At 38.0% G+C, this 144,179-nt stretch overlaps 1 protein-coding gene across 1 annotated transcript; it reads left to right on the top strand.

The window, feature by feature from the left end:
• The first annotated feature begins 29,294 nt into the window (after positions 1-29,294).
• On the top strand, positions 29,295-122,941 carry LOC149147915 (uncharacterized). The gene is made up of 13 exons (XM_089442004.1): positions 29,295-29,378; positions 29,528-29,689; positions 29,865-30,032; positions 32,955-33,008; positions 33,095-33,238; positions 33,460-33,686; positions 115,194-115,299; positions 115,440-115,520; positions 115,602-115,844; positions 116,706-116,945; positions 121,016-121,069; positions 121,155-121,298; positions 122,534-122,941. The coding sequence occupies exons 1-13, from the start codon at positions 29,295-29,297 to the stop codon at positions 122,939-122,941; spliced, it is 2,115 nt and encodes a 704-aa protein (XP_089298130.1).
• Positions 122,942-144,179: the final 21,238 nt, after the last annotated feature.

Below are 144,179 nucleotides of genomic sequence, written 5' to 3'. Positions count from 1 at the left end.
AGGAGGGTGCCCCCCAAGCTTCATTGCATTCAAATTGGTGGTTGGAATGAAGGTTTACCTTTGAGTTTTGAAAAGGGGACTTGTTTCATTTTTTATTGAGGTTGACATAGTAAAAGAACTATCCTCATGACTCCTTGTTTCATTTTTTAACGAGGTTGACACGAGATGAGAACCGTCCTCGGAGCCCACTGTATTTACAGTATTTCCATTAGGGCGACGATCCATGCTGACAAAATATTTAGGAATCTTCTGAATCCGTTGGATATAGAAGATTTCATATTGTAGGTTTCCACTGTGGCTACTTCCGCCAGATTACTTGCCGGCGGTAGGGCAAAAGTACCCATTAAGGCAGGGTCTTTTAGGAGACCTACTCCGATATTTTGGAGTGATTGATTACTTTCATGGATCATTGTGCTGCTTCCCGTAACTTGAGAACTGTTGGGGAGAAATGTTTGTTGGTCGACGATTGTAACTTTTCCTTGAAAAGGAAATACAATCCTCCTGTAGTAGGTCGACACAACTGCAGCCATGGCATATATCCAAGGCCTTCCCAGTAGGATGTTGTAATCAAGGCTCCCGTCGATTACTTCAACATCAACTTCTACTGTTTTGCCCCCTAGTTCAACTTGCAAGTTACTTAAAATCAAGTATGGAGTGTATGATCGTCCATCAAATGCTTTTAATGTCGTTGACGATTTCGACAAGGGTGGTGAGCCTAAATTTTTCCAGCAACTCATCGACATAAGACATGTAGATGCCCCCTCATCAATAATTGTTCGATGAACCATTTTGTTGAGGGCTTTCACTTGAATAAGGAAAGCTAGTTGAGCTGGTAACTGAGGGTCATATCCTTTATGATTAAAGGCCACAAGATTGGAATCCATTGGGCCAATCCCACCTATTGCTGATAATAAAGCTTGCTCTTGGGAGGGGTAATTTTGTGGTACTTCAAGTGTCGACATAGTGGACGGCGATTGGGCCAGGTCCTCTACTATATTATAATTCTGTGCTCTTTTGGCACGAGGATTAAATGTCGATTTGTGTACTACTCCCTTTGGCTACTTTATCATTGGCTCAGGAACGATGGGTGGCACAACTTCAGTCAAAGTTGTTGTTGAACTACTAGGTCGTTCATTAACCTTGTTGTTTGACAGCTTTGGATTCCCGTAATCTTTATTCCTTGTCGAAATCAAAGCATCATTTTGTTGCTTAGATATTGACAACATTAGCACTTGCGACGGGGAAGCATTTCCTCTATCAACCAGATTTGTTCCTCGATTCGGAAACGGATCTGATAACACAGCTGAGGTTTGCGGACTCTTAAAGAATCTTTTAAGCTCTACTTTGTATGGACATTCTCTCGTCCAGTGATCCTCATCACATATCTGACACCCAAAAGGTGGTTTCCTATCTCGAGGAGGGCTTGAAGAAGTTTTTCGAGGAGATGACTCTCCTTGTTTCTTCTTCTTCCCTTTGTTTTGAGTCTTCTTGCTTCCTGGTTGATTGGTTTCTTTGCCTTTATCTGCTGATATGGCATTTACTTCCGAAGCAAGAATTTCTTCTTGAGCATTTTGATTCGAATCCTTACGGGCCTTCTTGGGATTGGCCTTTCTCGGATTCGCGTTTGCCATGCCAATCACGCCATCGCCGGCATGAGAGTCACTATTTGATCCAGGAGGAGGAGGGATTGAGAATTCTGGTCTGGGGCGTCAGGTATTTTGTCATAGAGCGTGCCGGACTGAGTATATACTAAGTCCAAATATTGCGCACGAGCAATAACTTGCTCTTCTGTTACGACTCCCCCCTTTGCCACATCTTCCGTTATGGCCGGAAGTAACGACTTTATAAACCACTCAGCTAAAAGCTGATCAGGAACGTATGTTTTAACCATTCTTCGTCGACGTCGCCACTCATGTATATGATCTGATATATGAGTTGCGGTTGTCTGTTTGAAGTTGGTCAATATCTCTGTTCCGTTTCATACCTTATTGGTAATTGAAAGTGGGTTAAGAATGTCGTGGCAAGGGAGCTAAAATTGTCGAACGAAGCTCTAGGCAATTCTATATACCATTTTGCCGCTGGACCTGTCAATGTCCTCTGAAAGAGGCGAAGCCTTATCGAATCGTCATTTAAAGTGTTCGACGAACACCATAGATGAAATGTCATCACATGATTCGACGGGTCTTTGCCTGGATTTCCATTGAATTTAGGAATGTCGGATGGAAGTTTGTGCGGAATCACTGGCCACCATGGGGCGTAAGCAATTGGATCATTGGTTAACTGATGTAAATCAGGCAACTCTAAAGTCGCCACAAATGGTAACTGTTGATTCAAGTTAGGTGAAGCGTAACCAGGATACGATGGAATCACCTGAACAGTTGGTCTTTGCATACCAGCATAATGGAGTTGATGTTGGTATGATTGATACGGTTGATGGACTTGACCACTATAAAGTGGTTGATTTTGACCATTTTGGATATATGGTTGTCCAGTATTCGCAAAGATTTGCTGTTCAGAACCTTGGTACACTTGTTGGAATTGTGGCTGTTGGTATTGCAGTATCCATGGTTGCGATACCATGGGTTGTTGCGCTACACTAACCATTGGACCAAGATGTGAGGTGATTGTACCCGATTGTACTTGTGTCGCCCCACCAGTAGGCGATTGTGGTTGGGTTGCAGGGTCAAGGGGCTGTTGCATGAGAACCTGAGGAATCTGAGGTTGACATACAACAGGCATTGTTTGAACTTGCGACACAGTTACAATAGCCGGTGTAGTTGGGATGTTCGTCACAGGTACACACTGTTGCATAGAATATACAACTCTTGGTGGCTGGGATAGCATAGGTACCCAACTACTCGTTGCAATTCCATCATAACTTGAATAAGGTTGAGAACTCCCGTATGGGTATCCTCCCGGAGGGGGCAATGAAAGGGCATACTGCCCCCCATACGGTGGTAATCCGGAGCTCAAGGCAATTGATTGTCCTGGAGGACTGGATGGCCTAATCAGATTCCCAAAAGGGTCAATTTGATGAGTCTCACCATAAGAGTTACCAGACATTACTCCGGAACAAACAGGAACAGACCATACTGTCGAGATAGTCTCTTGGTGGACTCCTTCTAGCGACTGAGAGCTAGCTGGGACAAATGGTATACCGGCGAACATTGTTGGATTTGCAGCAGGTAATTCTGCCGTCGCCGTGTCATTTGACACAGTCCTAGATGTCGACGGTTGTTCAGACATTTTTAGTCTATCCAATTGATTGCCTAGTGAATCTACAGGAACTTCCACTGGTGATGGAAAAACTTCTGTCGTAGCAGGAAATAGAGTGACCCCTACTCCAAAATGAGTTGGAGTGGATACTTGCGGTTCCTCTATAATTTCCTCTATCGCAATCAGACCAGGTGGAAGAGGAAGACCGTCAAGTCCGTAATAGATTTCTGGTGCCGAAGAAGGGGTTGTATCAACAGCGACAGATGTTTGAGGAACAAAACTCTCTAGACCAGTTACAGATGGAACTGGTTCAGTTCTACAAGTATTTGCCCCCAGACTAGGATCAGTATTACCGTCCTTCTGTGGCAGTTGAACTTCTTCTATGGAGGCAGGGTTTCCGGAAATGTGTGGAGTAACCAGAATCTTAGATGTTGTTGGAACACTTGTTCTAACTTTTAAAGGAGATTTTGAACTGGTTTGACGAGCTCGCTTTGTCTGGACTATTTTCGATTCCTGAGACAAAGACGGTTGACTCGCAAGCCTCCGAGAACGACGGATATTCAATTGACTTTCTTCCACGATTGCGGATTACTCGATCAACCAAAATATAAAGGGGAAAATTTGTGTTTCCGATTTGAATGAATTTTATTAGACGCTTTTAAACATAACTTTGCTTTTTCATGTTTTAAGAGTCGAGAAAAAGCTAAAGATGACTCTAGTCTCCTTCGATGTATTAACGAGCCCGAAGTGACAAATGCTCGGTTGGACTTTTTCAGTTATAGAGTTTGAAAAAGGCCAAAAGAAACTGCTCTGGAGATCTAGGCAGAGGGTGTGCCAAACCTTTCGCGAAACCACAGAATACGTTTTACGGTATGGGTGGTCGATCTTCGTGAATGCTGTGTTCACTGCATCGCGATCAGTAGGGTGGCCGACACGGCTTCCTATGGATAAAGGCTTTGTTCCTATAGGGGTCTCCCAATATATACGCGACGGTACGTGGGAGCACAAGTCCGTATTAGTGCCACCGACTCTCAGGAGGAATCACCCACCTTCGTAGAGATCGACAGTCACTATGTTTAACGACGCCGGAACACGTCTCTACCTAGACCTCTATATGTTTGCGTTATGTTTCAAATACGTTGTTAGTTCATTCAGTATATTTTAAGTTGATCTTTTTAAAGTTTGCCTTTCAAGGTTCACCACGAGATGTATATGACAAATTCCTAAATGCAGCCTAAGATGAGAAGCAAGCTTTTTCAAATCTTTTTGACTGATGAAAATCTTAACTACTGAGGGAGAAGAAAGGCAAATTCTTTTCACACAGTTCATACAGCACAAACTAATGCACTTTCTCCTAAATCATCATGGAAACTTTTCAAATGCAAAATGCACAATGCATGTATTTTCTTTTCCCTTTCTTAATGTTGATGTATTACAGAAAGAAAGTTGTTATATAACTTTGATTTCGATTTAAAGCGAAAACAAACAAGTTTGTCCAAAATCAAAAGACACCTTAAGATTTACTTGTTTAATCACTGGAAATACATGAAATAAAACCATAATGATGAAAGTAAAATGACTGATCAGCTATGGACAGCAAACAAGCTAACTCTTTAGACCAGCAAAATGCCTAACACAGGTTCAGATCTAAGAGGCCAAAGCAAGACTAGTTTACTCTTCGTTATGGGAATTTGTAAATGAAGTAAGAAATACAAAGAAAAAGTACAATTTCGTTATATAACAGAGGCTGAATGATGGCAAGTAAGGTTGGTTTCAGAACTGGTACAAGACTGGTAACTGGCTGCCAAATCTATAGTGAAAACATGCAAGAGAAAGGGAGGAAACCCCAACTGCACTAGGCAAAATTGGGCCAACGCAGGTGCTGCTCAGCCAGTCTGGCTCTCAGCGCAGGTAGCCCCTTCGGGACCTGCGTTGCAAAGCAGGTAGCCTGTGTACTACCTGCTTTGGAAAACGAAAGTTGCGTTTTCACAGTTTCTGGGTCACAATTTTCTCAAAAATGCACAGTTTTTGCTCAAATCAGAAGCAATCAGTCAAGCACACTCAAAGGGATGACTAGGAGGATGAAAAGCTATCACTAAGAGCTTACAAGGATCCTTGTAGATCAGCTCTTCAAATCATGAACATGCTCAGAAATGAGCTAGAGTAGCTGCCCTCTACTTCGCTTTTGATATAGTCAAAAGCTTTTCGATTTGGTACTCTTTTGTTCAGGAAATGAATAGCAAAATACTACAAACAATCAAACAGATACGATCCCCAGTGGAGTCGCCAGTTTGTTGTAGGGAAAAGTATCCGACTCGGATGACCCTATCCCACTCTAAGGGTGATAGTACCTCAGCAACAACTGTAAAGGAAACTACTGAAGGTTTACTTCTTTATGAAAGCAAAAGAGAATGAAAGAATGCACTAACCATTGCCTTGCGCTTAATGTCGAATCCAAACTCTTCTCTATGGCTGCTTGCTCCCAGCTCCTTGCTCTATTGCTGGCCCAGCTACAATGAGATCCTGCAAAATAGCAAAGAAGGAAACTACAAGCAACATGCAATCATAACTGATTCAAGGATTAGTGTAAATCAAATATACAATTATCACAATATATCATTGAAACAAGAGCATATAGAAGAACCTCAATAGCTTTTATTAATGAAGAAGTAAAGTTCTGAGAGAGTTACAACCATTGAAGGCCCCAATCCAGCAACACCTCCCAGCAAAAAGAATTTCTCCTCTTCACCTCCCTCAAGCAATCACCCAATAGCTCTATAGTGAAACCAACAGCATAGCATTACTTTGCACAAAATTCCAGCCTCCTGAGCTCATAGGAGAGAGCTCAATATATAGATGAATTGAGAAAGGATGAGTCAGCTTGCAACTGATGTGTAGCTGCCTTGTGTCCTCTCTCTCTTCAGTTGATCTTCAGTTCTTGAGTCCACTTGGAGAACCTTGCTTCCACTTGGAGAAACAGAGCCTCTGACTCATCACAAGGCGAAATCCCTGATCCAAGTGTCATTTTTGGAAGATTCTAGAGCAATGACTCAGTGTGCCACTTGTCCCATCTCGCTCAGCGCAGGTGGCCTTTGTTCCACTTGCTTTGCAACGCAGGTACACCATGGAGCAGCTGAGTTTCAGCGCAGAAGCCTAGTGGAGCACCTGCTTTGATTTCAGGATTGCTTGTTTTTGAGTGTTTTCAGGTGGAGAACTGATCTGAGAGCTGTTGGTTTGCTGACCTTGTTCCTCTAGGGGTAGGAACATCATGTTTAGGGAACTTTGGATCCCTTGGATTATTGACAATTCATGCCTGTTGCTGTAAGGCACAAAATTGTCTATAACAATAGGTCCATAGCAGACATTGAAGCATTGTATGATGCATTTCTGAAGCAATGGGGGGATAGGAAAGATCTGCTCTATTACCATACAGAGTTTGGAAACCTGAAGAGGGAAAATGGGGAATCATTGCCTGATTTTAATAAAAGATTTAACCGTATGTATAGTAAGATACCAGCTGAAGTAAATCCTACCCCCACCTCTGCCAAACTCACTTATGCTAATGCTTTTGACTGTGGCTTCTGCCTACTTTTGAGAGAAAGAAGATGTGCCACTCTCGCTGATATGCAAGATGCGGCACTGGAGGTGGAATCAAATATTATGGCTATAGAAAAGCTTAAAATTCATGTTGATAGAAGGAGGCAGAGAGGTTAGGCTTCTTCTTCCTCTACTTCATCTTTAGAGCCTAAATTAGATAAGATGACTAAATAATAGAGTCATTAACTGTTGAGGTATCTAAGCTGAAAGTTGAGCAGAGCTCTGGAAAAGCAAGGTTTCAAAACACATTTGCTCCAAGAAATTAAAACCCATTCAGAAGAGCAAATGAACAATTGCAAGTCATTCAAAGGGGTAAAGAGGGAAATGAAGAACAAAGAGTGAAAGGTCCTTTTCAAAATGTAGTCATGGAGGAAGAGCAGTTTGAAGAAAAGGATGAAATCCATTGCATGGAAGACAAAGGCAGTGCTACCTTTTTGACATTGACTGCGTATGAAGAATCATTACTACAGGACCAAACCAGTCAAGAGTAGGACAGAGAGACTGTTATGCAGACTAGCAAATAGCAAAGATACAATTTGAGGTCAAAAGAAAACAATGTCAAGGAGAATCCTTCCCACAGAGCTGTTGTCCCAATAGAGCAATAGAACATCAGATAGAGAAGATCAACAACTGATCTAGTCATCCTCAAAGCACCAGCTCAAGAGGTAAGAGGTCTTGACAAGACCCCTTCCCTTTTCAGCTTTGAATCAGAAGTCCAGAAGTTAAAAATATATGTGCCTCTGATAGAACTTGTAAAGAGTGAAGTTTTTAGAAAGCCTTTCCTTGATTCCCTTGAGCTGAAAGCCTCACAAACCTCCACTGACTATGTCAATTTGCAAGATGATAAACCTGCAATTGTGCTTAGCCCCTTGATCGAACCTGCTGATGATAATTCCCCATCATTTTATGTCTCCTTGACCATTCATGACAAAATCCTCCACAATTGCCTGCTAGACATAGGGGCCAGCCACAATTTGATGCCTAAAGCTGTCATGGAAGAGTTAGGCCTTGATATCACTATACCATATCATGACTTATTCTCATTTGATTCAAGAAAGGTAAAATGCCTAGGATTAATCAAAGACCTGGCCATTACCTTAACTCATCTACCCATGAAGAGCATGATCATGGATATTGTGGTAGCAGATGTCCCTCCCATGTTTGGCATGTTGTTGTCCAGAGGGTGGATCAAGAGACTAGGTGGGACATTACGGAATGACTTATCCTATGCCACCGTCCCAGTCTTTGGAGGGGAAAGCAGGAGACTTTACAAAGAAGCACATATAGCCTACATCATCAGTGATGAGAGGAATCCTTCTAATCATCCCATATATGCTATGGACACTGACTTTGGAGCTTGTATTCTCCAAATTGAAGAATCCCAGAAGGCCTCAATGCAGATCAAGAAACTAGTGAATCAGGCAAAGGGAGAGCAAGGAAGTCTGGTTTGGGAGATGTTCTTTGATGGAGCATGTTCTAGGGAGACTGCAGGAGCAGGGGTGGTGCTGATATCTCCAGAACAAGAAAGCACACATTTGTCGTTTAAGCTAACCTTTCAAGTTACCAACAATATAGCAGAGTATGAGGCTCTGATATTGGGTCTCAATGCATCCAAAAATAGAGGAATCAGGAACATAAAGGTGTTTGGAGATGCTGATCTTATTGTTATAGACATATTTGGGCACTAAAACCCCAATCACATATGTCCATAAACCAAGGGCTTCTAAGTCCCTAAAAGTAATGTTTCATACCCTAAAGGAGCTAGGTCAGCTGATTAAATCATCTCCTAGAAATTCTCCCTGAAAAACTGCTCAGAACTGGTCAAAACGGGATCATCTCACTTGCTCCATGGCTAGGGTGTGATGCATCTCACCTTGTACACATGGGAGGTGCGATGCATACTGAAAAGCCCTTTTGTAGGGTGTGATGAGCGAGAATAGACAAATGGCAGGGATAGTTTGCTAAGTGGATGATCAAGGAATCTTCTAGAAACTTCTCATATGACACTTGCCTCTTAGAATTCGCCCAGAGATGAGTAAGAGATCAATGAAATCTCCAAGTCGAACCAAGAACTATCAGTGGAATGACACTAATCAAAAACCCAGAGCTGACTCACACCTCTGCAAATATCTATATATGGATCCCTCATCTTAGAGATCCGAAGGCTAGAGGTTGGAATTTGGTAATTTGCAAAGAGGTGCTGTTGGTTTCTCTTTGAAGACATTTTTGGGTGATCTTTCTTTGTGTGAGGTGAAGAGGGCTTTCAAGCTGGGAGGATGGCATTGGGTCAGACCAAGTGGTTGTAATCCTCTCTTCTACTACTTTTACTAATAAAGCTATTTGAGTTTTCCTCCATATTCTTGTGTATCTCTGAATATTGTGTTGATATATGCATTTGTATGGTCAATATATATCTGATCCTATATTGTTTACAGTGAAAGATCTCTATGCTTTGATGGTATTATGCTATTGTGAATCTATAGGTGCTCTTTGAAGCGGGACAAGTAAGGAAGCAGTGGTGAGATTCTGTCAAAGGGGAAAGGAAACAAGCAAGGAGCCAAGCGGAAGACTGAGGTTGGTACTCTCTGCTTCTTTCTCATCTCTCTCTCGTAAAGGAAAAACAAGTGACTTTAATCTGTTTGTTTCTAAGATAGCTACCTGTCTTAGTGGGACTAGCAGCTCTGAATAGACACCAGATTTCCCGATAACACTTATCATTCAGCAAGTAAACAAAACATTTCGAGCAAAGCACCCAAGGCTGAAAGCAAACAGAGATGAGGTATGGAGACTTGAAGATTCTTTTGATAATTTTTGTGTCTCATATATCCCTAGAGTAAAAAATCAGCTTGCCGATTCCCTTTTTGTGTATGCTAGCATGTCTAACCCTCCCATGCCTCCCAGACTAGTTTATGAAGTTCAAATGAAATACAGACCATCCTTACCTGATAATGTCCAACATTGGAAAGTTTTTGAGGATGATGATGAAGTGAATAGGTTTCTACAAGTCATTGATGAATTTTCAGAAATGCAAATTGACCAAGAAAATGAAGCCTTGGAAGAAAATCCCCAATCCCAGCTTAGAAACAGAATTGGTAAAGATAGCATTGTCCAACTGCCCAGCAATCATATACCTAAGGGTCTGGTTCCATTAGAAAAGTTGTTTTACCAAAATGACGTGCCTTATAAGGCTGCACAAAAAGCAGGTCAATATGCAGTCTGTAAGCATAATATAGGGAGTCCAGATCAGCCTAGATACATAAATTTGTCCACTCGTCTATCTGCTGCCCAAAGTGCTGAATACTACAATTTAATGAAGCAATTTGCTGATGTCTTTGCTTGGGAATATAGTGACCTGAAAACATATGACAAAAAGATCATCCAACATAAAATCCCTTTAGATAAAGACACAATCCCTTTTAAGCAGAAGCTGATATCGATAAATCCTTTGCTCCTCCCTCTGATTGAAAAAGAAATAAAGAAGTTACGGGCTACCAAAATCATAGTTCCTCTCAAATATTCCAAATGGGTAGCCAACTTAGTGGTAGTAAGGAAGAAAAGCGGAGAAATTAGACTCTGTGTTGATTTCATAAACTTGAACAAATGCTCTAAAAAAGAAAACTATCCTTTGCCCAAGATGGAGCATTTGTTGCAGAGTCTGAGGGGCCAAAGTAATGTCTTTCCTGGATGGATTTTCAGGATATAATCAGGTTGCTGTGCATCCAGATGACCAAGAGAAGACTGCATTCACCATCCTTGGGGCACTTTTATGTATTCCAAGATGCCTTTTGGGTTGATTAATGCTAGAGCCACCTTTCAGAGAGCTATGGATATAGCATTTGTGGGAGAGAAGGATAAGTTAGTCCTTATCTACTTAGATGATATTACAGTGTACTCCAGCAGCCATCATGACCATTTACAACATTTCAAGAAAGTGTTTTTGAAGTGCAGAAGGTTTGGGATTTCAATCAATCCTAAAAAGTCACAGTTTGCTTTAGAAGTGTTGAGATTGCAACAAGATGATGGAGCTTAGTGAAAAGAGTTGCCTTCACTAAGTGGGCCCGCAGGCAAATTATGGCGCAAGTTCTATTTTTGATCCCAGTAGGGATGATCACAGTGTGGGTGACCACAGTATGAGTGATCACAGTGTGGGTGACCACAGTGTGAGTGACCACAGTATGAGTGGTCAAAGTCTATTTTTAGACTGGCTGTCAAAAATAGAAAAGTTAAATATTATTGTCTCATAATAATATTTGGACTATAAACTTGATCTTATTCTCTTGGAGCACTTCAGGATGAGCTACGGATGTGGTACATGTAGATCCTAGAGGGAAATACGTGGTTACCTATGGGATGACTAATATTTGCATGTAGGACTTCAGTTAGAACTCAAGTGAGTTGAGTTTAGTGGACTGGAGGTGCAGTTGATGGAGTTGTGTTCAGTTTAGCTTTGTTAAACTGGTTGTATTTAGTCTAACTGGCAAATAGACTAGAGATGAGTTGGGTGAATTAGTTATTAATTAATTTACAAGTTATTAACTCGTAATGCAACTATAGAATACATCAGTTAACTCAGTTGCATGTCAGTGCATGTTCAGTTCAACAGGGACAGGTGTTAGAGGATCAGATTGCTATCAGTTGTGACTATAGTTGTGCATGATGATTTGCACAATCAGAGGGATTGAGTATGCCAATGAATTGGCCAATATCAAGAATTGTAGCCTATGCTCACGTCCAACATAGTGTGATTGATTCTTTGCAGGTGAAATACGAGTTTGGTAAACCATTCTCACCAGTTCTTGAGTAGGTATTGAGTTGGAGAGGCAGACAAGCAGTGGAATAGATTTGGAGATAAGATCTGAGATGTATTGTGTGTAACAAGTGGACCTGGTACTGGATTGCTTGTGATAAGCATTGTACTTTGTAATGTTACATGTTCTTAATCATTAATATACAGATAGTGTGGGGTTTTTAGCGAGATGATTTCCCCGGGTTACATACTGTGTTAATGTGTGAATGCTCTTGATGTTTTATTGTTATTGATGTTGCTATATTGATGATCAACGTAGAGGAGCTTATGTATTGTGTATGTATTCGGCAATTTTACATGATCAGGATAACCTCTATTGAATATGTGTTAAATTATTCAAAATTTCTACATGGTATCGGAGCTGTTCATCATCAGATCTACTATTCAGGAAGTGTTTACATTCTATTTCTTCAGGCAGAGTCTGTAATCAGGCTAGGTAGCCTCTGGATTCATCCTTCCTTTGGAAGGTGAGATATCCGGTGAATGCCCATACAGTCAATCTCTGTACGAGAAATATTGTGTTCTCACGAATCTTAGATCCGAGGCGGTTGAGTTGGTTGCTTGTGGAATTCGAATTTGCAGCAGTGTTTTCTTGGTGACAACGCATCAATGTCTTTCAACGGATTGCGATTGGAGTATGCTCTTGAGGGCAGCTCAAACTATATTGCATGGAAGGATAGGACGGAGGTAGTATTGGATGATAACGGGCTGAAGGAGTTCATAGATACGTATATCCCAAAGCCTACTGATGCTGCTGAGGCAGAAGTTTGGCAAAAGAAGACCGCAAAATGTCGAAGGATTTTGTTGGAGGGCCTGAAGGATCACATTGTGTCCAGCCTCCATGGAAAGGCTACTCCATATTTGATGTGGAAATCATTAACAGAATTATTCCAAAGCAAGAGCGATCAGAGGAAGCTGGCGCTCAAAGATAAACTCAGAAACATTAAATGTGAGAAGGGTGACAGTATTCCCAAGTATCTCACGAAGTTCACTCAGTGTCGAGATGAGCTAGGAAGTGTGGGGGTTACTGTTGATGATGAGGACTTGGTGAGCTTGGCTCTCCTTGGTCTTCTGAAGAGTTGGCATTCCTATCAGGACTCTGTCAATGGTCGGGAGAAATTGCCAGGATGGGAAAGACTATGGTCAGATGTTGTGTAGGAGGAGATCAGGCGGAGTACCAGGGACGGATCTTCGTCAAAGGGAGCTGATGAAGAGAATTGTGCTTTGGCTACCAAAGCAAAGAAAGAGAAGAGCAAGAAATCTTCTCAGTCTGGTGTGAAAGGCAAGAAGCAGGATATGTCCAAGGTGAAGTGTTTTCACTGTCACCAACACGGACACTATGCCACTAATTGTCCGCAGAAGAAGAAGAACAAGCAGGCTGCTGGATCTTCAGCAGGAGAGGCTCTAGCCTCACAATTTGAGCTTGATTTTTCATTGATCGCATGCTTGGTTTCAAGTGTGATGGCATCAGTGTGGTTCTTGGACAATGGTGCATATTTTCACATGACAGGAGATAGAGATTTGTTCTCTGATCTGGAGGAAAAAGATCTTGGAGTGCACATCGAGATGGGTGATGATGGTAGATACAGTGCAACCGGTATCGGTACCATTTCCTTTGAGAGGGAGTCTGGTAAACCCTTCGTATTGAAGGAAGTCATGCATGTTCCAGGATTAAAGAAGAATCTTATCTCAGTAGCGATGTTAGAAGACAAGGGGTATGATGTTGTTTTCAGTAAGGGAAAGGCTTTCCTACGTAGCAAGACAACTGGTGAGACCCGGAAGATAGGGGTTCGAGTGAGGAACCTTTATCAGTTGCATGTAGATGGATGCGCAGCAATGGCGGGCAAGGCAGAAGGATTGGTGAGCCAGGATGATGGCGAGTTGTGGCACAGGAGATTGGGTCACCTTCACCATGGAGCCTTGAAGATACTGCAGCAGATCACTACAGAGCTTCCTAAAGGCACACTTGTGCAGTCAGATCAGTGCAAGGGGTGTACTTTGTGGAAGTTTGTGAAAGCCACCTTTCACGAGAAGGATAGTCGTGCCACGACGATCCTTGAGAGAATTCACACAGACGTGTGTGGACCTTTCTCAGTTTCTTCGACAGCAAAACACAAGTATTATGTGATTTTTGTTGATGATTTCTCTCGTAAGTGTTGGATCTTCTTCATGCAGAAGAAGAGCAAGACATATTCAAAGTTCTGTGAATTCAAAGCACTGGTCGAGAAAGAGTCGGGGAAGAAGGTGAAGGATCTTAGGAGTGATAATGGTGGTGAATACATCTCGGACGAGTTCAAGGATTTCTGCAAGGCAAAAAGGATTCGAAGAGAGCTCATAGCTCCCCATAACCCACAACAGAACGGGGTAGCTGAGCGGAAGAACATAACAATTGTGGGTGCTGCACGGGCAATGTTGCATGATCAGGGCCTACCCCTTCACTTGTGAGCGGAAGCATGCAATACAACAGTTTATGTACAGAACCATTGTCCTCATAGGATACTTGGCATGAGTACACCCGAGGAGGCTTATTCTGGTAAGAAGCCTGATCTTTCTCATTTGAGGATTTTTGGTGCTAACGTTTACATGCATGTGATGAAGGATGCCAGGAAGAAGTTGTAGCTGACCGCAGAGGTTGGGATATTTGTGGGGTACACTGATACACCCCACAACTATCGTGTGTATTTTCCAGACAGTGGTAAAATTGTCGTGTGACGGGATATAAAATTTCAGGAGGAAAAAGCCATGAAGTGTTCGCTTGAGAGGGAGCTACACTTGCATGCAGATGAGGAGCTATTAGTTCCTAAGGATGAGCTTCAGGACGTGGATCAGCCACAGGATGAGGTTCATGGAGTGGAAGAGACCACTCATGCAACGCCAACCATCAGAGGGCAAAAGCGCTTGACAGAAGTTGAGCGACTGGCTCAAGATGCAGAGAAAGTTGTAGGACCACCTACAGCCCAACGCAAGAAGAGACAGTCACCTGATCGGTACACTGGATACATGGCTCTTATGAGCAAGTGTGTTATGACTGAGCCATCCTCTTTCGAGGAAACTGTGGAGGATCCTGAATGGGTAGACGCCATGGTGGAAGAGTATGATTCTATTGTCAGAAACAGTGCATGGGAGATTGTTCCTAGACCGGAAGGGAAATCAGTGGTGGGTTCGAGACGGATCTACAAAGTTAAGCAGGCAGCTGATGGGAGTGTGGAGAAGTACAAGGCAAGATTTGTTGCCCGAGGCTTTTCACAAATAGAGGGGATAGATTATGAGGAGACCTTTGCACCTGTCGCAAGGTATTCTTCCATACGGACGATTCTTGCTCTCTCAGCGCAGATGGGATGGCACATTCATCAGATGGATGTGAAGATTGCATTCCTCAATGGAGTCATTGAGGAGGAGGTGTACATTGAGCAACCCGAAGGCTTTGAGGTCTTCAACAGCGAGTCGCATGTGTGCAGGCTCAAGAGAGCGCTGTATGGGTTGAAGCGAGCACCACGTGCTTGGTACACACGGATAGACAGCTATTTCATAGGACTTGGATTCTCCAAGAGCGAGGCGGATCCTATCCTATACCAGATTGTGGTGGAGGGTAAGTTGCTTATCATTGTACTGTATGTTGATGATTTGATTCTAACGGGTGATGAGCTGTTGATACTATCATGCAAGAAGGATCTTGCTACAGAGTTTGAGATGAAGGATTTGGGCCTCCTTCACTATTTCCTAGGATTGGAAATATGGCAGCGCAGTGGTGGACTGTTTATTTCTCAGGGCAAGTATGCTCGGGAGATACTGGAGAAGTTCAACATGCATGGCTGTAAGCCTGTTGATACTCCTCTTCCTAGAGGTTGGAGGAAGGAGGATTCCACTTCGGGAGAAGAAGTGGATGCCACTGTTTATCGACAGTTGGTGGGGTCGCTGATGTATTTGGTCAATACACGACCTGATATATGCTATGCAGTTAACCAGCTTTCACAAGCTATGGTTAAGCCTACCAAGCTCTTCTGGAAGGCGGGCAAGCATGTATTGCACTACTTGAGAGGAACATCGGGATATGGTTTATGGTACAGACAGGAGGATGAGGTGAAGCTATGTGGCTTCACGGATGCAGATTGGGCAGGGAACCCAACGGACAGAAAGAGCACATCAGGACGGGTCTTCAGTATTGGATCGATAGCAGTTTCTTGGTACAACAGGAAGCAGAGATCCGTGGCACTCAGTTCAGCGGAGGCCGAGTATATGGCAGCAAGTTTGGCTGCATGCAAGGCTATATGGATGAGGAAGATCCTGGTTGATTTGTTCGGTTCTCATTTGGATCCTACTGTGATTTACTGTGATAACCAAAGTTGCATTAAACTCTCGGCTAATCCTATATTTCATGATAGATATAAGCATATTGACATTAGGTACCATCATATCAGAGATTGTGTGCAGCGGAGGATCATGTTGCTTTTATAGATTCCAATGGAGGATCAGGATGCTGATATTCTGTCGAAGGCTCTCACCAGGAGAAAATTCGAGTACCACCGAGGCAGGATAGGGGTTTCTGATAATCCATATCTTGTCGAGAGGGAGTGTTGAGATTGTAACAAGATGATGGAGCTTAGTGAAAAGAGTCGCCTTCACTAAGTGGGCCCGCAGGAAAATTATGGCGCAAGTTCTATTTTTGATCCCAGCAGGGATGATCACAGTGTGGGTGACCACAGTATGAGTGATCACAGTGTGGGTGACCACAGTGTGAGTGATCACAGTATGAGTGATCAAAGTCTATTTTTAGACTGGCTATCAAAAATAGAAAAGTCAAATATTATTGTCTCATAATAATATTTGGACTATAAACTTGATCTTATTCTCTTGGAGCACTTCAGGATGAGCTACGGATGTGGTACGTGCAGATCCCAGAGGGAAATACGTGGTTACCTATGGGATGACTAATATTTGCATGCAGGACTTCAGTTAGAACTCAAGTGAGTTGAGTTTAGTGGACTGGAGGTGCAGTTGATGGAGTTGTGCTCAGTTTAGCTTTGTTAAACTGGTTGTATTTAGTCTAACTGGCAAATAGACTAGAGATGAGTTGGGTGAATTAGTTATTAATTAATTCACAAGTTATTAACTCATAATGCAACTATAGAATACATCAGTTAACTCAGTTGCATGTCAGTGCATGTTCAGTTCAGCACGGACAGGTGTTAGAGGATCAGATTGCTATCAGTTGTGACTATAGTTGTGCATGATGATTTGCACAATCAGAGGGATTGAGTATGCCAATGAATTGGCCAATATCAAGAATTGTAGCCTGTGCTCATGTCCAACACAGTGTGAGTGATTCTTTGCAGGTGAAATACGAGTTTGGTAAACCATTCTCATCAGTTCTTGAGCAGGTATTGAGCTGGAGAGGCAGGCAAGCAGTGGAATAGATTTGGAGATCAGATCTGAGCTGTATTGTGTGTAACAGGTGGAGCTGGTACTGGTTTGCTTGTGATAAGAATTGTACTTTGTAATGTTCCATGTTCTCAATCATTAATATACAGATAGTGTGGGGTTTTTAGCGAGATGCTTTCCCCGGGTTACATACTGTGTTAATGTGTGAATTCTCTTGATGTTTTATTGTTATTGATGCTGCTATATTGATGATCAACATAGAGGAGCTTATGTATTGTGTATGTATTCCGTAATAGTACATGATCAGGATAATCTCTGTTGAATATGTGTTAAATTATTCAAAATTTGTACAAGAAGAGGGTAAGTTGTTAGGACATGTTGTTTCTGCTGCAGGTGTCAGAATTGACCCAAAAAGAGTAAGGGAAATACAGACCTTGTCTGTCCCATGATCAAAGAAATATATCTAGTCCTTTTTGGGCAAGATAAATTTTGTAAGGAGGTTTATTCCTAATTTCGCAGAACTTGTAAAACATATTACCTCCATGTTGAAAAAGGAGTCAGAAATCAAATGGACTGATGCAACAAGAAGATCCTTTGAGTCCATTAAGAAAGCTATTATGGAAGCTCCCACTTTAAGAAGTTCAGATTACAGCAAGGAGTTCCATATATTCTCATTTGCCTCTGATGACACCCTTGTAGTAGTTTTATTGCAGGCAGATGAAGAAGGCTCAAAGCATCCAGTGGCATTTTTTTAGCAAAACATTAAGGGATGTTGAGCTGAACTATGATATCATCAAAAAAGAGGCATATGCTCTTATCAAGTCTTTGAAAGTTTTCAGAATTTACATTCTTCATTCCAAGATAATTGCATATGTACCCTCTACTTCAATAAAAGATGTTCTAACGCAGCCTGATGCTGATGGAAGAAGGGCTAAATGGATTGCAAAGCTGATTGAATTTAACATAGAATTAAAGCCCACCAAACTGGTCAGAGGTCAGGGCCTTGCCAGACTGATGGTAGAAGAATATTGCAGAACACTAGACATAAATCTCATGAGCATGATTCCAGAGAATGATCAGACAGAAGAAGAAACAGCTGAACCAGGGAAAAATCAGTCATTGGTAGAAAATTTAGCTTCTTGTGATTGGTACTCTTCAATAGCTCAATTTTTGTTGAAGCTAGAAATTCCTCCAAGCCTTAGTTCAAGCCAAGCCAGAACTGTTAAACTTGGGACAGCCAAATATTGCATTTATGAAAATATGCTCTACTAGAGGGATCCCTCTGGAATCCTGCTAAGGTGTTTGGACAAAGAACAATCCATTGAGGTCATGCAACAATTTCATTCCAACTTGTGTGGAGGGAATCATTATTGGAAAACTACAGCCCACAAAATTCTTAGAGCTGGGTACTATTGGCCCACCTTGTTTTATGATGTCTTTTCATTTGTTATATCTTGTGATAGGTGCCAAAAATTTGAAGGGAAGTAGCAATTGAAGTCCCTGCCCTTGAAACCTATTCATGCTAGTGGCCCTTTTCAGCAGTGGGGCTTGGGTTTCATTGGAGAAATCAATCCACATTCCAGTGGTCAACACAGATGGATCTTAGTAGCCACGGATTACTTCACTAAATGGATTGAAGCCATCCCTACCAAAAAGGCTGATCATCGGTGGTTATGAGGTTTTTAACAGAGAATATCTTCACCAGATTCAATTGCTCACATAAATTGATCACAGACAATGCAACAGCCTTCAGGGCAAAAGAATTGGTGGACATGTGCGACTCAATGGGAATTAAGTTGGTTCATTCCACCTCATATTACCCTCAAGGAAATGGTCTAGCAGAATCTTCCAACAAAAGCCTGATAAGGATAATTAAAAAGCTGTTGGAAGACAACAAAAAGAATTGGGATTCTAAGCTCAAATATGCACTGTGGGCTGGCAGAGTGATCACCAAGAAATACACAGGGAATTCTCCTTTCAAGCTGGCATATGGCACTGAGGTTGTGTTTCCAATTGAGTTAACTCTCCCTGTGGCAAAATTCCTGCAAGAAGAGTGGGATGGGGAAGAAGACATGGCAAAAAGGATCACTGATTTAGTAGAAGTACATCAAATCAAAGAACAACTGGTTGAGAAATCTGCAGCACATCAAAAGAAGATCAAGGAAGCTTTTGACAGGAAGACAAAAACAGACAATTTTCAGGTGGGGGACTTAGTTCTTAAGTGGGATGCATTGAAAGAGAAGAAAGGCAACCATGGGAAGTTCAATGCTTTTTGGACAGGGCCTTTTATCATTTCTCAGATCTAGGGGAACAATACCTTCATGCTGCAAAGCATGGAAGGAGAGACAGTTTTTGATGGCCCAATCAATGGGCATTTTCTGAAAATTTATGTTGCTTAAGGTCTTCTGGCCTTAAGGTTGTAAATATGCTATTTGATGAGTTTTTAGTGTAAGCTCAATTAGACCCCATGCCCAATGGAACACTAGGAAATTTTTCTAATTTGTTTTTCACAGGAAAGGCAATGGTCTGCAGTTCTTGAGACCTCACAGGGAGGATCTCAACCCTACAAGGAGCCAGTGTTAGCTATGCTGCATATTGCTGATACTCGAGGAGCAGAAGTGAGCTCAGTCCTTGGTTTTGCTAAAGGAGGCCTCTACCAGTCATTCTCACCTTCTCTGTTACCTATTGCACTCTCCTTTCATCTCCATTTCCTACGCCCTTTCGTTAAAAAAAAACATATAAAACTCCATTTTCTTAAGCCCCAGGCGCTTAAACTTGTGAACCCGCACCCACACGACCACCCACCTTCACAAACCCTCCACCATAATCATAATCGTCGATCAATGCACCCCGATCCAATGGTCCCCACCGCATTCAATGAACAACCCGCCCGTTTATTTCCACCGTCCGATCATCCCCGCCGCGATCTGACAGTATTCGCTCCTCCCGCATCCACAAACCAATGGTGCGATAACTCGCAATGAAAAGCAATTTCGCCCATACCCCGCCACCACACATCATAGGTTAAATGGAATCACGCACCCCTGTACGTTGCCTTAGGCCCTGAAGTGGTGCGATCAATATCGCCCACCATCGAAACCGCTTTCTTACCCGCTAACTCCCGCGCATATCCTCCGTCCAATAGCTATTGGATCTGCCCGCGCGAGATCCAACGGCCTGTGATCACCCTGCTCCCACCTCCTCCGATATCCCTGTTGGCTCATCTCCGCCATCTATATGCCCGATCCAATGAATGATATTGCTCTGCCATCCGACTACTCCGCCCACTGTGCAATCCACGTACTGTAACCATTCTATGCTACCGAAAGGATGAAGGTAATCAATTTTCGGTACCAGATGCATTTCCTCCTTAACAACTACATTCCACGGACAACATGGTCGAGAAGGAAAAGGACAGAGCCGAGCAGGTAAATGCATTCAACAATTATGGGACTTTATCCCATATAACACTCCACCTGCCTGAGAAGGACAACAGAGCTCTCGAGAAGATCAGATTCATCCACTGAAGCAGGCAAATTGCACCAAAGACTCCATCAGGCAGTTAAAGTGGTTGGTGGTCAATTATGATGCCTCTGCACCTAGAATGGTAGAATTCCTTTATAATGAAAACTCTTTATATACCCAAAAAGCAAATGTAATAAGGGTTGATGGTTGTTGTTTTGATGTAAGGTTCAACTTTTGGAGACTGTAACTACTCTGATACTTGCAGTGTCTCGTCTTCATTTTCAACTAATACAAACTTCTTCTGCTGTTAATTGCTCATTTTCCATTTCTATTCTGTTCTAGGTTGTGCCTGATATGCAGTTTTCCTTAAATCTTGGTGTTTTGCATTAGAGGAGTTGTCATCCTACCTCTATGTTAAAGTCTTGTAAGTATCAATGAACATGTTATTCAGGTTTCTTTTCACTTAGTGACAGAGAGTTGTCATCTTGTCTATGCACTAGGGAATTAGATTTGCAGACCTCTTTACTGGTTGCAGCCGACCATCACAAGGTCTTGTGCATCTGCTAGTGCGGTCAATATTCTCCATATCCACCCAATCTCTGAACTGTGAGTAATTGGTGGTCTGAAGCCTTGTAGTCTGGGGGTGTTAATGCGTGTCTGGAGTTAAGCATAGTAGAAGTGGTTATCTAGCTTGAACAAGCATCATTCCTTCCATTCACCCATTTCCAACATTAGGTTGAGTTTGTAATGTTCACGAGGATCTCCGAACTACAACCTAGGAGAGTTTCTTGGGATGATAACAAGAGCCATTCAGGTATTCGTCTCTACTTTGGCAAAAGACGTTGAGGTGATTTTTGTCAGTGGTCAGGTCTTTAATTTGGAAGTCCCTATCTGCCAAAGGCAGATAGTCTAAATCTCAGTGAGGGGCATTTAGGAGTGCAACATTCAAAGCCAAAGGGGTTTCCATGTCTGGTTCTCGTGGATTCAGAAGGAAACTGTGGTTTTATTTATGAAATGGGCAACACAAAGGCTATGGGAGACTTTAAATAACGAAAATAATAACTGAATTATTATGAATTTGGACTTTCTTCTTCAATTTACAGTGGAAAAGAAATGTTTGTAGGGTTCTTGTTGGGATTTTGATAAATACCTCTTTTTGGGAATGAGCAGTGAAATGCAGGTGCTGGGCATGGCTAGAGGGTTCTCGTCAGTGTCAGCTGTAAGGTTTTGGAGTAGGTTGGCGACTGGAAGCTTGAACTGGTTGACCTCGGCGTTCTTTTGCATGAGCGCACAGGTTTACAGTATAAAGCACTGAAAATGACTTGTTTGTTTTATTTACAAAGTCAAAGGTTGGCGGGGTTTTGGATTTTAGGCAGGTGACATCAGCGGCAAATGATATGACTTTTTTGTCATATGCTGGAAGGCGGTAAGCATCACACCACTTTTGGGGAAGGGTGGTAATAGACCTCGAGCCAGCGATTCCATAGAGCATTCGACGCGTGGTGGAGGTGCTGTGAGAAAATTGCTTTGTGATCGCACACTAATGCGTGGTCACAAAGGGTTGCACAATATTCATAATGGTCGTCAGATCTTGAGGACCTAATCGGACGGTTATCGAAGGATGCGATATGCGGAGTTTTAACGAAGGCGGGCTTGATGTAATTAAGAATTAATTTAATCATATCGAGAGCAGCAGGATTGTCTGGTAAGGTTATTAATTAACCATGAGGGTTAATTAATCCCATTTTATACGACGGGGGATTAAGGTTCTTAATGAATTATGGATTAATTCATTAATTCCGATTTTAACATCGATTATGGTTATATTTAACTAGGGGTGGGATATATAACATTTCGGGGATCTTTAATATAATTATATAATATGGGAAAGGGTAAATGTTATAAGGGAATTATATAATATTAAGTTAATAGTTAATATGATAATGAAAGTAAAAAGTGCCAAGTATAAAAACATTTAATGTGTGTAATCAAACTTAGGCTTAAAGTGAGAAGGGTTTTTATGAGAAATATTTGTAATTTTCCTAAGTAAAATAAGATTTTACTTAGGAAAATAATGATGAAGGTGAATGAATGATTTATGAATAATTTTAAGTACTTTGGGCTTTATAAACTATTGGGCCGAGGGTCCGGTCCCTCCAAAAGTCAGAGAAATGCTATGAGCCCCTCTAATTTAGCAAATGCCTTAGCACTTAGGGGAAATTAGTGAATATTTAGGGAAAATGAGAAGGGGAGTTAATTATTCTGACTTTGCTTTGCTTGAGATGCTTTTAATGTAATGTATGCCTTGGCCTTGTGATGAAATTAAAATATTAACGCATTTTAGAATCATCATTCATCACATATAATTCTGCAACATCATCTATCTACCCTACCTACTTTAACCTAACATTTTTTCTTCTTTATTTGGGTGCACTTATACTGGCAAACCCTTATAAAACTTTTCTTTTCTTTTACATATGGATATCTATCTAAGTCTAGCCTTATTACATCCAAGGGCTCAGATTAAACTGTTGAGCTCCTTTTATTCATTCTACCTATCTAATTATCTGCCAAGATTAAACTGTTTGGTCAGATCTTTATTCTCTATTTCTCATACATAAAATTGAAAATATGAACTAGTCAAGCTTAGGCTATTTGGTTACCATGGATTGTGGCATAGATGACATGCTGCACACAATCTTTATTATACAAGAGTAAAAAGTAGTGGCATTTGGGCTTGCACACTTTCCTTTGGTCTTTCTTTTTGGTGGGGTTCATTTTCTTTCATTTTTTGACCATCTTTATTCTTTTTACCCTTTGATTTTTATTTTAGGGTATACCCTCTTTACATTTTTTAAATTTTTTGATTTTTTGAAAACATGGAAAACCTTTGCAACAAGTAAAGGTATGAACATATTACATAGCTCATTAAGTCAATCATGATATATGACACCTATTGGTATAGGAGCATAACAGGGGTGAACTTGGAAGATGCAGTTCTACGGCTGGGTGGAAGAAAATGTTCCAATTACAAAGGGATTCCATCAGTGACACATTAGTTAGCTTATAATTACTAGTATAGTGTTTTTGGTTAATGTAAATATATGGACTGTTACTCTGAAATTGAAATGTTATAATTTTATGCAGGTTAGGAATCAAGTAGATGAGATGTTGACTTGCATGACAATGGATGTTGAATGAAATCTCATATTTTACCTGCTTGTAAACAATAAATTTTTGTTATAATTGTTGTGTAATAGGCAAGGTTACTGTAAGTTCTGAATAATTGATATTTTGTCTAAATTGTGGAGGAATTTGATTGTATTACCATAAAGGTAGAATATTAGTCACTAATCATTTTAATGAAAGAGTACACTATTTAAGTTGACAGGAAAAGCATGAAAAGCAAAATTCTTAGTTATTGAAATAGAGTATTAATAATTTTCAGTTTTAATGACCGAAGTTAAAGAATGTAGGACAAAATATCTTACTTCATGTATATCTTCATGCAGAATTATATGAAAACCTGAACAAAGGACTTTATAATATGAATGCAATGTCATGAATTAGATTTAGATCTATTTTTCAATATGAAGCAATAATTGGAACTAAATTCTGAGATGATATTGTGGAAAGAGGAGATTTGCATTTAATAAATGATATTATATAGCAAAGGCAAACCAAATCAGAGGCACATATCAAAATCTTAGTACTCATAACTATGAAATAGAGAGATAATATATTCACTTAAGGACAACCATAACATATGACAAACAATCATAACTCCTAGATCAAAACTGTAATAATAGATTAACTTCTTCTATCTATCCAACTGAATTGACTAACTAAGATAAATTAAGCACATGAGAAGAAAACCAGGATGTATTAATATTGTATATTGCAGATGATTACAATAGCCACATTTTACCAACTTCTAGTTATCAAATTGAAATAGAATGGAGAATGCAAGAAAAAAAATATGAATACCCTCGAATGAAACAAGGTAGTACCCAAAGTGAGTAGTTCCAGAAATAGAAATAAATCAAAGGCAAAACATTAAGTGGAAGTAGTATTTCTCTAATGGCACTTGCAGCCTATATAAAGGCGCACTACAGCCTTACCACATTTATACCACATGTTCAGAAAACAAGTGAGACACAAGCCTTGATATATATATATATATATAATTGGAACCTTACATCTGAGAGTATAATTAAACCATGAACATAGTTCAAAATCAAAATAATAAGGAGCCCCTGTCCTAATAATTTAAAAAATTAAAACAAGACAATGACTACATTAAGGGGAATGGGTCACAACATTAACAAGGAAAACTAATAACCTAGTTAAAGGGGAACAGTAAGAGCGAAACTCTATATAAATATAAATCGTGCCTCTTAAGGACCTATAACTGTTATTTAGGACAAAAAATATAGGATCGCACAGCAACCAAGTATAAGGTTTATAACATACTCATTTGCAGTACACCATCTAGAGACTAGGAGCTGTATTAAATATAGCCTAATAATATTCAGCTGATAGCAATGGACACCATAGCATTCCATTATCCAGAGTCACCGTAATCAATGCAAAAATCATAGGCAAAATGATCCATTATCCAAAGCTAGCAAAATTGAAGTACAACTGGCCTAGAAAGTGGCATTAAGGAATGAACCTGTAAATGAGAGAGCATGCTTGAAATGGAGCAAGACACATAGAGAATAAATTGAAGGTTCACTGGAATACCTGTGCCAACATAACCCAACAACAGATAAGTCAGCACACCTCAGAGTCATCTTTCAAACCTAAGATAGTAGTAATTATGCCTAAAAATACTACTCATTATAGAAATAATTACCTGAGGGATGAAGGAAGTGGAGTTGGGTTGCCCATTCACCTGAATCAAATCCACAACAGAGAACGGGAAATTGAGTGAGCAATGTATTCATGGTGAATAGTGGAAAATCCTTCTGGGGTTAACATCTGAAGCATAATGACTGTACATCCAATTACCTGAAGGACTCGTGAAGTAAAGCCTCGGCCCTTTGGTGCTACTAAGAGAAAATTCATTGGGGAAGTCTTGCAATGAGTAACATATGCCATATTTTCTCTCTGGAAAAGGAAGTTACCCTACAACCATGAAAAGCCCCAAATTAGTTAGTAATAACCCATGACACTAAGCACTAACAATTAAAAACAATGAAAATGATGTCTCTTACATGTTGAAGCTAAATGGATGGAATTTCGGTCTTGGCAGGGTGCTGTAGGGAGAGACTGACACACTGTAAAACTAAAAATGAGTAGGAAGTGGAGGCATTGCTTAAGAAAAACCCTCTCAACACAAGAAGTAATACCAAGGAATGAGCATTCCCTATCAACAAAAAAAGTATGTGACGACACAAGCTGAATGATGAAATTAGTTTAAGCATGGAAGGGAGGCACTGTGATGGGTGAAGGAGAGAGCCAGTTCATACCAGGGTTCGAAGAGAAGAGCACAACAAAGTATGTTCCCAAGTGGTGATCAAAATTAACAGGAAGAGAGGTAGGTAAGAGTAAAAGTGAGTTAGGGTTTTAGAAAGATGCCTCCACTATTAATATATGCCATAACCAATCCCACCGTCGCACAAAACCCAAGCCCAAACATTTGGCCACGTGAACGACTTCAGGTGGCAAGCAGAGGTTGGGACTCCTCGTACCCCAACCTCAACAATTACCAATCAAAAGGGAGCACGGTGGCAGGATTTAAATCCTTAGCATCAATATAATTGATATGCATTGAATCCTCTAACTTACCAAATTGCACCATGGGTTTAGACCTAAGGTATTAGGTAACAAGCATATAAAATTAACCAAGGTGCGCCAAATATATAAGTCGGTAAGTCATCCAAACCCTCACAAGCATATAAGTGAGGTAACATAAGGGCGCTTAAATTCGAACATGTGCATATTAGTTACACTTAGATGCATTAGACACCTTACCCTATCAAAGTGCACACCTTAGGAAGAAAGTGGTGAGAATAAATAAATAAATAAATAAATAATTGATGTGTTGTTATAGGAGATGAGACAACCCAAGTTGCATTGAGCAGGACACAAGTGACTGGATTATGAACAAACATATCAAGAACACTCGCTAGCAGAGGATCCAGCTATATTGAGTTGTCAAAGAAAGCCAACTCCTTCACCAGGGAAAGTGGTTCACGAGGGACCAGGTTCAACAAAATTTCTTCACCTCATGGAGGCTCTGCATGCAATGGGGACCATTCCTTCCTGGGGGGGGACTAATTCAGGTGGATATTTGTGACTACCCACCTATTCCATCTAGACCTCCAATTGATTTTGTTGGTTTCCTTGATTATAACAGCATTTACTATTTTTAGGATTTTTTCAGGCCCTGAACTTCCGAAGCTCTTTTGACCCCCTAAACGACTTTTTTTTATGTTTGCAAGAAACCCATTGCATTACTCTGAGAGATATTTCCAACGAGGTATTGTACACGCCAAGCAAAGATCATATGACCAAGTTACGACTCCGGGAAGTTGGTTGTCCAACTACCCCCAACAAGTCCACAAACATTTGGTGTTTCATCTTCTGAGGTTAGATTTTTGGTTGTTTAGGATTTTCACTTATTCTTCAATAATAAAAAGACCCTTGAGCCTCATTGTAACGCAGTTTAGAAGCATGTAGCCACCACATATCTTCTCGGAGATAAGCTACCATTGCCCGAGCTAGTATATTTCCATTATATATGTAAGCGTATTTCAGTTATTTGATATTAATGAAATGAAGTTTTATTTCTCCTACATCTCTATGTTTATGTTTATATCTGTATTTTGTGCGTTCTTGCATATGTCCAGATCACAAGATCACCATAGTTTTAAAGATTGAATAGAATATTGAGGATGAACTTCCATTTATTGAAATTACCAAATTCATGTTTTGTGTATTTTGTTTCAAAGTGAATGTAAAGTTCTAACAATGTAGTTTGAAGGCAAAGCATGAAGCTTGAAGATTAGTAAGAGGACCGAAAATGATCATAAAAGGAAAAACAACCAATTTCAGTTTCTTTGAGGAGAGAAAGGTGTGTCAATATAGTAGTGGAGTTCAGACACTTGAAGCGTAAATCTTGAAGATCCGTAAGAGGACCAACAATGATCATCAGAGGAAAAAAAGAAAAAAAAATTCTTTAAGGGGGAGTTTCTTTGTGGAGAGAAAGGTGTGTCAACCTAGTAGTGGAGTTCACACACACTCAACAACATTTATGAAGGCAAAGAGCATCGACATATAAACGTTTTCCAACATGAAAGCTTTTGGAACAAGTATTCCATGGTATATTTTATAGGTAGATTGTGTTAAATTTGATGAAGATCACTTAACTAATAAAGAGTGGTTGCAAACGATGAAGTAGAATGATATGATTGATGAGTTATTATTTGATAAGGGAAGCCCACTTGCATGTGAAAACCAAGTGAAGAGAAAGTTTTGAGAAAGCTCTCTACAAAGAGCATAAAGAAAATAATCATTGTAATGATGTTCATTAAATGTTTTTAAGAAATAAAATTTTACAATGGACTTTTGTTGCAATGGTTGAATGAGAAATACATGAGTATGAAGACCAACCATAAGAGAATTACATAAAAATATTTTTTAAAAGAAGATGAAGAGGATAGGCGTGCACACTCTGAAGTGTTTTTTAAAATGTTGATCACAAAAGATGAAACAATGACAAGATTGCAACATCAACAACAACAAAAATGGAGAAACATAAAAAGAAATTAAAATTTGCAACCTTCACCAAAAAAAACAAGAATAAAATTAAAACTAGCCAGAGGTTTTAGAGAAACAGGAAAATAAAATCACTCATCTAAAGTGCTGAAACACATTTTGAGTTAATTTTCTATGTAAATATAGCTAAGGCATAGTTTACTCATAGTAATAGTTATGTTTAGTAGTTATAATTAAGGGGAGTGTTGGAGATAATTTTTCCCGCCATACATGCATGTAGACAAGTTAAGTATAAATTAATAATTTAAACTCTCTACAACTCTATGAAACTCACCATAATCGTAAAGACTGAATAGAATATTAAACAGCAGCTCTGGTTTATTGAAAATATCAAATTTATGTTTCGTGTATTTTGTGAACTTCATTTATACAAAATCAAGCAACTCAAAATGCTATGTAAATATAATATTTAATAGAGATGTATAAATAATGGCCTAGATTTAAGAGAGAATCATATTATATAAAATCTATTTTATCCACCCATTTACTCCCACCCACAATTAGCTGCTCCTCTCCCGCTTTTAACGATGGGCAACTCTCCTTTGGTGGTGAGGCAATCGGCATGCTGTAGTCGACTCGTGTACCTCCGCTACACGTGTTCCGGCTCCACCAGTTGTTGAGACGAAATGGAAGGGCAGGAATAAGTAACTGCGCTTACATGGTTTTTGAGCCAAAAGAACGAAGCGGTTAACATATCTAAATGCACAAATTGTTGCTTGGTTTTGGGTGATAATCGTAACATATAAATGCTATTTTGCACATGGATACATATCGTCCAGCTGGAAAGCAACAATAATTTCTTGGGGTGATAAGCACTATAACTCTTAATGTTGTAATTTAAGTATGGCACGCTGAATTATTACCAGCCAGGCTCTATATACTTAGATTGGTAATATATATTTTCATCATTAAACATCACAAAGGGCGTTGGCCTCTGTTCATCCTTTCGTGTTGTTCTTGTTGCCTTTTAATGAGTTCGTTTTTCTTTTTAATGGGTTTGTTTCTGTTTCATGTCGCTTTCACCTCTGCCATTGATGTGCGTGAAATGAGTATCGATGAATACATCAATTTCGTCAATCCTCCAGCAGTGCTGAAATTTCGGGATCAGTATGGAGATAATATTCTTTGTGTAAAATTCGGGATAAGTACGCACATGACAATATAACGCGGGTACAGCAACATAGTGTTGTTTTCAACCTTACAATGCGAAAACAATAGTAAAAATCAAATTTAGAAAATGTTGACATGCGCTTCTGTCTCTTTTTGTGTGTTAAAAAGGGTTTGAAGAAAGCACCGAAACTGAAGTCCTCGACGCTCAATATTTCCAACTTTGACTCCGGCGGCGGAAAGACTTTAAAATTGGTCGCTAGGTCTGAGTGTCCAGCGGACACAGTGGAGGTCAGGGAAATCAAACGTGAAGAAGTGGAAAGAGGAGGATCTGTGAGACAATTTTTAGAGGGGAGGAAGAAGAAAATTAAATGCCATACCTAATGTCAATAACGTTGATGGCGTTGCACGTGAGGTACTTATACCACAATCATCTGATGCCTGCATCTATATTTCTATAACATTCATACATGATTCTCCTGTTCTAATGTATTGTTGTTGTTAACAGCATAGCATGGTGCTATTCGAGCCCCCTCGAGACTTAATATTTGGCGCAACTGCTCTTTTGAATATTTGGCGTCCCGTCGTTGCCGCCGATGCTTATTTTAGTAACAGCCAAATTTGGTTCATGACTAAGAATCGAGGTAAACTGGAGAGCATAGAGCTTGGATGGGCGGTGAGTTTAGAACAAACCCATATCTAAGTATAATTTTTATCGTAATTTCTTTCAAATAAATTTATTTATTTGATGATGAGAGTTAACTTCCATCAAATTTTAAAAAAACCAATTATTTAGTTTGATTTAACTTTGATCTATAAGACTTAAAGAAACTAATTATTTAGTTTGATTTAAGACTTTATTCCTATGCCCAAAAAGCTTGGAGAGAAGCGTCCCAAGCTCACTATAATTTTGACATAGTAAAAGGAGGCTAGGAATATCAGTGTTGAGTAAGCCTAATGGTTAAGAGCATGTGTTTTCTCCTAAGAGGTCATAGGTTCAAAACTAGAGGGGGTAGAGTATGTATGTCTTCGTAGAATTCTTTGCATAGATGTGGGTCCCTTGTCCCGCAAACAAGGGGGTCTCATACAAAAATTTTGTGTCTCGCTTGGCCGTGGCCTTAAAGATGGATAATGAGATCTGCGGAGGTGGGTCCCTTGTCCCACAAACAAGGAGGTCTCATACACAAATTTGGTGTCGCGCTTGTCATGACCTTAAAAATGGATAATGAGATCTATTGTGGTTGTACCTGACTCTATGCCTTCATAGACTTCCCTAGGTGGAGATGGGTCCCTTGTCCCACAAACAAGGAGGTCTCATACACAAATTTGGTTTCTTGCTTGGTCGTGACCTTAAAATGGATAATGATATCTATTGTGATTGTACCTAGGCAGATCCTTTCCATCAATCAATGGTGTTTTATGTCCCTTGTCCCACAAACAAGGGGGTCTCATACACAAATTTGGTGTCTAGCTTGGTCGTAACCTTAAAAATGGATAATAATAATAATAATAATAACAAAGTTTATGAAACTTTGTGGTTGTACCCGATTATGAAACTTGGTGGTTGTACCTAAAAATGGATAATGAGATCTACTGTGGTTGTACCCGGCTTTATGCCTTCGTAGACTTCCCTGCGTGGAGGTGGGTCCCTTGTCCCACAAACAAGGGGGTCTCATACAAAAATTTGGTGTCTCGCTTGGTCGTGACCTTAAAAATGGATAATGAGATCTATTGTGGTTGTACCTGGCTCTATGCCTTCGTAGACTTTCCTGGGCGGAGGTGCGTCCCTTGTCCCACAAACAAGGAGGTCTCATACACAAATTTGGTTTCTCGCTTGGTTGTGACCTTAAAATGGATAATGATATCTATTGTGGTTATACCCGGGCAAATCCTTTCCATCAATGGTGTTTTATGTCCCTTGTCCCATAAACAAGGGGGTCTCATACACAAATTTGGTGTTTGGCTTGGTGTGACCTTAAAAATAGTAATAATAATAACAAATTTTATGAAACTTTATGGTTGTACCCGAGCAGATCATTTCCATCAATGGTGTTTTATGTCCCTTGTCCCACAAACAAGGTGGTCTCATACACAAATATGGTGTCTAGCTTGGCCGTGACCTTAAAAATGGATAATAATAATAATAATAACAAAGATTATGAAACTGAGATCTATTGTAGTTGCACCCTGGGCACTCTAAGAGGAAGTGATTTTCATCCTCAATGTTCATATTCTCACAGAGATGGCAGATCCTTTCCATCAATGGTGTTTTAAGAACTTCCCAAAGACCTGTTTCACTATGGAGCTCATGAGAGTTTATTTTAATCTTGGCTATATTAATTTTCTTCTTTGAACTTGTTAAAACAGAGAGTTACTTTTGATCTTCTAAAGTGGGGTTGATGACCTCCTTATAATATCTTAATTTTCTTTTAGCTACTAAATCTTTCTCACACCACATTTTTTCTTTGAACTTAAAAGTAACAATATTTTTAATGTTATTTATGATTTTTTATCTTGATTTGTGTTATTTAAATTGTTTTTTTTTACTATATATGGATTCACTGCCTTGAATGATTTCAATAAATTCATGCTTGTGATATGCTTAGTCTTAATGCTTATCAATGGTTGTAGTGTAATATGCTTAGTCTTAATGTTTATTAATGATTGTTGTGTAAGAGTTTGTTAGATTACATTGATTTTTAATAAATTTAAAAAATTATGTTAGTGCCAGACTTCTCAGCTCACCAATTTCCTAGGGATTTGAGATTATTCCAATTCTAATAAGTTCCTTCGTGATAAGATCCTCATTACTATTTATAACATTCATTTATATAAATAAATAAATTTTATTTAGCAAAATGGTTCATTACTTTTAATCAATTTAAAAAATTAAATTCGTGCCAAGTGGCTCCCCCATCCACCAATTTTCTAGGGATATGAGATTATTCCAATTCTAATAAATTCTTCCATAATAAGTTAGTAATTATTATTTATAACATTCATTTATAAAAAAAAAAAAAGTTAAAGTTGACCGATAACCTTTTTATACATGGTTAATTAGGTAAATGTGTGTATTAATAAAGCATTTTTAGTGTTGAAATAGTTTTTTGGTTATATTTATGAAGTCTTTATCTGTATCAACCACATTACTATTTTTAATGTGCTTGTACTAGTTAATAAATATATAGAGTACACAAACTTTACTATAATTAAATAATTGACATAATGGAAATTTTAGAAGCCCAATTTTTTAATAAACTTTTTTATAATATTTTGCCAAAAATATTTATTTATTAGACATTTTTTATATAATATTAACAAAAACATTTACCAATTTTAATACTAAATTACACATTATGTATCACAATTTCAAAATAAAATAATTAGCCTATACCATTATGTTATTTCAATCGTTAAAATAAGAGGATTGAAATTTACATTTGAGTAAATAATGAGTGCACTCTCACTCACCATATTCAAGTTTTTGCTCGCTCTCTTTCTTTCAAGCAGCAAAGCAAAGACTGATTTATTGTTTAGGGAAACAGACACTAAATTAAATATCACCAACAAATAATCCATTCTTATATGAATGTTGCAGGTGAATCCAACTAAATACGGCGATAATGAACCAAGGCTCTTTGTTTTATGGACGGTAATTACATGGTTTGAAGTTTGGTGGATGTATTAAAAAAATCATTCATGGTGCAGAGTGCTGATAAGTCAGTGCCTTTGATGCAGTCCGACAACTACCTAAACGGTTGCTATGACTTAGAGTGTGAAGGATATGTGCCAATTCCTGGCGCTCGCTCTCCTCGTTCCGGTTTCGCGCGGGCATCACGGTTAGGAGGGGTTCAGGCCGAATTTCTATTAACAATTGAGCAAGTAAGGATATTTTCCGAATTATATTTGATTTTTGGAATATTTTAAAATCTGATCAAGATAAATAATTTTAATGATTTAATTTTAAATTGGAAATATTTTGTTTAATCTATGATTCTAAATATTTTTAAAATCACATAATTTTTAAGAATATTCTAAAAATCCGCAATAATTTGATTAAATAGCAACGCAACTAAATTGGTAAAATATTATTGGATTTACAGCAAGTGAGACAACGTGTAGGCGAAGTATGGGCTTTACTTTATGAGGACGAGATAATCGGTTATTGGGCGATGTCATTGTTCGAGGGTCTTGGTCAGGGCGCTGCATACTTCGATTTGGGAGGGGAAGTTTGTTATGATCAGAGACCCCAAGGATCGGCCTTGACTAGGACAGAGATGGGTAGCAGTAAATTTGCTTCGAGAGGTTACCATTATGCGTCATATATCAGGTCTATAAAAATGTATGATTCCGCTGGGCATGAAATTCACAGCGAACCGACCACGCTTCAAAGCAAGCCGGAATGTTATCAAGTGGAGTATCACGGCTAAAACCGGGCATTCATGGGTAAACATGTATTCTTTGGAGATCCGGGGCCAACTGCATGCGATGGTGTCCATTGTCTTTCTATTAATTAGATATATAGAAGCAAGCAACGATGACATAGTTAATTGATGTGAGCATATATGGACATAGAGGCAAAGTCGATATAGGAAGTTAGTAAGAGTGGTATATTTTAATTTATTTAATATGAAGAATAAAAAATATATTAATTATATATATAAAAGTTGATGATTTTTTATTATTCAAAAAATATATATAAAGTTGTCAAAATGCATGCGGCCTTACCCCGACCATGTTTGTTGACCAATGCTATTACCATGCTACAGACAAGCAGCAAAATATCCAATTCAAAGATCCATAGCCTTATATGCCTTGCATACCAAAAAATAAAAAGAACTAACAAGACACCAATTACCATAATTACTCATTTGAAATGATAGAAGTAGGATTGTCTTGCCCCGTTCCTAGAGGAGAGAACTAAAGATAGTGGGCATGTCGCTCAAAATGAGCATGTCAGGTTTCCATTTTCTCGGGCTTTTATGTCAAAATATTTTATCCATGCCAAACAACCACAATCCGTTCTTGAACGTGGCACTGAAAGTAGTGCAGTTGCTCCAACTTGGCCATCACTGCCTCGTGTTCTTCCCTCTGAATCATGTCATGATATTTCAGTGTGTCCATAATAGATTGGAACATCTCCTGTTGCGACCAACAACTGCACGTCCAACTCACTAAATGCTTCTCGACTTGCCACCCCACCCTCGTACACAAGAGCCTCATCCACAACCTATGCCCCTACTCCTACTACCTACACCACGATCACCTTATTCGAGGATCCTACAACCTCTATCATCCACAAAACCTGCTACCATTCTTCTCCTGCCACCAACTCCACCTCCCCCATGAGCTCTGCCTCGCTTAATTTCGGTAATATGACTATTGTAAACAACACCAACTCCCACACCACCACCCCATGCACCTGCCAACTCAGGTGTTCCCTCATTCAGACTGGCCAATTCCAGCTTCATCATCACATGAGCATGCAAGGAATGGGGAAGCAGCTTCATCCTAGAAGCCCAATAAAAAGCCAGTGTCCTGAAGCAAGTTTAGACTAACATCAATGACCACCTAGTCAACCCTTGCAATACGCCCCCAACAGCTACCCACTCTACCAGCAAGTTGTCCACCACCATAGGAAGGTTTCACCCAAAACAACAAGGAAGGAACTATTACCTTCATGATCCTACAGGAAGAGGAGCAACGAATGGAAGTTTGCCACCATACGCACACGACCTGTAGAAAAATAATCACAGACCAATTCACATCCCACTGAGAGTCGAATACCTCTCTAAGTGTTGCATGATTGACACTATATAACCACCTAAATACAAGCACCATGAATCCCCATATTCCTTCTCACACAAGAGAGGTATGATATTTCACACGAATAGTAGTAGAGACATTAGCTGCAACATAATGGGAAGGAAGATTTCCTGCCCTCCCCCACCCATGCCAAATGCCATAAGTCATGCATCGAATGTTAGTGGGTTACAACTGTCCACCACCCTCATAAGGGACTCCTCCTCTCTAATGACAATTTGGCATAGCTCATCCAAAAGAGGGGAATTGTAAGGGAACAACTAGTCGAGGAGAAGCTCCTGGCCATTATGATCGCTCCCCCAGTTAGCTAACTTGTCTACTTCTTGGTTCCCTTGTCTTCATGCATTCTCAGTGATTATATATTCTGAGGATAAGCATGCTTGGATTCTTTCAAAAATGAATTCCAGTCTCCAACTTTTGACCACCTTTTTGAAAGGAAATCCATTGATTAGCTTCTGTAAGATAGAAATTACTAATTGGGAATCCCCTGAGACCTAAAGATTGGTTAGACCCATCTCTATCACTAATTGGAGGCCCTTTTCCAAAGCTAGTAGCTTAACAACATTATTGGTAGTGATGCGACATGGCATTGCAAATAGTTTAATTGTCTTTCCCTTAACATCCTGTATTAGGCTACCTAATCTTGTGTCGGGGTTTCCCTTAGAGGCGTCGTCAAAGTTCAGTTTGTAGAATCCTGAAGGGGGTCGAAGAAACTTTTCAACCGATGATCTCTTCACTGATATCACCCTAGTGGAAACTAAAGAAGAGGCAGTTGGACAAATCTCCAAGGCCTGGAGAATTAAGGACTCCCTACCATCATCTTTCTTGTCTTTTGTCCCCCCATCTTTCAACCAAGATGGATTCTTTAATGTTGTATTTGATCACTTCCCATACCTGATTGGTCCTTATAGGCTCTGAGTGGAAGACCACCTTATTCCTAGCTTTCCAAAGGTTCCATAAAGTAAAACCTTGAGAAAGGCACCATGCTCTGTTAACGATTGGATTCTTGAAGAGGTTCCAGTGCCAAAGATCTAATGATTCTTTCGGGCTATTCATTGATTGGTCTTGAGCTGCAAAAATATTTTCAATGTGGCTCCATATCTTTTTCACAGCTAGGAAAAAGTTGAGGAGATGATTCATTGTCTATTCCTCCTTTATACAAAGAGGAGACTGTGGTGGGCCTTCAAAACCATTACGCCTAATCCTCTCCCAAGTAAGAAGTTTTCCCTACCCAATTAACTAGAGGAAAACGGATACTTTAGGCCAAAGACCTAAATACTAGATTGATCTCCAAAGAGGGTCTTGCTCTGGGTCATTTGTGGTTGAAAGAATGGCATAAGCTTCCTTTACTGAGAACATGCCTCTGGAACGATGTCCCCACCAAACTTTGTCTGGAGCATCACTTAATAATATGAGGCATTGCTAAAGAATGTTAGACAAATCATCGCATGGAAGGGATGGGTCACAATCCAGCCAGTGAGCTTGCGACTTCCATTCTCTCCATTTGGTGGGTGGATTGGAAGCTACCCAGAAATATTTAATAAGCACCACCCCTACGTGAGAGGTGAAGTTTTGGATGTCCCTAATATTTCCCAATTAGGTCAACTTGGGTTGTTGCATCTATGCATCCTCCCAGAATTTGGCCTTGTGACCATTTTGTATCTCCCAAGATCCATGCTTCTGAATTAAGTGTCTACTCTCTTTAGCTAGGCTCCAAATGGAGGAGACTTCAAGTAGGGTTTGAGGGTCTGGACTGCATTTTTTACCCTACTTGTGAGACTACAACATTTTCCACATTTCTTGTCCTCCTTGTAGCCATTTCCACCAAATCTTGGTACATGTAGCCCTGGATAAGGTCTCTTGGTCTTTCAACCTAAGACCCATGTGAGTTTTAGGCTTACAAATCTTATCTCAGGCAACTAAGGACTATTCTCTAACAATCTGAATTCCCCACCAAAGAAATTTGAGAAACTTAGCAACCAATTATTTCTAGACGCTCTTAGTGGCATGGAGTTCCAAAATCTAGAAAACAGGGAGGGCTTGCAAAACTGATTTCAAGAGAATGAGTCTACCTATCGAGTTTAGAATCTTGAAAGTCTAGCTTGAGAGTTTACGATTCAAGCATTCCAGAAGATCTCTCCAACAGGACAACACAAGAGAATTTGGTACTAAAGGGATCCCCAGATAAGTACTAGGCAAAGAGCCAATATGAAAACCAAGGGACCTTTTTAGGTGTCTTTGAACTCCAGGGTGAGTATGAAAAAAGAAGATGTCAGATTTTTCCCATTGACAATTGTTCCTGAAGCTTGCTGGAAAATTTCCAGGATGGAACTCATTTGACAAACTTCTTGTAATGTAGGCTTACCAAAAAGCATATTGTCATCTACAAATTGCTAGTGTGATACAAGAGGGGCCTTCGTGGTAATTCTCAGAACTTGAATGAGACCACGCTTAGATGCCGACTTGATTAATCTCCCCAAGCCTTCTCCTCAAATAATGTATATGAACATGGGAAGGGTATCCCCTTGCCTCATCCCTCGCAACCCCCTGAAAGGGAGAGAGGGAGAACCATTGACAATAATAGAGTAGAAGGGGGTTTCTATCATAGATTTTACCCAAGCAACACAACAGAGATATATATAAAAATAAAATAAAAAAATTCAATCACAAAAAGAAGATAATTCCAACTCATACCATCGTATGCTTTAGACATATCTAATTTGATGAGCATACTTGGTGTTTTGGAGGACTTCAAAGAGTGCACCATTTCATGATTCATAATGATACCATCCATGATCTTCCTTCCTTCGATAAATCCAGTCTACTTGGGGTTGATGATGTACATCATTAAGGGTTTAAGCCATTGAACCATGATGCCTAAAATTATCTTATAAACAACATTTCATAAGGAAATAGGTATAAAACCATTCGGGTCCACCACCACAACTTTCTTTGGAATAAGAGTCAAGAAGGTGGCATTTAGACCTTACCAAATTCTCTGAGATCAATGGGCTTCTTCCACCAACTCATGGATTTTAGGACTGAGAAAGGACTAGCAGGGTTTGAAGAATTCTGAAGTGAAACCATTCGGCCCCGAGGCCTTGTTGGAGGGGAGATTGTGAACCATGTATTCTACTTCCTCATAAGATATCACCCACATTAATGCCTTATTTCACTCCTCTAAAACCAACTGAGGGATACATTTTTTGATTTTGTGAATCACTTCCCTTCTGTCTACCTGAGGTTCTGTGAATAAGGTTTGGAAATGGGTGATCAATGCATCAATGATTTCCTCGTGTTGAACAAGCCTCTAACCATCCTTCCCATTGAGAGAGAATATTATGTTCACCTATCTATGTTTTATCATTGTTCGATGGAAAAACTTTGTGTTGCGCTCCCCTTCTTTGAGCCATTAAACTCTTGATTTCTGCTTCCATAAAATATCCTCTTATTTCCTTCTTTTCTCCAGAGCGACGAGGACCCGTCCCTCCTAGGCCTCCAACTCCTCCATCCTTCCCTCGAGAATAATATTTTGTTGAATTACTTTCATTTCCTCCTTGAGGGCTCGTTTATGCTTAGGAATATTGTCAAAGTCAGAGATGTTCCATTATTTAATCCACTTTTGAAGCTCCTTCAGCTTGAGCTGGAAAGTTTCAATGAGAATATTCTTAGATATCATGATCTCATTCCACCATCCCTCTAATTTCTCGATGAATTGTGGTCTCTCTTTCTAGAATGCCTCGATATGGAAAGGCCTATTTCTTGGGGTCATTTGCAACCTAATGGGCCAGTGGTTAGATCCTAAGCAGCAATAAAATTTTGAAATTGTAAATCTTGTTGAAGGATATTATGGGATATGAGAAATCGGTCTAACCTCGAGGCGATTTGATGCTTACGTCCTCTCGAATTATTCCATGTGAAAATACCATTGCTAAAATCTATATCCTCTGTGTTGATTTCTTGAATAGTTCCCTGAAAGACTCGAAAGATGGGATCCAATACGTGCACACCCCCCTTCTTTTCACCTAGTTCCTTGATCATATTTAAATCCCTAAAAGGGATCAAACTATCGTTGGCCATAAATTCTTTCAACTTCTAAAGACTATGAAGAAAACCAACCTTCTCTCCTGGGATTGTTGGTATGTAGATCCATGTTAACCAAACGTTTGTTGAGGAGCTAAATCATTCAAATTGTCCAAAAGATGGTTGGAGAAGGTTATCCAAGATCTAAAGGAGATCTATCTAGTGTCCTAGATAAACCCTAGCCCACCCATCATTCCCTTGGCATCCAGCTCCATGCTATTCGCCACTAGTGAAAAACGACTCACAATTTCACCTAACATCTGTTATGATACTTTAGCTTCATGTAAAACTATGTTATATAGCTTTTCTTGATAAATATGTTCTCTGAGATACGACAACTTACCTTTCAAGTTGAGGCCTCTTATGTTCCATGAGATCAATTTCATCGAGCGGGGGTAAGAGATCTTCAGTAGTACTCTGTGAGAACATTAGCCTGTCCTAAGTTAACCAAAATAGCTTTGGCTTCCTTGATTACCTCTCTTGTGGGTTTTCTATCTTTACTTCTCTTTTCGAATCCCGAACTGAACTTTGAACGCTGAGATGAGGCTTTCTCCTCCTAGACTACCACGGTTGCATGTGGGGAAGATTCCGTGGGGGCTGATGTTGTTCCCATTCTTTGAAGATCTAGTAAAATTGATACAATTGCTCTTGAGGTATATCCATTGAGCCATCCTTGGCCCAATTCCTTAAGAAGGCCACCATAATCTGTTCATCAGAATTGAGTTGATCCATTTTTATATCGGTCTCTAATGCTTGTTGGACTTGAGCTAGAACCCTTTGGATCTCCTTACCATTTGATTGTGCCTTTGGGGATTTCCTTTTACTTGTTTGTTTGTTCTTAGGGTTTTCAAGACTTTCTTTAACTTCCATCCCATGTTGTGGTTGGGCCTCTATTGTAGGGGCTTTTGGATATTCTCTTTCTGCAGTCCCTTCCAGCAGGGCAAAGCAATTTTCAGCTTTCTAAATTGGGGTTTTCGTCGAGGTGGAGGAGTACGATTGGGAGGACCCTTATTGTTCGATGAGCATCGTCCTAAGACTTCCTAAAATCCGTCCAGAGGAGTGTTACCAGGGGAGTTGGATTCTCCTTAGGCCTCGAGGGAAGTCTCGAATGAGGTGCCCATACTCATGGCATATTTGGAATTTGAACGGGACATGTTCATATTCTAGAGGTTGAGACTAGACTTCATCCTAGTATTCGATTTCGACTTATTCTGATAGTGTTTGGAAAATATTCATGTATACACATATTCGGGCATAAGATGCAAATCTTCTACGTCTAGTGATTTCTGAAATTTGCATAAAGTTACTAATAGAGTTGTCTACCAACTCCAAAATGTTTGTTTCCCATAAATCTTCTCGTAAGGAATATAGTGTGACCTAGATGGGCGCTGATAGAAACTGCTCCTTATTCAAATTGTAACAGGGTTCCCAGTATCTCATGAATAGTACCACACTATTCATAAAGTAAGTGTCATTGTCCAGAACTCTTCTCTTATCCTCTAGATCCTCAAAGATCACCGTGAAAAAACCTTTCACTCTTAAAAAAATCTCGATTAGGGCCCTTGGCTAACATTTTAGCTGGATCCATCTAAGTATATAGGTCTCCTTGGGTCAAGTACCCATGAATTTGCATATTATTTCATGATCTTGTACAAACTGCCGAGATTGGACTACGCAGTTACTAGGGATTATAACCCTAATATTTTTTGCTACCTTCAGAAGGAAACGACCTTTCATCGGATTTCCACTGTGCTCCCACCGCTGGAGATGCAACCTGTTTTCTTTTGTGCTAACATGCCGAACCACATGGATCAAGGGTAGAGAAATGGTTTCCAGCAAGAACAAACTTGAAGGAGGGAGGGGCTCCCCCTCCCCCAAGGGGAACTAATATGGGCCCAATCTACCTAATGTGAGCTTCAAGGTAGACTTTAACTTCTTTATCCAAGTAAAATTGGATGGGTAGTCAAGATTCAGAATTCTGAAAAAAATTCCTAGCTCTTTGAAACCCTCACAAAGCTCTCCTATAAATTTTGAGTTTAATTATATATTTTTCATATAGATATAATTCACTTTTTAATATATTTTAATTACAAAATTGAGATTCACTTCACTTTATTATGGATATTCTTAAATTATAAATAAGTTTTGTTATAATATGATGGGTTAATATTATGGTTTATCAACACTACATGTTAAAGAGCCATACATCATTTCACATGATACTAGTTGATATAGTTCCTTTTGTTTTTAATAATAACTTTTTTAATAGTTTTAAAGCATTATGTAGCTTTTAAAAAATGGGGCGTCATCAACAAGAAGTGCACCACGAATCTGTAGCTGCTCCACCAAGCTAGAATTTGAGATCATTTGGGTGCACCCTTGGACACATATTTTCAAGGATTAAAAGAGGAAGCCAAAAAATATATAGTGATTCTATATCACGATGGCACTTTGTGGTTAAAAAATCCACTAGATAATATTACTACTTCTCTCTATAACATCACTTGAGTGTCACATACCGGGGACAAAATTTTGAAAACCATTGAATCCAATGCATGGATTAGAGAACTCACTAGTTGGATAACAACAAAGAAGTTGAAAGGAATTAGTATCCTCGTGTAAAATGCTCCTACATGACAGTCTCCTTATGCCTTACTCCAACTCATTGTGCATCCAACATTAAATTGAACATGTTGGAAGCCACTAGTCAAATAAAAAATTCGAGAAAATAGTACAAATGGGTAGACCATGTCCCCAACATGCTAAATACCAACTTCAAATAATGTCAAAACCCTACTAAGGTCGTTCATTTCTAGTATCTTTTAATTTATCTTGATATGGTGCAAGTATAAAGAAAAATGTTTGGTAAATGAAAAATTACAAGGATTTGACACGTGGGTGGTCAGGTACCCCCAAGTTAGTCTCACCAATGGAAAATTTTAGAAATTGGTAAAATAAAGGTGCTAAATAAATGGAGGGTATCTCAAAAAAATTATAAAATGTTGCCCAACAAATCACACATGAAATTGGGCCTTGACATGAAAATGGTTTGGTAAATCAATTCTGATGATGTACAACTCAAGGAACTACCATACCCACCTTTGATTAAGCAATTTTTTGATGAATCGAGCTAATATACAAACATTGGTTTCCCTATACCAAAGGCCACTTAGGAGACTCAAACTAAAGTCCTCCTTCCATTCACAAGCAATGAATAGGAAGAAGAGAGGGAAGCTAAGAAATACATAGTGTCATTTATGATTAGCCTATCATGCCTCGTACCAGAGACTTCTAGTAAGTTGACGAGTAAGGAGGAAAAAAAATGATTGAGGTCGAGGAACAAGAAACGGGAATAAACTGGCAAGAAGTCTTAAAATATATCACTCTCAATGATCCTAAGCTACAGAAATCCTTGGATGTAATAGCAAAATAAATACTGGAAGAAAGAAGAACTAAGGGAAAATCTACACGGAAGTAGAAAATGCCATAGAATTCCTATGGTTGTTAGTTTGGTTGGACATCCTATAGTCCTTAGACCAATCAAAAGAAACTTTTATTGAGACTATAAAGCAAAAAATGTTGGCACAAAAGGATTGGGAAAATCATCAGTAGGAACTGACAACATAGTTGAGTGTACCAAGGGGAACACATCCAAAAAAATGGATGCAATATTAGCCTAGTGGGGGTGATAAGTAGAAAGCAATGATCCCCAACATCAACCTTACTACAACTTCACCACCAATCACTACAACATATGTTGTAGGGGAGAATGGTGGGAAGTAGATTCAAGAGGAAAAATAGGTCAAGACCCAGGAAATCTCATTAGAATATGTCGAACCAATAGATCTGAGCGAGGAAACCCCAATCAATGTTAATCCCAAGTAACAAGAAGTACATGGCACACCACGGGATCAGGAGAGAACTACTTATTCAACCTTGATGGAAACATCTACTTGAACAACAAGTTTAGGATTGTCGAAGGGGCCTCTTTAGTAGAAGGATGCAGGGAAATCTAAAAACCCAAAATTGCAAGAGTAGTCAAAATCGACTACATTGCCATATGATTTAAAATATGCATCTAAAGGACATGTATTTTCTTATTTATCATATACAACGAAGGAAGTTAGTGGAATATGGAAGAAGAATTTGATTGACAGTGATAAGTTGAGATATAGGAAGCCACAGGAAGAGTTGATACAGTTGAATTGCATGAAATTATTAGCACGAAAACTCCTTCTCGACATCCCTACCAAGATTGATGATCCACTAGTTATTCAACAATTGGTATACCAATTGGTAGATCACAATGTACAAACAAATGAATAGGTTGCTCAGCTACAACAAAAGGCTAGAAAACAAGGTAATCAAGAGTTTTCGACTATTATAGAACGAATACAAGGCCTATATGCAAGCCAACCAAAATATAGAAAGAACATTAGAGAGGATTACAACACTTAGTACTATTCTTAACAATTGGTTGACCTGTCTATTGAACAAATGTGGTCATTTGTGGGAACAACATATGTTGTTTCGATATTTATCCTCACAGTGGATTATCACATTTGAAAGTCAGGCTTGGACTACATTAGAAGGTCATATAGTGCAAGGAAAAAAGGTAGAAAGAGAGATAAATGTATGAAGAAATGAAATGGCTTAGAGAAGGAAAGAAAGCAAAAATTGAAGCCTTTAATTTCGTCTAGTACCTATGGAATATCAATGAAAAAAAATAGTAATTAGGGCAACAGGGTATTCCTGACTTGCTTGTTATCCAAGAAATATAGATATAAAAAAAAAAGAAAAATTTTTGGCAGATATGAAAAGCCTCAAGGTGTATGCCCAATAATCTATGAAATATTGGTTAATATTTTACCAACACCTTCAAAAACTTGCACCCATAATCTATCAGATGACATTTGGATAAACCCATGTCCCAACACCCTCAGCACATCTGACATCGCCTTGAAATAAGTTCCAATTTTTTTAGCCAAGCACAGTGGAATGTGGCCCATAGGTCCCATGGTATTAGTTTGACATTCTAGAATCAAAGGTCGAGGGTTCTAACTAGTGGGGTAGAAGAGGAATTCACGTATTAATCCCTCTGGGATGAGTACAAGGAACAAAGGATGGTTAGCCTATAGGATTAATCAACCAAATAGCATAGGAACATACAAGGGAACTGTTGTCACTCACTACTTTATAAAGTTATAAGTTGCCTATAGTGCAGAAAAGAGGTGAAGGTTGAATCCATTTTTGAAGCCAAAGAACATATTAGAGCTTAATTAGACCCTCTCCATTGCATATTTATCAGAAAGAGATTTCCAACAGTATATGGAAGTCCAAAAATGGACCTCTGGGTCATACAATATGGCATGTTGAAGTTACCCATGGAAACTCAAAAGACAAAGAGGAAAGGTCCAAATACAAAGGAAAATCACATATCGCAGGACAATGAGCCAATCATAATCACAAATCATCTATCAGAGGGTTAAGGCAGAGATTTTTATCACATATAAGAGGTCAGGGGTAGTCCCGCATCCTGCAATCTTGCATCCCATATGTCCTGCATACCACATCACGCAATATCTCTATATCTAGTCTCATGATCCCCCATCCCGCAACATCGCAGTCCCGCACACTCCAAAGGCTTGTGTTATCACCGATTTGTGATATAATGTTAAATCATCGGGAATTGTCGAAAAGGCTTAACAAAGGAAATGCATGAAAAAACAAGGACATGCAGGCCCCCCCTCTCTCCTCAACATGGCAGTATGGTTTATCAGAGGTCGGGAGTCCAGGGCATAGTGAATCCCGCAATCCCATGATATTAGTAATCGACAGAGTAAAGGGGATACTACTTTAAAAACCTTGCAATCTTGCCCAATTTGTGATACATTGTTAAATTGTCGAGGAGAGGCCGATTCTATTTAACAAAGGAATTCATGAAAAACCAAGGTTGGGTGGGCCATTTTCCCTCTCCTCCAAGGGGTCATGTGGTGCAATGCCATTGGCCAGTATGTATGACATGGTAGTATGGAAATGACGTCGCAGTACAAAGGACAGGTGGCCTTCAAATTCAGCATTTTCAAGGGTCCTATAGGGGTATTTCTGGGTGACACATGTCACCACTCATAGGATGACACGTGGTAGTGATGAAATCCCCCCCACAGATTGGAAATCAACGTTCGCACACAACAAAGTCTCTCTTCCTCCCAAGTTCTTTTTAGGCTTGTGATTGCGATAAGCGGGGATCCTCCTGGATATGATATATTATGTGATATAGCCTATAAATCCCTCATGTCCAGACAGTCAGCCAGCACTGAGAAAAAAAGTAAAAGGGCATTCCCCTCCCGCAGTGCGATTGTGATACTCTTAGTGGGCCCAACCCCACAATTCGACGATTGCAGGGTTCATGGGGAAATAATAGTGGCAACCCTCTGAAAACACCGAAGTGCAGGATTTCATATAACAAAGGAAAGAAGCCCCCAGACAAAAGCCTGAAGGCCTTAGTGCCTGAGTACTTAGCACTTGGTCACATCCCCTGGTCATATGAAGGAAATAGAAGAAAGTGGCCATAGCAAAAGGGGCCTAAGAGGAAATCAGAACGCGCATGTTTCATAATGTTTCAGTGATAAAGGCCCGCACTTGAAAGACTTTTTGTTACATCGTAAATGCATCCCCAGGAAGACCAAGAGCACAATACAGATATTTTAAATACGGATGGGTCGACATCTCCAGCATTGAATAAGAGTATGGTGTGCTAGTGCACCAGTATGGGAGACTGAGGAGTGCTTACTGATTTAGCATGGGCCTCCAATCGACTTCAAAGAAAGAGATAATTAGGTATTTAAGGAAAAATGGACAGAAATCAGATGAGTAGCAGAGGGGCGCACACGACAAGGACATGTCTTGACGAGAGGCTATTCACAGGAATAGTAGAAGGGACACTTCCTCCATCATCCTCCAGTTTTTTTTTAGTTTTGAAATTTCCATTTAGTTCCAAGAAGGGATCGAATCCCATTGTAATAATTTTGGGAAATAACACCTTACATAGGCCGAGACAACTAATCTAACAAACAGCTGGAGCTCTGGCTCAGATATTTTGTTGCAATTGTAATCCAAGCTCCCCCTCTTATTATAAATAGGGGGAATAAACACTTAGGAAAGGTTCCAGAATTTCTCACCCAAAGGGTCTAAATTTTGAGATGCCACTTTGGTTCTATTTTCTTATTCATGGGGGACTTGACTAATGTTGTGTTGAATGCATGGAATGGTTATTGGACCCTCTAAGTATTAATGAAACTCTCTTGGTGATTCCAAGCATGATCAATGTGCAACATGTTTCTTCTTGGTAAATCACATTCCATTTGTATTTTCCCCTCTCTGAAATAGTATAATGAAGCTGTTAGTTGCGCTCTGATTTATGGATTTATCTTGGCTACTAAATAGAGAACAATACTTGTGCATATTGCAGACTTACTTGTGTTATTCACTAGCATTACAATACCTGTAGAAACTACAAATTTACTTGTATTTGATTAGCCTACAATACTTGTGGTAGCTCAAATTTAATTTAGTTGTTGGAAGAGAATTATACCCATGTTATAGTTGGCTTGAAACCTTAATTAGCACTCAGTTGTTTCTATCACTCCACCTAATTCCTCTTCCATATTTCTGCTGGAACATTGTTGCTAAAGATTCTGTTTGTTACAACCCTATGCACCTATTCCCCCCTTCCTCTCCTTCTCTCCACCATTACTACAACTTCAGTATTGAGTTGTCTCAGTGTTCTGTGTCGGCCACCAAGAGAAGCCATTTCTCTTTGAGATTGCCCCGATATACCCCCCACATTTGGATCCATCTATTGGCTTGAGTCTACCTTAATAAAGGCTTATTGAGACAAGCCCCTCTTATTATTTTATTACGTGAAAATTGGAGTGCAACTCAAACCCCACTCATAATATTCCCATGCACTCCTCTACTTAAGATATCCTAATCACTGGTCTACAATCAACCCAGAGGTTATCTCTAGGAGTCTTTCTATCTCTCCTACAACACTTGTGTTGCTGGTGCAATCTGAAGTGACAAGATCTTTCTAGCACCATTTTCGGGGAATGAATTACAATATTTTTTCTTGGGTATGACAAAATTTTACATTTCCTCTATTAGGTGAGGAAGGGCAGGGTGGGTTGACGATTTCTCAGCTTGGTGACTCCACTTTCAATTTTATGTTAAACATCCTAGCAAATCCACTGTTCATATCTCTATTTGATCATACTAGATTTCAAGCAGCTCCATACTCACTTTGATGCTACAGGAGCCAAAAAATTTCCCTACCTTTGAACCTGCAATCACTCATATAGGGAGGTTTTCAAGATGGCCATTCCTGCATTCCTGGCCAACAAATTTTCCCCACTGGATTTCTCTTCTATTGTTGGTTATCCCAATCATGTCCCTACATTTCATGAATGGAATACCTATTTTCCTAGATTTGGTGGAAGCACAACTAGAAGGCTTGACCAACACCTCAAAGAATTTCATGAATGCATGCAAAAACTAGGCATTTTCCTTGAAGATGTACAAATGAAATTGTTCATGTATTCTTTAGAGGAGGGTGCTATAGTTTGGTACAGAACAATACCTCGTGGAAGTATATCTTCCCTAAGAAGTTTTCATATAGAATTTAATCACTATTTTAAAGAATTATATCCACCTAATGCTCTATTCAAATATTGTTTCACACATTTTTATGAGGAAGAAATTATCAAGGTCGAAGACCCCACTGAAGATGTTTGTGAAGCTCCACTTCAAGAAAACATCCTCTCACACCAAGAAGCATCACCCAATGAGCAAGAAAGAGAAGAATGGAATGTCATCGAGCTGCCAATAAACCCTCAGGGGTTTGCATCGGTTGAATGTGATGTTTCCCCTTCCTATGATGAATACAAGTCTAGTGAAGAGTCAAGTGATACAAAGCCGCCACGCTCCTAGCTATGGGAAGTTGTGAAAGAAGAGGAAGCCCACCAGGAATTCACTAAAGAGTCTTTAGTCCACGATGCACATCTTTCACCTTGAGAACATGATTAAGAACCTCCTCCTCTTTGTGATTTTTATTATTCATAGGAGGAAGATGTGGTCATGGAGGTTCAGAAGTAGATGTTTACCTGCAAGTGGGGACAAATCTCCCAACAAGCAGTTTTTCAAGAAGAGCCCAAAGATGAAAGACCACCAAGAGTCTACTATTGCCTGCTGCAGAAAGGTTCCTGCGAAGAATTTTCAACAGATTCTCCAATATATGATTCCTACAATTCAAACAATGAAGAATATGTTGCAAATTTCCAAGAGGGTTGTCCCATTGAAGAATGGGTAGTAAAATATTAGCAACAAGTTTTTCTTGAAAAAACTAAAGTTGAGGGGCTGGATAGTGTTTGTGGTTACCCTGGCCAAGAGGATATTGGTTAGCATACTACTCATGAAAAAGAGGTAGTTGCAAAATTTCCCTATCCATTCCGTGACCCTATGGTTGAGTACATGAGCCTATTATTAATCCAGCAACAGAGGTTGTATCAACTGCATGTATCCAGTTTTTTATTTGAAGCATTTCATGGTGAATGATTGTTTTAATTTTTATTTTTTAGCAGTGTGAAAGCAAAAGGTCCAGTACTCAAATGTTGGCCTAGATCCATTGGAGGGTTAAACTCACTTAGGTGAATTGAGCCTTGCATATAAGTAGGAATGTATTTAAATAAGCTCACTAGATCAGCATTTAATCTCCAATTGGTAGGATTTATTTTTACGCATTGTAGATGGGTAAGGAAATCTCCATGGAGATTTTCTAGTTGCAAAATTCGATTATATTTCTGACTCCATGCCCAATGGTGAAGGATACTAGTCTATAGGTTCTCAACACCTTGCCAACAAGGCACTATCCCTAGTTGGAGCCAATGTTGTCACTCACTACTTTATAAAGTTATCAATTGCCCAGAGTGCAGAAAAAAAGTCCAGGTTGAAGCCATTTCCCAAGACACATGAGCTATCATATCTTAATCAGAACCTCTCCATTGCATAGTGCTCAAAAATAGCTTTCTAATGATATATGGAAGTCCGAAAATGGACCTATGGATCATAAGATATGGCATCTTGAGGTTACCCATGGAAATCTAGAAGACAAAGAGGAAAGGACCAAATACAAAGGCAAATCGCATATCGCAGGACCATGAGACAATCACAATCATAAATCATCTATCAGTGGGTCCATGCGAAGTTGTTTATCGCATATCATAGGTCAGGGGCAGTCTCGCATCCTGCAATATCGCTATATCGTAGTCCCGCAATCCCGCAACATCGCAGTCCCACACAGTCCAAAACCTTGCATTATCGCTGATTTGCGATATACTATTAAATCGTCAGGGATCATCGAAAAGTATTAAAAAAGGAAATGCATGAAAAAATAGGGACAAGCGGGCCCTTTCTCTCTCATACACATGGCAGTACAGTTTATCAGAGGTTGGGGGCCCTAGTCACAATGAATCTTGGAATCCCGTGATATCAATAATCGACGAAGTAAAGGGGATACCACTTTAAAAACTTTACAACCTCGCCGATTTGCGGTATAGTGCTAAATCATTTGGGAGGGGTTGATTCTATTTAACAAAGGAATTCACGAAAAAACCAAGGCCGAGAGGGCCATTTTCTCTCTCACCCAAGGGGCCACGTGGCGCAATCCCATTGGCCATATATATGACATGGCAACTGACATCATCAATGACGTGGTAGTATGGAAATGATGTGGCAGTACAGAGGACACATGGCATTCAAATTCAACATTTTCAGGGGTCCTATAGGGACATTTTCAGGTGACACATGTCACCACTCACAGGGTGACACGTGGAAGTGATGACATCCCCCACGCACATCGGTAATCGGTGATCATGCACATCAAAGTATCTCTTCTGTTGGACACCTAATCCTCAATGGGTTAGTGTGGAAGCCGAATGGACAAAAGGAGTCCAAGAGACCTTGGGATGTGAAACCCAACGATCAAACAATGTACTATAAATGTATATCATTCGTCAATAAAAATTGTACTGCATGTTTTATCTTTCATATTTTCTGGTTGCCCATGTGTGTTTAACATGGTATCAGAGCGGGCGAATTCTAGCCCTGCTCATATTTGAGTCACTGTTTACTTGTGGCCTTTTGTTTTGTTTCTCTCAGCAGACCTATGCAGTGACCATTAATGTTATGTGGGTCGTGAACTCTCAGTGCAGTGATATTGCTAGTTGATTAATTCATGCGCTGGTGTTGAATTTGTTGTATATATTTGTGCTGGCAGATGATAATTTTTGGTGCATTGAATGAATGGTTGATTAATTCATGCGCTGGTGTTGAAGGCCGTGCAAAAAAAAACGTTGAGAGTTAAGAGTCCTGGCATGTTGGCTCTACGATCCCTGACATTCCTGACCTCTGAAATCTGCAGGTCTCTATTTTTGGTCTCTGGCTATCCCGTTTGTCTATAAAACGTTTGCTGTTCATAAACGTTTTCTCTCTGAAGATACATTGAATTAGAGCCTAGGCGCCCAAAGCCTGTCAGCACTACTCATCCTCACCGGATTAAAAGTTGTCAGACCTGTCACTCTATCATTGTTTAAACTCTAACACTCTACTGCTAGTGATTGAGACCCATTTCGCTGTTCTGGACCTGCATTGTTATCACAGCTCTGCAATAAATAAATGTGTTGAACGCTGTCACATTCAGTATTTGAACGCTGCCCAGAATGGTAGGAGAACAGTTTGATGGATGCCCGTTTGATGAACGCCCAGAATGGTACGTTACGCTGCCCGTTAATGCTGTCCCATCGGTATATGTTGAATGCTAATGGTAGCCGAGGCAAAGTCAAAGACAACCTCCACTCAAAGGTCAGATTTCTGCTGTTTAATTATTTTATTCTAGTGAAAAACGCTGATAAATAAAGAGGTCGATACTCCAGAAGTTGTTCCCACTTCTTAATTTATTGTGTATGGTGCATATTAGTTTTCTGATGCAATTTCCAATCGATTCTCAGAAGAATTTCCCGTTTTCATCTTTGAAATTCTCTAAAACGTCTGTTTCATAAGTGCATGACATTCTATAAGTATCAAATATATTTGCTAAAGTTATCTCAGCTCACTTATTTAACTATCAAACGACATGAAGGGTATATTTTAGTCTCTCTGGCCCGAAGAGACATTATATCGATGCATTCTGAGTGCTCGAAATCCCAACGCTGTAGAGTTGAGATCTTTAATGCCGGAATTTCTTGATTCGAGCCCGATAGCTAGTAGCCTGATAGCCTGGTAGCCATATACCGATTAGATTGCACATTATGGAGGCTGTAGCAGCAGATACATTCCCTGTCGAATTATAGTTCCCAAAGGAGACCGGATCATTTCTATTACAGAGATCGATCACTAAAATAAGAAGTCACACTTCTCTTCCAAATCTTTATGAAGGTCTATGAGGAACTTTCTTATCAATGGTTCAAGCCGGTTTGGGTCAGCTTCCTTCAGTGAATCCAAGAGCAACATACATGGTGTTCTTGCTTCCGAACTGAGATCCTCCCCAAAATTACAGAGAATCAAAAGATTCCAATGACCCCAGTGAAAAATTGGAACGAAAACGTATTGTTTGGTAAAAATGTGTTTTGCTTTTTTCCATTTCAAGACATTGAAGGATAGTGCCTCTTCCAGGTACATCGAAAACCATAAACAATCCAGAATCCATCCTAGGAGAAATACGCATCAGAGAGGCCGAAGTTGGAGATTCGTGGTGTCAGCTTGAGAGAAAAATCCATCTTGAGACAAATCACGGGTTTAGGGTTCCATCAATAAAGGGTGAGTGCATACTTTGGTGGCTGATAAATTACTGTTGGAAGGTCCAATGCATCAAACAATGAGTTGTATTTTCCACAAGTCCATATTATCTTTGTTGTAGCAGACTCTTTTAGAGATGCCAAGTTGAATTGGTTAAATGATTGAAGTCGAGGGTTTGCAATTTTCTATGCCCCTTGTATCGCTGGTAGAAAAGGGCTCTGCCGACGTTATTGTCTACAGTTATATATCCAGAATATTGGGCAAAGTTCGCATCTTAGGGCTGACCAGGGAGTTCAATGATTATGTCCTTGGCCTGCTGATTTCTCCATTCAATTTCGTTATTCTTCTTCCATGTGGTTGTGGATTGCAACGTCAAAAGCAGAACCAGAACCAATCCCAAATAAACTTCGCATCTGCTCATCGAAAATTTTTATATTGAGGGAATATTTCCAAGCAGTTGAGCAAGAAGGTGTGTGAATCTTCGGCAGTATATATCCAGAATATTGGGCAAAGTTCACATCTGAGGGCTGACCAAGGAGTTCAGTGATTCTGTCCTTGGCCTGCTCATTTCTCCATTCAATTTCATTATTCTTCTTCCATGTGGCTGTGGATTGCAACGTCAAAAGCAGAACCAGAACCAATCCCAAATAAACTTCGCATCTGCTCATCGAAATTTTTTATATTGAGGGAATATTTCCAACCAGTTGAGCAAGAAGGTGTGTGAATCTTCAGCAGTTCGTTTGTCTCCTGACTTGGATATATCTGAAGAAATGTTGGTGTAGGTACTTCAAATAATTATTTTATTAATTTTGATACTTGCATTCGAAAGGAAGATAATCCATAAGGGTATTGCCTTTTGATAGCCATCATTTCTACTTTCAAAGTGATTATGCTGGGGGATTTTTGGGAATGACAGAGTTCAATGTTCATAAGAATTGGGGACTGTTTATATTCTTTAAAGTTGCAGCAATTTGGCATTATTTAGGAGTTCAGTGGAAATTGTTTTAAGCCAAGACTATTCTTTGTAGATCAAATTGGTGTATTTTCTTAAAGGTTGTTCATATCAGAGATTGTTATTGAACTAGATTGAAGTTGTTGCCAGGACAAGTTCCCTTGGATTCAAGGCTGGTACAGGAAAATATCTTTTTGAGGCCTAAATTACTTGTAGCTTTGTTGGAAGCTAAATTCTCACGTGAATTGAAGAAAATTCATTTTTGAATGAGGAGTTTGTTTTCCGGATATCACCATTCTTTGTGTGTTGAATCTATTGCAAGCTGATTGATTTGAAGTTGTTTCCATAAGTTTATATAAAAGAGCAATTGGTGTCCATCTTTTCCTCATTGTTTCACTATTTTTTGAGGTTAAAAATGGCTCCAATTGGTGCAATATTAGAGTTAGTGGACAATCTAATACTCTCTACTGTGGATAATACAGTCAAAATCAGCAAGGATTTTCTCTCAGAAATTCAGACATGTCTACAAAATGCACAGGAAAAGATTGATTTTTTGTAGCTTGAATCACAGCTACAGCAAGAAGAGCTACATCAAAATAGACATCATTCTAAACCTGTTTTTGTTTAGAACATTGAGACAACCACCCATCAACAACAAGTCAATGATGTTATAGTTGGTTCAGATTTAGTACTCCATAAAGCAGCAGTTGTACATGCAGATGTAGAAACTCAGTCTGCACTTCCCAAGCCCATCATCAGACCTTGGGAACAGCTTGTCCGCAACAAGCACATAACTGGTCTTGGATATGACAAGGACTTGTCCTCTCATATTCCAGACTACTCCAAGCCCATTCAATTTCAGAGTGATGGATTTATTCATGACAGTTCACCTATTCCTCATGACAGTTCACCTCCAGCTGTTACAGATTCCACCCCTCTTCCACAGCAACAACAACAAAAACAACAACAACAGATTGTGAAATGCCAACACTGTGACCGAGTTGGCCATCTGAAAGATCACTGTTTTGATCTTCATCCATGTAAGCACTGTCATAAAACCAACCATTCTTCACATAGATGCTTCAGATACAAACGTCCTGCAAGAACAAAGATTCATCTTGGATGGATCGCTTCTTGGCAATGGGCATCAACAGCCAAGAAGATATTCCAATCACATGTCAGAACTTGTTCCAGAGTATTGAACAGTCTTGCAGTTGAGTTTTCCCCATCATCTCATCTTGTATCTGACGGGGGGGAAATGATGGTCATCTACAAGCTTTAAAGCCACATCAAGAAAGCCTGAGCCACAACCTGCCACACCAGTTTCAGAGTTGTAGCCAGCGACAAAGATGCCCGTGAACATGCCTTCAGTTGGCAATCTGGGACACTTCCTCTAGCAGAAGACTTCAGCTTCTTGCCAGTTTCGGGAGCATTCCAGGAACAAAATTGAGAACACTTCTTCTAGCAGAAGACTCCAGCTTCTTGCCAGTTTTGGAAGAGTTCCAGGAATTGCATTAAGCATTCCAGAGTTGTTGGTCATCCTTAAACCATCACAGGTTGAGACTTCCCTTTTCAAGTTGAAGTTCTCCCTTTTATGCGGGGTGAGACCTCCCTTTCATGGTTGAAGGTTTCCCTCTTCAAAACAATAGGAGCACTTCCTCTAGCAGAAGACTCCAGCTTCTTGCCAGTTTTGGAAGAGTTCTGGGAATTGCACTAAGCGTTCCAGTGTTGGTGGTCATCCTTAAACCACCGCCCTTTATACCAACATTTCAGAGAGCACATTCAGCCTAGTGCTTCCATGCATTTTTTCACATTTTGTATTACATCTCTCTTCTTGGACTCATACATAACCCTTCGGATTAAGGGGGAAAATGTTGGACACCTAATCCTCAATGGGTTAGTGTGGAAGCTGAATGGACAAAAGGAGTCCAAGAGACCTTGGGATGTGAAACCCAACGGTTAAACAATGTACTATAAATGTATATCGTTTGTCAATAAAAATTGTACTGTATGTTTTATCTTTCATATTTTCTGGTTGCCCATGTTGGGTCCCTATAATACTAGTGATTACCCCATTACTATTGTAGTTATACCCCTTATTTATATTGATGTACCCATGTAGTGCCCATATTGTTACTATTGTGCCACATAGAAGCCCACTATTGTTATTGTTGTGCCCTACAATATTATTGTTATGTAGGCTTTGATTGTATTGGGACCACTTAGACTCCTATATATAGAAATGAGGTATTTTCATTTGTATCATCCAAGAATTGTTCATTTATGTAATGTAAAGGAGGTTGCCCCCTCGAAGAGGCTGAATTCTAAGGCGTGGATCTCTCTTTTCTATCTTTTTGTGAGCTGGTTTCATAACATTTGGTATCAGAGCTTTGGATTCTAGGGTTTCGCTGCTCCAAACAGGTCATTGTGGCATTTTCGCTATAACTTTTTTTCTGTGACGTTTCAGAAGTCGAAAAAAAACCCATTTGAGAAGAATTGGCGCTGCACCTTGGATCCGAATTTCAGAGCTTTTCGCGTGATATTTTTGGAGATATGATCTGAGGAAGTTGGCCTTTTTGCAGACTCCTGAATTACATTCAAAACAGGTGACCTTGGGAAAATCGTCATAACTCTCTCTCTGAGGATCGGATTGAAATTTCGTAAAAAGGTACAGAAAGAGGACGGACTGTAGTTTCTTGTATGTGTGTTTTAGATTCAAAGGTTGAAACAGTGACTCGTGGCACGTCGTACAATTTCGCTCTACTGAACCAGTCTAAAAGCAAGTCACTGTGGGAGATTTCACATAACTCTTCCTTGGAGAATCCAATTTGGCTCAGACTTGTGGCATTGGAAAGAGGACGCAGAAGGCTACTACAGGTAGTAATTTCAGAATTGGAGGATCCGAAATTACAGAGATACATCAGATTCAATATCAGGCTTCTATAAAGTGAAAAAAGGTGTGTAGTTTTTTTTTAAATTTTTGTGTAAGCTTGCTTTAACGGAATTCAAAGGGCATAGTAAAACTTTATTATCGGTAACTGATGCCCCGAGGAAAGAAAATGCAAACACCTAGTAAGGAACCTGAAAGCTCTAGCATGACTCATGAAGAAGAGGAAGAAATGCTACATGATATATCAAAATTACAAGAACAAGTGCAACAAATGTCACGCTCACAAAAGCTAACAGAAGCTAAGATAAGTGGCGTGGAATCTAAGGTAAATGGCATGGAATCTAAGATAAAGGGAATGGAAGCTAAGATGGATGGCATGGAAGCTAAGATTGACGCTAAAATTGATGGCATGGACGCTAAAATTGATGGCATGGATGATAAGATGGATGAATTGAAGAAGTTGCTACAAGAAAGGGTCACTAATGGTGAAAAGGTAGTAAAGGAAACTCATGATGAGAATAAAATAAATGTTAATCATGATTCCATAGACTCTAATGTTGGATCGAAGACTCACCATGTTCCAAAAATCGATGTGAGGAAGTTTGATGGCAAGGATCCCGCCACATGGATATTACAGATGGAGCAATTCTTCGATCTCAATAATGTGCAAAACACACAAAAGGTACGTATGGCAACTTTATATTTGGAACCAAATCAGTTTGTATGGTATCAATGGCTTTGTTCTCGTAAACAATTTATCACTTGGGCAATTTTTACGGAAGAATTGATAGCACATTATGAGGATACAAAAAGCAACACTTTTTTTAGCCAATTGATGAATCTCAAACAAAAGGGTTCAATAATGGAGCACATTGAGGAGTTCCAAAAATTGAACATAAGGATAAAAGATATTCCAGAGGAGCATAGGATTGATGTGTTCATAGGGTCTTTAAAGGATAATATCCAACATGATGTGCGCCTTTGGGAACCTGATTCATTAGAGAAGGCATTCAGGTTAGCAAGAAAAATGGAAAGCAAAATTATGGCAACTAGGAAGCATACCATTCACAACTATAAAGATGGAAGTGTTGTTGCCCATAGTCTTCCACAACCTACAAGGTTGACACCACAACAATTGGAAGAAAAAAGAGCAAAAGGGCTTTGTTACAATTGTGATAGCAAATACACAAAAGGTCATAAGTGTGCTGAGAAGAAATTATTCTACATAGATTGTGAAGAGGAAGAAGAAAAGGAGCAAGAAAGGTCAAAAGAAGAGGATATATTCCAGGAACAAAGCCCATATGAAGAACAAATAAATCCGACCATATCTTGTAATGCATTGGCGGGAATTACCACTCCTCAAACCATCAAGATAGAAGGACAAATCAAGAAGAAAAAGGTGATAGTGTTGATTGATTCAGGAAGCACCCACAATTTTATTCATTGTAGGGTAGCAAAAGAATTGAATTGCTTCCTATATCCAGCACCAGAGTGTCAAGTGATGATTGCAAATGGAGGAACAATAAATTGCTCTGGAAAGTGCCATAATATCAAGCTATCCATGGGATAATATGTATTGACTAGCCCAATGCTTTCAATTCCAATGGGAGGTGCTGATGTTGTACTAGGAGTCCAATGGCTACAATCCTTGGGTACAATAGCTTTTAATTTTCAAGAACTTTTCATGAAATTTTCTGTGGAAGGAAAGGAAGTTGAATTAAGGGGTATTGCAGGGAAACCAGGAAAGATAATCAGCTCTAATGGTATGACAAAGCTTCTAAAAAAGGAGCAAAGGGGTGTAATTGCACAATTATGTTCGCTAGATGTTTCCACATTAGAATCATCTATTTCTCCAGATCTCCAAAAAGTCCTGGACAATCATTCCAAGGTATTTGAGACTCCCAAAGGTCTCCCACCTATGCGTGATCATGATCATGCTATTCATCTGATTCCAGGAAGTGTTCCTCCAAACATCAGGCCGTACAGATATCCCTATGTCCAAAAAAGTGAAATTGAACGTATGGTTGCAGAAATGCTAGAGGCTGGTATAATTCAACCGAGTCAAAGTTCTTTCTCTGCTCCAGTAGTATTGGTGCACAAGAAGGATGGATCATGGCGCATGTGTCCGGATTATAGGGAGCTCAACAAGCTCACTATTAAAGATAAGTTCCCCATTCCTGTCATTGATGAATTACTGGATGAATTGCATGGATCAATTTACTTCACCAAGTTGGATCTTCGTTCAGGATATCATCAAATCAGAATGAAGATTGAAGACATTCTGAAAACGGCATTTAGAACTCATGAGGGTCATTATGAATTTTTGGTCATGCCTTTTGGCCTTACCAATGCACCTTCAACATTTCAAGGTTTGATGAATTCAATTTTCAAACCATTCCTTAGAAAATTTGTGTTAGTATTTTTTGATGATATACTTATCTACAGCAAGTCTTGGAAGGATCATGTTGAACATGTCGACAGGGTGCTACAACTATTGGAAGAGAAACAATTATATGCCAAAAGATCCAAATGTTTCTTTGGAGTCCAGGAGGTGGAATATTTGGGTCATATTGTATCTCATGAAGGAGTTAAGGTAGACCCTAGCAAAATTAAAGCCATTAAGGAATGGAAAATCCCCACATCCATAAAGCATTTGCGCGGATTTCTTGGGTTGACAGGGTATTATCGCAAGTTTGTTAAGAATTATGGGAGAATAGCAGCACCTCTAACGACATTATTGAAGAAAGATGCATTTTCATGGACTCCGGAAGCAACAAAGGCCTTTGAACATCTTAAAGAGGCAATGTGCCAAGCACCGGTCTTAGCTACACCGGACTTCACAAAAACCTTTACTGTGGAATGTGATGCTTCAGGAAATGGAATTGGTGCTGTTCTAATGCAAGATGAAAGACCCATTGCCTTTGAAAGTCGTCCAATCAAGGGAAAGTTTCTAAGAAAAGCTATTTATGAGAAGGAAATGTTGGCAATACTCCATGCACTTAAGAAATGGCGACCCTACCTAATGGGAAGACACTTCAAGGTAAAAACAGATCATGATAGCCTTAAATACTTTTTAGAACAATGATTATCCTCTGAAGAGCAACAAAAGTGGGTCACAAAGATGTTGGGTTATGACTTTGAAATCATCTACAAAAAAGGGAAGCAAAATGTGGTGGCAGATGCACTCTCAAGGAAGGATGAGGACGTGGAAGCATTGTTGTGCGCTATTTCTATCATCCAACCAGATTGGATAAATGAAGCAAGGGAGGAATGGAAGAATGACGAAGAAGTATGGGCACTTATTCAAAAGCTACAACAAGATTCCAGTACGTCTGATACATTTAGCTGGAAAAATGATTCGTTATGGTACAAAGATCGCTTATACCTCTGTAAGAATTCCCAGCTAAAACAAAAGATTCTTATGGAATTGCACACTTCTCCCTTAGGAGGGCACTCAGGATTTTTAAAAACTTACCACAGGGTGAAGAAGGAATTTTTTTGGGATGGACTTAAATCAGATATTCATAAGTTTGTGGCAGAATGTTTGGTTTGCCAGCAAAATAAAGTTGAAACAATTAAGACACCGGGTCTATTACAACCTTTACCCATTCCAAGCCAACGTTGGGAGGAGGTATCAATGGATTTTATCACAGGCTTACCCAAGTCTGAGGGAAAGAGTGTCATCATGGTGGTAGTTGACAGACTTACCAAGTATGCACACTTTTGTGCATTATCACATCCATTTAAAGCCAGTACAGTTTCTACTGCATTTATGGAAACAATTCAAAAGCTACATGGAAACCCAAAGATTATTGTAAGTGACAGAGATCCCATTTTCACTGGAAATTTTTGGACAGAATTATTTTCTTGTCTTGGTACTCAGTTAGCTCATAGCTCATCTTATCATCCTCAATCTGATGGGCAAACTGAGATAGTAAACAAATGTTTGGAAGGATACCTTCGTTGCTTTGTATCTGATAAACAGACACAATGGGTCAAATGGTTGCCTCTGGCTGAATGGTGGTATAACACTTCCTTTCATACGGCAACAAAAATGACCCCATTTATGGCACTTTATGGGTATCAACCACCATCCATCACATCATATTTAAGAGAAAATTCTAAGGTTCAGGCAGTGGAACATCACATCGAACATCAACAACAAGTCCTCCAACTCTTAAAGGATAACCTTGTGTTGGCACAGAATAGAATGAAACAACAGGCAGATCAGCATCGCAGTGAAAGAAGTTTTGATGTAGGTGATTGGGTATTCCTACGGCTACAACCATATAAGCAAATGTCCCTCAAGCAAGCTAAGAAGGATAATAAATTATCACCAAAGTATTATGGTCCGTACAAGGTGTTGCAAAAGATTGGTACTATGGCATACAAATTGGAGCTTCCTGCAGCTTCTCGATTGCACCCAGTTTTCCATGTTTCATGCTTAAAGAAGGTTATAGGCGACAAGCTCCCAGTTCAAACAATATTGCCAGAACTTGACGAAGAAGGAAAAATTATATTGGAACCGGAAGCAGTTATAGAAACAAGAACTCGACAGCTACGAAATCGATCAATTTCAGAGTACCTTATCAAGTGGAAGAACTTATCCGCTGAAGATTCCACATGGGAGGACGAGAATTTTATGCAGAAGTATCCTGAACTACTCAAGCGTTGAGGACAACACTTTTTTGAAGGAGAGGGGCATGTTGGGTCCCTATAATACTAGTGATTACCCCATTACTATTGTAGTTATACCCCTTATTTATATTGATGTACCCATGTAGTGCCCATATTGTTACTATTGTGCCACATAGAAGCCCACTATTGTTATTGTTGTGCCCTACAATATTATTGTTATGTAGGCTTTGATTGTATTGGGACCACTTAGACTCCTATATATAGAAAGGAGGTATTTTCATTTGTATCATCCAAGAATTGTTCATTTATGTAATGTAAAGGAGGTTGCCCCCTCGAAGAGGCTGAATTCTAAGGCGTGGATCTCTCTTTTCTATCTTTTTGTGAGCTGGTTTCATAACAGCCCATGTGTGTTTAACATCTTCCGCCAAATTTCATTTTAGGCTTGCAATTGCGATAATCAAGGCTCCTCCTAGACGTGATATATTATGTGATCTAGCCTATAAATCCCCCACGTCTGGACAGTCAGTCAGAACTAAGAAAGAAAGTAAAAAGGCCTTCCCCTCCCAAAGTGTGATTGAGATACTCCCGATGGGCCCGACCCCAAGGATCGACGATCGTGGGGTTCATGGGGAAATAATAGTGGCAAGCCTCTGAAACCGCTGAAGTGCGGTATTTCATATAACAAAGGAAAGAATCCCCCAAACAAGAACCTGAACACCTGAATGCCTGAGGACTCAACACTTGGTTGTAGACCCTAGTCATATGAAGGAAATAGAAGAAAGGGGCTATAGCAAAAGGGGCCTAAGGGGAAATTAGAACACACCTGTTTCGTAATATTTTAGCGATAAAGGCCCGCACTCGAAAGACTTCTTGTTACATCATAAATGAATTTCCAGGCAAACCAGGAGCATGATACATAGCTTTTAAAGGCAGATGGGTTGGTAGCTCCAGCATTGAATAAGAGTATGATGTGGTGGTTTACCAGTATGGGGGGCTTGGGAGCACTTAATCATTCATCATGGGGCTCGACTCGACTTTAGAGAAAGAGATAGTCAAGGTTAAGGCAGAATGGACAGAATTTGATTGAGCAGCAGAGGGATGCACACAACAGAGACATGGCTTGACTAGAGGCCATTCAAAGGAACAACAGAAGGGACACTTCCTTCATCATCCTTCAGTTTTATTTTTAGTTTTGAAATTTCCATTTATTTCCAAGAAGGGATCGAATCCCAATTGTAATCATTTTGGGCAATAGCACCTTACATAGGCCGAGACATCTAGTCTAGCAGATAGCTCAAGCTCTGGCTCAGATATTTTGTTACAACTGTAATCCAAGCTCCCCCTCTTCTTATAAATAAGGGGAAGAAACACCTAGGAAATGTTCCAAAATTTCTCACCCAAAGGGTCTGAATTCTGAGATGCCACTTTGGTTATATTTTCTTATTCATGGGGGACTTAACTGATGTTGTGCTGAATGCATGCACTAGTTATTGGACCCTCTAAGTATTAATGAAACTCTCTTGGTGATTCCAAGCATGATCAATGTGCAACATGTTTCTTCTTGGTAAATCACATTTCATTTGTGTTTTCCCCTCTCTCAAATAGTATAATGAAGTTGTTTTGCTTTGATTTATGGATTTATCTTGGTTGCTAAATAGAGAACAATACCTGTGCATATTGTAAACTTACTTTTGTTATTCACTAGCATTATAGTACCCGTAGAAACTACGGATTTACTTGTGTATTTGATTAGCCTGCAGTAACTGTGGTAGCTCAGATTTACTTTAGTTGTTGGCAGAGAATGATACCCATGTTATAGTTGGCTTGAAACCTTAATTAGCACTCAGGTATTTCTATCACTCCACCTCCTTCCTCTTCCATCTTTCTGTCTAAACATTGTTGCTGAGAATTCTATTTATTACAACCTTATGCACATATTTTCCTCCTTCCTCTCCTTCTCTCCAACATTACTACAACTTCAGTATTGAGTTATTTCAGCGTTCTGTTTCAGCCACGAAGAGAAGCCATTTCTCTTTGAGATTGCCTCGATATACCCCCCACATTTCGATCCATCTATTGCCTTGAGTCTACCTTAATAAAGGCCTCTTGAGCCAAGCCCCTCTTATTATTTTTATTACATGAAAAATGGAGTGCATGATCCGGATTTAAATAGGAACGCAATAAAATATAGAGATAACCATAAAGACAGATATGCAGTGGAAATAATACTTCATCTCATTAATGGGAAATACTGAAATATGCTTACAAATAGAAATAGAAATAACCCAGCTAGGGAGATGGTAACGTATCTCTGAGAAGAGATGTGTCGGCTACATGCCTCTGAACTGTTCCCAACTATGTTTCAAATGAGGCTCGAAGGCCTATTTATTATTGAGAAACAATGGAAAACCCTTCACATTCCAAAACCTAACCCTAGAAGATGAAACGCCAAATTGTGGGCCCCGTTTTGGGGTGAGTTGGACAGCCAACTTCGCGGGGTCGCGAATTGGCCGTATTATCTTCGTTTGACGCGCATGATAGCCCGTTGGAAAGATCTCTCCGAGGACTACGACGAAAAAGACAATTTTTTTCAAAAACATTGCTGGCAGTAGATTTCCCAAAAAACCGTCGTTTAGGGCCTCAAAACGGCTCCGGAAGATTAGGACCTGAAAAACTGCTAAAAATAGTAAACTGCGCTATAATTAAGGAAACTGAAAAATTGAAAGAGACAGTTGTGGGGTCCAAGTGGGATAGGTGGGTGGCCACCAACATCCACCTGGATCATTCCTCCCCCCTTAGGAAGCAATGGTCCCCATTGCGTTGAGTTCCTCCTTGAGATGAGGAAGCTTCTGCTAAGCTGAGTCTCTGGTGAGCTGTTGTGCAATCTCTGATGTGTCCAGAAATGGTGGGAAGCATGGTCGGCGATGGTCCACATTGAACAATTGGTGCAAGTGAAGAAATGGAGGAATGTTGTGCTTCAAAGCATTGTTGCCCACAACCTTGTTACTGGTGTAAGGACCATGTCAAAGTGGTCTGAGTTTCTGATGGGTTCTGGTAAGGCGTTCTCTCTGCAAATGTAACCAAACTTTGTCACCCACCTGAAACTTGTGTGGTACCCTTTGGGTAAGGAGAAGTTGTTCCTGTGTTCTGTCATGACTGTATCCCTATGTTGTTGCTGCTGCGTGGAGGAACCCTTTGTGGGGGTCATGGATGTAGCAACGATCTTCCCCTTACTTCGGGAGTGAACCAGATAGAAAATAAATTTCCTAGTCTGTGAGATGAGCTTGCTACATTTCTTAGCAGTGAACAAAGAGGTGGCAGTAGGTGGAGCTACCTCTGGTATCTTGTATAATGAATTATCCAAAGAAATAATGACAACGCGAGGCCTTGACTCATACACAGCATGTCGCCTCCACAAGTATGGCTGGCCTAATAGTACATCACAAACATCCAGAGGTGTAACATCACACAATGCCTCATCCGTGAAGGGCTTGATGCTGTAGGGAAGGCGGCACTGCTGGTGAACTTTGAGATCTCGTCCTTAGTGAAGCCACCCGATATTGTATGGTTGTGGGTGTGGCGTAGTTGGTCGGCCCAACTACTTCACGACCTCTGCTAAAACGAGGTTCTTTTGGCTACCACTGTCGACAATGAATTGCAACGGCGAACCCTTCACCCACATCTGTGAGTGGAAAAGACGTTCCCCCTCCTCTGGCTCTTCGGGCTCATTGTTCTTGATCTTAGCAGTGGCAACAGTGGCACTAGGATCTGCATCAATGATTTTCTTCCCTTTGCCGTCCCCCTTGTTGGGTTCTGGCTCAGAGTCGGAACATGCATCTGATTCAGAAGCCTTCAACTCGGCCACCAGCGACTGCGTGGTCCGACACTCACTTGTGTTATGAGTGGGACTCTTGTGGAACTCACACCACTTTCCTGTGTCCTTCTTCGGCTTCATGGTGTTGTTCTTTTCTTGCAGCTTCGAGGGGTTGTCTTGGGTCACCCCACCTTGGCTTTGTCCTTTGGGCTTCGGACTTGCAGATCCAAAGTCTCACTTCTTCTTTTTTAACTTTTTCTTGATTTTGACAGCGTATCGGTATGCTGTGCCGAGTGAGGAGATGTTCAAGAACTCCATCTCTTCCTGGATGTATCTGTGTAGGCAGCCGTGGTATTTGAGTACCAGATGTAGCTCAGAATATTTGATACCCAACTGTGTGTGAAGGGTATGAAAAATATTTGTGAACTCTGGCACATCTTGGTCTCGTCCCTACCGCAGTGTGGTCCATTTGATGTATTTGTCCTCATAGCTTTTGACAGGGTAGTACTGCTCCTTGATGGCATCCCGGAAGTCATTCCAAGTGGGGGCAGCTGAAAACAATGAGCCTGTACTTTCATCCTTTTGCTCGCAGTATGTTTCCCACCAGTCCTTGGCGTGGGGGGCTACTTTGAGAAGAGCGAAAACAATCTTTTCCCGACTTGAAAATTCATGAACAGAAAAATACCCATCTAGCAGATTTAACCATTTATCTACGGCATCTGTGTCTATTTGACCCTCGAAGATGGGGATTTCAAAATTAACTTGTACCTTAAATAGTGTGGTGTTTCCAGAGTAGCTGTTGGAAGCCGATGCGTCACCTTTGGGTAGCTGCTGAAGGATCTGCGCAAAGCTATCCATCATCGCGTTCCTTTAACGCTCGAGGGCTTCTTCGAGCAAGATTCTAATAGGATCTCCTGCCCCCTCATCCTTCTTCTCATCCGCCATGGGAGGTCGTCGAGATTTACGAGGCTGGTCTTGCAAAGGTTTGACCAATTCAAGCCCTAACTCCTTATATCCCGACCTCGTTGGGGACATGCAAAGAAAAACAGAGAAAAAGAAGACCACTCTGATACCACTGATCCGGATTTAAATAGGAATGCAATAAAATATAGAGATAACCATAAAGATAGATATGCAGTGGAAATAATACTTCATTTCATTAATGGGAAATACTGAAATATGCTTACAAATAGAAATAGAAATAACCCAGCTAGGGCGATGGTAGCTTATCTCTGAGAAGAGATGTGTCGGCTACATGCCTCTGAACTATTCCCAACTATGTTTACAATGAGGCTCGAAGGCCTATTTATTATTGAGAAACAATGGAAAACCCTTCACATTCCAAAACCTAACCCTAGAAGATGAAACGCCAAATTGTGGGCCTCGTTTTGGGGTGAGTTGGACAGCCAACTTCGCGGGGTCGCGAATTGGTCATATTATCTCCATTTGACGCGCATGATAGCCCGTTGGAAAGATCTCTCCGAGGACTATGACGGAAAAGATGATTTTTATCAAAAAAATTATTGGCAGTAGACTTCCAAAAAAACATCGTTTAGGGCCTCAAAACGGCTCCGGAAGTTTAGGACCCGAAAAACTGCTAAAAATAGTAAACTGCGCTATAATTAAGGAAACTGAAAAACTGAAAGAGACAGTTGTACGGGTCCAAGTGGGATAGGTGGGTGGCCACCAACATCCACCTGGATCAGTGCAACTCAAACCCCACCCATAATCTTCCAATGCACTCCTCTACTTAAGATATCCTAATCACTGGTCTACAATCAACCCAGAGGTTGTCTCTAGGAGTCTTTCTATCTCTCCTGCAGCACTTATGTTGCTGGTGCAATCTAAAGTGACAACAAGCACAACCTTCTTCATTGACTACAAAATTACTTTCTAAAAAACATCCAAAATAATCTCATTTTTGTATTCTCTCTCTCTCTCTTTCTTCTATCCTATTCTACTATACTTCTTTAATTTTTTGTAATTCTCTAAGTATCCCCCTTCTTCGTGAAGAAGAGTAATTGGGGGTAGGAGAGATGTTGGAAGGGATATTTGATTGAATTCAAGTTGAAAGATAAAAGAATGTATTTTAAGTCTACCAAATCCTTTGTCAAGTTGACCAGCCAAGTTAGTATAGTCAAGTTAGTTGAGATAGCTAAATTATTGTACCTATCTACTCAGTGATATAAACATTAATGTCCTCAACTTTGTGTGACAAATTTTTTGTTAAGGATATATTAATACAATTGTTTTTTTGTTGGATCTCTACTACTTCTGTGTCTCTTTTCTCTTCTATATGATGCATATAACTCTTTAATCTTACTCAATTTTCTATCCTATTGGTGACCAATACATATTGTTTGTTAGAATACAACACAATGCCAGGAAGATTCATCCACCATTGTTTTAAAAAAACAAAAAACAAAAAAAATAAAGTATACCATGTTATACTATTAGTTTTCATCAAGTTATTTCAACATACTATTTATTTTCTCATACAAATAAAGCATAAGATTTTTTTAAAGTATAGGTATATATAAAAATAATCCATATATTTGTTGGGGGACTCATAGGCCTACGTAATAAATCATATCTATATGGATAAATGTATGGAAGAAAGGGTAGAAGATAAATGCATGAGTGACTCGTTAGAGCATGTACAATCGTTTAAACCACATCATCTATGTATAAATATGCATGAAAACTAATGGAAAGATAGTTGGAATTCCTTCGCAAAACTTTATTCTTATTTATGTATGTGTGTTCTTGATGTTGCTATGATGTATTCAATTCTTGTATGTGTATTGTAATTTAGGCTTACAACACGTGGTGTTGTGTCTTCCTTCATTTTGATGGTTGAAAACAACAACGAATGGAGGACTGAGTTGAATCAAGAAGAATAAAAACGTGAATCAACCTACATGAAGAAAATGAAGAGGATTAATCTTCAAATGAAGATCTATTCAACAATAAAATCATTGAGAAAAGCTTTTCTCCCTAGAAAAAGTGCTCACAAACACTAAAACTTGTATAAGAAATTGACTAATAGAAGATGCTTCTCAATAAAATATTTAACGAAAGAGTATGAAGATATATATGGAAGTTGAAAGATGTTTTGATCGATCATGGTTTAGTGTAGTAGATAAGATCCTACAAGACTAATTCAAGATGTTGATCCTTGATATGAAGTATACAGTTTGTGTGAATGCACAATATTTCTCTCACACCAAGAATTGAGGCTATTTTATCTATGATTTATTATTCTACTCCTCTTAGTCAAAGGAATGCAAACTTGTTCATCCATATGCTTGGTTAGATGGAATCTTGAAAGAGAAAATATTGATGGCTTAATGATTGTAAGTCCTTTGCATGTTCAATTAAAAACCTAGAAATAATTATTTTACAAAATATATCTAACTTGATTGTTCAATGAAACCACTAGTTGACTCAATCAATTAATTATTGGTTTTTTTTTTATTTGTCAAACTCTCTTTACAAAAATTTGAATCTAGAGTTCCTTGAAGGTAGGTTAGTTAGAGCCCAACATTTATTTTTGCCCCAATAGTCAACTTTATCAATATAATTTAGTAACAGAACTGTCGAAATGTGATTTTGATGGGACATGTTGGAGTGAAGTTGAACATATTTGTTGCAAAGTTGATATTGTCAATAGATTTAAGTACAATTGAGTTTTGATGTTGGTTTTGTTTCTAGAAATGAACAATGCACATGATAACCCACAAATTAGAGGAGCATATGTATATACTACGTAGTGACACATATGGGGCACACTCAACTGATAATTTTATTGGTTGCATTATCATTTTTTTAAGAACTAAAATTTTGAAAGCTTGACTTCTTCACGATTGTCCAATATAGAGACCCAAAGCTTCTATTCACTGATGAGGTCAACAAGGTGTGTTATCAACTAGAAATGTTGCACTAGAGGGTGGATAAATAATAATTTGTGTTTCTTATATGCCGAGAAGGAATATCATTCAAACAAAATCAAAATTTCAAAAGAGATATAAGGTAATGCAATGGTTGGAGCTGTGTGTAAAAAATTAGTATACTTGATTAGATTAAATAATGTTTTATGTTTTTATTAGAGTGTATGATCCTCCTGATGTGTTGTATTCTAATAAATCTATTGAATCTATAATTAATGAAATAAATAATATGTAATAAACATTTATTAATCATAGTTGATTCAAGTTGTAGTTATGATATGGATTGATTCTTTCATTCAATCATTAGAGTCATAAGTCAAGGGAGGGTGAAACATGAGACTTGTTCATGATAGTTGATCTTCTCTACCTTTGTCAATGAAATCAATGTCTAGTTGATGAGATCAACATCTTGCTAACATTCTTTGATATCAAATTGACACTTATTTTGGAAAGCCTAGTTTGAAAAAATAAATTAGTATGTGTTAGTTAAGTTAAAATTAACCTTCATAAATTTAATTGTAGACTCTAAGAATTCAATAATAAGCAACAAGAAATCAACCCAACCATTCTTTATACAAAACATTTGATAATTCAGTAACACATTAGAATTAATTAGTAGCAATAAAAAGAAATCAGACAGTAGGAAAATAAGGACATGAGAGCATCTATTATAACCAAGAAAAAAGTTCAATGTGTAGCATATAGAGTTTTGCAAAGCATCTAAGTAGCATGTAGTTTTAATAGAAGTACTTGTGATAGAGAAAACATTTAATAATAGGAATTTAGATAAGCATAGAATAAATAAAGAGCTAAAACAACAAGATGATAACAACATGAGACTATATTGATTGAGCCCCTCGATATAAAGTTGCAAAATGGTTCTTGGGTTGTGGCAGTGGTAAAGAGTAGGATGGTCGATGTGATAACTATTAGCAATCTGTAGTTTTCCTAGGCTAAAAAGGAAACTACAGAGGTAACCACAAACCACTTTCAAAGCTGAGATATAGCCCTTCCAACTTCATAGAGGGCTCTCTCTATATGATTTTTAATTTTAAAGTTTACAATTTAGACTAGGTATGAAAGGACAAGATAGATTTTTTAAATTTTTGGTTGTAAAATGGAAGATAAGTCCATTGGGCATAAGGTCTTTAGTAATCAATTAAAATAAATAGAGGAGGAGAAAATAGGGCAAGGTAGGAAAACTCCTTTATCTCATAGAGCTATTTTGGTGTGAATGAGATGAATGAGAATTAAGATCAATTAAATATAGAGGATACATGGATGAATTATATACTTAATATCAGAAAGAAAACATTGATATTGTTTAACAAGATAGAGCAGAGTATTGAAAGTAAATTCAACACTTAATCTTCTTGTAAACAATTTAGGAAGGGAAACATTCATGTGAAACTTGAAAGGAAACAGATTTACAAAGAGGCAAACATCACCATTTTCTTGACAAAAGAATCCTAAAACTAAACTGCCTCTACATTACTGACTTGATTACTTCAAATGTATTTTACTGCTTACAATTACAAAGATATATTTTCTTATTGCATAATCCAACCCTTACTAAGTCTTATTACATAATATTTATAGACTTTGTCTCAAATAAATTCAGACTTCATATAAAATTTATTACAAAATAGTATCTACTAAAAACATGTAGATATTTCTAAAATAGTACTAAGTGATAGAAAATATGGACAAATTCGACTTTTCTATTGAATATTTGAAGGAAATTTGTTGCTGATTGTAGCTATTTTCTATTTCCTTCTATTTGTCTTGTTTTCAAAATTGTACGTTTTCTGTTTGTGCTCATTTGACCAACTCCAATAATTGGTCCCATCTCCCTTCACCTAGGATAGAAAAATTTACCATGTTTATGAATCTTTCACCTACCTCTGTGTAGCTCTAGAAAGTTGGCTTGTTCAGAAATAGATGATGAATCTCATGTTGAATGTTGAGATAAGATTGTAGGCCTTCCAAGAAAGATTCTCCAATGATAGTTCCTTTTCCTTTTGCAAATTTAGATGCATCTACAACTACGTTTCATAACTAATCCTGATAATTTTCTAATGGAATCAATTTTCCATTAGAATTCCTTAATGTTGGAAGTCCTTTCTCCTACAACAAAGAAAATTTTATGTTAAATCTTATGACCTATAACTCTAATTCTTTGCACTTATTTTCTAAATACACCATAAGGTTTTTCTTAGTCAATACTCTTTTGACTTCCATTACTGTCTCTGTCATGTCTTGATTATTGAGCACTTCAAGTTTGTCTCTAGTCATGGAGTTTAACATCCTCATAATTTTATGTGCTTCTGCTGGCCTATGCTCGATATCAACTTTAGTCTTTTCAATTTCTTCTTTAACTCTTTGTACCAGTTCTTCTTGTTCAAAAATAATTTGAATGGATGGAAAAATTTTTGTAACATTTACATTTATATTATGCCAAATGTTGCGTTTGGTTTCTGCTAACCTCTGAATTATGAGAAATTGGTCCTCATACTTTTGAATCTATTGAGATAATTTAAAATTCATTTGTACCTCCATCAGACATGCGTTGTCTGCTTTGATCTTGTTCTCCGCCATCTTGGTGAGTGTTGTCGTTAACTGCTCCATTTCCTTATTTGTTAATGATAATTCTCCTAAAGATTGAGCTAGTTTGTCTAAAGTACCTAAAGTTGATTCTTGTGTTGTCTATTGTGTTGATGTACCTGCTGCTGATGCACCTGATGTTGATGTACTCGAGGCCTCCAATTTCTCATTTTCCTTCAACAATGTTTCCATGTCTTGTTCCATTATATGGATTTGAAATTTCTATTCCACTATTATTTTGAACAATTTTTCTTTCTCCATCTCTAGACTAGTCACTTTCTTGGCCTGAGGGTGTTTTGTAGTTGGGAGATTAAATTGTTTCCTGAGGGATTGAACATCTAGATTTTTGTTCTTAATTATATCCTTACATTCCTTGACCTCACTGAGATCATATCCTAGTTGTATAATTAAATATTCTAAAGTTTTAATCCCAGTGTCTTTGGATAGAGAAGACATTCTTTCAATCTTCAAATGTGTGTGCATATTATTTAAAGAGGTCTACAACTTATATGCAGCCATGGTTGAGTTGGTTAGTGTTGAGTAAGTCATCTCACCTTATTTCTTATGCAAATCAATTTGATTGATTGCATGAACCTTCTTGGTATCAAAAGAAAATATTTAGCCCTTATAATCTTCAACACTTCTGGGGGTTGGCACTGTAGGTTCCAAAAAGGCCATTTGGGATTGCCATTTTTTAGTGTCAAATGCAGATAACAACCTGTGTTGGGTGGTGGCAGTTTGTTTCCAAAACTTTGAATATGTTGAATCTTTTAAAGCTTCATTCCTCAACTTGATCTCCTAATTCCTTGTAAAAATAGTTTTTTTTATTGGAATTTGAGAGGTAGAAAATATAGGAGACTCAGTTGTCTCATCAACATATGTGAATGGAGTGATAGGGATTCCTATCAAAACCATGGTACTTTTCTCTTATGAATCCCTTTCTTCTAAGGATTATTCTTAAATAATTATTTCTTAGGGATCATTCTTACTATCAGGCTTAGTAGTGGTCTTTGGATTCTTATTTCTTCTCTTGAACATACAAAATCTGCACCCTAATTTTCTGAATCTATAGGGGACATACTTTCCCTTGGTCTCTTGATTTCTTTGTCTTTTGGGATAAGAGTTTGTAGAGATGATTGACTGGCTAACTACTCTTCAACCTCCTGTAATGTGTTCTCTCTCCACTTCTCCTTATTATCATACTACTCTATCTCTGGCCTAGGTGTATGTGCATATGGAGTGCTCTTCTACTCAAATCTCAGCTTTGATATTATCCCTAAAGGATCATAAGACCGTGTGAATATTGGTTTAAATTTAATCTTCTTTAAGATTCCTTCCACTTCCTTTGTTGCTGCTCTAGTACTTACAGTATAGGTCCCTACATTTTCCTTTAACTTAAACTGTGCTTTCTTCTTGTTTGAGACAAAGTTCAAATCATCCATGTTAAGAATTTGTATGATTTATTCGAGAGAAACAATTCTCACTGGCACAAAAACTAGTAATATATAGGGGGGGAGCTCCCACCCATAGATTCTAATTTATATATATTTCTAGTATAAATACCGGTCTCAAACTTTTGACTGCTCTGATATATGTAAAACCTTCTTAATCTCTGGTCAAATCCTTGGTATAGCATCACTACTCAGTAGACTCAAGGATGTATGTAGAAAATTATCCACAAAATAAGTGAATGAATAATCTTCTAAATTTCTTCTGACTAAAGAATTATAATGAATGACTGATAATGGATTTCCCTAGTCATCCATATTCTACAATTGAAACTTGAACCTATTTGTCTGGTAAAATAACATGAGCTATACTAAAATTGATTGGTGTTCGAACACCCCTTCAGCTTTAAACTTGAGAAAATTTTCATGTATAACATATGATAAGAACTGACTGTAATTGAAAAGAATTGAAGGCTTTTGACCACCTGAAAATACTGATAAAAAAACTAATACTACCTCATCTACCCACTGGTCTATAAGATAGTTGAATAAACAAGTAACCATAGGTATGACTTGTCTAAACATCTATGGGAAGATAGAAGCAAAGTATGGGGGATTTGTTCTTGCAAATTCAGAATTCTAACGTAAGAAACCTTCAAAAATATGGGATCATTCGGGAAACATAGGTTTTTTTATATACATCCATGAGTGCATCAATGGAAAATGGGTGCAGAGAGGTCAGAGGATTTAGTTCGAGATGTTAACAAATGCTTTCTAGGGAAATGGAAAACATGACTTCATTTTTTTGGGAAATTACTACCTTTTGGCTAAAGAGGTACCTGAGATGACACCAGGTACAAAATTCTTGGAAAATATGGGTTTAAGCAAAGGTAAATTGGTGAAGAAATAATTCCCATATACTTAATTCATCACCCTGGTCTAGATATTTTTGTTTTTCCCAATTATGGAGCTCATATAGATCAAATTCGCATTGGGCCTCAACTATCTTGTAATGGGTATAAATCAAGAGATTTCTATCTAAATCTAGGACAAGGGGGATCATCAAGATTTCCTCAAACAATATTCCTTTTCCCTTATGCGATGACATTTTAATTTCAAAGAAGCATTGAAGGAGCAACGTTACCCGATTATTTTATAAATGAAATTGCAGAGGTGAATGGGATTGTAGATGGCGTTGGTAACTTCAAAACAATTCAAGGTAGACTTGCGCAATTTAAATAACTGTCGAAAGGGAAAAATTGTAGGTTAATGAAAGATTCTTATAACAGGATTCGTGGGGGTTACAACAGAATTATTATTGTTTTTTGAGTGGGGTATTAATTAGGAATGCATCTATTTGCATGACATATTATTTTTCCAACGTTTATTTACTGTTGGTGGGTGATTTGAATTGTAACAGTCAAATGGCATGGGGGGGAGGTAGCGTGGATGGCAGGATGAATTGACAACTGGCATGACCAAATGGCGCAGGGGTTAATGGGCGGAAGGAAGGATGGGATGCCAATTTTCAGGGGGGGGGGGGGGGGTGGTAAGATGTATTGAGAAGGAACTGCATGAAAATATTGCAGGATTGACACATACTTAGATCGATGTGTTTAGAAACCAATTCCCCCTCCCCCTCGCCTCGCTCCCACTCCATTTAGTCTCTAAGGGTTGGGGGGGTTCGAACATTGTCCCATGTCATTGGTCTGGGTGGGGACAATCGTCATCGTTGATAGATGCACAAACTTTATGGTAAACGACAAAAATGTTGTTTCTCATCAAAATTATTTAAATCAAAACTTTTTAAAATAAATAATTTGGCGAAATTTAGACTAGCGTGCCCTACAAGGTTTATTTATATTTATATTTGTTTTTCTTTTTCCTCTTTAATTCTTATTTTTCTTTTTCTATTTTTCTTTCGTTTTCTATTTTTCTTTCTTTTTCTATTTTTCTTTTTATAGGCTAAACAATTTTAAATGAAAAATATTTTTTTACAATATCACTCAAGGATAAATGGCTAAATAACCATATTGGACTACTATATTTATAGGACCCTAACAATGGATCCAATGGGGATGACATCCTCCCTGTGAGGTGTCAAGAACATTGTAGATCAGTAACCTTCTCCATTGCGCATTTATTTTATCATGAAACAAATGGGACTAACCTGTTTAAATTGAAAAATCATACATATAGTAGCAATTCATTTGAAACTTATGGCCTTCACTATGGGCTTCAATTTATGATAACATCCACCCACCTGCATTACTTGAAATAATAAAATGATATATACAATGCTGTGTTTTGTGATCAACTGAACATAGGTGAAGTAGTGCTTAAGAAACTTGCCATTAATAGGTCCTCTTGGCAGTGTTTCTCTAGTTAGATATTCTAATAAAAATGCGTTGGTTCCACGGAAAGCTCCAATCTTGTAAGGGACTTTCCACAAACTATATAACTTTCCATGTTTTCCCTTCTCCTCATTTCTGAAATCCCATTTTAAAACAATGTCATTGAGCTAGAAGTCACCTTCTTTGACTCTCCTATCATGAATTCTTTTGATCTTATCCTGAATCATCTGTGTATTATTGTATACTTCTTCTCTGGTCTAATGAAAATGTATCATTTAATTGGTCCTTCTTTGTGCATCATAGGTTCTACTTCTATTTTCGACAACAACTTTAGTACTAGAATTCCTAGGGAAGTAGGAAAAACTACATTTATTCCATAAACCAATTGGAAAGGTGACATTCCAATTGAATTCTTTGTGCTTATCCTATCACCCCATAGAGAATTTATCAATTTCTTGTGCCAGTATTTCTTATTTTCCTATAGCAACTTCTTTATGATGTTAACTAGGATCTTATTATAAGATTATGCTAACCCATTTCCGGGTGGATAATATGCAATAGAATGTCCTAATACTATATGATATTTGCTGCGAACTAAACCATATTTTTAGATTTAAAAGTAGCATAATTGTCTGTGATAATTTTATGGTGACGTCCAAATATAGAAATAATATTACCTTCCATGAATTGGATGATTATAGAGATTCTAGTGTGCCTAGTTGGGACTGCTTCTATCCATTTGGTGAAGTAATTGTATTTGTCAGAATCCACTTGTTTTGGGTTGAATAACTAGGATGAATTTCTCCTATAAAATCTAAACCCCATTATTAGAAAGGCATATCTACTAAAATGGGCTTCAAAGGCAGAGGTAAGATGTTTCTTTTGCCTTCAAAAATATGACATTGATGACAAGTTGAAATATTTTTATGAATATCAACAAAAAAAGTAAGCCAGGAAAAACCAACTCTCAGGATTTTGTTTGTTGTGGTTTTCCAGTAAATATGTCCTCCATAGTCACCTTTATGAAATTCTTCCATTACCTTATCTGCTTCATCTTTCAACAAAAAATTTAGTAAAATTCCTCCAGCATCCTTCTAATATAAATCTTGTTCTAAAATGCGGAACTTTACAACTTTTAGTTTGATAAAAAATGCCTTGGTTTTTGACAAACCAAGTGGAGTTTGTAAATTCTGCAGGAAATAAACAACATTTGTGCACCAGGGAGAAGTAACAAAGTTTTCTAATACCCGTGGAGTCATCAACTCCTCCTGTCCATTAAGAGATGCTACAAAATTGTTGTCTAATGCATGAAAATTTGATTCATCCATTACTTGGCTAATCCTTGATCTTTGATAAGTTTTGTAAGCTTTATTTCAATGTCATACTCCAAAATTACTGCTATCCATTTACCTCTTTTTCCATCTGGATCAGTTTGAGTAAGGATGTCCTTTACTACTACACTTGCAACAAAAGATATTTTCTAAGAATGTAATATGTACACTCTAAATCTTTCAATGCCTTTACTAATGAAAAATCTTTCTTTTCCATGATATTATATTTCAAAGAAGCATCTCTTAATCCTTTATTGAAAATGCCTATAGGTTGCTCATGGCTCTACTTGTTTTTCTATAATAATACTGCAGCAATAGTATGTTCTGAAGCAAAGGAAAAAATAATGAAATCTTTAGTGTAATTAGGGCTAATCAAAACAGGAGCACAAGGCAAGGCTTCCTTTACCTCACTAAATGATCTTTTAGCTTCAGCATTCCATTTTATTTCACTATCCTTTCTCAACATGTTGGTGATAGGTCTTAAAATGTTAGCTAGATTTGGGATAAACCTCCTCAAAAAATTAATTCTAACAATGAAAGATTGTACTTCCTTTTTGTTTCTTGGGGGATCAATTTTCATGATAGATTCAATTCTACTTGGGTCAATTTGGATACCATTTTTGGAAATTACATAACCTAGAAGTTTACCTTATTCCAAACCAAACAAAGACTTTTTAGGATTCAAGGAAATACCAAATTTCCTACCTTTCTCAAGGATTATTTTTAGATGAAACAAATGCTCTTCATAATTTTTGAAAAACATAATGATGTCATCTAGATATATCATAATAAATATGTCCTTCTCATCTGCAAAAGAAATATCCATTTCTCTCTGAAAAGTTTCTCCTGCATTCATAAGCCCAAAGGGCATCTTCACATACATGAAAGTTCCCCATGGTGTTGTGAAGGTTGTTTTGTCTTGATCATTTGGACACACCAAAATTTGGTTGTAACCTAAAAAAACATCAAGCAATGAAATTTTGCTATAGCCAACTAACCTTTGTAGAACATGATCCATTTGCGGTAAAGGGTAATTATCTTTGAGAGAGACTTTGTTAAGGTTTCAGAAATCCACACATAATCTTATTTCTCTAGTATTTTTCCTCACCAGTACTAGATTTTATAACCATTTATAAAATCTCAAAGGTACAATAATCTTGGCATCAAAAATCTTCCTTACCTCATTTTCAATTAAAGGTAACATAATAGGATTCAACCTTCTTAATTTTTGTTTGAAAGGTTTTTGGCCCTCTTTGATGGGAACCGTATGTTGAATTGTGTTAGTATCATAGGACTTTAAATTTTTGTATCCCCATGCAAAAAAATCATAGTATTCTTTCAATAAATCAATCTATTTTTTTTCTTCTTGAGGAAAAGACTAAGAAATATCCACAATCTTTGGATTATCTTCAGTCCCTATGTTACAATCCTCAACTTTGGCTCCCATTGGTTGAATTTTGGGCTTTTGAGCCACATCATTAAAATCAAATAGTTCTTCAAGTGGTACCAGACCTCTTGGTATTACATTATCTTTTAACTGTAAGACTTTAAGTTTTGCTTCATCTATATCAACAGTCTCACTGGTTTAATCCAAAACAACTTGTTGCCCATCATCTTTAACAATGTTTTCTATTGAGGGGATTTGAAAGTGCATTATATTAGATTTCATTTTTGGGATTCAATTACGTTAAGTAAGTCATTCATCTATGACCATTTCCATGAGAGATAGTCATAACTGACTAATTTATCATGATTTTTGAATAGTCCACTTAGCACTCATTGCATCGGGTGATGCTCATAGGGGTGAAGAAGTGGGATTGAAACTAGTGAAAAAAATCACATAACATCAATCAACACTTCTGGTGCTTGCACTCGGTAACCAAGACTTCCCGAGAGGTCACCCATCCCAGTTCGCCTCTAGCTCAAGTGTGCTTAACTATGGATTTTTCCCCACAATCAAGCCCACTTAGCTTGCTACCCCATTTGCAAAATCTTAGCAAGTATTTTGCCTCATGAACCATTAAAGTAGAGTTCCCTTAAATCTTTTGAATTTAAGTATTGAGGGGTTTTCGCAGTGCATTATATTAGACATCACTTTTGGGATTCAACTGGGTTAAGTCATTCATCTATGACCATTTCCATGAGAGGTAGTCACAACTAAATAATTTCTCACGATTCTTGAATAGTCCACTTAGCACTCATCGCATCGGGTGATGCTCACAAGGGTGAAGAAGTGGGATTGAAACTAGTGAAATGATTCATTTCACTAGTTTCAATCCCACTTCTCCACTCCTATGAGCATCACCTGATGCGATGAGTGCTAAGTGGACTATTCAAGAATCATGAGAAATTAGTCATTTACGACTACCTCTCATGGAAATGGTCATAGACGAATGAATTACTTGACGCAGTTGAATCCCAAAAATGATATCTAGTATTTTCTATATCGATATGCAAATTCTGAAAGTCTCCCTTTAACTGCAAAATGTTTTCTAACTATTTGTCATTGTCAAAAACTTGATAGTACCTTATGTTATCCGGGACAGCGGGTCTATGTTTCACCTCAATATCATATTTTTTATTTTGGTGGAAAGTAATCTTACATGTACCTACTGAGGTGGCCAATGCATCAACAAACACATTTTGACTTATAGGAATCAAAGACAACTGATACTATGGAAAACACGACAAAAAATATAGGAAAAAATTTGTGTATGCCCTCAACCTAGGATGTTTAGCTGAATACTCACCTTTGATTTGATTTATGATGAGTTTTGAATCACCATGAATTGAAATTATTTTAGCTCCTAATCTCTTCAGTAACTGCAACCCCAGAATGAGTGCCTCATACTCAGCTACATTGTTAGTACATTGGAAATTGATATTGTAGGAATATGTCCTAGATATAATTGTGTTTTTGTCTAAAATCCATACACCAACCCCAACTCCTTCCTTACTGACTGCCCCATCAAAATCCAGATGCCAAAGACTTTGATCCTTATCATCTTCTATTTTAGTCTTTAATTTCACATCCTCTGTTTTTCTTGATTGACTTTCCGTATGTGACACTTCTTCCTCTAGACATATATCTTATATAGAATGAAAGAATCCATATCTGAATGTACATAATACAATGGGTAGTTATTAGATGGTTTCTCACCATATATTTAATCAAAGTCTCCCTGTAAAACCTCCTTTGTTTCACAAAGACAGGAATAGATGCATATGTCATATCCATCTACAAGGTACTGTTATAGCTCCAGATCTCACTCTTGATGTTTGTGATGTTGCACTCATGGCCTAGGGCAACCCCTCCTTCCAGACCTGGTCCAAATACTTAAAAAAGAGTGTTTTACTTCCTATACACGACATTTCCCTGAGCTAAACATGTGTGTACGCAGGTCTGTGTATACCCAACCCGCGTATATGTCTTAAAACACTTTAAAAAAAAAATTCCTTAATTTCGGGTGGATATCATGAGTTTTACCTATTGATCACCTATTAGTTCTTGTGGCCCAACTATTCCCAACTAAAAAACTATTTTGGGAGAAATATAAAAAGGATTCAATGGGAAGGCCTAAAGGAGGAGAGAATAGAGAGAAAAATCACTCTGCTGAGATCATCCCTAATCAGGTCTGGAGATCCTTGTGCTTCCAACACTTCCCTCATTACAGGAAACCGTTGTTTCCTTGAGTTATGATGTCTTTCCATTAGTTGAGATATCCTTGAGTGAGTCATGGAAGGATTTTTTTGAATGCTTGAGATTAGACGAATCCGAAGGATGGTTCCACTTGGAGCCTGCGAAAGGAAGACTTAGGTGAAATCATTCCTTACTGTATTTTAGTTATCTATATTAAAAGAAACACTTGTATTGTTCCTGATATTAATCTTCTTCATGCTTATGATATCAATGTCATGATTTACATATGCATGGTTGTTTCAATTGTATGACTAACTACCTTTCAATATGCTATGAAGTTGATTTCCTTATGATGCTTGGTCCATATACTGCTATGCTTCCTTGAGTTGATTGCTTTGTAGGTTGAAGGATCGAAAGGAAATCCAAGAGGGTTTGGAACCTGGCTGGATCTACCCAAATGAAGGACGCCCAGGTGCACCTCTCTTCACGTAGTTTGTTTATATTAGTATCATGGCTGTATAGAATGCTTGTTTTTCTTTGTAGATAACCCTCACTCTGCTAGGGTATTGACCCAAGACCCTAGGGGACTTCGTCCCTCAATAGGTACCTTACAACTTTTCTCACCAATATCTTCACAAGAGCATTCCATATTTAGGAGGTATATCAGCCACAAAAATATCCATGACTAAACTCTTTGTTGGGATTTGGACAAGGGTTACACATAAATATTGATTAAACCTAAGCATCTTACTTTGCTTGAATCAAAAGAGAAAATGTCTTTATATGTTCTCGTTATATCTAATCCAAGTTTCTCCATAATAACTCTAGGCATGAGATTATGTGAAGCACCAAAATCTTGTATGGCCTCGTGAAGAATGAAATCATGAATGTTAAGACTAACATAAAATGGTGGAGCATTGCCAGCTTGTGACTTTCTTTCAACTTCAGGTCCAAATAACAATTTAGGTTGGTCATCACTTAAGTTCACAGTATCTGTTCCCTCTTCTATATTTAGTGCTTTTATAACTTAACTTCTATACATATCCTTTTTCACCAATTCAATTAGAGGAGCATAAATTTTAACTTTTATAGCTCATTTTGAATGTTGAAAGAAGGTTGAAAAATACTTTCAAAATCAACATAGGTTATCGATAGCTAGGGTTGGAGTTGAAGATAGGGTTTTGGATTCAGGGTACCATGGCAGGGAGTGCAGGGGGAGTGTTGCTCCCTCCTACAACCAGGTAGTCACAGGAGGAAGTAAGAACACGAGAAAGAAACATTTCAAAAAACCACTGGACAAGATCTAAGAAACTAGAAGTCAGGGAACATTTGGAAGAAGCGAAGATCAGAATCAAGAAGGGGATCAATAAGAAATGAGAAAATGAAAGGATATTGGAGGCAATACTGAAAAATCGGCTTCCATAAAGACTATGGGAGCCTGCAAGCCCAAATTAGGGATTATTCCTCGGGTTTTATTAAGCGACCCAGCGATACAAGCTCATAGAGATCATATGACAGAGAATGCAATTATATGCAAGTTCATGGGACTATGGCAGATGAGAAAGGATTTACATGTCTGGATAAGGAGCCATTGGAAATCAAAGGGGGAAATACATTTACATCTAGGATCTAAGGGCTTTTTCATAGTTGTGTTTGCAAGCCTACAAGACAAAGACAGAGTGTTTGAAGGGGGGCCCTATTTCTACGTTGTTTGAAGGGGGACCCTATTTCTACGCTACGCCATGGATGATGAACTTTGTCCCAGAACATGAAACATTCACTTCAGTACTAGTTTGGATCAGACTATATTCCCTTCCTTTGGATTTTTGGTTGCCAGAATCTTTGAAAACCATAGGCAACAAGTTGGGGCATTTTCTAAAAATCTCAAAGGCAACTCTAAAAGGAAGATATACCTCCTTTGCCCGAATATGCGTGGAAATGGATCTATCTGGAGCCCTGCTGGAAGCGATCATTTTAGAAGTATATGATGAAGAATGGGTGCAGACAGTGGACTATGAGCACATACCATTCAGATGCCGCAAATGCCATGAACATGGGCATCTATATAGAGACTGCCCTACAATCAACAGGGAAGATAATCAAAAAACCATTTTTGAGAGAGATCACGAGGGTTTCACCAAATTTGGGAGTAAAGGAAAAGGAGGAAAGTACCCACACAAGAAGGCAAACGCGGATAGACACATAAGAAAAAATAGTTTCAAGATCCTGGAGGAAGAAGAAGGGAACAAGGAGATAGTCCAGGACATGGAGAATGTAATAAAAGAGCAGGATAGGATAGATGATATGGAGGATATCACAATAGAAAACTAGTAAAAGGATGATCTACCAAGGCTTATGGGGATCATTAGGGACTAGGAGATCACTCCAAGTGAAGCAGGAATAGAGGACCACGAATTACAGGAGATTCTGGATAAGGAAAATCTAGACCTAGAGAAATTTCTACAACAAGGTAAAGAGCTAGGAGTGAACTACCTACCAAAAGAGGATTATGATAGAGTACAACAACTCTTTCTCTAGAGGTCACAAGTGAAGGGAGCGAGAGTCAAAAGAAACCATGAAATCCAGGAGCCAAGTGGGGTCAAGATGATGGATAATCCTCAAGCCCAATATCCAAAGAACTCAGGCAGGAAAAGAGGAAGAAAGAGGCAAAATGAATTGTTGAGTGAATGTGGAAAAATATTGATCAACTCAGGTAAGATGAAAGATCTTACCAATTATTCCTTTACTAATATTTCTTAATGAATTTCACAACCTAGAACATTAGAGGAATAGGTAATAGAGGGAAACAAAGAAATCTTAGTAACATAATGAAAGAAGAAAAACTAGACATAGTTTTTATTCAAGAGACAAAATGTTCGATGGAAAAAATAAGAGATATTCATAATAAGTGGTTATTCAATTATGAGTATTTAGAGGTCAAGGCAGATCATTCGGCGAGGGGGATTCTCACTTTGTGGGACCCCAAAAAATTGGGAATTCTAGATATTGAAGCATCCAGGAACTACCTTTCCCTGATTTTTCAACCTGTAGGGGACAAGGAGATATACATGATTACAAATGTTTATGGACCTCAAAATCTAGTAGATAAGCTCAAGCTTCTCACTTCCATGGAGGAACTTAGAGAGAGACATCCCACTCTGCCTTGGATCGTTACAGGAGATTTCAATATGATAATATATCTTTCGGAAAAAAAAGGAGGCACTAGACAGTTAGGCAGGGACTCCATAGCCTTCTAGAACTTCATTAGGAACATGAGGTTGGTGGATACTAAAAAAATAAATGGAACCTTCACTTGGAACAACAAAAGGGGAGGGGCCCATCAAGTTGCTTCCAAACTTGATAGATTCATGATTTTAGAGGACCTCTTTCTCTCAGGACCTACCATGACAACCTCCATCTGCCCTTTGGAGGATCAGATCATTGGCATATATAGCTGGAAGCCACCTTTATGGGCACTCCAAGGAACAAACCTTTCAGGTTTGAAAATTCTTGGCTCTCACATCCTAATTTTACTAGTAACGTTGAGACATGTTGGAGAGAGGAGTTGAATATTCAGGGTTCAAAAATGTATATGCTTCAGCAGAAACTTAAACATATAAAATATCATCTTAAAGTTTGGAACAAAAATGAATTTGGAGATATCTTCAAAGCCAAAAGAGAAACTAAACTAAAGCTCCAGGAGATCAATCATATCATCATCACAAATGGCTTCACCGAAGAGAGGCAAAAATTAACTAACTCTTTGCAAGAAGAATGGGAGAATCAATGCTTACAAGAAGAAATTTTTTGGAGGCAGAAATCAATGATACAATGGACTCAATAGGGAGAGAGAAACACAAAACTCTTCCACAAAACTACCATAGCTCATAGGGCACACAACAGAATCACAAAGATCAAGGATTCCCAAGGCATTGAGCTAGTTTCTCACAGTGATATGGAATCGGTCCTTGTTTAGCACTTTTGCAACATTGCAAAGGAGCCTTTGGAGGACAAATCTAGGTTCATCGAAAATTTCACTCAATATATCCCTCAGTTGGTCACCAGAGAGGACAACTACAATCTCCCCACTGATATCCTTCAGGCTTGGAAGATCATCCTTTTTCTGATTGTCTACTATGATATCCTCCATATCAGCTACCCTATCCTGCTCTTTTATTACATTCTCCATGTCCTGGACTATCTCCTTGTTCCCTTCTTCTTCCTCCAGGATCTTAAAACTATTTTTTCTTATGTGACTGTCCCCGTTTTCCTTCTTGTGTGGATGCTTTCCACCTTTTCCTTTACTCCCATCTTTGGTGAAACCCTCGTGATCTGTCTCGATAGTGGTTTTTTATTATCTTCCCTGTTGATTGTAGGGTAGTCTCTATATAGATTCCCATGTTCATGGCATTTGCGGCATCTAAATGGTATGTGCTCATAGTCCACTGTCTGCACCCATTATTCATCATATACTTCTAAAATGATCGCTTTTGGTAGGGCTCCAGATAGATCCATTTCCACACATATTCAGGCAAAGGAGGTATATCTTCCTTTCAGAGTTGCCTCTGAGATTTTTAGAAAATGCCCCAACTTGTTGCCTATGGTTTTCAAAGATTCTGGCAACCAATAATCCAGAGGAAGGGAATATATTCTGATCCAAATTGGTACTAAAGTGAATGTTTCACATTTCAGGACAAGTTCATCATCCAAGGCCGCATGTAGAGTCCTGTCGCAATGTAGAAATAGCGTCCCCCTTCAAACACTCTGTCTTTGCCTTCTAGGCTTGCGAACATAACTATGAAGAAACCCTTAGATCCCAGATGTAAATGTATTTCCCCCTTTGGTTTCCAGTGGTTCCTTATCTAGACATGTAAATCCTTTTCCGTCGGCCATAGCCCCATGAACTTGCATATAATTGCATGCTTCGTCATATAATTTCTATGAGCTTGTATCATTGGGTCGCTTAATACAACCCAAGAAATAATGCCTGATTTTGGCTTGCAGACTCCCGTAGTCTTTTTGGAATCCATTTTTTCACTACTACCTCCAATCTCCTTTCCTATTCTCGTTTCCTATTGATCCCCTTCTTGATCCTGATATTCGCTTCTTCCAAATGTTCCCTGACTTCTAGTTTCTGAGCTCTTTTCCAGTGGTTTTTTGAAATGTTTCTTTCCCGCATTTTGACTTCCTCCTATGACTGCCTAGCTGTAGGAGGGAGCAACACTCCCCCCTGCACTCCCTGCCATAATACCCTAAATCCAAAACCCTATCTTTAACTCCAACCCTAGCTATCGATAACCTATGCTAATTCTAAAAGTTTTTTTCAACCTTCTTTCAACATTCAAAACGAGCTATAAAAGTTAAAATTTATGCTCCTATAACTGAATTGGTGGAAAAGGATACGTATAGAAGTTAAGTTATAAAAGCACTAAATATATATGAGGGAACAGATACTATGAACTTAAGTGATGACCAACCTAAATTGTTAACTCTCATGCTTCTTGTCCTTCCGATATCCATGATGACCATTTGACCTTAATCAGTGGATCAATGGTGGTGATTATGTGTGCGCTTTGGTCGGACCCGAAAAATATTTAGAGCGTTATGCTTTAACTTCTTTTGGATCCGTCTATCTGTCTTTCAGGTTGACAGTTTGTCAGCTTTTATTTTGACTTATGGTGGGACCTCTTGTGGTTCCAAGGTTTACTTTTCTCCTTGTACTTTGTTTGGAGGTTCTTCCCAGTTTTCTGGTTTAGGTTCTCTCAGTTTTGGGAGATTGGTGCGGTTTGGACTGCCCGACTAACTTCTGAACTCTCGCAGAGCGGGTGGCTCCTTGTAAATTATGCATATTTGACTAAGTTTAATAGAAGGTCCAACTCTTACTTGATCAAAAAAAAAATGTTGAAAGAAGGTTGAGGCTTTTCTACCTATTTTTGAGTTATATATTGCTTTTGAGGGGTTTCCTTTATCGGTTCAAACATTGTTTTACTTATAGAAAGTGTATCAATTTGGATATTTTTAGGAGGATTTGTTGCAACTTTCTTATTTTTGAGATTATATTGTTTGTGTACTTCCATAATAGAATTTTGATAACCCTTTTTGTAATCCTCTGATTCTATAGGCATACCTTTTTGTTGTGCTAACAAGAATAGATCTTGTTCCTCTTTCATCAAGAAAACATCATTTATTTCCCCTTCACCAAAAAGATTAATCTGATTCACTTTTGGCTCATCTGCTACCTCATTTTCTTCCCCTGCATAATTTTCCTAAAAATGAGGTCTAATTTGTTGTTAATCTACTAGGATTCTTTGCTCTCTTTGTTTAATTTCGCCTTAGTTCCTTCTAAAATTTGGAAACCTGGTCTATAGACCCCCTTGTGGTTCTCTTGGTGGAGCTCTATCTATCAAATTCATTCTTTCCATCATCCTTTCCATAGTTTTCACTAAAGTGTCCAGTTTTGCATCTGATGAAGAAGAAGTTTCTTCTTTAATGGTCACTCTTCTTTGATATTTTAACTTTTCTCTTTTGGCCAACAAATTTACCTCTATACTAACAACATTTATTTGCATTTATTTTAGAGTATCCAGATTTCTTTGTCTCAATTGATAAGCCATGTCAGCATCAAATCCATCAGGAAATCGAATTAAATCTAGTCCTCGTAGAGGTTTTAATTCTAATAAAATAGAATTATAAATATTGTTAAATATAATGAAATAATATTGAATTGTTTCACCTATATCTCTCCTTAAAACTTTCATATTTTTCATTGATATGAAGGCGATTCTTTTTCACTTCCCATCCTGAGAGGAATTTCTGGTGAAATTGTTGATGATCTGCTATACTGCTTGCTGGCAACCCTCTGTACCATTTTCTAACTTCCCCTACAAAACTTTGTGTTAAGACCCTCATTTTCACATCATCATCATCAACTTCTTCTAAGTATGTGAAGTCATTCATTTTTTCAATGTGTTTTTGTGCTGTGATAAGCCCTGTGCCATCAAATTGGGGTATGCATTGTTCACAATTTTGTGGCATCTCATTCAAAGGGGCTTGTAAGGCCAACGAGGCATAATGACTTGTCATGATTGGAATCTGAGAGGAGGAAGAAACTACAATTGTTCTTTATGTTAGGGGTTGTGAAGGAGGTGAAATGGTGACTTGGTGAGTTGGTATAAAAGGGGTCTCGATGAGAGATGAAATGAGAATAGTGGAAAAAAAAGAAACCACAAGAGGGTTCAACAATGAGGCAAAAGAAGAAATGGTAGTTTGTTGAATTATAAATGGTTTCTGAGTAGCCTGATTCAATTGGGTTACTAGATTTTCAAGTTTTCCAAACTATTGTACAACATCCTTATTGGAATCTAAAATAACAAGTGTATGTGCTAAGATATGAGGTTTCAAAATGGAATCATCAAAGACTATCTCAGGGACAAAACCTTTTTTTTTTTTGTGAAAAGACTAAGCTCAAAGGGTAAATCAAATTCAAGATCCTCAATTGTTATAAGACTTTCTGGAAGTGAATTAGGAAGGAAAAAATTCATGTGAAACTTGAATGGAAAAATATTTACAAAGAGGGATACATAACCATTTGCTTGACACAATAATCCTTAAACCAAATTGCCTCTATAACACTGAATTGGTTACTTCAAATGTATTTTACTTCTTACAATTACAGAAAAATATTTTCCTCTTGCATAATCCAACACTTACTAAGTCTTATTAAATATATATATATAGACTTTGTCTCGAATAAATTCGGACTTCAAATAAAACTTATTACAAAATGATATCTACTGAAAACATGTAGATATTTATAAAATAGTACTAAGTAACAGAAAATATGGATAAACTCAACTTTTCTGTTGAATCTTTGAAGGAAATATGTTGTTGATTATAGCTATTTTCCGAATCCTTCTGTTTGTCTTGTTGCCAAAATTATAGGTTTTCTATTCATCCTCATTCGATCAGCTTCAGTAATTGGTCCCATCTCTTTTCACCTAGGATACAAAAATTTACCAAGTTTCTGAATCTTTCATCTACCTCTGTGCAGGTCTTAAAAGTTAGATTGTTCAAAAACAGATGATGAATCTCATGTCGAATGTTTAGATCAGAATCTAGGCCTTCCAAGAAATATTCTCCATTGATAATTCCTTTTGCCTTTGAAAATTTCGATGCATCTGCAACTATGTTGCATAATTGATCCTGATAATTTTCTAATGGAATCAATTTGACATTAGAATTTCTTAGAGTTGGAAGTCCTTTCTCCTACAACAAAGAAAACTTTCTATTAAATCTTGTGACCTATAGCTCCAATTATTTACTCTTATTTTCTAACTACACCAGAAGATTTTTCTTAGTCAATACTCTTTTGACTTCCATTATTGTCTTTGTCATGTCTTCAATATTGAGCTCTTCAAGCTCGTCTCTACTCTCGGAATTTAACATCCTTATAATTTTATATGCTTTTGCTAGCCTATGCTTCTTATCAACTTTAGTTTTTTCAATTTCTCCTTTAAATATTTGTACCATTTCTTATTGTTCATAATTTTAATGGATGGCCACAATTTTGTAACATTTGCATTGATATTGTACCAAATGTTGTGTTTGGTTTCTGATAATATCTAACCTATGAGGGATTGGTCCTCATGCTTTTGAATATGCTAAATTAATTTAAAATTCTTTTGTACCTCTGCTAGGTATGCATTGTCTACTCTGACCTTGTTCTCCTCTATCTTGGTGAGCGTTTTTGTTAACTTCTCGATTTCCTTATTTGTTAATGATAATTCTCCTAAAGATTGAGCTAGCTTATCTGAAGAATCTGAAGTTGATTCTTTTTTTGTATGTTGTGTTGATGTACTTGTTTCCGATGTATCGGCTGCTGATGTACCTATTATCGATGTACCTGTTGTTGATGTACCTGTTGCCTCTAGTTTCTCCTTTTCCTTCAACAAAGTTTCCATGTCCTGTTCCATTTTCTGTATTCGAACATTCTATTCCACTACTATGTTGAACAATTTTTCTTTCTCCATCTCCAGACTAGTCACTTCCTTATCCTGAGGGTATTATGTAGTTAAGAGCTTAAGTTGTTTCATGAGGGCTTGAATATCTGCATTTTTGTTCTTAATTATCTCCTTGGCTGCCTTGACATCACTGAGATCATATCCTAGTTTGATAATTAAATCTTCTAAAGTTTTAATCCTAGTGTCTTTGGACAGAGAAGACATTCTTTCAATCTTCAACTCTGAGTGCATATTATTTAAAGAGGTTTGAAACTTAGAAGCAACGATGGCTAAGCTAGTCAGTGCTGAGTAAATCATATCACTTGATTTCTTATGCAAATTGATTTGATCGATTGCATGAACCTTCTTGGTATCAACAGAAAATATTGAGGCCTTGTAATCTTCAACACTTCTAGAGGTTGGCACTGTAGGTTCCTAAAAGGCCATTTGGAACTACCCTTTTTCTATGTCAAATGTCGATAGAAACCTGCATTGGGTGGTGGCAGTTTGTTTCCAAGACTCTGAATATGTTTAAGCCTTTAAAGCTTCACTCTTCAACTTCATCTCCCTATACCTTGTAAAAATAATCTCTTTTTGCTAGAATCCGAAAGGTAAAAGACATAGGAGGCTCAGTTGCCTCCTCAACATATGTGAATGGAGTGGTAGGGATTCCTGTCAAAACCATGGTACTTTTGTCCTATGAATCCTTTTCTTTTGAGGATTCTTATTGAATAGTTATTACTTAGGGATAAGTCTTACTATGATATTTAGTAGTGGACTTTGGATCCTTCTTTCTTCTCTTGGACACAATGAAATTTGTTGCCTGATTTTTCTGAATCTATAGGGGACATAATTTCCCTCTGTCTCTTTATTTCTTTATCTTTTGGGATAATATTTTTCGGAGATTATTGAGTGACTAACTACTCTTCAACCACCTGTAATCTGTTCTCTATCCACTACTCTTGATTAACATATTTGTCTATCTCTAGCCTAGGTGTACGTGCATATGGAGTTCTCTTCTGCTCAACTCTCAGCTTTGATATTATCCCTAAAGGATCATAAGACCATGTGAATCTTGGTTTAAATTTCATCTACTTTAAGATTCCTTCCACTTCCTTTGTTTTTGCTCTGGTATTTATAATACAATTCCCTACATTTTCCTTTAACTTAAACTGTGATTTAAACACAAAGGGAAAATCATCCATGTTAAGCATTTGTCTGATGTACTCGAGAGCCAAAATTCTCACTGGCACAAACACTGGTAATCTATAGGGGGAAGCTCACACCCATAAATTCTAATTTCTATATAATTCTAGTAGAAATAGTAGTCTCCAACTTTTGACTACTCTAATAGATGTAAAACCTTCTTGATCTATGGTGTAATCCTTGGTATGGCATCACTACTGATTAGACACAAGGATCAATGTAGAAACTTATCCACAAAATTAGTGAATTAATAATCTTCTGAGTTTCTTTTGACTAGATAATTCCAATGAATGACTGATAATGGATTTCCCTAGTCATCCATCTTTTGCAATTGAAACTTGAACCTATATGCCTAGTAAAATGACATGAGATATACTAAAATGGATTGGTGTTTGAAAACTCCTTCAACTTTAAACTTGAGAAATTGCTCATGTATAACATCTGATAAGATCTTATTGTAATTGAAAATAATTGAAGGCTTTTGACCAATTAGAAATACTGATAAAAAACCTAATGCTACCTCATCCACCCACTAGTCTTTATGATAGCCTAATAAATAAGTAACCATAGAAATGACTTGTCTGGGCATATATGGAAAGATATAAGTAGAGTATCGAGGATTTGTTCTCGGAAATTCAGAATTCTAACGTAAAAACATTCGAAAATATGGGCTCGATGGGGAAAAGTAAGTTTTTTATTTATATCGATGAGTGCATTAGTGGAAAATGGGTGCAAAGAGGCCTGTAGATTTATTTCAAGAGCTTGACAAATGCTTTATGGGGAAATGGAAAATAGGATGTCAATATTTTGGGTAATTACTATCTTTTGGCTAGGGAGGTGCAAAGAGGCCTGTAGATCTATTTCGAGAGCTTGAAAAATTCTTTATGGGGAAATGGAAAACAAGATGCCATTATTTTGGGTAATTACTACCTTCTGGCTAGGGAGGTACCTGAGATGACACTGGGTAGAAAATTCTAGGAAAATATGGGTTTGAGGAAAGGTAAATTGGGGAAGAAATGATTCTCGGATACTTAATTCATCACTTTGGTCTAGATATTTCTATTTTCCCCAATTATGGAGCTCATATAGATCAAATTTGCATTGGGTCTCAACTATCTTGCACTGGGTATCAATCAAGGGATTCCTATCTAAATCTAGGATAGGGGGGATCATTGGGCTTTCCTCGGGCATCTTACCTTGTCCCTTATGCGATGACATTTTAATTTCAATGAAAATTTGAAGGAACAATGTTACCTGATTATTTTATGACTAAAATTGCATAGGGGAATGGGCTTGCAGATGGAGCTGGTAACTTCAAAACACTTCAAGGTAGACCTACACAATTCAAATAAGTGTTGAAAAGGAAAAATTACAGGTTGTTGAGAGACTCTTATAATGGGATTTGCGGGGGTTGCAATGGAATTATTACCATTTTTTGAGCGAGGCATTAATTAGGAATGCATCCATTGGTGAGAGAGATTAATTATCCAATGTTTATTTATTGTTGGTGGGTGATTTGAATGGTAACAATCAAATGACATGGATGGGAGGTAACGTGGATGGAGGAATGAATCAACAAGTGCCGTGGGGGTGAATGGACGGAAGGAAGCACAGGATGGTAGTTTTCGGGGTGGGAGTGGTAAGTTGTATCAAGAAGGGACCTCTTGAAAATGGTGCGGGATGATGCATGGTTAGAGCAGTGTATTTAGAAACCACTTTTTGGGCCTCTCCCTCCATTAAGTCATGAATGGTCGGGGGGGGGGCGGGTCCAAAAGTTCTCCCCCGTCGTTGATTCATACAGGGACAATCATCGTCATTGATAAATGCATAACTTTTATAGTAAAATACAAAAGGTCGTTTCTCGTCAAAATTATTTAAAATCAAAACTTTAAAAAAAGGGCAGAATTTAGACTAGCATGCCCTACAGGTTTTTATTTATATTTTTATTTATTTTTCCTTTTTCCCCTTTAATTCTTATTTTTCTTTTTCTATTTTTCTTTTCCTAGGCTAAACAATTTAAAATGATTTTTTTCTTTTTACAATATCCTTGTGGGATAAATGGCTAACTAAACATATTGGACTACTATATTTATAGGATCCTAACAATGACTTTGATTCGGATTTAAACAAGTACACAACAAATTACAAAGATAATCATAAATACAAAGATGCAACAAAAATAATATTTCATCTCATTAATATAAAATATTGAAACATGCTTACAAATAGAAATGGAAATAAAGTAGCTCGAGCGATGGTAGCTTATCTCTGAGGAGAGATGTGGCAGCTACATGCCTCTGAAGTGTCTTACAATGAGGCTCGAAGGCCTATTTATTGTTGAGAAATAATGGAAAACCCTAAACATCCAAAAACCTAACCCTAGGAGATGAAGTGCCAAACTACGGGCCCTATTTTAGGTAAATTGGTACATCAACTTCCCAAGGTCGTAAATTTGGCATGCGATCTTTGTTTGACGTGCAAAATACCTTGTTATAAAGATCTATCCGAGGAATACAACTTTAGGATGACCAATATCAGTCCATGGACCCATGTTGCTCCTAATTTTCCTAAAAAACGTCGTTTAGGGCTACAAAAGGGCTCCAGAAGTTCAAGACCCAAAAAAAGCTAAAAATAGTAAGTTGTGCTACAATTAAGGAAACTTAAAAACTGAAAGAAACAATGGTGGGGGTCCAAGGGGAATTGGTGGGTGGCCACCAATATCCACCTGGATCATTCATCCCCCTTTAGGAAGAAATGATCCCCATTGCTTTGAGTTCCTCCATGAGATGAGGAAACTTATGTTGAACTTGGTCCCTGGTGAGCCACTTGCCCTGGTGAAGGAGTTGGCATGATTTGACAACTCGATAAAGTTGGATCTTCTACTGGCAAGTGTGCTTGATCTACGTGTCCATGATCTGATCAGTTGCAGCTTGTTCCATGCAATATGGATTTAACTCTGTTGGTGTGAGCTCTTCTGCAATGTCAGATGTGTCTAGTAATGGTGGAAAGTATGGCCGAAGGCAATCCACATTGAACATTGGGTGCAAGCCAATGAATGGGGGAATGTTGAGCTAAAATTCATTGTCTCCCATTGTTATGAAACCAGCTCAAGAAAAGATAGAAAAGAAAGATCAACGCCTTAGAATTCAGCCTCTTCGAGGGGGCAACCTCCTTTACATTACATAAATGAACAATTCTTGGATGATACAAATGACAAAACCTCCTTTCTATATATAGGAGTCTAAGGAGTCACAATATAATCCAGCCGACCTAACAATAATAATATAAAGCCACAAAAATAACAATAGAGGGATTCTAAGGGGCACAGAAATAACAATATGGGGGTAATAGGGGCACAACAATATAAATAAGGGGTATAACTACAATAGTAATGGGGTAATCACTAGTATTATAGGGACCCAACATGCCCCTCTCCTCCAAAAAAGTGTTGTCCTCAACGCTTGAGCAGTTTTGGATACTTCTGCATAAAATTCTCATCCTCCCATGTGGAATCTTCAGCGGATAAGTTCTTCCACTTGATAAGATACTCTGAAATTGATCGATTTCGTAGCTGTTGAGTTCTTGTTTCTGAGACTGCTTCCGGTTCCAATATAATTTTTCCTTCCTCGTCAAGTTCTGGCAATATTGTTTGAACTGGGAGCTTGTCGCCTATAACCTTCTTTAAACATGAAACATGGAAAACTGGGTGCAATCGAGAAGATGCAGGAAGCTCCAATTTGTATGCCATAGTACCAATCTTTTCCAACACCTTGTACGGACCATAATACTTTGGTGATAATTTATTATCCTTCTTAGCTTGCTTTAGGGACATTTTCTTATATGGTTGTAGCCGTAGGAATACCCAATCACCTACATCAAAACTTCTTTCACTGCGATGTTGATCTGCCTGTTGTTTCATTCTATTTTGTGCCAACACGAGGTTATCCTTTAAGAGTTGGAGGACTTGTTGTTGATGTTCGATGTCATGTTCCACTGCCTGAACCTTAGAATTTTCTCTTAAATATGATGTGATTGATGGTGGTTGATACCCATAAAGTGCCATAAATGGGGTCATTTTTGTTGCTGTATGGAAGGAAGTGTTATACCACCATTCAGCCAGAGGAAACCATTTGACCCATTGTGTCTGTTTATCAGATACAAAGCAACGAAGATATCCTTCCAAACATTTGTTTACTATCTCAGTTTGCCCATCAGATTGAGGATGATAAGATGAGCTATGAGTTAACTAAGTACCAAGACAAGAAAATAATTCTGTCCAAAAATTTCTAGTGAAAATGGGATCTCTGTCACTTACAATAATCTTTGGATTTCCATGTAGCTTTTGAACTGTCTCCATAAATGCAGTAGAAACTGTACTGGATTTAAATGGATGTGATAATGCACAAAAGTGTGCATACTTGGTAAGTCTGTCAACTACCACCATGATGACACTCTTTCCCTCAGACTTGGGTAAACCTGTGATAAAATCCATTGAAACCTCCTCCCAACGTTGGCTTGGAATGGATAAAGGTTGTAATAGACCCGATGTCTTAATTGTTTCAACTTTATTTTGTTGGCAAACCAAACATTCTGCCACAAACTTTTGAATATCTGATTTAAGGCCATTCCAAAAAAATTCCTTCTTAACTCTGTGGTAAGTTTTTAAAAATCCTGAGTGCCCTCCTGAGGGATAAGTGTGCAATTCCATAAGAATCTTTCGTTTTAGCTGGGAATTCTTACAGAGGTATAAGCGATCTTTGTACCATAGCGAATCATTTTGCCATCTAAATGTATCAGAAGTACTGGAATCTTGTTGTAGCTTTCGAATAAGTGCCCACACTTCTTCGTCATTCTTCCATTCCTCCTTTGCTTCGTTTATCCAATCTGGTTGGATAATAGAAATGGCACACAACAATGCTTCCATATCCTCATCCTTTCTTGAGAGTGCATCTGCCACCACATTTTTCTTCCCTTTTTTGTAGATGATTTCAAAGTCATAACCCAACATCTTTGTGACCCACTTTTGTTGATCTTCAGAGGATAATCTTTGTTCTAAAAAGTATTTAAGGCTATCATGATCCATTTTTACCTTGAAGTGTCTTCCCATTAGGTAGGGTCGCCATTTCTTAATTGCATGGAGTATTGCCAACATTTCCTTCTCATAAATAGCTTTGCTTAAAAACTTTCCCTTGATTGGACGACTTTCAAAAGCAATGGGTCTTTCATCTTGCATTAGAACAGCACCAATTCCATTTCCTGAAGCATCACATTCCACAATAAAGGTTTTTGTGAAGTCCGGTGTAGCTAAGACCGGTGCTTGGCACATTGCCTCTTTAAGATGTTTAAAGGCCTTTGTTACTTCCGGAGTCCATGAAAATGAATCTTTCTTCAATAATGTTGTTAGAGGTGCTGCTATTCTCCCATAATTCTTAACGAACTTGCGATAATACCCTGTCAACCCAAGAAATCCTCGCAGATGCTTTATGGATGTGGGGATTTTCCATTCCTTAATGGCTTTAATTTTGCTAGGGTCTACCTTAACTCCTTCATGAGATACAATATGACCCAAATATTCCACCTCCTGGACTCCAAAGAAACATTTGGATCTTTTTCATATAATTGTTTCTCCTCCAATAGTTGTAGCACCTTGTCAACATGTTCAACATGATCCTTCCAAGACTTGCTGTAGATTAGTATATCATCAAAAAATACCAACACAAATTTTCTAAGGAATGGTTTGAAAATTGAATTCATCAAACCTTGAAATGTTGAAGGTGCATTGGTAAGGCCAAAAGGCATGACCAAAAATTCATAATGACCCTCATGAGTTCTAAATGTCGTTTTCGGAATGTCTTCAATCTTCATTCTGATTTGATGATATCCCGAACGAAGATCCAACTTGGTGAAGTAAATTGATCCATGCAATTCATCCAGTAATTCATCAATGATAGGAATGGGGAACTTATCTTTAATAGTGAGCTTGTTGAGCTCCCTATAATCTGGACACATGCGCCATGATCCATCCTTCTTGTGCACCAATACTACTGGAGCTGAGAAAGAACTTTGACTCGGTTGAATTATACCAGCCTCTAGCATTTCTGCAACCATACATTCAATTTCACTTTTTTGGACATATGGATATCTGTACGGCCTGATGTTTGGAGGAACACTTCCTGGAATCAGATGAATAGCATGATGATGATCACGCATAGGTGGGAGACCTTTGGGAGTCTCAAATACCTTGGAATGATTGTCCAGGACTTTTTGGAGATCTGGAGAAATAGATGATTCCAATGTGGAAACATCTAGCGAACATAATTGTGCAATTACACCTCTTTGCTCCTTTTTTAGAAGCTTTGTCATGCCATTAGAGTTGATTATCTTTCCTGGTTTCCCTGCAATACCCCTTAATTCAACTTCCTTTCCTTCCACAGAAAACTTCATGAAAAGTTCTTGAAAATTAAAAGCTATTGTACCCAAGGATTGTAGCCATTGGACTCCTAGTACAACATCAGCACCACCCATTGGAATGGAAAGCATTGGGCTAGTCAATACATATTCTCCCATGGATAGCTTGATATTATGGCACTTTCTAGAACAATTTATTGTTCCTCCATTTGCAACCATCACTTGACACTCTGGTGCTGGATATAGGAAGCAATTCAATTCTTTTTCTACCCTACAATGAATAAAATTGTGGGTGCTTCCTGAATCAATCAACACTATTACCTTTTTCTTCTTGATTTGTCCTTCTATCTTGATGGTTTGAGGAGTGGTAATTCCCGCCAATGCATTACAAGATATGGTCAGATTTATTTTTTCTTCATCTAGGCTTTGTTCCTGGAATATATCCTCTTCTTTTGACCTTTCTTGCTCCTTTCCTTCTTCCTCTTCACAATCTATGTAGAATAATTTCTTCTCAGCACACTTATGACCTTTTGTGTATTTGCTATCACAATTGTAACAAAGCCCTTTTGCTCTTTTTTCTTCCAATTGTTGTGGTGTCAACCTTGTAGGTTGTGGAAGACTATGGGCAACAACACTTCCGTCTTTATAGTTGTGAATGGTATGCTTCCTAGTTGCCATAATTTTTCTTTCCATTTTTCTTGCTAACCTGAATGCCTTCTCTAATGAATCAGGTTCCCAAAGGCGCACATCATGTTGGATATTATCCTTTAAAGACCCTATGAACACATCAATCCTATGCTACTCTGGAATACCTTTTACCCTTATGTTCAATTTTTGGAACTCCTCAATGTGCTCCATTATTGAACCCTTTTGTTTGAGACTTATCAATTGGCTAAAAAAAGTGTTGCTTTTTGTATCCTCATAATGTGTTATCAATTCTTCCGTAAAAATTGCCCAAGTGATAAATTTTTTATGAGAGCAAAGCCATTGATACCATACAAACTGATTTGGTTCCAAATATAAAGTTGCCATACATACCTTTTGTGTGTTTTGCACATTATTGAGATCGAAGAACTGCTCCATCTGTAATATCCATGTGGCGGGATCCTTGCCATCAAACTTCCTCATATCGATTTTTGGAACATGGTGGGTCTTCAATCCAACATTAGAGTCTATGGAATCATGATTAACATTTCTTTTGTTCACATCATGAGTTTCCTTTACAACCTTTTCACCATTAGTAAGTATTTCTTGTAGAAAATTTGTCAAATCTGTCTTCAAATCTGCCATGTCTGTCTTCAAATCTATCCTTAAATCTGTCTTCAAATCATCCATCTTAGCTTCCATGCCCTTTATCTTAGATTCCACGCCATTTATCTTAGATTCCACGCCATTTATCTTAGCATTTGTTAGCTTTTGTGAGCGTGACATTTGTTGCACTTGTTCTTGTAATTTTGATATATCATGTAGCATTTCTTCCTCTTCTTCATGAGTCATGCTAGAGCTTTCAGGCTCCTTACTAGGTGTTTTCATTTTCTTTCCTCGGGGCATCAGTTACCGATAATAATGCTTTACTATGCCCTTTGAATTCCTTCAAACCAAGCTTATGCAAAAATTAAAAAAAAAATTACACACCTTTTTTTTACTTTGTAGAAGCCTAATATTGAATCTGATGTATCTCTGTAATTTCGAATCATCCAGTTCTGAAACTGTGACCTGTAGTAGCCTTATATGTCCTCTTTCCAATGCCACTAGTCTGATCCAAATTGGATTCTCCAAGAAAGATTTATGCACAATCTCCCGCAGTGACCTGATTATAGACTAGTTCAGTAGAGCGAACTTGTATGAAGTTCCACGTGTCACTGTTCCAACTTTGACTCTGAGAAATATATAAAAAACAACTAAAGTCTGTCCTCTTTCTACACCTTCTGACGAAATTTCAATCCGATGCTCAGAAAGAAAGTTATGACGATTTTCCCCAGGTCACCTGTTTTGAATGTAATTCAAGAGTCTGCAAAAAGACCAACTTCCTCAAATCATATCTCCGAAAATATCGCTTTAAATGCTCTAAATTTCGGACCCAAGCTTCAGCGCAATGTCTTCTCAAACGGGTTTTTTTTGCGACTTCTGAAACGTCACAGAAAAACAGTTATAGCGAAAATTCCACGATGACCTGTTTGGAGCAGCGAAACCCTAGAATCCAAAGCTCTGATACCAAATGTTATGAAACCAGCTCAAGAAAAGATAGAAAAGAAAGATCAACGCCTTAGAATTCAGCCTCTTCGAGGGGGAAACCTCCTTTACATTACATAAATGAACAATTCTTGGATGATACGAATGATAAAACCTCCTTTCTATATATAGGAGTCTAAGGAGTCACAATATAATCCAGCCGACCTAACAATAATAATATAAAGCCACAAAAATAACAATAGAGGGATTCTAAGGGGCACAGAAATAACAATATGGGGGTAATAGGGGCACAACAATATAAATAAGGGGTATAACTACAATAGTAATGGGGTAATCACTAGTATTATAGGGACCCAACACCCATGGCCTTGGTAATGGTGTAAGGACCATATCAGGGTGGTCTGAGTTTCTGATAGGCTTCGGTAAGGTGTTCCTTTTGCAAATGCAACTAGACTTGGTCACCCACCTAAAACTAGTGTCGCATTCGATATTGATCATGTCGCTGCTTGTAATTGGAATTTGATTTCTCCAAAATGTCATGGACTTGCTGGCAGATATGTTGGATGTGCTCGATGAAGTTGTTTACCTTATCTGTTTCAGACTAGACATGAGTCAAATCTACCTGAGTAGTTGCAAATGGCATGGCCACATCAACGGGATATAGTGGTTAGAATCCCAAGCCCAGTTGAAAAGGATTGTGGCCAATCGAGCTGTGGAGAGCCTAGTTATAACTGTGATGAACATAGGGGAGGCTCTCATCCCATGTTCGTGGATGCTTTGAGTTTTACATGCGTAGAATGTGTACGATCATGTTGTTGACAACCTATGTTTGGCCCTCAGTTTGGGGATGGAAGGTTGTGGACTTAGTAAGTTTTGTCTCCATCATTGACTAGAGATTGGACCAAATGTACTGAGGAACCTGCTATCCCAATCTGAGATGATAAACTATGGGATCCCAAAGTGTACCCACACTCATTTCAAAGAAGATTTTAGCAGTGGCTTATGTTGTGATATTCGTCTTTTAGACCGCCATAATGGCCATCTTCGAGAACCTATTGACGACCATAAGAACACAGTTGTTTCCATGATTAGTAGAAGGAAGGCCCGACATGTAATCCTTGGAGATGGGTTCCCAAGGTCAACTAGGGGTAGGCAGAGAAGTATAGAGGCATTGCTTCTTGATGGTCGGTTTGGCAATGGCATAGGCAATGCAGGATCTGATGTAATTCACGACATCTTGTCAAAGATTCAACCAATAGAAATACTTATGCAGTACTGCCACCATTTTCTCGACCCCGAAATGCCTAGCAGCCCAACTGTAGTGTGCTTCCCAAATCATCTTGGCACGTTCGCTTGAAGGAACACAAAGCTAACCCTCCAAAAGTTTCTGGTATGTGTGGCTGAATTCTGGGTCGCTTTTGTAGAGAAGTGGCCAATCAGAAGTCTTGTGCCCAAAAGAGTTGAGCACGATGGTTAATTCCATGATCGATGGTCGACTGAGGCAATTTGCAACATTATTGGTGTTACCCTTCTTATACTTGATATTCAAATGGAACTATTGTAGGTATGTGGAACACTTCTGATGGCGATCATCCTACAACTTCCCTTTGGTCTATATGAACTGTGGGGGTCGGTCGTCTCTGTGGATGACCAATTCCTTCCCTAAAATGTAATGCTTCCATTGTCGACGGGCCTGCACAATGGAATACATCTCTTTGTCATAAGTGGGATACTTCCGGACTGTGTCTGAAAGTGTCTCAATGTGATATGCCATTAGATGCCCGTGTTGAGTAAGGACTACCCCAATAGCATAATTGGAGGCATCTGTCTCAATCTCAAATGGTTCTTGAAAGTTTTGTAATGTGAGCATTGGTGCCAAGAAGAGGTGATATTTCAACTCTATGAATGCCTTTTGTTGAGATTCAAACCAAAATAATTTTTCTTTCACTCCTCCCTTGGTGACTTGACTCAAGGGCCAAGTGATATAAAAAAATCCCAACACAAACCTGTTATAGAAGTTGGGAAGACCCAGAAAGTTGCAAAGCTCTATTGGAGATGGTCAATCCTGAATGACTTGGATCTTGGTTGGATCCACATGCACCCCCTGTTCATCAATAATGTATCCCAGATACTGAACTTGGGTCATGCAAAGAGTGCATTTCTCCAAATTGACACATAACTTGTTTTGCCACAGTGTTTGGAGAACCTATTGGATGTGGTGGAGGTGCTCTTCCAAACTCTGGTTGAAGATCATAATGTCATCCAAGCATACCACTACAAATGAGTTGGTGAATGGGCACGAGATGTCATCCATTAGCCTCATGAAGGTTGCAGGATAATTCGTCAACATGAAAGGAATAACCAACCATTCGAAAATACCCTCCTTGGCTTTGAAGGTAGTCTTCCACACATTGGAGGGTTCAATTGGTACCTGGTGATATCTTGACCTCAAATCAATCTTGACGAAATATTTTCCCCCCTTCACTTGGTCCAAAATGTCATCAATCTTTACAATCAAGTACCTATTCCAGACAGTGATCTTGTTCAACACCCAATAGTCAATACAGTGTCTCCAAGTCCCATCCTTCTTCTATACCAACACGATCAGGCTCCCACAGGGCGATGAACTCGGTCGGATGTGACCTTTCTGTAGCAACTCTTGAATCTACCTCTTGATTTCATCATTCTCCAAAATAGAGCACTGATAGTTTGGTCCATTGAGAAACGACGCACCTAGGGTCAAATCAATGGAGTGCTTAACCTTACAGTGCATAGGAACCCCTGTGAGGGAGGTGAAGATGTCCTTGTACTCCTCCACGACCTTGTCCATCTGTAGTTGTCGTGCAGAGGGGCCTTGTCTGGAGGTCATGGCCACCGTATTCCTCTTTCCTTGAGGGCATATCATCAGGAAAACAAATTTCCTTATTTTGGAAATGAGCTTACTGCATCATTTTACAATAACTAAAGAGATGGTGGTAGGTGGTGCTACCTCTGGTATCCTGTACAACTTATTTCCCAAAGTAATAATAACAACACGAGGCCTTGATCATACACAGCATGTCACTTCCATAAGTATGGTTGGCCTAATAATACATCACAAACATCAAGGGGAGCAATGTCACACAATACCTCATCTGTGAAGGGCTTGATGTTGTATGGAAGGTGACACTGCTGGCTGACGAGAAGATCCTATCCATGGTGAAGCCACCTAATGGTGTACGTTGTGGATGTGATGTGGTCGGTAAGCCCAACCCCTTCATGTCCTCTGTGAAAATGAGGTTCTTTTTGCTTCCGTTGTTGACAATGAACTATAGTGGGGAGCCCTTTACCCATATCTGGGAGTGGAAGAGGCACTCCTCCTCCTCTAGATCTTTGGGTTCCTCCTTTTGGATCTCCATGGTGGTAATGATGGCGTTGGACTCTGCATTGATAATCTGCTTCCCTTTGTCATTCCCCTTATTGGGTTCTAACTCAGAGTCAGAACATGCATCTGATTCTGAAGAATTTAGCTTGGCCACTAGTGACTACTTGGCCCAACACTCACTCATGTTATGAGTGGAGCTCTTATGGAACTCACACAACATTCTCGTGTCCTTCTTTAGCTTCGTGGTGTTTCTCTCTGATTACGGCTTTGGTGAGTTGTCTTAGGCCACCTCACCTTGGCTTTTTCCTTTGTTCAGTGGTTTGGGGGCACCTTTACCTTACTTTGGATTTGCAGATCCAAATTCTCCCTTCTTATGTTGAAACTTTTGCTTGATCTTGACAACGTATCGGTACGTCGTGCCAAGCGAGGAGATGTCCAGGAACTCCATCTCATCCTAGATGTACCTGTGTAGGTAGCCTTGGTATTTGAGTACCAAATGAAGCTTAGAATCCTTGATACCCAACTTTATACGAAGGGTATGAAAAATATTGGTAAACTCTGGCACGTCGTGGTCCCTTCCCTGCCGCAACGTGGTCCACTTTATGTATTTATCCTCATAGCTTTTGATTGGGTAGTACTACTCCTTGATGGAATTTTGGAATGAATTCCAAGTGGGTGCAGCTGAAAAAAATGAGGTTGTACTTTCATCCTTCTGATCGCAGTAGGTTTCCCACTAGTCCTTGACATGTGGGGCAGCTTCGAGAAGATAGAAAGTAATCTTTTCCTCAGCAGAAAAATCATGAACAGAAAAATACCCTTCTAGAAGATTTAACCATTTATCTACAGTGTTTGCATCTATTGAACCCTGAAATATGTGAATTTCAAAGTTAACTTGTACCTTAAAGGGTGTGGCGCTTTCAGAGTAGTTGCTAGAAGTAGATGTGTCACCCCTGGGTAGCTGCTGAAGGATCTGGAAAAAGTTGTTCATCATTGCGTTCCTTTGTCACTCGAGGGCCTATTCGAGCAATATTTTGATAGGATCTCCTACCCCCTCATCTTTCTTTTCATATACCATGGGAGGTCGTCAGGATTTGCGAGGTTGGTCTTGTAAAGGTTCGACCAATTCAAGCCCTAACTCCTTATATCCCGACCTCATTGGGGACATGCAAAGAAAATAGAGAAAGAGTAGACTGCTCCGATACCACTGATCTGGATTTAAACAGGAATGCAACAAATTATAGAGATAACCATAAATACAAAGAAGCAGCAGAAATAATACTTCATTTCATTAATGTAAAATACTGAAATATGCTTATAAACAGAAATGAAAATAAACTAGCTCGGACAATGGTAGCTTATCTCTAAGGAGAGATGTGGTGGCTACATGCCTCTAAATTAGCTTACAATGAGGCTCTAAGGCCTATTTATTGTTGAGAAACAAGGGAAAACCCTAAACATCCAAAAACCTAACCCTAGGAGATGAAGTGCCAAACTATGGGCCCCGTTTTGGGTAAATTGGTGCATCAACTTCCTCGGGTCGTAACTTTGGCATACGATCTTCGTTTGACGCGCACAATACCTCGTTAGAAAGATATATCCAAGGTCTACAATTATGGGATGAGAAACATCAATCCATTGACCATGTTGCTCCCAGGTTTCCTGAAAAACGTCGTTTAGAGCCTCAAAATGGCTCCAGAAGTTTAGGACCCAAAAAACAACTAAAAATAGTCAACTGTGCTACAATTAAGGAAACTGAAAAACTGAAAGAAAAAATGGTGGGGGTCCAAGTGGAATTGGCAGGTGGCCACCAATATCCACCTCGATCATACTTTCACTAATTTAATGTATGAATGAGTAACTCCCATGATTGAAATTCATGCACTTGAATCATTCATAAAGAGATGCAAGAGAGGACCCCAATTTGGAAAGGATCTTCCTGACGATTCCTAGTTGGAATAGCAATTCGCATGACAAAGATACTACAAAGAATGTGAAGAGATGAGATTTGAAGTAAGTGGCTACTGAGTATAAATTACAAAAAACCTTTTATATGTGCATATTCCTATTCATATATAAACTATTGTGACTGAGATACCTATGAAAACTAGTATGCATGGTTGATGTACTGTAAGGAAACTTTTGCAAGAAGTAGAGGGCACTTATACAAGAAGTAGATGATACTCCTGGAACCTTTCTTAGGCCGAGAAAGGCATTGAGAGTGGTGTATACGTTGAGGGACCTATTAGGCCTATATAATTCATCACATGTGTGTGTGTGAGAGAGAGTGTGTGTGTGTGTGTGTGTGTGTGTGTGTGTGTGAATGTATGTATAACGGGTAAATGGTGAATGTATGATTGATTTCTTGGAGTGGGTACAACAGCTCCAACTACATCATCTATGTATAAATATTCATTAATAGTAATGGAAAGACAGTTGGAGTTCCTTCCTGAAATTCTATTCTTCTTTGTATATACGTTCTCATTGCTATTATGATGTAGCATGTTCTTCTATGTGCATTGTAAGTTAGGATTACAAAAATATTTAAATAGAAACATAGATTACTTAATTATCTAAATATAGATAATGTACTTATCTTTAAAAAAAAAAAATATCCCTTCTAAGCATTATACCTGAGCCAAAAGAAAACGTCTAATTATTTTCCTTCAAGGTGGTAACCAAATTATATAGTATAGATTGTTAACACTTTATATAGAGTAAACTAACTCCAAATCTAATAGTCTACATTGATTACATAGTGATTGTTGTTTCTCTTCAACAAAGTAGTAAACTAAATACACACACATAATGTTTCAAGTAGTAACAATAATTTCAAAAAATAAATCACATGTAAACCCTTCGCTCAAAATGTCAACTTTCTCACACTTGTTTGTGTTTCAAGCTATTGGTTATAACTGATTGGCACAAGGTTGTGAGGATGAAGTTGGTGTCATGTGATGAGAAGAGGACTGCAATTTTTTAGAATGAGAGGATCTAGATTTTGGAGGTTGGGAGGTAGCAAAAGGAAGTGACACACAAACTTGAAGGATGAGCACCGACCTAGTGGCCATAGTCATGGCCTTCTGGAGGCCGTCCATGTGGCTGAGGCCATGTCCCTTAAGCTGGTAAGAAAAATAAAACCCTAATTTATAAGTAGATAAAAATATAGAAACTTATATAAGCACTTATTAACCCTAATCATAATTAATTGCAAACAAAATAGGGTGGGATGGAGGAGAAAATGGAGGGGAAGGGAAAGGGAATGATAAAGATAGGGTTTTTGTCGAATTTATTTTAAAAGTGAGATAGCAAGTTTGAGGCACATTATCCATCCCACAGCCCAATCATTTTTGTTTTTTTATTGTCGCATATATATATATATATATATATATATATGGTATGAATTTTGTAGAACATTGTGTAATGTAGAATTTTATTGACTTAGTTATTTTTTATATATATATATATATATATATATATATATATATATATATATATATATATATATATATATATATATATATATATATATATATATATTAAGAAATAACTAAGTCAATAAAATTCTACATTACACAATGTTCTACAAAATTCATACCATACTAAACTGTAGAGAACCTCTCGACACAACATTAGAATTGAAAGTGGTGCTTGAAAATATTTACAACAATATTAAATGAATTTTAAAATTTGTAGGAACACAAATTCTCTAAAAATATCTACATTAACATAATTATCAACTGTAGAAATTTAATAGATTTTTAACTTAAATATCATAATAATAATCAAAATATAATTAGTTATTTATTTATGATTACATATTTCTACAATTATTCATGTTGTTAGAAATTTTCAAAAGAGAAATGTGTAGAGGATTAAGTCCATGTAGTGTTTTTAGTGGACATTCCACCTATCATTAAGGACCAAAAAGCTTAAAGATATTTTAGCGATTGTTGAGGAGGCCTTAAATAGATAAGGTTTCCAAGTAGTCATTATAGAAAATTAATAAATTAATTAAAATACCAAATCAAAAGTCCAATTTAAAAAAAAAAAACAAAATATTATATAAATTAGTAAAGGGCACGAAGATTTTAAATAGGAGAATAATAGGTCAAATGAGAAAACTAAGAGAGAGTTTTATATATATGAAGTTAAAAGGAAATAAATATGAATCATAATAATTATTAAGGGTAAATATTTAATAACCAAATGAGATGATGGAAGAATGAAATGAGGGGGAAAAGAGAGAAGGGGATATATATATATATATATATATATATATATAAGGATTTATGTTGAAAAGACTAAATATCAAAGAAATTGAATAAGAGAGAGACCCATAATTAGATCAACATATTTAAAGGAAAAGAGGAAAACCGGGGGGGGATGAGAAAAGGTTAAACCCAGTTGAAAAAGTGTGGTTAGGAGGGAAGAAAGAAATCAATGAATGAGTTGTTGGATTATCAGAGTCCAGGATTGTCTTAGCCTATAACTATCTTCCCTATTGATGTTATTAGGGTGTGTCTTGATCTCGAGAGCTTTCCTGATAATTAAAAAATTATAAAAAGAAAAATATGTTAGGATTTTAAAGAGGTCAAAGAAAATAAGGCACTTGGAACTGAAAGAGCTCTTGGTGATGGAAGACTATAACACTCGGTAATGGTTGGTATCTAACATATTTTGTTTTAGACGAGTTATGAATGGTCGACCTGTTTGGCCAATGTAAGACTTTCTGCGAGAACAAGGAACGTGGTAAGTTATTGATCCTAACATTGGGTCATATTTATCTTCATATTATAATAATACTTTTTTAAGGGCTTTACATGGTTTTGAAAATGATTTTTTTATTTAATTAACACCTTTATATTAATCATAAAATCATTTATTCTTATTTGATTGTTATATTTTTTATATAAAACATATAAACATATATATATATATATATATATAGTAAGTAATTACCGTAACATATGAACACACGAGAATTAGTTGTGGATCCCAAAAAAAAAATCTGCATTAAAAGTTTATCTTAATTTATCTTTCTACTGAAGTCGAGAAACATGTTTATTTAGGAATAAGACTTCTAAAATTTAAATTTAATTACCAATAAGTATTGAGTGGATGGTAGGGATTTAAACTCCACAAAATATTCTAGAACAAACTTAGTAGTATATACAAATCAAAGGTTCAGATTTATCATTATAGTAGTTATGCATATTTTTTTTTAATTAAATTGGTTAATTTAAGAAAATATCATATGAGAAAGTGACATATAATTTGAGATATCATTTTATTGGGCATGTGATATTAATAATCCATGGTTTCGTCTCATGTTATAGTATCAAATCCTATTCACATATAAAAATATTCATGGTTAAGAAATATATATATATATATATATATATATATATATATATATATATATATATATATATATATATATATATATATATATATATATATATATATATATATATATATGTTATAATTAATAATAATAATTCAAAATAAGGTTATAATTTAGTTAGTTTTTAAGACTTTATTTATTTTATTTTAGCGAAATGTATTATAAAGTAAGTGTTTTGAAGTTTATATATCCCGTAGGGTTAGCTCAATTGGTCGGGTTCTTCTCACTAAAGCACCTTTCTAATGTGAGGTCATGTGGTTAATTCTCTTTGATGTTGTCAGGGTCAGAATTTGCTAATAATGCGAGAGGATGTGATACCTTTGGGTGGATCTTCCTCATATTTCCTTGAAAAAATGAAGTGTTTTGAAGTTTATTATGGATTAATTTCTATGGGTGTTTACCGGTCATTTATTAGGTGGGTAGGAATGCATATTTTAGAATAGGTCTTCTAGAATTTTAAATTAACTATTAGTAAATATTAAGTGAATGGTAGAGATTTAGCATTCATAATATGACCAAATATACATATTAATGTACTAAAATCAATGGTTTATATTTATGTCCAAGATAGTTTTGTTTCAATTAATATATCTAGAATTAATTAATTAAAGAAAATGTCGTATCAACATGTGTCATATTTGACATGTGGTATTGATAAGTCGTGGCATCAGCCCATGGTATTGTAACAAAAGTTATTAGCCGAAGGCTTCCTTTTTCAACTTAAGGGGGATGAGAATTTTATTTTTCTAATTGACAACCTAGATTGATTCTCAAGGGAATATGCTCAGAATATGCTTCGTCTAAATGCTTATCAATGGTTGTAGTGTGTTAGAGAGTTTGTTATGTTGCATTGACTTTTAATAAATTTTAAAATTTGATGTCCGAACGCCAACCAGTTTCTTAGGGATTTTCAAAGCATACCTATTTTTAGAAAAATTGTCTTATATCTTGGTTGTAAAGGATAGAAAATTTTCAACACTTCTGTTTTTCATCAATACCTGGGACTCTTAAGTTAATAATAATATTTTTGTTACAATAGTTAATAATAATATTTTTTTTGTAATATTTTTTTGTGTTATATATTTATCAATGGTATATACAAATAAGCCTTCCGCTATATCAACCACATTAATAATTTTAATGTGGTCATACTAGCGTAATATATACATACTCTCTTTTTAGCCAACCAAATTAATAATTTTAATGTGGTCATACTAGCACAATATATACGTACTCTCTTTTTAGCTGAAGGGGTCTATTTCAACTTATGGTGGATAAGGATCTGTTGACTTTTTTTTTTACTTGACAACCTAGATTGATTCTCAAGGGAATATGCTTAACATATGTTTTATCTGAATGATTACCAATAGTTGTAGTGTGTTATACATTTTGTTAGGTTGCATTGAATTTTAATAAATTTTAAAAAATTGGTGTGTGAATGCCCACCAGTTTCTTATGGATTTTTGAAGCATAACTAATTTTAGAAAAATTTCGTTATATTTTGGTTTTACAAGATAGAAACTCTTCAACACTTCTATTTTTTATCAAGACCTGAGCTTCTTAAGTTAATAATGATATTTTTGTTGAAATAGATTTTTTGTTATATATTTATCGATGGTAGGTACAAATGAAGCCTTTAGCTATATCAACCACAGTAATATTTTTTATGTGGTTGTACTAGTTTAGAAGTTTAGAGAATGGTAGAGACTTAACCTACATGGAATATGTCAGAATATTCATTGTAGTATGCAAAGATCAAGGGTTTAGATTTATCTCCAAGTTAGTTATTATCTTTTAATTAATTTATCTCAAATTAATTAATTAAATAAAATGTCATATCAACATGTGTCATATTTTGCATGTGGTATTGATAATACACAGTATTTTAACAAAACCTATTTACGAGTCCAAAATTTTCATGGTAAAGTGAGTTGAATTTCCATGGTTAAGAATATTGTTATATATATTTAATTCAAATATTAATTTCTTTTTATGATATTATTATTAATAATTTAAAATAAAGTTATAATTTAGTTTGTTTTGATGATTTTTTTTTAATATGGATAAAGTGAGATGTATCATGAGGTGATGTTTATCATGAATTGATGATCCATTTTAATTCATATGACTACACTAGTTATATTATAATCAAAATTTAATTTTTAATACACCTTGGTATATAATATGTAGAAAACTAACTACAATTACAAACTATGTAAAACACATCTAAATACAAAATAAAATTCAATATCTAATATATTACAATACATTTTAAACGTAAGATTTATCTTTCAAATATAATAATAATTACCATTCACTAAATTAAAACTTTAAAAATATTTATAATTGGGTCGATATATGCTCTCGAGCATAGTCTAGAAGAGATGTTGTAATGTCCTATTATATTATGTTATACCATCTAAACATTTTGACTTAGTCAATTAAAAATAAAATTAATAATTTACCATTTACATTTTTTGGGTTCCAGGTTTTGACAACCCAGGGTTTTTCCCATGGTATTTGTTATGGTGAAGCCAATTCTAAGGCTTGAATAAATCTATTATGAAATGCAAGATTACCATCATAGATCCATATTAACTTACGTTTGATCCCTAACATCACTTATGATGAAGCCTATTTAAACACTTGAAAATTTCCATTGTGGAATGCAAGATTAGCATCTTAGATCCATCTTAACTCTATATTTAATCCCTCTCATATTTTGGGTTCCAGGTTTGACAACCCATGGTTTTTCCCAAGGTATTTGTTATGGTGAAACCTATTTTAAGGCTTAAGGAAATCTAGTATGAAATGCAAGATTATCATCTTAGATCCATCTTAACTCTACATTCAATCCCTAACATCACTTATGATGAAGCCTATTTAAAGGCTTGAAAAGATCCATTATGGAATGCAAGATTAGCATCTTAGATCCATCTTAACTCTATATTTGATCCCTCTCATTGCTTGAGAGATCGAGATTTAAGATGGATCTAGGTTGGTTGGGACGAAAGGCACTCTTTAGTCCAATATGGAAGAGATGTTGTAAGGTTATGTTATGTTATGCAAACAGTTTGGATACGTCAAAGTAGATAAAGGTAAAAAATAAAATTAAATAAAAAAATGGATTGAAAATTATAATTATTAATTATTAATAATTAAATTATCCTAGATCCATCTTAACTACAAGAGCCAAGAGAGATCAAATCTCTCAAGGTGTAAGCATTTCCTCAAGTTTTGCACTAAAAAAAGGCTTGCATCGTGAGAGATTTGATCTCGTCTTCACACTTGATAGATTCAGAGTCACATTAGGGGAATTTTGATGTCTAAAATGGGCCTCCTAAGAAATTTGTACAACCAAAATAAACTTTATAAGAACCAATAGGATTCAAGATGATGATGTCAACCATGGGGGATGATTCACCATTTTTGGAGTAAAAAGTAAAAAGATTAAAAAATAATAAAATAATAAAACTACTTTTTCAACTCCTATTTTCAACTTATCTCACTAAGGTTTTACTCAAATTTCGAGTGGGAGTACTCGTTGTATGCGAAATTTAATTCCTTATCCAATGAGTAGTCGTGTTGCATATTTTCGATTGACTCTACTACACAAAAAATGAGATATACATGAAAACACGTCATTGCAATCACATTTTATGAACGTTTATAATCTCTAACATTTAAAGAAAAAACTTTAGTAATCCTTTAATAAATATTTATAGAGCTCTCCCTTTTAACAAACCATTTTCGTTTCATGCAAATGTACTTGAAACTTCAAGCTCAAATAAAAAACCTTTTTAAAACTTCCACCTCAAATAAATAAAAACCCATTTTCATTAAGCCTAATGTTTTTCACAATATGCACGAGGCTTATGAACAAATATTTGACTTTCAGTTTGAAATGCACCAAATTAATTCACCCTCTGGTTAGTTGTAAATAAAACTTATATTAGTATATGGGTAGATTTAGGTTGTTGGTTAGTTGGCATGTTGAGATATTTTCTCAACAAGCTATGTACTAGTTTGGAATCTGTTGGATCTCATAAGCACTATTTATGTGGCTTTTATTTTGTTCTTAACCTACAATATATTAATATTTTTGTGTGGATTTTTTTGCACTATGTTCTCCTATAGTTTCTTATTTGGTATTAGAGCCAATTCTGGCTTAACTGCCATGAGGGAAGGCCAAAAAGATGGAAAATAATACATTATTGAGAATTAACTCATGTACATAGGTTAAGGTCTGATGATCATAGGTTAAGGTATGATGGTGTTTAGCTTCTGTCTGCATGAAGATGGAGTGTTTTGTATGAGGTTTATTTCTCTATGTGCTTGAGCATTTGGTTTGAATCCTTGATTAGCTTGAAAATAGTAAATGCATGTGTGATGTCATCGAATGAAATAGAGAGTAATGTAATGTTATGATTTTGTATGTACTCGTTTTTTTGAAGTAAGAAAGGTGTGGTGTTGATGCTTGATAGTTGTCAAATCTGTGACTGTGTACCATATTATTTCTTGATCATGTTCTCATGTTTGAATCCCATCTTGATGACATCGAGACTATTGGCACTTCTTCTGGTAGCGGTGTCCATGGGTGTTGTAATACGATTGACATATTCATATCAATTTAAGTGTCAAAATCATAAGAAGACATTCACACACATAGTATGGTGGACATTGTGCATTTATATGGGTAGCCATTTGTCATGCATAATACCTAGTATCACATAAAATTTCTTAGAGAAGTGTAACTGTGACAAGTCAAAGGGGATCTAAATTGTATGAATAGACAATTTTCTGGAGAAGATACGCCCTCAGATTCACTCTAGATGTGCACATAGTGCATATTATTCCCTCAATTTTGGCTTCCAAGATTGACTAAACCTCATAGCAATTGCAAGGTGGAGATACCCATCCAGAAAACAAACTATGAATAAAAAAAGAAAATTGTGTAAAGCCTGCATGTATGATCATTGCTTGTTTTATTGCTACTAATCAAGAATTGTGCCATATCTTTGATCAATTTAAATTATATCAAAATGAAGGATATGATTCCATCAAGGTTACGCCTAGAGTAAGAGTTTGAATCCCAATTTATCCTTCATTCCCTACATGGAGGAAATATGAAGAATCAATAAGGAAAAAAATTTACACAAATTAAGCATGTCTTCTATGCAATGGGTGCATTAATTTTCATAAAGATAATGGTTGTTAGGCCTTGATTTTTGAGATAGATCTCTCTCTGGATTTATTTCTTGCTATTCCATGCCAATAGGAAACCAATATCGCAATATTAGATGATGCCAATAAGCAATCAATTTCACGTAGCACATGATGATATGTGCATATTTGAGGTTGTTATAAGATTTTAATGAGTAATTGATTGGTATTCTTGTCATGGGATTTGTTGCTTTGTATAATATGTTTTCTTGTTTTTTAGTTAGATTTGTGTGTAAAATGGTTTTGTTTGTAAAAAGTGTAGAACCAATTATCGATCAATGTTGCATGAATTAGATTAGTGCTTCTGGGTGCTCGAAAACGCTTGAACACATCACTAGTTTCATTGTGTTTATATACTGTTATGGTTTGTTGTTCTTGGTGCTTGGAAACCCCTAAACAATAGCTATAGGTTACAATATGAGATCCATGTGTGTGAAATAGCTCAAGTTGTTTGATCAACTTTTGAACACTCTTAGTATCCAAACCACCTTCCTAGCAATTAATGGATAGCTGAAAGAAAAATATCTAACAGATGGTGGTAGGCCCATATGGTGGTTCATTACTTAACAACTTTTACTGTGGAAGCCTCGATGATCCAAGATGTCAATATTGTTGATCTTGTAATGTTCGTCAACAATGGTTAGATATGGTTACGTTTTAAATGGAGGTCAGTGACAACTTGAAGATGTAGTTTTGAAATACTAGTGTTTGCAAGGTTCTAGAGTGGATATGAGTGTTGATGAAGACCAATCATACACATGAATTATGTAAATGTAATTTTTCAATCATGTAATAATGTAAGCATTAAGGGAGGGAGTTAGAAATAATGCTTATATTAGTATACATGTAGATTTAGTTTGTTTGTTGGTTAGGTTGTTGACATATTTTCTCAACGAGCAATATTCTAGTTTGGAATCTGTTGGATCTCACAAGCTCTATTTATTTGACTTGTATTTTGGCCTTGATTTGTAATATACAAATAGTTTTTGTGTGGAATTTATGTGAACTATGTGTTCTCCTCAAATTTCCTAGTTTGTTGACCCCCATTCACTTTCTTTTTTTAAATAAGGGTCAGCATACTTTTAAACAATGAGCACATGCCAAGAAAACACAATATTATGCATTTCATGAGTTTTGCAAGATGTCACACTTTTAGTTGTTCGAAGGTTACGATTGTGTGATAAATCATCTACATTGTTAATCTTTAGGACAACAACGATATATTTTTGTGATTTTAAAATAATATTGTAGACCTTCTTATCTTGGCTCCCTTCTTAATAGTTTTGCAAGCTCCTCAAATCTTGCAACTCGACCTCAGCTTTGATACCAATTTAATGGAAACTTAAAGGAGGAAAAACGCACAAAATACACACACACAAATAAATTTATATCCATTAAAATTTCTCACATACACATTCACTGAATTGCAACTCATGGCTTACTATTGGCTCTTTTGGCCTCATGGCTTACACACATTACAATGACCCAATCATGGGTATAAAAGGGCCACACTTACTAAAATATGGAATCATGACAATCTCTAACTTAACTTGTGTTTTCTCCAACCAACTAAACTTCTAATATTGAACCTGACTTAACTCAACTCAACTCCTGAGGTGTAATTGACTATTTCTAACAATTGTCAAATAAAATGATAATTATTCCATTACTAATTTAATAAACTAATTTATAATAATTTTCCCCCCCAAAATCTAAACTCACAAAATAAAATTAAAATAACCTTATTTTCAAATCTAAATATTTTTCTTAAAATATTCAAATAAATTCAAAACCTAAAATTCTATGCTCATAGTACTTACAATATTTAATACACATAAATGTATAAATGATGGGTGTTGTCTTTAGTGTGACCTTTTGGAAGCTTTTCCGGTCTAATTTCTCTAAAATCGGCACAAATTTATTGAAATCACAAGCTTGATGAGTAATACTTGCACAATTGAAGTGCCATAAGGGTTTTTCACATTGTTGAATCCATATATACACTCAAAAACCTGTTTAAATAACATATATCAAGATTTCACCTCAAACTTTTTCTGCCAAGTCCAGAAAATCGCACTAAAGACAACTCCTAAATAATGACGTACCTTTGAAAAGAAAATGATATACACATAAATGTATAAATAATGCCTACGTTGAATATATAAACATGTTACATAAATCCTATTTAATGCGCCCATTTAACCCCACCCACAATTAGCTACGCTCTTCTCCTGATTCAACGATGGGCCAACTTTCGCAATCTGCATGCCATAATCTACTCGTGTACCTCCGCTACAGGAGTTCCGAATCCACCAATTGTAACTGCGCTCGCAAGGTTTTTGAGCCAAAAACCGATCGGTTAACATATCTAGATGCACTAATTGTTGCTTGTTTTTGGGTAATATTCATAAGATGTAAATCATATTTTGCAAATGGATGCATATCGTCTAGATGGAAAGCACCAACCAATAAATTCTTGATGTGATAAGCATGGATTATAACTCCAAATAATCTTCTAATTTAAGTAAAACATGCCACACTCAACTAACAAGACTCCATGTATATATTCTAGCATGATGTGGGTTTGTAATATATTTTTCTATCCCTAAATATCCCAGAGGGCTTTGGCTTCTTTTCAATGAATTCGTTTTTCTTTTTCATCAGTTTGTTTTCTATCCATGTCGCTCTCACCTCTGCTATTGATGTGCGCGAAATGAGTATCGATGAATACATCAATTTCGTTAATCCTCCACCAGTGCACAAATTTCAGGTCATATCAAATTTCATTACTTTTTTAAAACAAGTATAAGTGTGTGTATATATATATATATATATTCGTTCCTGACTCTTTCCTTTTTCTTTAAAACATAATATATATTCCTGACTCTTTGCTTTTCTTTTGGCACGCAGAATAAGCTTGGACAAACAATTCTTTGCGTAAAATTCAGCGATCAAATATCTGTGAAGTATGCGCATGACAATTTCACGCGGGTAAAGCAGGATAGTGTTTTCAACCTGAAGCCAATAGAAAATCAAATTTAGAAAATTTTGAAAATTTGTGTGCGTTAAAAGGGTTTGAAGAAATCACCGAAACCAAATTCCTCGACGCTCAATATTTCCAACTTTGACTCCGGCGCCGTCAATAATTCAAAGTTGGGCATTAAGTCTGAGTGTCCAGAGGACACCGTGGAGGTCAGGGAAATCAAACGTGAAGATGTGGAAAGAGCGGGATCACTGAGACAATTTTTAGAGAGGGGAGGAAGAAGGAAAAATGCCATACCTAATGTCAATTATAGAGATGGTTCTTCACGTGAGGTAATGTTATTGAGATTTATAAATAAAAATATGGATTTAATTTAATTTCCAATTTACTAAAAATCTAAATATCTAAAAGTGTAAATCTCATTTTGCAATATAAAAATCTAGAGAAATTTGAATCTTGTGAAGATTAAATTTCCAGAGATACAAATTTCATTTTTTATACAAAAATTGATTGAACCTTCTCAAATTTGATCCCTCTTAATTTTTAATAAATCTAAAATTAAAATTGATGAATTTATATTTATTTAAATAGATCTAAAATTAAAATTAATCAATTCATATTTATTTACTATTTATTACCATCTTTACCGTTTAATTCATTTGTACATTGAAAAATATAGTCACAATTCTAAATCCATTTATATACTCAGGATTCTACATCTTTTTATATGTCCATGGTACATGGTCATTTGAAAATATTTTTATATTTTTAAATTAGTTTATTGTTTATGCATTCATTTCGCATTCAAAAAATATACCCATTTAAATATTTAAATCTCTTTATGATTATTTTTTTGGGAACATTAAAAAATATTTTAATTAATATTAATATTTTTTTAATTTTTTTGGATATACATTTCAACTAAAAATATAAAATGTTTTTACTTTTAATTATTTTATCTATCTCTTAAAAATTAAATTACTTAAATTCTATATAGAAATATTTAAATTATTTTATTTATTGATAAAAATAAAAATAAAATATTTTAACCTTACACATTCATTTTTATTTTTTAATTATAAACCACATTGTTTCTTAAGATTTTATTTTTAGCTGCGCAACCATCTATGCCATCTATATTTTCTAAAATATTCATACATAATTCTCGCGTTCTGTGTTATTGTGGTTAACAGCATGCTGTTGTGCGTTTCGTGTGCGACCCTGGTAAGCCTACAAGTGGCGTATCTTCTCTTATAAAGATATGGCGTCCACACATTCCTGAAGATGGTTATTTTAGTAACAGCCAAATTTGGCTCTCCTCTGAGACTAGTGGTACAGTGGAGACCATAGATGTAAGGCTTCCGAGCTACGGTGCGACGGGCGCCGGGCGGGCGATCGTGCACGAGGGCGCGGGCGGGCACCCGAGCGCGCAGGCAAGTGGGAGTGCGACGAGCTGCGACGTTGGTGCGACGATCATACAAGTTAAATGTGACGAAATGCGACGATAAGGAGCGTGTACAAAAAAATGGCTAAGTTTCATATGTGAACGCATGAAGGTTTATATGCGTTGGACGTGGGCTTAGAAATTAAAACATGGAGCATTAAAATATAATGGAGCCGACATGTTATATGGAGCATACGACAATGGATGGTGGGGTCGGCCATGAGGTCACCCCCATATAATCTCATGTGAAGCGTATAAGTACAACATGTATGGAGTTCATTTGGAGTAAGCATTCATTCGCTCAAGCCTTCGCATATAGGGGTAAAAGAAGGCGCAGTCTCAGGGAGGTAAATGCGCATACCTCATGCGCATTAGGCTTGAGGGAAGTGTGCAGTTTATCCTAGTTGGAGGTTGGCAAAGAGTGCCATTGCGAGTGGAGCTTTGTACACAGTTTTATGTAGGTTTTTGTAAGGAGGTTGAGTGCCTCAGGTGAGCACTCTCTCTTCGACAAGGATGCATGAAATGTTGCAAAAGGCAGGTGGCCTGTCTTTTGTAAGAATATTGGTTAAGTGTGAGGCTTGGCACACTTGTTGTAAAATCTGATATTCTTGATATAATATTATTGTTGGGCAGACTGTTCGGGGAGTTGCCCCTCCCTTTATACTTGTATTGTTCTCGGTTTATTGTTGATGATTAATGAATGAGAATGTTCTTTGTTGAAGTATAAAGGATAACATTTTATTCGGTTATAAGAACACAAGTTAAGTAAGTTTATGTTAGTATAGGCGTAGCCCATAAACGTTAGTATTGTTAAAAAGAAAGCTTTCGGTGGTGCCGCACCTCGCTACAAGCGGTTGGAAGATCACCGCAGGTGTAGGGGCGTGACAGTTGGTATCAGAGCTCGGTTGGAGCTGGTGAGCAAAGGTTGCTCATGACATGGCAGATATGGAACTCAAGGAACTTGATGATCTTCAAGAGCTCTTTGATGAAAGAGCTCGGTTGAAAGCTAAAATCAAGCAAGTTGAGGAAGAGATAAAGAAGAAGCTTCTTGGTAAGAAGGTTGAGCTTCTTCAACCCAGTTGGACAATGGAGCAAGGTGGAGTTGCAGATTGTGCCATCAAGGAAGAGGAAGCCGTGATGATTGAGGATGTTGCAGACATGTCTACGATGAATGATGAACTTGAGGCTAATCAAGTTGAACTAGGATCGTGTAGTTTGTCAACATGTATGGATGAGGTCACTCACATGGAGGAGCCTCATGATGATGAAGTGAGTATTGGTACTTGTGTTTCATTTGGGCATTTGGGAGATGGACTATGTGCAGTGAAGGGCAAAGTCAGTTTGTCAAGGCAAGAGGACATCTTACCATGGATGACTATGATGGAACCTTGTATGAAGAAGCAAGGATTGTCAACTATTGCAGGACTTGTTGGGGCTACTTGTGACCTTATGGTTGAAGGTGCAAAGGCCCTTGACAAGGGTGGGACTTGATGATCGTTGTGGTAGAATGAGTAATGCTTAGCCATATGGAGAATTGGCTGAGTGCCCGGCATGACTCATGGACAGATTGAGGAGGGCACACACTTGTGATGTTTTGGGTGGACTTCTCATGGCCGAGACCAAGAGGTAGTCTTGGTGGACACTTTGGTGGAGGAGCTATGGCGAAGGGACTCATGACATGATGATGATGCAATGATGGGATGGTTGGGTGACCGATTTCACTAAATCGAAGATAGCAGTTTGAGTGAGGATGACCGATTGTTGTGGTAGGTCTACTTGGTTGGACTACCTGGACAACATAGTCATGGACATCAGGTTGGAGACTTGAAGACATGGAGCATGGCAGAGACCTATGCAAGGACATTGTGTGGAAGCACTTGTAGAGATGTCAAGGGACATCCAAGGAGGAGTGCTAGGACAGGAATGTTATGCAGGAGGACTTGAGGATGGCACATTGCAGATGATGAAGAGGGCTTCATGGACCTGAATGGGGCACATCGAGAGTTGATTACTTAGATGAAGTTGTGAACAGCTATGGAGCATTCCTACGACATGGGGAGCTGAGGCATATTGTATGCTTGCTGAGGTGTTGGTTGAGGGATGGATTATGGAGCTCATGATGACATGAGATTGTTGTGACTTTTAGGGACTTCATGTACGGTGGACTTAGAAGATCTGATGCATTGAGGAGCTGAGGTCAGGTGACTTTGACGCAGTATGGGATGCATACTTTCAAAGTACATGTATGGGCATGACTTGGAAGAGTGACTTGATGTGGAGGATCGATGAGGCACTTTGGAGTGATGGAGTTACAATGATAATGCTTTGGTGATACACCTGAGCATGGATTATGGATGGTGAGCTTGGTGGCAGTGGTCACTAGGCCGAGACATAGTGGAGAAAGAGTCTCTACATATGTTGCAAGGATGTTTGCCTTGTGCAGAAAGGTCGACATCCTGAATGATGATGATCTTGGTGGAGAGCTACCGAGATGGTATGTTGTCGAGGACGACAATGATTTCAGGTGGAGGAGAATGTAAGGCCTCCGAGCTGCGGTGTGACGGGCGCCGGGCGGGCGATCGTGCACGAGGGCGCGGGCGGGCACCCGGGCGCACGGGCAAGCGGGAGTGCGACGAGCTGCGGCGTTGATGCGACGATCATACGAGTTAAATGTGACGAAATGCGACGATAAGGAGCGTGTACAAAAAAATGGCTAAGTGTCATATGTGAACGCATGAAGGTTTATATGCGTTGGACGTGGGCTTAGAAATTAAAACATGGAGCATTAAAATATAATGGAGCCGACATATTATATGGAGCATACGATAATGGATGGTGGGGTCGGCCATGAGGTGGACACCCCCATATAATCTCATGTGAAGCGTATAAGTACAACATGTATGGAGTTCATTTGGAGTAAGCATTCATTCGCTCAAGCCTTCGCATATAGGGGTAAAAGAAGGTGCAGTCTCAGGGAGGTAAATGCGCATACCTCATGCGCATTAGGCTTGAAGGAAGTGCACAGTTGATCCTAGTTGGAGGTTGGCAAAGAGTGCCATTGCGAGTGGAGCTTTGTACACGGTTTTATGCAGGTTTTTGTAAGGAGGTTGAGTGGCTCGGGTGAGCACTCTCTCTTGGACAAGGATGCATGAAATGTTGCAAAAGGAAGGTGGCATGTCTTTTGTAAGAATATTGGTTAAGTGTGAGGCTTGGCACACTTGTTGTAAAATCTGATATTCTTGATATAATATTATTGTTGGGCAGACTGTTCGGGGAGTTGCCACTCCCTTTATACTTGTATTGTTCTCGGTTTATTGTTGATGATTAATGAATGAGAATGTTCTTTGTTGAAGTATAAAGGATAACATTTTATTTGGTTATAAGAACACAAGTTAAGTAAGTTTATGTTGGTATAGGCGTAGCCCATAAACATTAGTATTGTTAAAAAGAAAGCGTTCGGTGGTGCCGCACCTCGCTACAAGCGGTTGGAAGATCACCGCAGGTGTAGGGGCGTGACAATAGAGGTGGGATGGACGGTAAGTCGAGAAGAAACCCATAGTTAAACGCAATGGTCATTACAATGCATTTATTTTAAATAGTTATATTTCCTTATTTATAATAAAGTCATTTACATTATATTTAATAAGTATATAGGGGACACAAATTTTACCATATTTAAATGAATGAGATTTACTTGTGGATAAATAATGATTGAGATTTAATAAGTTTGTCATAAAGATTAAGTCAGGTAGGTTTAAGTATAAATTAATGTAGCTTGTGAAATTGTGGATTTCTTTTTATTGATTATAAAAAATTGGATGATTATAATAGATTTGGTGAAAAAATTTATTGTTTCAAACTAGTTATTAATTTGAAATACAACTACACACTAAATTCACCTCTCAGTTACTAAACTAAACTCTATTTTAGAGTATTCTCTATATTATTTTAACAATATTCAGGTTCGTGCAGTTTTTCAAGCAGCAAAGACTAGTTTAGTGTTGAGGAGAAGAGTCACTAAATTAAATATTATGAACTAATAATCCATGACTGATGCAGGTGCTTCCGCGGAAATATCATACAACTGACCCGGTGTTCTTTGTTTATTGGACGGTAATTACATAGTTTGAAGTTTGCTTCTTGTATTAAAAAATCATTTATGACGCAGAGTGCTGATAAGTCAGTGCCTTTGATGCAGTCAGACGACTACCGAAACGGTTGCTATGACCTAGAGTGTCCAGGATATGTGCGACTCGCTGGCGCCCGCTCTCCCGGTACAGATATCGGGCGGGCATCAACGTTAGGAGGAAGGCAGACTGAATTTCAAATAAATATTAAGCAGGTAAGAAACCTGTATTTTTTGGGTAGATATTTGTTTTCTTGATACATCATATAAAAATATTGATTGTGTTTGTGTTTCTGATTAAAATATTGATTGTGTGTTTCTGTTTCTGTGGTTTATCACTCTGATTATTCAATGTAGTTTATTATCATAATTATTTTTTAATATTATCGTTGTGATGATATATTATATTAAATGGTAAAAAAATTTCAGATAATTAATAAATTTATATGATAAATCTAAAAAATCAATATTTACTTATGTTTTTTCGTCTGGTTATTGACTTTCTTGAATTTAGAATTTGTCTCTCTTTCTAATATTTTATTACTAATACCATAACATTAATATTTTAATATTATCAATCTTGGTTTGTACTAACATTTCTAGATTCATTAGATGACTTTACTAATAATTTTGATATTGAGCTTTTATCCTTATCTTAATAATTCCAATTTTTTTTAACTAATATTCAATAATAATTTATTAATTCCATTCGATTATTAATTATATTAATCAATATTATTATAAAACATTCCCTTTACCTATCTTACTATAACCTAGTACTGATAATATGAATAGGAATTAAGATTTCTAGACTTATTTACCTAGATTGAGTATCCTATTGGATATTAAATGAATAAGTAAATTAAAAAGAATTAAATTAATTAATTTAATAATTCAATAGAAATATATAAATAAAATAAAATAGAGTAAAATACAAATATATAATATATTAAAATGTATAAATTATTAAATTAATTATTAAGAAGAAAATTGTTGATGGTCACAGCTAGCGGATTGGAAGATCTCCTTTTCCTATTTAATATGTAACCATGATCTGACTCTTCAACTTATCATGACGATGAATCACACTAGTTGGTTCGAAAAAAGTCCACAAGTATTTTCTACATGCCAATGACACAAAAAAACCTTCTTAAACAATTTATTAGTGTTAAATTTGAAATTTGTATAATTCATATTGTAAAAATGTTTTTCAAAATAATTATATTATTAATATTTCATCCATATTACGAACCAATAATAATATTTCATCAATATTACGAACCAATAATGTAATTTATACTTGAGACAAAAAAAACACAAAACTTGAACTAAATATTAATAATATGATAGTGCCAAAAACATTTTTACAATACTTATCACATTCATTCAAATGTATATTTATTAATATAGTGACAAGGGACTAAATATATAAAATATTATTGGATGTACAGCGAGTGGTAGCAGAGGCAGGCCGCCCAGTATGGGCTTTACTATTTGAGAACGAGGTTATCGGTTATTGGCCGCTCTCACTGTTCGACGGTCTTAACAGTGGCGGTCACTACTTCGATGCTGGAGGCGAAGTTTGTTATCGTCAAAGGGACCCAGGATTGGGCATGACTAGGACACCCATGGGTAGTGGTGGCTTTCCGTGGACAGGCTACCATCATGCGGCATATCACAGGTTGCTGAAAACGTATAATATCGTCGGGGAAGAAATTAATTGCCGACCTTACAAAATGGAAACCAAGCCGGCATGTTATTCAATGGAGTATGAACACACAAATAGTCCATTCTGGGGTAAACGCGTCTTCTTTGGAGGCCCCGGAGGTGTTGAGAATAACCCTGACTGTGTTGCATGATAAATAATATCGTGCATAATCAGGCGTAGATTTTAATTAACGCTGACTGTTTTTATAGTTATATAATTTGATGTATGGTTTTAAAATTGTAATTTTATTTTATTTTAATGGTGATATTAAAGATATGAATAATGATAGAATTTTAAACTATTATGTTTTAAGTTTTATATTTTTGAATAATTATTTTAATTATAATATTTATATTTATAGATTGAAAAGTTATAGTCACTACAGATCTATCTAAAAACATGTGTAATTTTTAGTTGTTGTATTCTTTAATGTCATATATTTTTAAGTATACATTAATATTAATTCATATTAAAATATTTTATTCAATTTATATTGGTTATTTTATTATTTATAATATTAAAATATATTTTTTAAGATTTTTTTATTTTTTATTTTTTTTTATATACAAATATAAATAAAGTTGATATTCACATAAGTGGATTTATTTAGAGAATATTTTACTTTTATTTTAATAGGTACATGTTTCAACTCCAAGTTGAGAATGGACATACTTATACATCGCCTTCACAGTGGGTTGTAAAATGATATTTAATTATTGTGAAATTATTATGGTCATGATGATATTTAGTTATTGTGAAATTATTATGGTGATGATGATGATGATTAAAAGTCCACTAAGACTAATGTGGTCTATTGGACCTTAAAATGGTAAGAGAATAATTGAGTCCTTCACATGGAAAATATTTTAAAAATTAGAATAGATGTGAGTATGATAAAGTGATTTTCATTTTCAACCCTACCTTGTGAGAATTAGTTCTTATCTTGGCAATGTTCATTTTATTCTTAGTATTGGTCAAGATAGAGAGATAACTCTAATTTCAGAGATTGGGATTAATCACCTCCTTATAATACCTTAACTTCTTTTTTTCCTCTGACTCCTTATTGTCCCACAACTTATGCTTAAATTTCAAAGTAATAATATGTTTAATATTATTCTTATTCTTCAAGATGATCTCCTGCTTTACCCCCCAATGGTATAGCCAAGATTGGGAATCCTTGTGCTAGCCTTACTTGAGCTAGAGGTGGGGATTTGGGTTAGAGTTAGAAGAAATTTTAGGAAACCTCTTGGTTGCCATGTTGTATAACTTCTTCTTATACATGAAATACCTAGCCATGGCCATGTTTTCAATAGGGTAAAGGCTAACTTCAATCAAGAGGATAGGGTAAGGAGTATTTCCTTTAATCTTGAGGTTGTGGGTTATAAATTGCTTTTGGATCAGCATGATCTTCCTCCACGATTTTAGATATACTACAACCCCAAACCTTACATCCATATAAAATAACAAGGATGTCGAGAGTCTGAAAGAGTAGCTTCTTTTCACTCCATGCCCAAAGATATATCAACTTAGAATTGTTTTCAAGCCCAGAATAATCTTTTCATACTCCAATTGTCATTTTCTCAATGTTATAATCCCAATTGAGTTGACGATGAATGTTGATTCTCATATATTTGTATGAAGAAACTTTCTTCAATTATTAATTATCATAAATTATATTATCATGGTTGATGTTTTGGATTTAATTATCAACTTTAGTCTTATCGGTATTAACAGTCATACCCATCTTGGAGTAGTAATCTCGGAGGATTTTAAGCTGCATGTCGATATCATCATGGCTCCTAGATAAAAGAATGATATAGTCATCATAAAGAGAAAGAATAATGACCATGCCAGTGAGATTGAGGCCATCAAAACATGCAACTTCTAAACACTCTTCTAGCTTATCAATGTAAATGCAAAAACGGGTAGGGAATAAGGGCATCCTTGCATAACTATAATATTGCATGTAATTTCATTTGACCAACCCTCGATGGTCCTAATATTGGCAATAAAATTCTCATATAGCCTAATCACAACATCCCTTAGCTTAGGATGAACCATTATCTCTTCCATAAGCATCTTCCATATCCTATCCCAAGGAATGCTGTCAAATTAATTTTTTCTGAAGTCAATTAAAAAAGAAGAAGAGATTAGTCTTATTATTGCGACATTCCCCTACAGCAATACTAAGAGTAACAAGATGGTCTATAGTTGAGTGATGTCTCATAAATCTAGCTTTCTCTTTAGCTCTTTTACCATGGTTTTCAAGGAAATGGCTAATGTTAGAAAATTATATATTACAGAGCAATGGAACACATAAAATATACTGGAGAAATATAAACACATAAAACACATAAAACAAGAGAGACACAGATATACATGGTTCACCAAATTTGGGCTACATGCACAGAGAAACAACCAATCCTTTTATATTATCCAACAAACTAAAGAGATACAACCTACAGCAGATCCGTTGTAATTGCCTCTTCTCTCTCACTCAATTTCCTCTCTCTTTCTTGCTCAGAATACAGATTTCCATAGACGCAATACAATTCTCTCATATGATTTTGGTTTTAATAGATTGAGAGTTGAAAGGAGTTACCATTGAGGAACTTTCTCTTTCAGGGGATCGAGAGAATGGCGCTCGTTAGGGTTTGCTTGAGCCGAGTAATGATCGCTGCTGTAATGGTTCCTAAGGCCGCCTCAAGGGCCGAGGGCGATCCAGGCTTTGGGATGATAGTGATCGCCGTTGAAAGGTTTTCTATACCGCAAGAACATGCAGAGGAATGGCTTTTCTCCCGCAGCCAAACGCATCAAATAAATCCAGATCTGGGTGCCGGCGCATCTATGGTGCTCCCCGTCTAAAGATCTAATACGATTTTAGTGTGGGAACGTCTTGCAAGCCTTCAACGAGACTACGAGGCGAGGGTAGTAGTGGAAGCTCCCATTCTGGTGTGGACACACGAGGAGGGCTCTTTCTTGCGACGGATCGAGGTCAAAAAATACTCCAGCAAAACGCAGAGCATATGGAGAAACGGCAGGGGGGGACTGCATGATGCAGATCCGCTCCCCCCTCCAACGCAGGGGCCTAAACTTTGCAGATCGGGCTTGGATCTACAAGATCTAGCCTATTTCCGTCAACAGCCAGCGTCCAGGAAGAAGATCGAAGGCAGATCGGGCAAAGATTTCACAGATCTAGACATGAAAAAGGACAAACACTTAAAAACGGGGACAGAGATGGAAGTTTGCTTACAGCCAGAGCAGGTAACATCTTCTTATTTTCAGATTCTGATTAAACCCCCACAGGGGAAAAATCGTTTAGTATGGGTACATGCAGGAAGCACTCCCCTGCAACTGAAACAACAAATATGGGTAGAAATGGGCTACCCAGTTCAGATCCAACACCTGGTCAGTGGAAGACGATCCCTCTAGGACTGTAGATCGATGGAAAACTATGAGATTGGTCCAGGATCAATCATCACCTTAAACCTTAGACTGAAAGGAGGGGCTATGCCTCAGGGACAGCCAAGCTCCTCAGGGGGAGACAAGGGGAAAAAAACAGCACCCCAGCAACAACCTAAGGGAGGCTTATCCTACAAAAACATCTTACAGGGCAACAGAGGTTCGGGGTCCTCTCCAGACCAAGGGGGACACATACCCAGGCCATACATAGTAGATCAATCAGAGCAAACCCCAGCCCTCAATGTAGATAATTCAGGGCTCGATGATTTTGTCAAGTCCTATGAATCGCAAGCCCTAATATGTCGTTTCAACAGTTTTTGGCCTAAACCCATGGATCTCTTCCATTGGATCTTCACCAGCTGGACCATGGAATGCGATATTCACCTATGTTCAAAGGGGTTCTTTATAGTAAAATTTACATCCAAGGAAGTCAGAGATACAGTCATCAGTACTGGTCCGTGGTTTTGGGGAACAACGGGACTGTTTATGACCCCATGGTTTCCATATTTTGATCTAAACAAAATGATCGTATCCAAAATGCCGGTCTGGGTGAGATTATACAATCTCCCTCTTCATTTTAGGAATGAAAGAGTTTTGGAAAGCATTGGGAACAGCATAGGAAAGTATATTAAAACAGATCTGGAAAGGGTCGATGAAAGAATCTACACTTTTGCACGTATATGTATGGAAGTAGACTTAAGTAAAGGGCTGCCGAACAGTATAAGGCTGATCTACAAACAACAAAATTGGTTGCAAGTCCTAGATTATGAAAACATCGCTTTCAGATGCAGGTTCTGCAGGCAAATAGGACACTTGCAAAGCTCATGCCCAGAAGCCAAGAAAGTTAACAGTAAAAAGAAGCAGAAAGGGAAGCAGAGGAAAGGATGGTGGTTTTCACCCCCAGATTCAGAGGACGAAGCATCAGAAGCAGAGGAGGAAGAGATCCCCGCATAGAAGACTGAGGCTTCTCAAGATATGGAGAACCAGGAAGGAACCACATCAGAAAACAAGGATACACAGATCTACAAAGAGAAGTCAAACGAGGGTATGATTATGGGAGGGATCAAAAGGCATCACCATTCAGATACTTCAGATTCAGATAAGGAAACTGCCTCTCAGAAAACAGAAACACAGCTGGTTGTAGCAACGATTGAGCCCACTCAAGGAGAGTGGTGCAAGGTCGAAAAGAAAAAGGGGAGGAAAACCTGATGGGTGAGGCCTTACTCACCATCGGAATGCAGTTTTCTCCCCTCTTTATCTTCCCTCCTCTCTATCTTTTTCTCTTTCTCTAATACAGTTACTGTGTTAGGTTGCATGTGGTGCGAAAGCACGGGAGCCCAATGGGCATCTTTTCAAAAATGCTCAGTGCATATGCTAGTGTAACTCTTTATTATTTTTTTTAATAAAAAGTTACTGTTTTTTCCTTTGGAAAAAAATACAATTCTCTCATATATAGCGAGGGGTTGCCTTCTGGGGGAAAAAACCCTAAGTTAAACATAAATTCTATAGTCAGATCTCCGCCTAATGAACGACCCAGATTGACTATGAAATTATAACATTTTACAAGGCAATTTTACATCTATTTTTAGCTTCAGGGACACTGCCCCCGATCCCCCACCAGAAGGGGATCCTAAGGATCGTTGCTCCAGCAGGAGAGGCTATGGGAAGAGCTATCCTTCGTGATCTTGATGTGTCCGAGACTCTTTCAGCATTGCAGGACCAGGTCGAAGGTATCACTCTTGGTATTCCAGATGTGAGGACTGATGAGCTGCCCTTGAGGTTGCAGTGACACACTAATGGCGTGCCAAGTCAATGGACTAGGCTCTTATGTATGATTACACAGGCGGTGACATGTTATCACCAACATCATTAGACTAGGGTACCCCCTATCATTTTGAGTTTTGGGTCATTTGACCAATTTTGTCTTGGTTATAGAACATTATGTGTAAACCGTAAACAATTCTATATATGTTTTTGATTTTCGGAGCTTTATTTTGGCTAAGTTACTTGATGAAAATATTAATGAAATGCTTCTTTTACAAATGTCGCAAATGTCTATCTAACACATAATTTTCCAATGAGTCTGTTAATGTGTTTAAGTTTCTGGAAATATGTTGATATTGAATAAGATCAAATTGCCTTTCAAAAATCTTAACCCTTAGGAACATGCGATAGATAGCTGGATTTCATATGGAGTAGATACCAGCGAGTTGTAGTATGACGAGCTGCGAGTCTAGCCTGACGACAAGTCGGCTTATGCCATGTGTGATGGCATCAGAGAGAAGTTCTATAAATGTGCTATATTCAGCGATGTTATTCGTTGACCGACCAATACATACCCCTCTAAAATTTACTAACTCGCCGCTCGGATCAAAAATGGCCCAGGCTGCAGAAGATAGATTCCGCAAACTACGACTTGCTCCATCGGCATATCCAACAAAAGATTCCAATGGGTGTGACATATGCGGTAAATGTAAAGAGTGGATTACTCGACCAAAACAATTACTCTTAGCGAAAACAAAAAATGTAACAAAAACATATGGGTTACCACACTAAATTATGTGTAGTAACGCTTAAGGTACAACCCGTTACGAGGTTGCGCCAGTGGGATTCCGTCATAATCCATCAACTAATAGGCTCCTTTTGCTAATACCCGATTAACAATGTAGGGTCCCATCAACAAATATTTGAGTTTACATGCTCCCAATTTATCGGATTCTTGGTCGTAAAGTAAGACCAAGTCACCTTCTAAGAAGACACAGGGTTTGACATTCCTGTCGAACTGCACCTTGACCCGTTTCTTATGGGCTTCGTTAGCTAATGCGGAATCACGACGAGTTTCATCCAATTGGATTAGTTCCAAGAAACGAGCCTCCTCTTCTGAGGTTCCAGGGAGAAGGTCGATTGCGAGTTTGAGGGACGAGATTTCACACTAGACTAGTAGGATTGCCTCTAGGCCATACACCAGTTGGAAAGGCGTAAACCCGGTTGTGTTCCTTACCGATGTTCGATACGCCCACAAAGCTGAGTACAGGATCAGGTGCCAACTCCTTTTGTGGACTCCAATCATCCTTTGCAGCATCCGCTTAAGGATCTTGTTGATTGCTTCAACTTGTCCGTTAGCCTACGGGTAATAAAGAGTAGAGCTGTTGTGGGACAACCCTAGTTTGGCGGCCATTTCAACCATCATGTGATTGCGAAAATGCAACCCATGATCTGTGACTATGGCTTGTGGAACGCCGAATCTGGCGACTACATGATTGAAAAAGAAAAGAGCAGCCATTTCGCCTGTGTTGTTTAATGTAGGCATTGCCTCGGCCCATTTGGTAAAATATTCTACAACAACTATGACATACCCATGCCCCCCGGTCGAGGTGGGGTTACATGTCATGAAATCTATGCCCCATTTGGCGAATGGCCCAACAACGACAATCCGTTGCAGAGGTTTGGGTGGCTTTCTGGTTTTGCTATTGAAAATTTGACATGCATGGCAACTTCTAACAGTGGTTATGCAATCTTTGAACATTTTTGGCTAGAAGTATCCTGCTCATAAAAAAATTTGTGTCGTAGCGTAACTAGATTGATGCCCCCCACATGCGCCTAAATGATAGTCATTGATGACTTTTTTGGCCTCCTCATGGGTGAGGCACCTCTTGAGAACTGTATCGACACCACGTCGTTAAAGTGTATCACCGACGATCATGTAGCCTTTTGATTGGTATCGAATACGTTTTTGTTCCGATCGAGAGATATTAGACCTATATTTTTAGGTTTGGAGATAGACGACTATATCTGCATACCATGGATTTCTTGAAGATATCAGAAACAAAGACTCATCCACGATGGTTTCTTCAGATGTGTCATCGTTGGAAGACGATGGGAGATCGCATAGTAATTCCGCGAAAACTAGGGATTTCTTTGATTTTGATTTTACAAATTCCATATCAAACTCTTGAAGGATTGCTATCCATTTTAAATATTTGACCCCCAGTAATTGTCGCGACAATATATAAGTCATGGGGTTGCAATCTGACAAGATGGTAGTTTTTCGAAAGAGGACATAATGTCAAAATCACTGTATTGCTTGTACAGCTGCATGAGCTAGCTTTTCAACGTAGGAATATTTTCTCTCTATATCATTTAATTTTCTACTTAAATAATATATTGGATGTTCAATTCCATCGACTTCTTGAACTAAAACCATTGCGATGGTTGTGTCTACTGCAGCCAGATACAAGTTATAGTCCTTTTGATAATCAGGAGCGTACATTAATGAGTCTTTTGTCAGGGATTCCTTTAAAGCATCAAAGGAAGCTTGTGCGACCTGATCCCATTCGAAGGGTACTTGTTTTTTCAAAAGACGTGTATAACCTTTAGCAAGTTCGGCGTAATTTGGAATGAACCTCCTTATAAATTTTGCTTTCCCTTGGAGTTTCTGAATTTGAAGCAAATTTGAAGGTGGAGGCAAATTTATGATTGCCTGAACCTTACAAGGGTCGAGACAAATCCCATCTTTTGAGACTACAAAGCCAATCAAGCGACCAGAATTGACACAGAACAAAAATTTGTGTGGATTGAGTCGTATTTTGTAGTGTCGGGAGCATAGAAATATTGCTCTCAAATACTGCGGATGATCGGGCCGCTTTCGTGAATGAGTCGGAAGATCGTCGAGATATTGTTGAATGATGTTTTTGATGTCATGGAAGGCATAATTCATTGCCCTCTAAAATGTTTCCCCTGCATTCTTTAAACCAAAGGGTAGAAAAATACATAAAAACACTTACAATTCTTTGCACTATGGAGGTGGAAAGATGTAAAGGAAGGGGGTTCTTACAGAGATATACTGACCATAGATAGCTAAACTCCAGAATAGAACTATTAACTCAGTGAGTGAGTGGAACAGATATACGTTCCCTAGCAGAGTCGACATTTTGTTACTGGGAATAGTGTCTATACAGAACTGTTAATCCCACTAAGGGTGGTAGCAACCTTAGAAAAAAACAGAGTAAATCTATTCTTGTATTCCTTTATGACTAGACAGATAAGAGAAGAATGGAGGGACCAACCTCAATCTTGCGCTTGGTTCCTCTCTTTGATTCCTCTCTCTTCCGATAGATTCCTGCTACTCGCTCCCTTGCCAGCCCAGCTTCAAAGAGTACCTGTGGAATCACAGCAGCACAATACTATCCAAGAACAGAGATCTACTAGCATAAACAATATAAGATCAGATGTATATTGACCACATACAAACATATATAAGAAAATATTCAAGGACGTGGAGGAAAACTTCAACAACTTTATTGGTATCAAGAAAAGTACAGTGGAGGATTACAACTAATTGTTCTGACCCAGTGTCATCCTCTCAGCAAGAAGCCCTTCTTCACCTCATGAAAAGCTTAGATCACTTAACACTATGATATTACAGCAAGAAACCAACAACACTTCCTTACAAGATACAATATTCCAGCCCCTGGATCTCTGGGATGAGGGATCCATATATAGATGTTTGAAAGGATGGTGAGTTAGCTTCTGGGATTTGATTAGTGTCTTCTCTCTAATAGTTCTTGATGCCATTTGGAGAATGATGATCTCTTACTCATCCCCGGGTGAAATCAGGGAGGCAAGTGTCACAGGAGAAGCTTCTGGAAGATTCCATGATTTTCCACCTCGCACATTGCATCTGCCATTTGTCCATTCTCTCCCATCGCACCCCATAGAAGGGATTTTCCATATGCATCACACCCTTTGTGAGTATTTAGGTGGGATGCATCGCACTTTTTCCATGGAGCAAGTGGGTTGGTCCAGTTTTGACTAGTTCTGAGTAGTTTTTCATGGAGAACTTCTGAGAGGTGATGTAATCAGCTGAACTTGTTCTTTTAGGGGTTGGAACAACACTTTTAGGGACTTAGGAGCCCTCATTTTATGGACATTTTAGGACTGGGGTTGCAGTGCCCAAAAATGTTTATAACACTATCTTTCCCATTCGAAAGTTACTTAATCCAAAAATCAGTGTCTTCTAAAGAGAAGATATCCTCCTTAATGGGAGTGTTGATGATGGTTCCCATGGTGTAAGGGGAATCAAAAATATTCTTAAGATAGATATCCCAATTCTTTAAGGGGATCAAATGATTTTCTTTCCTTTTATAAACAACAATTTTCCTCCAAAAATTTCTAGCACAAATTTAGAAAGGTCAAGGAAATTCTCTTGCCTCCTATTTATATAGTATATTTTCTTCCTTCTGATAAGATCTTTGTACAAATTTATTTTTTCAATATTTATAGTTTCTTTAGGAGAATCTCTATTCGCTTTCCTGTCAATTTTACAATAATTATCATGTTAGCATTATTGTATGCATGGATCCAGCTAGATGATGTCCGCATTTGTTCATTATGGAAGCTAGATCATGTTGGCATTGATGTCAACCCCTTGTAGCCTATCTAATGTATGGTTCCATTCCTTGTAGTATGGTTGCAACTAGTTATGTTGACATTGAGATGGTTATGTTGGCATTGATGTCAACCCTTGATATTAGCCTTTGATGATGTATCTTAGTAGTAGCATGATGGTCATGAAGGAGTTTTCATGTGTTATTATGTGCATTGATGGACATGTCATGATGGTTTGTTGATGTTGTTATAGATAGATGGATGTTGTTGCTACAAGTATTAGAGATGGTTGCTAGGGTGATCTATAATGTTGTGTTGGCTTGATGAGGATGTTGTTGAGGTGTTGTAGGTCTATTCAGTAGTGTTGCAACTTAAGTAGGTGTTGTTGGAAAGTGGAGGACTTGTCGGCACTCTTTCTAACCTTATTTGTTGGCCCTTTTAGGTCAACCTAGCAATGGAACTTGGGAGACATGTTTTTTCCACTTGTATATGTTTTATAGGCTATGTCAAAGCTTTGAAGGCATGTAGAAGAGCTGAAGAAGAGAATCCAACAGGTGGCAGAGATTCTGAGTTGAAGGCTTGATGTTTCTCTTCACCTTAGCCCTAGTTGCATGGAGGAAATCTCGGGAGAGAAATTGAAATGCTCGAGTCACTGGAAGATAGGAAAATGGGATCAAATGAAGTTTCCAATTGATTTTTTCAAGTGTTATGCATGCGATTGAGGATTTTCACAATATATTTTTTGCATTCCTCACGCAAACTAGAAGAAAATTAACATAGAAACCACCAAAGGCCTCCATAGTTAGTTGTAATGGTTGAGAATGGTTTGAAAATTTCCCCGGTGATGTGAACTCATTTAGTGCAAAATTAGTGGTCTTAGTGGATTTATTTTCTCTAATTTTTACACCCTTGATCCTATCCCCAAGCTCAATTTCTCCCTACATGTTTTATATTCATCACTTGAGAGTTGTGTGATGGAAAATGGTGAGTGATAGTGATTTAGAGAACATTGCATTGTGTGAATGTGCTTAAAATCCTTAGTGAGCTTGATTGCTTCAGTGTATGATCTCTAAAGGCAGCAATATGAACAAATCTATATCCTGAAGCATAGTATTAATTAAGATCTCCATATTTCCTACCAGTGATTTAGAGAGTTGTAGAAATTTTTTATATTGATGGAGCTCCATATTAGTGACTCTCTCACTTATTTTTGCAGGAGTTGTTGATACATTTGGTGCATAGCCATAGTGTATTATGTTGTTGATTATATTATGCAGCATTCATATTTTGGTGTGATGGGTTTTATGAGTTTTATTTCAGTTGTTGGTGATATTATTTATCTATTTTGTTGGATAGATTATGGCCACTATTTTTCTTGTGTCAGAGCATATGATTGTGGTGATTTTTTATTGATGAGATTATTTTTCTTCTAAAGGTCATATTATAGAGTTGAATTAAGTTGAGTGGAAAATATTGGGATCCAGTTTGAAAATACATGAAACAAAGTCTACATAGAGTAGAGGAGCAATGACTTCATGGATGTGGAGTAGTGATTGCAAAGATTCAGAGAAAGGAACAATTTCTCAATCCAATGGTAGATTGACATTCTAGTAAGAGTTGGGTGAGTATTGATTGATCGTGGTGGCTTTTAGTAGATGGTAATCCATATATCAATGGAGAACATAGTCTTCTGGGATGATCAGTAGAATCGAGTCTCCAGGATAATTGGAGTCAACTGATTGTATAGGAGGTCGAGCCTCCTTTCTGATCGAAGTCAAAAATTTATGTAAAATGTTATATTTTCGTAATAGAATATGTATAGTAGTGCAACAGCAACAAGGGCGATTTCCTGGTGAATGGTTTTCCACCAGAAATCTTGTGTCTCTTGTATGGATGTGTTTTTGATGTGTTGATTATTAAAAGTTATAAAAATAGCATATATATATTTTAAGCACGGATCTGACATGATCTAAGAGGGATCAATATTCAAGTGAAAACTTATTTTAGAGTAAGAAAACGTGTAATTTTTTGTTGCTTAAATTGTATTATTTAATGCCATATGTTTTTAAGTATACATCAATATTTTTTTTTCTAAGTAAAGGCTAATTCTATTAATAAAAGGAAAATAAAGTTACATGGAGGTCAAGACCTCAGAGGAAGCTTAAGTTTTCCAACAGAACTGACAAACTATCCTAGAGTTGAGATAACTAGATACAAAAGACCCAAAATCCATACATACAAAGAAACTGGCCATAATGGTAAACCACATTACAGGTCAAAGGAGAGCTGTAGCTAAACTTTCTATGCTGCCCGGATAACCATATGCAAAACCAAAAAACCAAGGACCAGATAAACTTTCCAAGCCAAGACCTGATATAAAACATATTGATAGAAGATCTGATAAACTTGTAGAGCCAAGACCTGATACAAAACACATTAACGAAAGCCACAATAACACATCACATTGGAAAAAAGAGCCAGAATAGAAACTACAACATCAGACGAGGCCCCGGAGGCATCAAGCATTTGTCTGGGGGTCCTTAGGTTCCTTTTCTACCTACGAGTCATCAACATTGCCCTCAGCACCTGTACCGCTACCACCTGGAGGAGCTGCCAAGCACTGATTGCCATTAGAGGAGTTCTTCGGGTTAATAGAAGCCGAGATATCCTGTGTGTTGTCTTCTGGAGGCTTGAAGACAGCAGGGATATTCCCCTCAGCCTACAACTCACCACAATCGAACACAATGCCCACATATTCTCCCTGGAGTTCGTTATCATCCTGAGACTGCAAAGTTGAGGTATGCACAGAGACACTAGGCCGAGCTTCTTCCTCCGCCAAAATTACTGTGATGCTGGTTGAGAGAACCGATCTATTGAGATGACTATGGAATTTGAAGTGGGTGGTTTGGAACGAATTGTGCGGGAATGGCTTGCCATTGTCTGAGGAGGGGGAAGCAGAAGCCAGAGGGATAATATTCTAGGGAGAAGGCTGAGAGCACCCTCGGTTACCACTACTGCCTCCACAGTGAGAGCAACCACGGCGACGCACCATTGTCAAGGGAACGAAGTAACCTAAAGGAGATGAAGAGAAAGGCTAGACAGAGCAGGTTCAAAGGTAAGGAAGCCCAATAAAGGTCTTACACAAGATATGAAACCAAGCTATCAGAGCAATGCAGGGATGCTGGGATAGAGACAAGTTGATGAAGGGAGACCTGATGAGGATGACAACGTGTAAAACCAATGGAGCCATAATTAAAAAACCCTACGAAGAGTCCTGAAAAGGAGGTGCATTCAATTCCTAATGCTTGGTGATCTGCAGGTACCACTTATAATCCATCTTCATCCGCGTGAGGATTTTGGAGGTTGTGCGGATATACATGAGAATCAACTGGGTGTAAACTCCCACTGCTTGCTGCAATAAATGTAACAGCTGAACTCCTAACCCATTGGCTTGGATGACAAAGTAGAGGAGCAGCCCGCTGAACCGCATCAAGAAACAATCTTTTCCTGAGTAATTTTTCTTTTGAAAGAAATGCCAAACATTTCAATGCATTGACAATGATTTCTTCTACATGTTCGTTGAGAGCCTGCTCAATATAAGGCAGAAGATACTCCTCCACCGTTTCCCACAATCATAGCACTCCATTGCCTATAAATTATGTTACCGTCCTCGTCCCAATCATCTGAATCTCCCTCTGAGGGTGGCGCTATCTTTAACTGTGATGCTCTACGCAAATTACCAATCAATGCCATGACCTGCGAGTTAAAAGGAGCATAACCCAAAATTTTGTTTTCAACTTGCATAGGCAACTTGTCAAAATGTTTGCCAATATAAACAATTTCAAATTTTATTTGGATGTCATTTAACGTCTCCTCAATTAGAGGCCAAGGGTGGTCAGAATTGAAAATTGCACGGTTATCGAACATAATAAGTATGGAGGTGTTTGGAGGACAATTAGATAGATGGAATGGGTTCCCTTTTCCAGGAGTGAGAAGGCCGTCTAAATCCGATAAAAATTTCTTTTGCATATTGGTCGCCTCCTCTTCTGACAAAGCCTGCCCTGTATGAACTGTAAAAGGCCATGATTGATCGCCTTCTCTTTGAATTTCTGCCCATCTCTTCAGCAACAATGGGCTTCTTTGAATATACAAATGTTGTAATTTGTTTATCTTTATCAGGTGGTCCATACATTTCCCTTCCAACATGGGGCAATCATGTAGATGCAATGTTTCCAAAGAGGGGAGGCAATAGAAATTTTCAAGGAGCTTCTTTAAACAGTGACAATTATCCAGGTACAAAATTCGCAATGATGAGAGGCAAGGGAAGTCATTACATAATTCTCCAAGCTTTTCACAATCTGCTAAGTTCAAGTCCTCCAAAAATAGTAGAAGACAGAAACCTTCTGGGAGCTTCTCCAAACTCCTACATCCTTCTAAGTTCAGCACTCTTAAACTTGCTAATTTCCCAAATTGATCTGGAAGCCTACGCAAACTCTTACACTCGTACAAGGAAAGGTGTGTGATAGAGGAGAGGTTGCAAAACATATCTGGTAGCTCTGTTAAACTAGAACAATATGATACATTCATTGAGGATGCCAACAACTGCAATTTTCCCATGATTTCTAATCATCCGGGTCCAATTCATACGTGGACCGCTTCTGAACTAAAGAATGTATGATAGCATTGTCGAAAAGATGATTTGAATTGAAAAATCACAAAACAGTGATGAATGCAGGGTGAAAGGCTCAATGCGCCACAGGCACTCCCAGTGCGTCGCGCTGGTTTGGTGTGCCGCGCGCACACAAAAATGCACTGACAAATGATGCCCAGTGCGCCGCGCGCACTCTATGCGTCGTGCGCTCTTTGTATGTGCTGTGCATTGGCTGTCAGCACAATTCTGGCCTCAAAAACAAAAAAATTGTCCTTCAACCCTTCAATTAGCTCTTTTTGGATGCAAACAGTCCTTCAATCAATGAAAATATCTTGATCAATTTGATTTTGGCAAATTCACTTTGTAAAGTTGTGGAGTCTTGGCACTTTGACAACTTGGACACAAACTCTGATTTCTCGTTTCCTCTGACTTTTGGCCTTGAAATGATGACTATTTCCTGTAGGTGTTGGAGTTGATGAAACTGTGAAGACTTATTTCGATCCTCTCTACGTGCCTTTGGCATTATTGAACATTCTGCAAACCAAGTTGTATAATTTTGGCATTTTGGCATTTGAATGCAAACTCTGTTCCGTTTGATAAATTACATTTTCCATATACAAGCACAAGCGTTTTCAGGAGTACCCAACTGGGATGAATGACTCCAGAATGTATATCTTCTGCAAGGATCCTAAACCGCACTATATGATTACCATTTGCATGAGCATGCAACAGGGAAGCATAAGCATTTTCATTTGGTTTATAACCCTTGTCCTTCATATCTGCCAAAATATATTTAGCTTCCTCCCACTACCCTTTCTTGGCAAATGCATTCAAAAGAGCATTATAAGTAGAGAGATTAGGGGAAAATCATGCTTTTATCATTTGGCCATATGTTTCTAGATCCATCTCAACTGATCCACTCTTACCATAAGCGCCAATCAGGGTATTGTAAGTGTCTCGATCTGGAATGAATCCAGCTTTCTTCATTTCCTTAAAAACGTTAGCAACATGCATATGCTTACCATTTGTCCCACAGACGGCCACCAGAGTATTCCATGTGACTCTATCAGGGATATGGCCACTAGACCTCATTTCATCAAACACTAACATCATCTTTTTAAATTTTTTCCATACATAGCAATGATAGCATTGAAAGTGTAGAGGTTAGGGTGACAACCTGCATTCTTCATCTGTGTGAAGAACTCCAAGGCTTGTGACAGTGGGCCCAGAGTAAAAATCTCCATTTTAAGATCCATCTAACCAGCAAGATGATGAAGAAAGTGTGCAATTAGAGTTGCTCCTGGTGGAATATCATCCCCATCAGAAGTCAATTCCATACTAATTGGTGGCAACCCTGGGCTCAAGATTTAAAATGACTCTTTTTGACCAACATGGCTTTTGATGACTGTAAAATGACGAGAAATGAACCTTGGTGAATTTGACTCTGATAAACAAGACTGAGTCTAATAGTTCAAGAAAATAAATAGCATGATGAAATACGGATATGCGTAGACTTGAGGAAGTTGAATGACACATGCATCCATGATCCATTCCCTACACCATTTACATATGAGGTATTGGAGAATGTTGGAGGGCATGAAGCCTACTAGTTCACAGATGGGTTCTGAGGGTACCATCAGATCAATATCACGCCAGAGGGTCGGAGTAAGACCACCTTTGCAAATTAGTGGGGTTGTTTTCAATATACAATGATGCCTTTTGTACTGAATAATGCACCTACAATATTTTCATGAGTAGTAATTATGGCCGTCAAATAATTTATCAACAAGTTTTTGGAGGTCTACTTGATGACTAGTTTATGCATCATGTTGGATAAGTGTCGAAGACATCAAATAGCCCTTAACCTGAAGATGTGCATATTTTTTGTACCTTATGGGATTGATCCGGATTTAAGCAAGAACACAATAGATTACAGAGATAACCATAAATATAGAGATGCGATAACCATAAAAACAGAGATGCCGCGGAAATAATACTTCATTTCATTAATGGAGAATACTGAAATATGCTTACAAATAGAAATAACCCAGCTAGGGCGATGGTATCTTATCTCTGAGAAGAGATGTGTCGGCTACATGCCTCTGAACTGTTTTGAACTGTGTTACAATGAGGCTCGAGGGCCTATTTATTGTTGAGAAACAATGGAAAACCCTTCACATTCCAAAACCTAACCCTAGAATATGAAACGCCAAATTGTGGGCCCCGTTTTTGGGTAAGTTGGTACATCAACTTGCCGGGGTCGCGAATTGGTCATACTATCTCCGTTTGACGTGCATGATAGCCCGTTGGAAAGATCTCTCCGAGGACTACGACGAAAAAGACGATTTTTATCAAAAAAATCGTTGGCGGTGGATTTCCCAAAAAACGTCGTTTAGGGCCTCAAAACGGCTCCGGAAGTTTAGGACCCGAAAAACTGCTAAAAATAGTACACTGTGCTATAATTAAGGAAACTGCTAAAAACGGTAAGAAGCACTAGAGGGGATCCAAGTGGAATTAGCGGGTGGCCACCAATATCCACCTGGATCAGGGATACACTTGAGTCATGTGGTTTACAACCAAGGATTGATGGTAGACCTTGCCAAGATAGTCGTCAATGTTAATGTGCAGGCCCCAGAGAACATTAAGCAGTTGCGCATAACATTGGTCCATACAGGGTATTACAGGAAGTTCATCAAAGCTTATGCATAAATAACTATTCCAATGGAAAGGCTGTTGAAAAAGGATGCGACCTTTTGTTGGGACGAGGATTGTCAAAAAAATTGGATGTTTTGGAGAAAATGGTTACCGTGCCCATTTTAGTCTTACCGGATTGGAAAAAGGAGTTTCATGTTCATGTAGATGCGTCCTGTATTGTGCTAGGTGTGGTACTGACCCAACCAGGTGAATGATATATTGACAACACTATATCATTTTCTATTACAAAGTTTTCAAAGGCAGAAAATAACTACTTGACCAGAGACTGCAAAGGACTAGCGATGTTCTACCCATTGTAGAAATTTTGGCACTATCTATTGGGATCACACTTCAAGATGTGTACAAACCATTCTACTCTGAAATACTTGGCCAGCAAGCCTATGTTGTGGGCAAGATTTGCAAGTGGTTGTTATTATTCTAGGAATAGAATTTTGAGATAATTTTGAATCCAAGACACCTGACTATTGTTCCTGATCACCTCTCGTGGATTGAGATTGGGGATGAGCCTACGAGTTTGGAGTAAAGGTTACCTGATGTGCATCTCTTTGTTTTCGCATTGCAAATGATCACTTCACAGATATAATTCAGTTTCTATCTACAAGTATAACCTCGAAAGGATATTCGACGCAACAGAAGAAAGAACTAGTGGTATGGCCGCTAATTTTTCTGTGATTGTCGGACACAGGCTCAGATGAAATATTGTACAAATATGTCCCAGAGTATGAGCAGCAAAGAATTCTAGCAGAAACACATGGAGGAGTGGCAGGAGCACATTATGTAGGGAGAGAGACTGCACAGAAAATCTTACGCACAAGACTTTGGTGGTGTATTGTACATAAGGACTCTAAGACCTATTGCAGGGTGTGCAATGTTTATTAAAGGGTGGGGAGACCATCGTGAATGGATGAATTTCTCCTAAATCTACAAGTGACATTGTAGGTGTTCGATAAGTGGGTGATAGACTTTGTGAGTCCAATACAACCACTAAGGAAAAATACAGTGGTTAGATACATTATTACAGCGACTGAATATTTGACCAGGTAGGTGGAGGCACAACCTGTAAATTATTGTAGCACAATATCGCCACAAAGTTTATCTTTGAGTATGTCATCTCTTGGTTCAGCTACCCTAAAATTTTAATGAGTGATAGGAGTATGCACTTCCTAAATGAAACAATTGTTGTGCTGCTTGAGGAATTCCTAGCATATCATCAGAAGAGTATGCCTTATCACCCTCAAGTGAATGGCATGGTGGAAGCCTTCAATAAAATTTTGGAGAGTGCCTTGACAAAGATTTGCAACACAAAGAGGAATGACTAGGATGTGCACATACCAACAGTCCTTTGGGTGTACAACACTACTTGTAAGAAGTTGATAGGCTAAACCCTATTTGGATTGGTATATGGGTAGGAGGTTGTAATTCCCATGGAATATATTATGAAAAGTTTGTAGATTGTAGCAATTATAGACATGGATGATCACAATACTATGGAGGAGTGTTACACAGCAATTTGTCACCGTTTGTCACCGTCCCTGTTACCCCTCTCCTACACACTGGAGGACTCATTCCGGGACCTGTGAGAAGTGACATGACCTGAAACCACTTGCATCATATTCCTCTAAGTATGAGCTTCATTTGCCCTGAAGACATCTCCTGCAAAATCTCCATGAAAACAACTCTTTTTTCATTAGCGCGGGTCCTCAGTTCACTGCCCGCGCCAATGAGGGAAATCATCCACAAAGGGCGTGCTATTGGCGCTCTGTCTCAGAGTCGCACTCGCGCCAACCGAATTGAGTAAAGTTTTCAACCAACAAACTCCCAAAGGTTCTCTTCAACACATTCACCAATTGAATCTATGTTGAGCTAGGATGGTTTGGCTTCGAATCTCCATAGAAGAGAAAGTGGTTTTCCACCTTTCATGGAAGTTTCCAAGTGATAAAGCCAATCCCATGAATAATGTGGTTGATCCTATCTCTTTCTTCTCTATCTATAAAAGCTTGTCTTTATGCCTTGAGCAAGCTAGTTACAGTAGTTCTGGTCCTAGCATAGTGATATAGGGTTTGAAGCTGCAAGAGCCTTCTTTGCACCCATAAGGCCAAATCTAAGTAAGGAGATTCTTGTCACCCAAAGAGAGAGAGGCTTGTTCCTCATCCCAACAAGATTTGCAAGACTTGTGTAGCTGACTACCTGGCCAAAGGAGGATTTGACGTCAGAACAATGGTTGTATTCTTCTTTGTTACTTATTAATAATAGATGACTATCATTATGGTTCCACTCTCATTGTCTTATGTTTGATGTTGAGTTATATCTTTTCTGACTGATATATAATTGCATCTACTAGATTTTATGCTTGTTTTCATGTTGTTCTTCGCATGTGCAGGTGTCCAATCACGGAGATCGTGGGGATCGTGACCGGCCAAGGCAAAGGAATGAGGGCGACATCTCTTCTACGAACACTAGCGTTGGAATCCAAGTAGGTTCTCACCATATACTTTGTATTTGCAATTAGGAACTTGCGTGATAGCATTGTGTGATTGTTGCTAGACCCGGTCTGGGCTAGTAGGGATCGTCTCTGTCCGCAGAGAGGATTTACCTCCACAACAATTTGGCGACTCCACTGGGGAGATCTTTTTGTTTGATTTGTAAACTTTAGACAGAGCCTGAAGTACGGCCAGGAAGCCTTCGAAACGCTATTGCTTTGCATTAGCGACGTAGATCAACGCCACTTCAGTCAATCTCTGGTTCGGTTTACGGACTAAACAACTTGGAGTTTGTCTTGTCTCTTTGGTTTTTCTTGCTTTGATTGCTTAGATAGCTTTCTGGGTTGGATTTCTTGTTGTTTCTTGCTTCCTGGTTTGCCTAGATACTGTCTTCAAGCCCTGAGTTGCTTGCTTTTGTTTTTGATTTAGCAAACTTTATTAGCGCGCTTTTTAGCCTTACAGTCGCACTATTGGTGCAAGTTGCTCAAAGACAACCCGCGCCAATCCTATAAAAGCGCGAGTTGCTGCCTGACAGTCACGCCAGGCCTGTCAACTTTTCAGTTTGCTTGTCCTTAAGCCCTCTGAGCTTGGATTTTGTGTCTTGTTGTGTCTTTTTCAATTACTGGAGTGTGTTTGATCCTAGTTTGACTGGTTTTAGACCTCCATCCTTCGGGTGTTTGCCTTTTTCTATCGATTATGCCTTTTAGCCCTAGGGCATCTAGTGGCTTGGTGCATCGAGCCTTCCGTAGGAGTCTTGGGTTCTTTGATCGTCCAGTCGACTTTGTGATTACCTTTTACATTTGCTCGGTAGTTGTTAAAGCTTTTTTCAAGTGATTTGTTTCTTTTTCGCTTGGTTTTCACTTGGCATCATTTGGGCTTAGATCACATAGCTCATAGAGGTCTTTGTGTTTTATTCTTGGTTTGAAGGACTGTTTTGGTGTTTTGGGGATTAGATCGTGTTTTCATTGAGTGAAATTGATCTTTTGCTCAGTGTTACTGTCTCTCAAAATTTGTTTAGTGCACTTTTCCATTAAAAAGAAAAACGAATAATCTCTTTTGCGTTGCATTAGTTTATTGAAATTAGAAGCTTTTCATTGATTGAGTGATTTAAAACAAAGAAAAGTTTCATTTATTTGTCATTAGCTGCATTAGAGTGCTTCTTGATTGTGGTCATTTTGTTTGATAAATTCTCAACTCTCTCGTAGCTAGTATTCATCGAACGAAATGATATTCTTTGGCATATAGCTTGTATTTAGGGAATTGTGAAAGATCACATAAGGTAGGGCCTGGAAACGGAAACTTAACTAAAGATCAACCATAAAATGAATTGAATGAACTTAAAAATCATTGGAACATAACGCTCACTAATTATAGGTCTAGGCTAGAGATGTGCTCCGGCGTCGTTAAACCTAGTCACTGTTGTTTCACACTACGGTTGGGTGATTCCTCCTTTTGTGACTCGATAGTGGTCTAGCACGGACTTGAGCTCCCACGTACTGTCGCGTATATAGGGGAGAACCCACTAGGTTATCATCCTTTATCCGTAGGAAGCCGTGTCTACTGCCTTACAAGCCATAACGCGCCGAACACAGCATTCGGGAAGATTGACTGCCGTACGGGAAGTCCTTGGTTTTCATATGATTGCCAAGGTGTATATGCAGTTTTACAGATTTGTTTGGTAAACCCTTTTGCCT

Source organism: Pinus tabuliformis, chromosome 9 (genome assembly GCF_031772625.1).
Source record: "Pinus tabuliformis cultivar Carrire ecotype Pingquan chromosome 9, CPIR1, whole genome shotgun sequence".
NCBI classification, from domain to species: Eukaryota; Viridiplantae; Streptophyta; class Pinopsida; order Pinales; family Pinaceae; genus Pinus; species Pinus tabuliformis.
Note: the sequence above shows the minus strand (reverse complement) of the source record. Positions and strands in the feature narration are given on the sequence as shown.

What these genes read in the sequence shown, in the direction of transcription:
- LOC149147915 (XM_089442004.1), top strand. Translation starts at nt 29,295, where the DNA reads ATGAGTATCGATGAATACATCAATTTCGTCAATCCTCCAGCAGTGCTG. An exon ending in AAGTGGAAAGAGGAGGATCT is followed by an intron (nt 29,690 to 29,864) that starts GTGAGACAATTT and finishes TGTTGTTAACAG; the next exon opens with CATAGCATGGTGCTATTCGA. An exon ending in CACCAGTGCACAAATTTCAG is followed by an intron (nt 115,300 to 115,439) that starts GTCATATCAAAT and finishes TTTGGCACGCAG; the next exon opens with AATAAGCTTGGACAAACAAT.